General features: G+C 40.2%; 2 protein-coding genes across 3 annotated transcripts; one reads left to right on the top strand and one right to left on the bottom strand.

The window, feature by feature from the left end:
• Positions 1–7,600: 7,600 nt before the first annotated feature.
• METTL21A (methyltransferase 21A, HSPA lysine) lies at positions 7,601–22,847 on the top strand. Its single transcript, XM_060782667.2, has 4 exons — positions 7,601–7,679; positions 10,664–10,818; positions 19,819–19,930; positions 21,568–22,847. Exons 2-4 carry the CDS (start codon positions 10,672–10,674, stop codon positions 21,963–21,965), a joined length of 657 nt encoding a protein of 218 aa, XP_060638650.2. The 5' UTR covers positions 7,601–7,679; positions 10,664–10,671; the 3' UTR covers positions 21,966–22,847.
• A 3,768-nt stretch (positions 22,848–26,615) lies between these two features.
• Positions 26,616–71,199, bottom strand: CREB1 (cAMP responsive element binding protein 1). 2 transcript variants are annotated; one of them, XM_060782688.2, is made up of 8 exons: positions 70,930–71,199; positions 44,985–45,070; positions 43,732–43,878; positions 41,137–41,237; positions 38,259–38,401; positions 36,234–36,416; positions 35,348–35,498; positions 26,616–33,926 (listed from the first exon to the last, which is right to left on the bottom strand). In XM_060782688.2, exons 2-8 carry the CDS (start codon positions 45,060–45,062, stop codon positions 33,782–33,784), a joined length of 948 nt encoding a protein of 315 aa, XP_060638671.1. In that variant the 5' UTR covers positions 45,063–45,070; positions 70,930–71,199; the 3' UTR covers positions 26,616–33,781. The 2 variants fall into 2 exon arrangements, with proteins under 2 accessions (XP_060638671.1, XP_060638663.1); XM_060782680.2 differs by having other exon boundaries at positions 44,955–45,070; positions 70,930–71,198.
• Positions 71,200–121,896: the final 50,697 nt, after the last annotated feature.

The raw sequence follows: 121,896 nt of genomic DNA, 5'->3' as shown, positions 1-121,896 counted from the left end.
TGTTAAGTGTGTTTGAGTTCACAGCTTGAGTTTAAATGGTGCATTTCAATTAAACAGCAGCGAAATAGTTACTACAGAAAAATATTTTGAGGACAGAGTCAATCTGGACACACCCAAAGCCTGTAATCCAAAGGCTGCTGTCAGAATCAGGTTTTAAAAACATCTGCCAAATCTTGTCTCTTGGATTAATCATCTTCACAAAAGCCCCAGCAGAAGAGAGAGAAAAGGGAAGCGAAGCAGAAGGCAAAACATATTAGGAAGGAAAGAACTTAACTGGGGAAGCTAGATTAAACTTTGCCTGCATGTGACCTTCACTTTATTTCCAAGGCAGTTGGATATAGTTTATATAGTTTAACATATTCTGGTGTGTTTTGTAATGTCCATGTTTCAAGGCCTTCTACTGACTGCGTTGTTTGTAATGAAACTCATTCAAAGTTGCCAGTCATCATATTGGGGAATAATTTGCAGGCCAGCAAAGTCAGGTGTTAGCTGCCCTATGCACTTCATGGCTCTTGGTAAGTATGCAGATATGCCCCATTGATTTGACACGTGTGAGCTTCTGATATCTACTATAAAAAGGTAAAGGTTTCCCCTGACATTAAGTTTAGTCAAGTCCGACTCTGGGGGTTGGTGCTCATTTCCATTTCTAAGCCAAAGAGCCGGTGCTGTCTATAGACACCTCCAAAGTCATGTGGCTGGCATGACAGCATGGAGCATCGTTACCTTCCTGCAGAAGTGGTATCTATTGTTCTACTCACATTTGCATGTTTTCAAACTGCTAGGTTGGCAGAAGCTGGGGTTAACAGCAGGAGCTAACCTCGTTCCCTGCAAAACTTTCGGTCTGCAAGTTCAGCAGCTCAGCCGTTTAACCCGCTGCACCACCAGGGGCCCCTAGTAACTACTATACACATAATTTATGAGCAGTGCAGATGTCCAGCTGATTACCTCAGGCAAACTACCGTAGTAAGGAACTGACAGAGAAATATAAAATTTTGGTTATTGATGGTAGATTCAGAAGGCACTGGTGGGTAGTTAGTACTGGGAAATAGAAACAGAAAGATGAAGGCTAAAGGAAAGTGAGAAGGATTTTTTCCAAAAGAAAAGTAGGGATGGAAACATATTATTTAGGCCAGGGGTCCTCAAACTTTTTAAACAGAGGGCTAGGCCACAGTCCCTCAAAGTATTGGAGGGCCGGATTACAATTTGAAAAAAACCAAACCATGAATGAATTCCTATGAAAACTGCACATATCTTATTTGTAGTGCAAAAACACTTTAAAACAATACAATAATTAAAACAAATAACAATTTTAACAAATATAAACCTATTAGTATTTCAATGGGAAGTGTGGGCCTGCTTTTGGCTGATGAGATAGGATTGTTGTTGTTGTTGTTGTTGCGTGCTTTCAAGTCGTTTCAGACTTAGGTTGACCCTGAGCGAGGGCTAGGTAAATGACCTTGGAGGGCTGTATCCGGCCCCCGGGCCTTAGTTTGAGGACCCCTGCTTTAGGTGAATGACAAAAGAAGAGAGTGAGAAGATCCTACATCAGAAGTGTTATCTTAAAAAAAAAACAAGCTTAAATACAATTCAATGCAAAGAAAAAGTCAAATGTTTATCCAAGCTGTTCAACGTGGTATGGAGCCCCCGGTGGCACAGTGGGTTAAACCCCTGTGCCGGCAGGACTGAAGACCGACAGGTCGCAGGTTCGAGTCCGGGGAGAGGCGGATGAGCTCCCTCTATCAGCTCCAGCACCTCATGCGGGGACATGAGAGAAGCCTCCCACAAGGATGATAAAAACATCAAATCATCCGTGTGTCCCCTGGGCAACGTCCTTGCAGACGGCCAATTCTCTCACACCAGAAGTGACTTGCAGTTTCTCAAGTCGCTCCTGACATGACAAAAAAAACAAAACCCCAAAAACGTGATATGAAATTACAACATGTTATTGAGGATATTCATAAACTTTATCAGGAAGCAGGGGTAGAAGAGGGGAATCTTTGGCCTTGCAGACTTCAACTCCCATCTCTCTAGCTACTAGGTTTAATGGTAAGGGGCTATAAAAGTTAGTTCTAGACCAAAGGATGTTATTCATGTTTTCACATAATTTTCCAGGTGTGATGGAACGGGGGAGCCTCCAAAATCAACTATAGCTCACCTGTGTCCTTTCCAAATCATTATTTGAGTAATTGTTCAAAAAACATGAATCTATCTCAAGACCAGAGATGAATGGTGTATCCTTGCTTTTTGCTGGCAAAGCAAAACAATAGGTTGGGACTTGTCTTCGCCTTATGGCATGGTTGCCTAATTTGCCATAGAGGTTTAGGATTATATCTGACTCACTGACCATACACTAACCCAAGAAGCCTCAGAATTGCTTACGTCTCTAAAATGCAGTCTGGTTGATTGTATGACCAATCAGAAAGAAAACAGAAGCTTTGCAATTCTGTGGCGCTATGAATTGGCTGTAGCAGTTGTGGGTGAATCACCTTGAAAGCAACATAGCTATGCTTATGTGGGAAGGCATTAAACAAAAACATTGAGTAGGTCAAATTTGTTAACTGATAAAATAAGGAGAAGGAATATTACACAGAGTTAGAAGAGAAGAAGGGAAAATAAAGAAGATAAAATAAACTAATGCAGATCCAGAATGACAATTTCATACTCGTCAGAAAAGATGTAAAATAATTTTTCCTTTTCCCTTTACTTCACTTCCTTCCTATATTAAAGAATAATTCCCCCCATCCCTCGATGTTTCTGATGATACAATAGACCTATATATAAAAGGTAAAGGTAAAGGTTTTCCCCTGACATGAAGTTCAGTTGTGTCCAACTCTGGGGTGTGGTGCTCATCTCCATTTCTAAGCCCAAGAGCTGGCATTGTCCGTAAACACCTCCAAGGTCATGTGGCCGGCATGATTGCATGGAGCACCGTTACCTTCCCACTAGAGCAGTACCTATTGATCTACTCACATTTGCATGTTTTCAAGCTACTAGGTTGGCCGAAGCTGGGGCTGACAGTAAAAGCTCATGCCGCTTCCCGGATTTGAACCTGTCACCTTTCAGTCAACAACCTCAGCAGCTCAGTGCTTTAACCCACTGCGCCACCGGGAGCTAGACCTATGTATAGAACTAATTAACTAAAATGGCTCCGCAATTATATTATATCCTTATTTTTCCCCTTTTTGGACTGTTTGATTTATTTGTTCCTTTGAAAACAAAATAAAATCTACTTATTATGAAAAAAAAGTTTAGTGGGAATTGTGAGTACTGCTTTTCTATGTCATCTGCAGGAGAAAAGGGAAATAAGACAATAGGTTAAAAGGGTTACTATGAGGACTTCCACTTACCTCACCTCTGTCTCCAATTGTGAGTTTTTTCTATCTGTCCCCCAGCTGATACCAAATATGAATACCTTCTCCTGTCTCACTGCTATGTCATTAGATGTGGGGGTATCTAGATGGCCTCATGGTCCCTATGTGGGACTTTATTTGTCTAACACCACCACTGGACACAACCATTCTTTAATAACTGCTGCCACCACAGATGCCATGTGTCTGAATGCAAGCAATCCAAATGATTCTTATGCAGAGACAGAAATATATAGTACAAAATAATTTAGGTTCTTGCGGGTTTTTTCGGGCTATAGGGCCATGTTCTAGAGGCATTTTTTCCTGACGTTTCGCCTGCATCTATGGCAAGCATCCTCAGTCTTCTCTGCTGGAGCTAGGTGTGAATGTTTCAACTGACCACCTTCATTAGCATTTGAAGGCCTGGCTGAGTCTGGGGGAATCTTTTGTTGAGAGGTGTTAAGATGTGCCTGGTTGTTTCCTCTCTTCTGTTTTGCTGTTGTAATTTTAGAGTTTTTTAATACTGGTAGCCAGATTTTGTTAATTTTCATGGTCTCCTCCTTTCTGTTGAAATCGTCCACATGCTTGTGGATTTCAAGGGCTTCTCTGTGTAGTCTGACATGGTGGTTGTTGGAGTGGTCCAGCATTTCTGTGTTCTCAAATAATATGTTGTGTCCAGGCTGGTTCATCAGGTGCTCTGTTATGGCTGACTTCTCTGGTTGAAGTAGTCTGCAGTGCCTTTCATGTTCCTTGATTCATGTTTGGGCAATGCTGCGTTTGGTGGTCCCTATGTAGACTTGTCCACAGCTGCATGGTATATGGTAGACCCCTGCAGAGGTGAGAGGATCCCTCTTGTCCTTTGCTGAACGTAGCATTTGTTGGATTTTCTTGGTGGGTTTGTAGATAGTTTGTATGTTGTGTTTCCTCATCAGCTTCCCTATGCGGTCAGTGGTTCCCTTGATGTATGGCAAGAACACTTTTCCTCTGGGTGGATCTTCGTCTTTACTCTCGTGGCTTGTTCTTGGTCTTGCAGCTCTTCTGATGTCTGAGGTGGAGTATCCATTGGCCTGTAGAGCCCAGTTGAGGTGGTTCAGTTCATCTTGGAGGAGGTGGGGTTCGCAGATTCTTTTTGCACGGTCTGCCAAGGCTTTAATGGTGCTTCTTTTTGACTTGGGTGATGGTTGGAGTTTTTATGTAGATATCTGTCCGTGTGACCCAATTGTTGATCTGGTTTGCGGATGACTAGGACATCTAGAAAAGGCAGTCTTCCTTCATTTTCTTTTTCCATGGTGAATTGGATGTTTGGGTGGATGCTGTTAAGATGTTCCAGGAACCTGTTGAGTTCTTCTTTTCCATGGCTCCAAATAGTGAAGGTGTCATCCACATATCTGAACCATATTGTGGGCTTTTTGGTTGCTGTCTCCAGGGCTTGTTTTTCAAGGTGTTCCATGTAGAAATTAGCTATGACCGGGCTGAGGGGGCTCTCCATAGCTACTCCATCTTTCTGTTCATAGAACTCATTGTCCCACTGAAAGTAGCTGGTGGTGAGGCAATGGTGAAACAGAGCTGTGATGTCTTCTGGGAACCTCTGGTTGATGAGTGCCATGGTGTCTGCTACCGGGACCATGGTAAATAGAGACACCACATCGAAGCTGATCAGTTTGTCGTTGGTATTTAGCTTGAGATTGCTGATTTTTTCAATGAAGTGGGCTGAGTCCTTGATGTAGTGTGTAGTGAGCCCAATATAGCTTTGCAACTGTGCACCAAGAATTTTTGCTGCAATGATTCTTATGCAGAGGCAGAAGTGTCTAGTACAAAATAATTTACTGAACAGAAGTCTGGCACACAGTTTAAAGATTTTTTAAAACATCCAGTGTGAATGAAGTTCAATAACTCACATTTCCCAAGACATATTTCTATTTCTGACCTCCACTGGTCATTTTAAATATCCCTTCTAACATTCAGGCAATCACATCCATCATTCCATACTCTCAGCCCTTCCTCACAGATCACTTACTTTATTGCCTTCACTGTGAATCACGTACATATCCACATGTATATGTGTGTAGCTTCACGTTGCCTGTCAACCTATGAAAACTGCATGATTTTATTTTTTTAGGCAAAGACTACTTGTACCATCTTGCACTGTACACGAATCATCCCATTGTCCAATATGCTGTCTACTCTATCCACCCATTAGTCACTTACATCCAGGGGCGGCTCAACCCATTACGCAAAGTAAGCATTTGCAGTATAGTTGATTTTGCCCAGGGGCGCTCTTGAGGCGCTCTTGGAGGAAAATAGACCTTGGCATATGTGAGTTGTAGTTACTGGGATGTAGAGTTCACCTACAATCAAAGAGCATTCTGAACTCCACCAATGATGGAATTGAACCAAATATGGCACACAGAACTCCCACGATGAATAGAAAATATATATCAGTGATTGGTTGGGGGGGGGGGGGCAAAATACTGTTTGCTTACCATTGAAAATTACCTAGGGCCGGCTCTGCTTACATCACTGGTATATATGTATAGAACAAGGTGTGTGTGTGTGTGTGTGTGTGTGTGTATGTGTATGGATGGGTTTGGTACTATCTGTGATTTCAGGCCTCCACTGGGGTACTGTATTATGTAGGAAGCCAGTATAATGCTAGATGTTTAACTTGGGTATTATACAACAAATATTTGCTCTGTGCCTGCATATACAGTTAGCCTTCCATATGCATCTATAGATTTCAACATTAATAGCTTGAAAATGTATTCTTTTAGAAATCCAAAAAGCAAATCTTGATGTTGCCATTTTATATAAGGGACACAGTTGTCCAACACCATTATATATTGCAACAGCACCAGTGGCCATTTAATACTAATCAAGGTGGCCAACTGCAACATTGACACATAGCTCCAACAGACAAGAGTTCTTTCTCCCACCCTGGACTTTCCAAGTATATAAACCCAATTTTCCTAGTTTCCAACACTCACAACCTCTGAGGATGCCTACCATAGATGCAGGCGAAACGTCCGGAGAGAATTTATTTATTTATTTGCTTTATTTGTCTACCGCATTTTTCAGCCTATACAGGCGACTCAATGCGGTTTACATGGTACAGGTTATCACAACAATGTCAGTGCAATTAAAACACAACAAATATAACAACAAAATCAATAGCATCAATCAACAACCATTAACAAATCAAGCATCGCCTCCGTGAAATCAGATCCGTTCTCATAATCCTTGTGCCATTCCTATGTTCCATTTACCGTCTTCCTATGTTCGGTTGCACTGTTTAACCAAACGCTTGTTCATAAAGCCAAGTCTTGACCTTTCTCCGAAACGCCAGCAACGAAGGTGCCTGTCTGATGTCTGCTGGTAAGGCATTCCATAGCCGAGGGGCCACCACTGAGAAGGCCCTGTCTCTTGTCCCCGCCAAACGCGCCTGCGATGCAGGCGGGACCGAGAGCAGGGCCTCCCCAGACGATCTTAATGTTCTAGTCGGTTCATAGGTGGAGATGCGTTCGGAGAGGTAAGTGGGGCCAGAACTGTTTAGGGCTTTATAGGCTAAAGCCAGCATCTTGAATTGTGCCCGGTAGCAGATTGGCAGCCAGTGGAGTTGGCTCAACAGAGGAGTGGTATGCTCCCTGAGTGCCGCTCCCGTTAGCAACCTGGCTGCCGAGCGCTGGACCATCTGAAGCTTCTGGGCAGTCTTCAAGGGCAACCCCACGTAGAGCGCGTTGCAGTAATCAATACGGGATGTAACCAGAGCATGGACTACCGTGGCCAAGTCAGACTTCTGGAACATGGCCATACAGCCTGGAAAACTTTCTGTCCAGGAGGACTGCACAATTCCAACCCCTGTTTTAAAGGCTAGGAATATTTCTTGTTTTTGCTGCAAATATATATTCTCTGTGAGCTTCTTTAAAAGAAAGGAAAAAGTAGGATGGAAATAATAATAATATAATATAAACAATAATAATAATATTCAATAAATAAATTTCCTATTCCAAAACAATTGATAAATCTGGTGCAAGTGTTCACCACCTGAATAGCAGAAGCAAGCATTGGTCCTGAGTTAGGAATGTTTTACAAACTCAACTCCTTGGCCATCAAACAAAGCAACGGCATCCGCCGACCAGTAGGTGGCGCTGTGATTATTCCTCCGCCTCGATTCGTAGAGAGAAAAAAAGGTAGAGCGACGCTAACGCTAGTCTAAACGCCAGTAATTTTTAATCCTTCCAGTGCGCATGCGCAAGCGAGAGTTTGTCCTCCATACGGAAGGAGCCTCGTTCTCGTTCGCAAAGAGTGAAGGAGAATCCCGCTCCCCTCTGCTTGGTAACCATGGTAACGCGGAAGGCGGGGAGGGAAGAGAGGATAAAGATTCTCCCTACAGAAAAGCCGCGAGCGTCCGCAGCGGTGTGCCTTTATAAGGGTGGGCGGGGCAAAGTCATGGGAACCCGTCTTTCCTATTGGAGCATGCCAGCGCGAGCCCCGCACTCTGGCGCCAATCAGCGCGCAGAGAGACAGAGGAGGCGGGGCGAAACATTGAACGCTGATCCGGTATAGGTTAAACCAGAATTTTGAAAAGTCTCCTATAGTGTGAATCTTGTGTTAAGTACTCAAGCTTGCCCTGCGTTGCTAGTTTGTAAATATCCCCTGTAAATGGATCTTCATTTACTTATTCTCTGTGGCTAGAAAGATTTCATAAGCGATTTGTGCTGTATTCAGATTGAATGAGGATATAAAGGGGTCAAAAAGAACCCTAACAATGGAAATGCACTTGCTCATTATGTACAACCTCCTCAGTGACATCTCTAGATAGATATACATGCTAGTTGTCTGAGAGAAGATAGCAAACAATTTTAAATCTTAGGCTAAATCATCTAATATTATGGACTAAACATTGATAGGCCAAATATAAGCTTGAGACTTCCTGTTTTTTTGTATAAGTTGTCTTCCTATCTATCTATTTATCTTATTGACGACATCTATATGCCACCCTTCTCACCCCGAAGGGGAGTCAGAGCAGCTTACAAGATATATATACTTAGTCGCCCTCCTCTCGACACATTCCACCTTGCCACAATTCAAGAGAGATATTGACAAGCTGGAATGTGTCCAGAGGAGGGCAACTAAAATGATCAAGGGTCTGGAGAACAAGCCCTATGAGGAGCGGCTTAAGGAGCTGGGCATGTTTAGCCTGAAGAAGAGAAGGCTGAGAGGAGATATGATAGCCATGTATAAATATGTGAGAGGAAGCCACAGGGAGGAGGGAGCAAACTTGTTTTCTGCTTCCCTGGAGACTAGGACGTGGAACAATGGCTTCAAACTACAAGAGAGGAGATTCCATCTGAACATGAGGAAGAACTTCCTCACTGTGAGAGCCGTTCAGCAGTGGAACTCTCTGCCCCGGAGTGTGGTGGAGGGTCCTTCTTTGGAAACTTTTAAACAGAGGCTGGATGGCCATCTGTCAGGGGTGATTTGAATGCAATATTCCTGCTTCTTGGCGGGGGGTTGGACTGGATGGCCCATGAGGTCTCTTCCAACTCTTTGATTCTGTGATTCTATACATACAATAATATTATTAGCAGAGTACAATATCAGTATTAAATATTACTATATTGTACTATATTCCTAAACAGAATATGTGCATTATGCATTGTTTTCTGTTGCAGTTCCATTATTTTATAGAATAATAGAGTTGGAAGAGGCCACTTCTAGTCCAACCCCCTGCCATGCAGGAAATGCACAATCAAAGCATCCCCGGCAGATGGCCACCCAGCCTCTGTTTGTACAAGGACACATTTCGGAGATACATGAACTGTCCAAAATGTTCAGTTTAATTAAAATGGGCTCTATAATCTTAGGACCAGAGACTGCAAGAGCCATCCAGTCCAACCCCATTCTGCCCAATCAAGGCACTCCTGACAGATGGCCACCCAGCCCCTGCTGTTGAATCATGCTATCAGATGTGACTGTTCTGGAACAGCTGTTCCAGGAGCTCCAATTTTATTTGCTTTGAACTAAAGGTTTGTTTGCAATCTCAGGCTTGAGATTTTGCAACAGGGTGGCTTCCTGTTATAGTTTGCAGTCATAGGGCAAGCCCCCTGTCCATCTTCATTTAGCTTTGGTTCCGCCCCTTTTTCTGGGTTTTGGGAAGAGGGAGGAACCATTTCAGTTAGTTTTCTACAGGGAAGTCAATGTACAGGATGTATACAGATTTCCTCCTGTAAAAAGGCTTCAACCCTTAAGACCTCCCGGGGGAGAACCAGTCTTAAGATCATCTAAAGATTCTCGAAGGTTCCAGGGAAACAGCTTTACAGCCCTGAAGAATTCCGGAGGGAATAACAGCTTTAAGCATCAAGGATTCCAGCTAAGTGATTACAAGCCTTTGATAGGTTCGTTCGGTGTTGAGACGCAATTCAGCCCGGTAGTGAATCCACATCAATAAGGTTTAAGTTCATAGTTAGCCTGGGAGAAATTTAGAAAGGGGTTTTCCTTTAAAGTAAAGCAAAGAATCAGTTAGAAGCCACCAGTTGTTTGAAGCCTGAAAGTATTTGTTTAAGCCTTTGAAGACAAAAGGAGTTTCTGTTGATTGTTCACCAATAAAACTTTGTTATTTCACAAGCCTTCTAAAGCCTGTTTATGGTGAAAATCCTTCAAAATTTCTCTTCGGGCCCCCTGGTTTCCTGTTGGGCCAAAAGGTGCATGTTCTGTTTTAAAGGCTCTTTGTTTCAAGCCCAGCAGCGACAGAACAGTGACTGCTTTTGTATACAGTACTATAATAATAATAATAATAATAATCATCATCATCATCATCATCATCATCTTTATTTAATACCCCGCCACCATCTCCCCAATGGGGACTCGGGGCGGCTTACATGAGGCCAAGCCCAACAGCATATCACAATAAGGTAAAACCAAAACACAATAACAACAGTAAAATACATACAACATATGAGTACAAAGACGATAAAGCAAAACCATGCACAGTAAAATAACATAACATAACAATGAGCGGGCTGCGTGTGCAAGATAAAAATAAAGATACTAAAAATACTAAAATCAGGATGAGATAGGGATGGAGCAGATTGTTTATGGGAGAGAAAGGGATATGTCACTGGAGTTTGTATGGAGGCATGAAAGCATAGATAATACTATGTAACATGTTTTTTGTTCCTAGGTTATAAATGCCATTCCTAATTGAGTCTCATAAAAACACAGGAAACTGGCATGATTGAAGGAGGGAGAGCTCTTCAACTGACTCTTCCAACTGGAGTCTCACTTAGTCTTCCTTTTCTTTCTCTTTGGATTGATAGGCAAGGAGATGGCCTTGGTTCCTTATGACGACTCAGCTCTTTGGGGAACGCAAAAGCTACACCAGTCTTCCTCCGTATACAATTTTGCCAACCACACCATCCAGATCAAGCAGGACTGGAAGCAGCTGGGTGTAGCTGCTGTGGTATGGGATGCGGTAGGTTTGTTTTGTCATATACATTTGGTAACTTGGATCCACGGACTGCTTGAAGCAAAAGCAGCATAGCGCAGTTGACAGGACTGGCTGAGAAAGCCGGACTCGTCTCATGAAGAAACCACTTGGCCCATACTGTTCCCTTAGACCCCTTCTTACACTGCCATATAAAATCCAGATTATCTGCTTTGAACTGGATTATATGGCAGTGTAGAAGGAGCCTTAGTCTTAACTGGCGTTCTCGAATTATAGAACTGTAAAGTTGGAAGGGACTTCTAGTGTGCAGGAAGTCCACAACAACAACATCTTTGGGTTGTTGCGGATTTTTTGGGCTATATGGCCATGTTCTAGAAGCATTATCTCCTGACGTTTCACCTGCATCTATGACAAGCATCCTCTGAGGATGCTTGCCATAGATGCAGGCGAAATGTCAGGAGAGAATGCTTCTAGAACATGGCCATATAGCCCAAAAAACCTGCAGCAACCCAGTGATTCCAGCCATGAAAGCCTTCAACAATACAAACATCTCTGATATTTGGCCTCTGCTTAAAGACTTTAGACAAAGAAGTGCTTACCACCTTCTGGTACTCTATGGTCCTAATATTTAATTAATTCCTGTAATTTGAACTCATTAGTTCGGAGCCTTACCTTTTGGAAGTATAGAAAACACATTGAATTTATTTATTTTCCTCTTCCTCCTCCATGTGGCGGGTTTTTCCAATACATGATGGTGGCAGTATTACCATCTCTCAGGGCACTTCCACACAGGCATATAATCCAGAATATCAAGGCAGATAATCCACAATATCTGCTTTGAACTGGGTTATAATAAATAATAATAATAATAGTAATAGTAATAATAATAACTTTATTTATATTCTGCTCTATCTCCCCAAAGGGACTCGGGGCGGATTCCAAACATAAAAGGCAAACATTCAAGGCCCGAATACAACAACAATACATCCATACTAACAAAATTTATACAACCCAACATATAAATATGAATTATAACTTAATGAACTAAAATTAAATAAAAAGCACAGCCTGTTATAATAGACATAAGACAAAACAGTCCACACTGCCATATATTCCAGTTCAATGTGGATTTTATACAGCTGTGCGGAAGAGGTCTCAACTGATTTTTTCCTCCCAGAGAGAACATACCTAATTCCCTCAACCATTCTTCATAGGATTTGGTTAGTCCATGAGGCCGCTCCTGTTTGCAATCTGGCTGCCGTTCGTTGGACTAATTGAAGCTTCTGGACTGTCTTCAAAGGCAACCCCATGTAGAGCGCGTTGCAGTAATCTATACGGAATGTAACCAGAGCGTGTACTACCATGGCCATATGGGAGTTTCATGAAGATTAGTAGCAGTAAGAGCCAGGGGGAAAATTCTGTATTGGATCTTGTACTGTAAGATCGTCTGGGGAGGCCCTGCTCTCGCTACCACCTTTGTCTCAAGTACGCTTGGCGAAGACAAGAGACAGGGCCTTCTCGTTGGTGGCCCCTCGGCTATGGATATTAGATCGGCCACCTCCCTTTTAACATTCCAGAAAAAAGTTAAGACGTTTCTTTTTGAACAAGCGTTTGCAAATGCAGAGTAACTGACATACGAAAATGGAACGACTAGACAATGAGTACAGACAACGTTTTTAACAAGGAGACACTTGTTTATATGTATATTTATATTTATAAACAAGTGTCTCCTTGTTAAAAACGTTGTTTATATGTATATTTATATTTGACTTCCGGTGGACATGGCGACGGGATAGCCACGTCGTGAGGGAGCTCCCGACGAGGACCAGCGTTGTGGTGGTTAGGTAGAGCTAAAAAAGCTCCCCCCTTTGCCGGATTGAGTGCAAAGGTGTCGTGAACCCCAAAGACGCTTGAGGCCCCAAAGATCTCTCCCCCCTCAAGGAGGAGAGGTCGAGTGGGTCCGAGCGAGAAGGGGAAGCGAACCACCCCGCAAGGATCAAGCCGCGAGGCTTGTCTAACCGCCGCCAAAACCACTCAAATTAGAAGAAAAGGAAGATAGAAGAAACCCCGGCTGGGGAAAGGAAAAAGAAAGACCCCAACCCCAGGTAACGGGAAGGTGTTCCCAATTTAAAAATATTTGAAGGAAGGGAGGAACGGAGGGAAGAGAAAGACAAAGAAGGCTGAAGAAGGAGTAAATAATAAGAATAAAGAATATAGAATCAGAGAACAAGGATAATCAAGGAACATAAATTATACAAAATTATACAAATTATACTTAAGTGATTTGAGAACTTGGGCAAATCGGATTAAATTGGATGAGTGGAAACTTGGCGAAATTAGATTAAATTAATGGAAAATAAGTGGATCTATGGAAATTAATCTCTAATAAAGATAAAAAGCCCCCCATGCAAATTCACTAGGGGCTCCTTTTGGAACTAGAGACTAGAGACGGAAGAAAGAAAGATAAACAATACCGACCTTGACGCCATTATTGTTGAGTCTACCCTGGCCTTCTCTATAAACAATCTGGCTGCAAGAAGCAAAGGAAGTGACGGAACAGGAACAGGAAGGCAGGAGACTCTGGAGGACTAAGAAAGGAGAGGAATCAAGAGGGGCCGGAAAGGAGTGAAGGAGGAAGTGACGGGGCGGAAGGAGAGTTGACGCCATCTTGGATCATAGAGAAAAAACGCTATAGACTGGCAAAGGAGGAATTTGTGCATCTGGAAGACAGGGAGAATCGGAGGAGCAAAGAAGTGGCGGAGCAAGTATAAGAGTTATAAATATAAGCGACGGAGAGGAGATACGAGGACGAGAAGAAGACGGCGACGGACCAGGAAGAGAAGAAGACGACGACGGACCAGGAAGAGAAGAAGACGACATCGGACCAGGAAGAGAAGTAGACGAAAGTCACCATAACAGGGAGGAGATCTGGAAATAACCACCAAAGGAACAAAAATAAAGAGGAATAGATAAGTAAAGGACAAAGCTAAAATTTGGGTGCTCCCAAGTGGAGGAAAAGAGTTTGTGTTTCCTATTAGAAATTTGATATTTCAGAAATTTTATATTTGGGATAAATTGATAAATTGATATACCACTGTAGTCATTATATTATTACATGAAATTGACTTTAGACAATACAGTGTCATATCCTTTTTAAAAGGGGGGAAATTAGAATAAAATAAATAAAATCAATTAAAATTAGCGAAAGTATTAGACTTCAAACCTTAGTGGGTAGATATACTATGAGTGAATGAATTAACTTTTTAAATTGTTAACAATTGAATAATTGAAGACCTTTAAGAAGTAAGAAGTAAGAAATTGGTCTATAGTACAATCAGTTACGAAATCAAATTAAATTGATGGACTCCCGTTCTGAAAATAAATATTATAAATATTATAATTGATAATAGCTGTAATTAGAATAAGGAGCTTTGGGATATAAGAGGCAATTGGGAAATGACAACTCCAGGTAAAGCAGAGTCAAGAAGAGGATCATTAGATATAAACCCCAAAATGGACAACCTTTTAAAAGAGATTAAAAAGATATCAGAGAAACAAGATGCGTTGAAAACAGAATTGAAGGAAGAAATGAAGACTAAACATGAGGAGTATTATAAGAAACAAGAAGGAATAATTACCAAAATGACAGAAGAATTTAAAGTAATGAAAACCGAAATAAAAGAGGAATTTGGACAGATAAGGAAAGATATAACACAGTTGGATGGAGAAGTAAAGGAATTGAAAGCCTCTAAAGAGAAAATAGAAGGAACGCAAAAGGAGATGACACAAAAAATAAAAGGACTAGACAGACAAAGGGAAAAAATAGAATTAGAACAAGAAAGACTACTGCAAATGCAAATGGATTTTCAACTGAGACTCAGGAATATAATGGAAGATGACAAAGAAGATATAAGATTACTGGTAATCAAAATTCTGGCAGATTGCTTGGAATGTGAGGGAGATGAATTAGAACAGGAAGTGGACCAAGCCTACAGGATATCATCATTTTATTCTAGAAGAAACAAGACAGACAGAGATGTGATAGTGAAATTTACAAGAAAGAAGGTACGAGATGATGTGCTCTATAACAATAATAAAAAACCAATCCTTTACAAAGGAAAGAAAATTGCGGTTCTGAAGGAATTCCCACAGGCAACCTTAGCAAGAAGAAGAAAATATTTTTTCCTAACGGAAGAATTGAAGAAAAGAATGATAAGGTTCAGGTGGGAAAGAAAAGAAGGGATAATGGTGACATACAAGGAAGAAAGATATTGGTTGACAACAGAACACAAGGCCAAGATTTTTTATGAAAAACTTATGAAAGAGAAGGAAGGAGATGAAGAGCAAGGAGAAGAGGAAGAAGAAGAAGAATCAGGAGAAGAAGAAGAGGAAGAGGAAGCAGAGGTAGAGGAGGGTGAAGAAAGAAGATTATCTACACCAAGGAAAGGAATAAAGGCAAAAAAGGCAAGATATAAATCACCAAAGGACTATGGCTTTTTGGGAAAAGAACCAAAACCACAGAGAATGACACCACGGAAAAAGGAAGAAAAAGGAGGTCAGAGACCGGAACAATCGGCAACTGAAACAATGGAATTGGCTTTTGGCGACACAGGATTAGGATCAGATAAGGATAAATAAAATGATGGAGAGACAAATAAAATGTTTTTCGAACAATATTAACGGTATGAACTCCCCCCAAAAACGGAAGAGAGTATGGAGGAGCCTGAAGAAACAGAACTTTGATGTAATAATGTTACAGGAAACGCACATTTGTGATAAACATGTGGCACACCTTCCGAATAAAAAACTGGGAAAGGAATATTATTCGGCCTATGAAAAAAAGAAAAGAGGAGTGGTTACATATGTAAAGGACTCAGTAGACTCAGAATTGGCATTTAGAGATACAGAAGGAAGATGTGTGGCAGTGAAAATAATAATTGGAGACTCCAAAATATTGGTTTGTAATATATATGCTCCCAATGGACCGAAGAGAAAATTTGCTGAATTTTTAAATACTAAGCTAAAAGAAATAGAATTTGATGAATTAATTTTGGCAGGGGATTTTAATGGGGTCGTCGACTGTCAGATAGATAAAAGTTTGAAGAAAAAGAAGTCCAAGGGAGGGAAACTCCCCCAGAAATTCATGGATTTGCAAAAAGACTTTGATCTTGAAGATGTATGGAGAATTAGAAACAAAGACAAAAGAGACTTTACCTTCTTCTCGAATAGACATCAATCCTGGTCTAGAATTGATATGGTTTGGATTACTAAGAACCTCTCTACCAAAGTGAAAGAGATTAATATTCTGCCACGAGACTTATCAGATCACTGTCCTCTGGAAATGGTCGTAAACCAAAAAAATTATCATAGAAAATGGAGATTAAATGAGAATTTAATAAAAACGGAAGATAACAAAGAATATTTCAAGAAGTTAATACAGGACTATCTACAAATAAATAGATTGGATTCAATGGAGCCACGAGTGGTCTGGGATGCCTTTAAGGCAGTCATGAGAGGGCACTTTATTCAACAAGGAGCAAGAAGGAATAGAGAGAGAAATAAAAGAATAAATGAGCTGAGGGTAGAAATAGCAGTAAAAGAAATGGAGTTAAAGAAAAATCCATCTAAACGATTAGAGAAACAATTGATGACACTGAAACAGGAAAAAAATCATGTGGAGTTGGAATTCCAATCAAGACAGATGAAATTTCTAAAGCAACAAGCTTTTGAAAACGCTAACAAACCGGGTAAATGGCTAGCAAATCAGGTTAGAAAAAAGAGGCAAATCAATCATATTGCTAAAATAAGTACTAAGGACAAGGATTTGAAAACGGACAAAGAAATTTTGGAGGAGTTCCGGACTTTCTATACACAATTATATACGAAGGAGGACATAAAGAAAGAAGATATTATGGAATATATTGGACAAATGAAACTGGATAAAATAACAGATGAAGACAGAGAAGAATTGAACAAAGAAATAACAGAAGAGGAAATTGAGAAAGCTATAAGTAAAATGAATGCAGATAAAGCCCCGGGACCGGATGGGTTTACGGCAGGATTTTATAAAACGTTCAAAGAACAGTTGATACCTATTTTTAAAGATATAGCGAATGAAGCTCTAAAATATCGAAGGGTCCCAGACTCCTGGAAGGAGGCAGAAATAACTGTGATACATAAAGAAGGATCATTGGAAAATGATATTAAAAACTATAGGCCGATATCCTTATTAAATACGGATTATAAATTGTTTGCAAATATTATGGCCACAAGACTAAAATCTTTTTTAAGTAAGTGGATCGGCGAAGAACAAACAGGTTTTCTTCCAAATAGACATATGAAAGAAAATATACGCAACGTTCTAGATCTTTTGGAATATTATGAGACCAATCATCAAAAAGAATTTGCCCTCTTGTCAATAGATGCTGAGAAAGCATTTGATAATTTGAATTGGGATTTCTTCAAGATTCTGATACAAGAGTTGGATATGGGAGAGAAATTTAATAATGCAATTAATGCTATTTATGAATTTCAAAAAGCTAAAGTAAAAGTGAATGGGCAAGTGACTCAAGAATTTGAAATCACGAAAGGTACGAGACAGGGTTGTCCACTCTCCCCATTAATTTTTGTTATGGCAGTGGAGATCCTGATGAAGAAAATTAGAGAAGATGAAAAGATTAAAGGAGCAAAAATCGGTAAATTCGAATACAAAATACGAGCGTTTGCAGATGATTTAATAGGTACAATTGAAAACCCGGAGAAAAATTTACAAAGTTGGATAAACAAAATAGAAGATTTTGGAAAGGTGGCAGGTTTTAAGATGAACATGAAGAAAACTAAACTTTTATTTAAGAACGTGAATAAGGAGAAACAAATAAAGATCCAACAACAGGTCGGAATAGAAGGTGTTAAGAAAATTAGATATCTAGGAGTCTGGATCACAGCTAGAAATGGACAACTTTTAAAGAATAATTATGAATCAGTTTGGAAGAAGGTCCAAAAGGATTTGCAAAACTGGGACCGGCTGAAACTATCCCTTCTGGGTAGAATATCTTTGATAAAAATGAATGTATTACCAAAACTTATGTTTCTGTTCCAGAATATACCGATAATAAGAACTCAAACGATGTTCAAACAGTGGAAGAAAGATTTAATGAAATTTGTATGGAAAGGAAAAAGACCAAGAATTAATTATGTGAACTTAATTGACAAGAAAACAAGAGGAGGACTGGGATTTCCCGATCTGAAGACTTACCATGAGGCCTGCGCACTGTCCTGGATTAGGGATTGGATGACTTTGGATAAAGAGAAGTGCCTAAACTTAGAAGGTTACGACTTAAGAGTGGGATGGCACGCGTATATATGGTATAACAGAGAGATGAAGGAGAAAAATTTCGGCAATCACTTCGTGCGAGCCTCCCTATTACGGACATGGATGAGGTATAAAGCTCTTTTCTATAACACAACACCATTATGGATTTCAGCAATGGAGGCACATCAAAGAAGATTACTAGGATGGAGGACGTGGCCAAGATATAAGGATGTATTGGTGAAGGGGACAACAGAGCTGAAATCATTTGAACAATTAAAGACTCTATTTAGCAATATAACTTGGTTAAACTACTTACAAATTAAGGATTATTTTAAACAAGATCAAAAAACAGGTTTCGATTGGAAAGAGAATATTTGGGATAGAATACTAAAAACACAAAGGAAAACGGTTACAATATTATATAATAAATTGATCCAGTGGATGACAGAAACAGAACAGGTGAAAACCTCTATGATTAAATGGGCAGAAAATATAAGAAGGCCCATCCACTTTGGGGAATGGGAAAGAATATGGAATAAAAAATTGAAATATACATATGCTATGGATTTAAAAGAAAATTGGTATAAAATGTTTTATAGGTGGTATTTGACTCCGAGCAGACTGAGCCATATGTATCAAAATGTTTCAGATAAGTGCTGGAAATGTAGTGAGCAAGTAGGCACTTTTTACCACATGTGGTGGACATGTAGAGAAACAACAAAGTTCTGGTCTATTATTCATGAGGAATTACAAAAAATATTAAAGAAAAGTTTTAAGAAGAAACCTGAATATTATCTTCTGGGATTTACGGATGAGGATTGTAAATTGGATGAGAATGAAGATAAATTATTTACCTACTGCACAACGGCGGCTAGGATGGTTTTTGCCAAATACTGGAAGAATGGTGAGGTTCCGAGTATTGAAGACTGGTGGAAGAAAATTAAAGAAATAAGAGACATGGACGAATTAACTTTTTTGTTGAGAAGAAATGAAGGAAGAGTTTTGAGGAGGACAGATTGGTCCCTGATATATGACTATGAAAAGAAAGTTGAAATAACAACGGGATAAGAAAAGATATTAAGGTGAAGAATTATTTTGAAAAGACCCTGAGGTTGGAGTGGAAGTCATTTTAGAATAGTATGAGTAGTTGTACTGTATGTATTAGATGTTAGTTAGACATGGTGGGTTTTTGTTTTTTTTGTGTGTGTGTGTGTATTTCTCCCTTTCCTACTGTTCTATCTTCTTGTTTTTTGTTCTCCCTCTTTCCGTGTGTGGATTGTGAAAAATTTAATAAAAATTACTTTAAAAAAAAAATATGTATATTTATATTTTACTGATTTGTTTAGTTTTTATTATATGTTATGTTCTTAATTGTATTTATGACATTGTAAGCATTGAATTTTTCCCTGTTGACCGCCTTGAGTCACCTATGTGCTGAGAAAGGGAGTATACAAATACAGTAAGTAAGTAAGTAAGTAAATAATTTGTTTTAATGCTTGCTTGGTGGGAAGGAGAGAGAGAGAGAGCATCTTCCTTCTCGGTGAAAGCCCCTCGACTCTGAAGCTCCCTTCTTCCTGGGGAAGCCAAATATTTGTGGATTTTACATTGTATTGAAATGCTCACTTTGAGTCAGCTTTGTTAACAAACATTATCATCATCATCATCATCATCATAACAACAACAACACCTTGCATTATTTCTTTCCTCTTGTCCAGGCTGTGGTGTTGTGTACTTTCTTGGAAATGGGAGGTATTGATCTCCAAGGGCGTTTGGTGATTGAGTTGGGAGCTGGAACTGGCTTGCTGGGAATTGTAGCCGTGCTGCTTGGTGAGTTTTGGGGAACTGGAGCCAATGTTGGGGTTTCATCTCATTTCCATGTCAGACAGAGATTCTGAGCTAGGCATTCAAGCTGTGTTCACTAAATTACTTGCTTTCATTATTGTTGTGGAAGCGGGGGTGGAAGGGCAGGCAGTTATTTTCCGTTCTTTGCCACTCTTTTGTTAAAGCTGGCTTCCTGTTTAGCAGTTATGAGATATTGAGTTAGAAAGTGGAAGGCAAAAGGAAGAGGGGCCGACCAAGGGCAAGATGGATGGACGGCATCCTTGAAGTGACTGGACTGACCTTGAAGGAGCTGGGGGTAGTGACGGCCGACAGGGAGCTCTGGCGTGGGTGGTCCATGAGGTCACGAAGAGTCGGAGACGACTGAACGAATGAACAACAACAATGTCTCATAACTGTGGAAGCTCTGTATTTATAGTTAACAATCAAATGTGACCCCCACAGACATGGTAGTCATTCTGTGCCAGATAATAGTTGGTCTTCTAGGGATGAATGCATCGGGGCATATACAGCTAGCTCCCCATATTTGCTGAGGTTAAAGACACAGGACTCGCATGAAAGTGGAAAAACCAAGAATAAGAAAACACTGTTTCGACCCGAGATAATATCTTTCTAGGAATCTCTAGTCCACCAGATTTCAGGACCTAGAGATTCTTACAGGTGTTCTCTATAGGAACCTCTGGTCCCCCCAGTTTGACTTTGTCGTCAACTTCTGGTAGAAGTTGACCCATAGAGTCACACAAGAAGACCCAGGGATTTTGAGAGATCACATTTTACTCAAATCTGCATAAGTCAGATCTGCAAATGTGGAGGGCTCTTTGGGTTTGCCCTTTGATCAAGTGTGCAATAAGCTGACACCTCTCATCCCTGCAACTTCCCTTGTTTCACCACCTAGGTGAAAATGGGTGCATGTAGTATCTCTTGAAATCTTTAGCTATGGTTGTTGATGTGTGGGATTGCTTCTTGCTATGTTTAATACTACATTCCTCCTTTGGTTAAAGTGGGATAGTGTCCTGCATCAGCATAAGTATGAAAGGACAGGCAGGGAGAGGCATTCTACAAGGGCAAGGGTCCTCAATCTAAGGCCCGGGGGCAGGATACGGCCCTCCAAGGTCATTTACCCAGCCCTCGCTCGGGGTCAACCTAAGTCTGAAATCTCTTGAAAGCACAACACAACAATCCTATTTCATCAGCTAAAAGCAGGTCAACACTTCCCATTTAAATACTAATAACTTTATATTTGTTAAAATTGTTCTTCGTTTTAATTATTGTATTCTTTAAAGTATTTTTGCACTACAAATAAGATATGTGCAGTGTGCATAGGAATTCATTCATCTTTTTTTCAAATTATAATTCGGCCCTCCAACAGTTTGAGGGACTGATCTGGCCCTCTATTTAAAAAGTTTGAGGTCCCCTGGACCAGGGCCTTAGCTATCACTTAATATCAAGATTGTGTTTGTCTAGGGTGTTTTGCTGAATGTGACTATGCATTGACCACTGTCAACGCTTTACGAAAAGCCCACCACCTTTATTCATGTGTGATTAAGTATAGTGGTTTGTGTGGTTTTGTACCTTTGGAAAGCTGTGTGTTAACTCTCTGCTTCTCTTTGGGGGCTACACATTAGGTGCCCATGTCACCATCACAGACAGAAAGGCGGCCTTGGCACTCCTGGAGTCTAACGTTGGGGCCAATGTGCCCACCGATCTCCGGACAAGAGCAGTGGTCAAAGAACTGACTTGGGGACAAGATTTAGCGAGCTTCTCGCCAGGAGGTTATGATGTCATTTTGGGTGCAGACATAGTTTATCTGGAAGAAACATTTGATGCTCTTCTCCAGACGCTGGACCATCTCTGCTCTGACCAGACTGTGATCTTGTTATCATGCCGCCTCCGCTATGAACGGGACCAGAACTTCCTGAAGATGCTGAAGGGACTTTTTGCAGTACATGAGGTGTTCTATGACAGCAATCATGATGTGCATATATTTAAAGCACAGAGAAATGTCCTGAACAGAGATCTGTGATTGGGTCAGTTGTGAATTTGTTGCCAGCTTATGCCTCTGTCAATTTGATCATGTGATTACAACTCCCAGAATCCCCAAGACAGCTTGTTGTCTGGATAGAGCACCCAGGGAGTTGTAGTAAAAATATTTCTATGGTTTATCACCTCCTCAGTATACATGGAGCAAAGAATTAACTGAATCCCAGCCATTACTGATTTTTTAAAAAAATAATTGCTAGTAGTATCTCAGACTAACCGAATTATACATGACTCTGAATGATTCCCAGACACAAATCTGGCACCAATGCAGGAAGCAGAACACACTTTGGCGCAGAGTAAGCGCAAAATCCAATTAGATTCACAATGATGACATTTTATTTCTGATTTCCACTGGTGTGGAATAATATAAGTTGATGGACAAGGTGGAAACGAAACAGTGAAAACAAGTACACTCTTGTGATTCAAAAAAAGATCATGGCAATTGCAAAGGAAATACTTTACGAGATTATGTGCAATTAAATTGTTTTGTTGTTTGCTTCAGAAACAAGAGTTGGACAACTGCGGAGGGGACAACATTTGACAGCCCGCAGTAGGGACCAACGGGGAAAAAATCAAGAAATTAACTTTTTCATTAATGGCAGAAATATATTTTATCCCAGTGAATACAACCGCCACAAGTCAGGCCCACTCTGGTCCAGGACCTTTGCTGAATGGAAGGGCCTTCATGGTGGCTATTAAGGAGCATTTCATACATGATCCCACATGTACCAAACTTGTACTTGCCATTAGGTACATCCTAGATAGGGAACAGTAGCCATTTCCATTGGATAGCATTTCAAAATGATGGGCATATCTTGAAAGTGTTTCTATTTTCCCTATTGTGCCTTGTTTGAATCAGGCCCGCAGCCAGGATTTTGTTTCCTGGGGGGGGGGGGGGGGGTGAGTTTGCTTTGAGGGGGGCTGAGTCTGAGTGAGGGAGGGTCTACCCTAGCAAACCTTTTGTATCGTTACCCCAATACCCCCATGCATATGGGATATATTGAGCATGGTGATCAGATCATGATATGAATAAACATAACAGTTTAAATAATGTACCAGTAAGGCCTTCTCGCGGACCACCATCAGAATTTCGGGGGGGGGGGGGGGGGTTAAGCCCCCAAGCCCCCCCCCCCCCCCCGGCTACATGCCTGGTTTGAATACTTAGTTAACTTAAAGCAAAGGCAGATACTTAAGTGCTATATAGTGGGAATTGTGCAAGTCATCCATTATGACTACTGTTGAGGGACCATTGGAAACGCGGGCCCTCTCCTCCTTCTTCCCAGGGCAACGTATGATAAAACCCATTTTACTTAAAAATAAATAGAAATAATTGTAAAAGGCTAAAACGTATTAAGACATCAAAATGGTTAAAATGGTTTAAAATGAATTGAAAACATGTGACGGGAGGGTTCCAGTAAAATTAGGCTGCAAAAGTTTTCATGAATAACTCTTTTCATGTGGACTTCAATCAGAAGCAATGTTGGTGCCAGTCAGGTCTACCAAGGGAAAGGGCTCCATACATGGGATGCCATAGCATAGAAGGCCCTCTCCTATGTCCTTGCATAGCATATTGCTGTTAGAAATCAGAAGAATTCCTTCCAGGGGACCTTAAATGTCAGGAAGGTGCATATACAGAGCTATTGAGGTCCCAAACCATTTAGGGGCTCAAATGCCATTGCCACCCCCTTGAATTCAGGTTGGAAATGTATTGGGAGTCAATGCAATTAAAACTGTTGTGATATGGATTTTGCATGATGCTTCTGTCAGCAAAGTAGCTGTACCTGGTGCAGTTTCTGAGTTGCCTCCAAGGGCGGCTCCATGAGTGCAAATCCCTTTGCCTGACTTAAAAGCATCTTTGAGAAATGAAGCCCATAGTCTTCTATTAGGAAGAACTTCCTGACTGTGAGAGCCGTTCAGCAGTGGAACTCTGCCCTGGAGTGTGGTGGAGGCTCCTTCTTTGGAAGCTTTTAAACAGAGGCTGGATGGCCATCTGTCAGGGGTGCTTTGAATGCAATATTCCTGCTTCTTGGCAGGGGGTTGGACTGGATGGTCCATGAGGTCTCTTCCAGCGCTATGATTCTATTGCCTGACCTAGGAGCAAGTCTCACATGTTACTTGGTAAAAAGCCAGATTAAATCGGAATTGCCAATCTGATCAATCATCACTCTGGCTGTGTGCCATCTCAATTCCTCTTGGAAATGTGTATTCTTTCCTAGCTTATTATATTGTTTGTGACAGATAAATTATTATATTTTTATCCAGTTTAACCCCTGAAACTAGCCTGATGAAAAACTGCCATGCTCATTGACCTGAAAAAGATCATTGTGTAATTGTGTATAATACAATATTTGTATAATAAACTACATGTTATTTCCTGAAAAAAGGCAGGAGAGAGTTCAGGATTTTTAGAACCAGGAGCACTGGATGTTGTGTCCTTTCTCTTCATTCCAAATAACAGGGAAACCACGCTGACCTTCATAGGGACACTTCTATAACAAAGTGAGATTATCCAGGGACAAACCTTATAAGGCCCCAATTGTTGCTTTTTCTTGATTTTTTTTTTATAAAGATGCTTACAATAAAATATTACACAGCTGGCAGTACAGTACATCCTACTGAGCTACATTTTCTCATTTCTGCCTCACATTATTTGAACTAATAGGAGTAGTGATGCATGCCCTAGGTTTTCCTGTTTGGAGACATACTGCATCTCCAAGAACTATTTCTCACTTTCATCCTAGCTCTTCATGTAGTGAGTTGTCCAAGAGGTTGTGCTTTCACTTAAAGGGGATGCTTGAAATTCCTCAGAAAAGAATGTCACTATAGTTTACAGTCAATTTGTTTAGAAAGACTAATTTACACACTTAATCAGGCTTGCATTTGGTAGTTTATGCAAAGGAAAGCACCCATCACAACCTTTAAGATCCCACCTATGATCCAAATTAAAACAAATGGGGTTCCCAAGAAAATGCATGTAACAATAGTTTAAAAATATTTCAAAAATCCACATGAAGACCCTTCCAGACAGGCCTTATATCCCAGGTTTTCTGTTTATTCCAGATTATCTGGCAGTCTGGACTCACATAATCCAGTTTAAACAGAAAACCTGGGATCAGATCCTGGGATATAGGGCCTGTCTGGAAGAGCCCCAGGTCATACTCTTTTTTTATTATGTAAGAATTCCATGCTTTAAGAATGTGTTTATCAGCGAGGGGTAGTTAAAAGACATAGTGGTATTGGTCTGGAATATCAGTATACAATATAGAATAAAAACTACATTTGTATTGCCTGGCCAGAATGCTAAAATAACATACATAACTGCCCTAAATATGAGAACTGCATATTTAGAGTCGATTGGGGTAAATTGTAGAGGCAATGTAGATATTTGATTTAGATTGGCACCTTGTTAACAGTTTGTTTTAATTTATGTTATACTGTATGTGTATCTGTTTTTGATACGGCCAATTGGCTAATCAATAAAATGTACTTATTTAACAGTATACAAAGGGATCTGGCATCACCTGAGAGTGCAGCAACACTGTAAAATGAATGCAATTTGACATTACTTTAACCATCATGGCTTTATGATGTGGAAACATGTTGTAGTTGTAGTTTTACCTAGCTCAATAAACGACAATTACTAGGATTCCAGAGCATTGAGTCATAGCATTAATTCTACAGTGTAGATGCACCCTAAGATAAGTTTCTGTTAGTTTTTGGTGCAAAATGATCCCTTTGTACATTGTTTATCAGTGTTTAATGTCTCAGGAGTGGGGAGTCTGTGATGTTGTTGAACTCCTAACCCATCAGTCTCAGCCACCATGGTCTGTGCTAAGCTCTGGGAGTCAGTGACATCTAGAGAGCCTGGAGCCCTGGTGGCGCAGTGGGTTAAACCCCTGTGCCAGCAGGACTGAAGTATCACAGGTGGCAGGTTCGAATCCGGGGAGAGGCGGATGAGCTCCCTCTATCAGCTCCAGCTCCTCATGTGGGGACATGAGAGAAGCCTCCCACAAGGATGATAAAACATCAACTCATCCGGGTGTCCCCTGGGCAACGTCCTTGCAGACGGCCAATTCTCTCACACCAGAAGCGACTTGCAGTTTCTCAAGTCGCTCCTGACATGACAATAATAATAATAATAATAATAATAATAATAATAATAATAATAATATCTAGAGAGCCATGCATTCCTCATCCATAGCTTAAGGAATTCGTCACAGGGAACTGGAAAGTTTGTTCACAGTTGATCATGTTAACTTCTGGCCAGTGAGCACAAACTTTAGAACTACTTTGTGACACGTGTTTAATCTAAAGGTCTCAGTAGGAGAACCCCCGATCAGTCAAATTTTGCCTACATACCTTCTTGGAGACTGCTGGATAAAACAATACAATAATTCAACCATAATTCGTTATTCTAGCATAGAATTTGCAACTGAAAAGACTGGGAAGACAAGCACTATGTTTTCTTTAAAATGTAACTCCAACAGTTTCCCATTAGCAAAATGCAAACAGTAGCACACATATATTGCAAGGAATGTCCTCTTTAAAAGTGCATTTATTTTTTTGCATTTTATGGCTATTTGGAACTAAGCCCTTAAGAAATATTCCCTTGTCTGAAAAAAGAGACCTCAAAAAGATTTCAAAAGCATGTTTATGTGTCTGCACATAAATGTGTAAAAAGGGTGTTATGACAGTTCATACCACAAACTTTACAGTAAGAAAAAGGACTTTTTGACAATAATTCACAAATTCACAAGGATCACTTTAATATACAAAGCAATTACTAGCATTCTGAAACACAAAGCAATTAGTATGTACATAATGTTAATAAAATGCAGTATAACTCAGTATGTAAAAAAACCCATAAAGCAGAAAAGGATAAATTACAAAATTAAAATGGGGATGGAGTCTCAAATTAACTTAATCCATGTGTTGTCCATATTCTCTGTTTAGTAATATAATTTCAAGAGAAAACTTTTCGAAAGTTCAATATACCCTGTTTTGTGCTGATTGTTTTGGGCAAAAGAATCAGAAATAAAGGAGGATGAATTAAATGTATTAAATAATAATAACATAGTCACCCCCACTCCAGACACTTCCCACGTTATTCTAAAAGAGTTTTGCATTGCAAACTCTGAATGTGAAAAATAACATCCAAGAAAAAAAGAGGGAACTTTATAGAAGGTGCCAAGGTTGCATAGCTCTCTTCCCTGGGCCCCAGCAGTACACCTTCTGCCAGAAAGGTTTACATGCAAAGCAGTCTGATTTTGAATGGAACTGAAAGCCTGACATTCAGTGTCTTGCTTTTGCAAAATACAATATTACACAATTAGTAGCAATTGGAGGAAGGACAACTCGAAAAAGCATTTTATACAACAGGACCTCGCAGTTCTGCATGGGTTTTTGAATTACACCCAAACCTATATTATTTTCTCATCTCAGGCTTCATTCTGTCTCTACTGTCCCTTATATCAACCCTATCGTGGTTAAGGATGAGGATGAATATACACTGTAGAATTAATGCGGTTTTGCATCACTTCCATGGCTGAATACTATGGAACCATGGGAGTTGGAGTTTTAGTGTTTTTAATCCTCTGTGCCAAAAAGGGCTAGTCCACACCAAAAGAAAACTCCTAGGTTTCTGGGTTGTTGTATGTTTTTTTGGGCTATATGGCCATGTTCTAGAGGCATTCTCTTCTGACATTTTGCCTGCATCTAGGGCAAGCATCCTCAGAGGTTGTGAGGTCAGACCTCACAACTTTTGAGGATGTTTGCCATAGATGCAGGCGAAATGTCAGGAGAGAATGCCTCTATGGCCATATAGCCCAAAAAAACATACAACAACCAGTGATTCCAGCCATGAAAGCCTTCTCCTAGGTTTCCATTGCACTGAGTCATGGCAGTTAAATTGATGACAAACTGCATTGCTTCTACAGTGGAGACTCTAGTAACTGGCTCTGACACAGTATTCTCACTAAAGCAGTGGTTCTCAACCTGGGGTCCCCAGATGTTTTTGGCCTTCAACTCCCAGCTAGTTTACCAGTTGTTAGGATTTCTGGGAGTTGTAGGCTAAAGACATCTGGGGACCCCAGGTTGAGAACCACTACATTAAAGTATAGCAAATGCTATACTTAAGTTATATTTGAACAAACCCTGAAGCTTGTACCAATCTCTGACCTGCTTAAATTGATCATTACATCTCTCAGGAAACAATAGTAAAATAAGGAGCTCTGCCCACCACTGGGAGTGTGGCTTTGATGTGGCCTTGGATTCTTGGTAGGGTTAGGAGGCCAACACTTGTTATTGTGAGTATGGACTGACCAATGGGCCTTGCCATGAATACCATGCTCATTCAGACTTTTTTTTTAAACAGCCACATATGTAGAAATAAATAACATCCCAACATAGTTACTGTTGCATCACATTACTGCAGATTCCTGACAGTCAATCTAGATATTCATTCTTAACATCCCACAAACAATTGCTCAATAACTCTTTGTATAGAAATAAAATGGTATGCAAACCCTGAGAAAATGAGCAAGAAGGTGTGTAGTAAGACGCCATGAGAGTCTTTGCAGCTGTAAACAAGGTTTACAAAAGTAAACCTGGAAGAACCCCAGGAATTCTTGACTACAGGAAACAGTTAAAAAAACAAACAAACAAATTCAGGGTAGTGGGAGACCTGCACTTTGCAGTACCAAAAATAAAATGCATTAAAAAAATTATGAGCCAATCTTGGACTACGTATAGTCTGTATTAATTTTTAAAAATGCATTTCACATTGAAATACCTGGGTTTACATTTCTGGCTTCTTACTCCTGATTTCTAATCTTGAAATGAAGCCAAAAAGTGGCTTAGAAGCTGAGCAGGCTACAAAATTCTCAGCACCATTTGTTTGTTTGTGTTTGCTGTGCTTCTCAGTGTGATCATACCCACAGCAACCTTCAAAGATTCAAAAAGCATTGGTTTGTACTACATATACGAACTCACTTTACACTAAAGGATTCAGCATTAGGCACAATGCTCTGCCCATATCCATTGCCGCTGGGAAATATTCAATTTGTGCTTTTAAAAAAATAAAGGTCAGATGATAATAAAGCTCTATTACTAGCTATTAAAAAGTTGAGTATTTCCTATTTCTAGCCTCAGGTTCCCAGAACATTATGTTCACAAACTGCAAGACAAACAATAACATGAAACATATGAATTTCCCTTTAATGGTATGACTACTCTAATAATGAAATATTTATCTTTATTACATTTCCACTGACATCAGGGGGATTGGAATACTCCTAACTTCTTTGGTACTGCCTTGTGCAGATCACCCTGAGAGAATTGTCTCCTTTTACAATTATCTTGAGAGTCATCTGATTGGAGTATTGAGATGTATAAACGGAACAGGTCCAAAAGAAGCAGGACAGAAATTCCTCAAGTTAAGCAAGAGCAAAACCACATGATTAAAACCTCTTCTTGTAAAATATTAAATGCCTCTTCTTGTAAAAAAGCTTCCCACACATTAAAAACGAAAATGTCAGAGGAAGACGGCAATATCGGAAATTTCCCCCAGCGTTCTGATTTTATGTTCAGGAATACTACAGGAACTAAATATTCAAGTCTACAGAAGGAGAGTCCAGTGATAAATATTATTCAAAGGAGTTAATCACATGTTTCAGTTTAATCACGCTGTAGCTGAGTGTTCTCACTTTTTAAAGAATATTTATTGACTGTTGGGTAAAATGGTGACTTCTGGAACTGAGATATTATAGAAACAGTAAATAGATCTGGGCAAAAGTGTGCTGTGGATTCACGCAACATTGCTGACAACTGCTGGAGTCTGGAGTGAGCTGCTATGAAATGCCACAAAAAGAAGCAATCACACAAAACTGAGCAATGCTGTTTTTCCTTATAAGTGGTGACAATAAAAAGCAAAAGGGCCTATTGTGTTCCCTTCATACAACTTCAACGTTTGCCAATTATTATTATTTCTGTAAAAGTGTATAGCTGCCAAGAGACAAAGCACAAAGTGAAGAATATGGGGATTCGAAGACTTTTAAACAGTTGACATTGTTTGATAATTCACTATCAAAATATATATATATATATCTATAAACAGCAATGAAATAAAATAACTGAAAACAAAGGTACAACATACCAATAAGCGCCAGAACGATGTATCTCATAGTACTGAAGGGAGGGGAAAGGGAAAAGAAACTTTGTGTGTGTGTACTTGTGCATGCTCATACCCACTTTAATAATGAACATCCACATACATCCACACACACAAACCCTCTTTTTCTGACCTTAACATACTATAATACTCAGCATTCCTGACTTAGAAGCTCTCAGAGCTATAGATTATATACTGTGTATATATTTTATATATGTACATATTTTATACATAAGCATTTCCCAAGATTATCTCTTAAAAGAGCACCTTGGACAATATTTTAATTACCTGCACGGTACCTTTTATTGTGTGAAATACAAAAACTGTACTTGAAACCAATTTATGTATGATGATTACAATGGTGCTAGCCCTTTCTCTGCCTTTTAAAAAAATTCAATTATGCCCGACTTTTAGCAAAATTTCAATTATGCTGCCAAAGGGTCAAATGTGTTAACAGCTCAGTAACACAGGTCTTTGTCTTAATTCAATAAATTATCAATATATAAAATGAAGGGGATTCCCCCCCCCCCCCCACATTGTTTTTCACTTCTGTCGGATACTAGATTTGCAAAGCATACACTGGTCAACTAGTCAGCTCTGTGCTTGGGTTAATAAAAATGTAATTTATACTACTTAAGGTAGTAGTTCTCAACCTGTGGGTCCCCAGGTGTTTTGGCCTACAACTCCCAGAAATCCCAGCCAGTTTACCAGCTGTTAGGATTTCTAGGAGTTGAAGGCCAAAACATATGGAGGCCCACAGGTTGAGAATCACTGATAAGGAATGCTAGGTTCCAAACAGTTCGGTTCTGGATAAATAAAATTTGACTGAAATGTTATTCTTATTGCTGGTGAAACAGTCCAGAATAAAAACCCTGAATTTACCTCTGGAACAGCCAGATACTGTGACACTACAAATGGTGTATATACTGAGGCAAGCCAACTGGACCCTGAAAAGGCCACATCTAAGGTAGGGCCAGCAGCCCCATAATAACCCATTTTGCTGGTGGCCTCTCTGGTGAAATACAATCTCAACGAATTATGGTGGATGCCAAAAGAGTGAGGGTGGTTGATTTTCTGATACTATCTTTGTAAAACAAATAATGAATTATTGCATAATTTCTACAACAATTTAAACGGATTATCTGACACAGAAACAGGCGTTTTGGAAAAAAAATCTCACATGATGACCACCGAATACAATGGTTTTCAAGGAAACTATCAGTACAAGAATGAGTTCTGAAAAATCAATAAAGCTCATGATTCGACCAGAATTCTGGGGGCGGGCAAACCAGTCTCACAATGCAGATAAAAACTGTGCAATTCATTTTTCCATAATCTGTCTGCCTCAATCTTTGCAAGAATCTATTTATTTTCAAAACAAAATGCATTGAGTAATTAATACACGTTTTTGTCTTGCCTTCTCCAATTTGCTCAAAGCAGCTTACAAGCCAGATATAAAATATTTTAAAAACATCCGGTCCACCTTCTGAAACAACTACAGATTGAAAAGCAAATCTGATAGTGAATAAAAACAGGACCTCTGAAAGGCTGCTTAAAGGGAATCTTGAAAACTTCTTAATTCTATTAAATGTTTTGTACACAGCCAAATTAAATCTGACTCTGTGGATCACACTTGTTAACAGAATTCCTACACCTGCTCTGGTGAAATGAGTTAAATCCTTGAGCCAGCTGAACTGCTGACCTGCAGGTCAGCGGTTCAAATCCACAAGATGCGGTGAGCTCCTGTCTGTCAGCTCCAGCTTCCCATGTGGGTACATGAGAGAAGCTAACCACAGGATGGTAACACATCTGGGTGTCCCCTGGGCAACGTCCCTGCAGACGGCCAATTCTCTTACACCAGAAGCAAATTGGAGTTTCTCAGGTCGCTTCCAACACAATTAAAAAAACAAACAAACAGAATTCCTTTCTCTTAAATGGTTAGCCAGTAATATGACCATAGATATTCATCTCATCTGATAACATCTTTCACGTGTTTTGTGCGTTTCTTTTTGTTTTAGAAAATCTATTATCCAATGCTATATTAATAGATTCATTTACTTTACACAGAGGCTTGTATACATTAATTACCTATGTCTACGTAGATCAAGATATCTGCTTAAATTAGAGATTAAAATAAATTTACGTTCTCTAAAATGTGTTGCTGTGAGTTTTCCAGGCTTTATGACCACGTTCCAGAAGCATTCTCTCCTGTCATGGCCATACAGCCCGGAAAACTCAGCAACCCAGTGATTCTGGCCACTAAGGCCTTCGACAACACATTCTCTAAATGTTTCCATATTGACTATGAAGGTCCAACCCTTACTCTAATTTCCTCAATTATCAGTAGTCATGTTTCATTTAAGATTTTTTACAAAGTATTGCAGGGAAAATGTAGATGTTTCTGTTTGCAAGTGCGGCATTTAAATTTTTGTAGCTGAACTTTACTGATAATCCCAAGGTTCTGCTCAGATTGGTTGGCTTTAACTGCATTGGAAGACAGTGTTTGATCCATTCATTTACCGGACACATTTCACAATTGTAGACAATAAAACTTTTAGCAAGATTTTTTTTCTGCTATGTCATTTGCTCTGATTCCTAGGTTAACCCTGGCTCCTTTTTGGGGTTATTATATTAAATGATAATTTAAAGGCTATACAAAAAGGGATTGTTTAAAAAAACCTGTATTTGCATAATAGAATTAGAATGGGCTGCATGTTTTTCCATCTTCACCCAAAATGTACATTGTGTTGGCTTTGTTTCTGGTAACGGTGGCCTTGGATAACATCACCTTTGGATGGAGCAAAACAAAAAGGTAGTGCTTTTAATGAATAATTCTTTACAACAGTGCCTTTTCTCCCCTAGAAGTTGTTGTTCCTATTCTACTGGTCATTAGGAATTGATCATTACGTCAAAGGTATTTGGTAACTTCTGCACATTAATGCATATCACTGAATATACCACTTCTTCCCAAATTACAGAAGATCAATGTAATCTATTTTACAGTATAGAAAAGCTTTGAAAAACTAGAAGGGGGGGGGGCAGGTCATCAACCCGTCCTCTCTCTGCTACGCTGATACCTATAACACCTGAAGCAGTATATATCCTTTGGCATCGTTCCACCATATATATAGAGCTGCAACTGTACAGTCTTGAGGATGGATGATAGAAACCATGAAACAATTTGGCAACCATAGCTTCCTCGGTGCATCATACCTGTACATGGCCTCGGTTTACTTCAGAGCAGAGACTGCTTCTCTGGGGCTTTCTGGCAAGTGCAGTACGCTACATCTTGAAATCCTTATAGCATATTGCCGCATCCAATAACTTTGGAAGTGAACATGCTCATTCCGTGAAGAGGATGGGAGGTGAGGAAGTCAATGTTTTCTCTTCACACTAGCGATGAAAATAATCTGGGGGCAGGGAAGGGGGGAAGTGGAGGCAGGTGTCTCAACATTCACAGTTTAATGCAAAGCACAGACGAATTAAATTCTGCAGTTGCTTTCAGGCAGTTTTGCGCGTAGATAAAAAAAACAACAGAAATGTTTAGAAAATTAAAAGTTCACTTTGTCTTTCTGGCTGTCATCAAACCAGTCTTTCTCCTGCATTAACGAGCCAAAAATGGGGATCTAAAATTAATCCGATTTGTGGCAATAAAGGTCCTTAAGTGCTTTCAGTTCTTCAATCAATGTCTTGTTTTGGTTTTCAAGCACAGCCACTCTGTTTTCTAGACATTTGACATATTCCTTTTTCTTCCGGCGGCACTCGCGTGCTGCTTCCCTGCAAAATGGGACATTCAAAAACAGATCAATATGCAGATATGGTTCGTAGGTTTTGAACTATGATCATGCATGCAAATATGTCTGGATGGTGTAATAATTTGGGGGCTACAGCCAACACAAATCTCCTATCAGACAGGTAAAACATTATACTTTACTGCAGTAGTCCTCTAGGTGTTTTGGACATCAGCTCCCACAATTCCATAGAGCCGATAAACTGGATGGGATTTTTGGGAGTTGGAAGTCCAAAATACCTGGAGGACCAAAGGTTGAGAACCACTGTACTAAGTTTAATATTTTTGGTAAGTTAAATGATAAATATGGAAGAATCCATCAGTGAAAGTGCTTGCTTAGAATCAATTGCAAATAAGTTCTAGAGCAGTGGTTCTCAACCTGTGGGTCCCCAGGTGTTTTGGCCTTCAACTTCCAGAAATCCTAACAGCTGGTAAACTGGCTGGAATTTCTGGGAGTTGTAGGCCAAGACCCACAGGTTGAGAACCATTGACCTAGAATAGGGGTCCTTAAACTATTTAAACAGAGGGCCAGGTCACAGTCCTTCAAACTGTTGGAGGGCCGGATTATAATTTGAAAAAAGCATTTGCACACTGCACAGATCTTATTTTTAGTGCAAAAAACACTTAAAAACAATACAACAATTAAAATGAAGAACAGTTTTAACAAACATAAACTTGTTAGTATTTCAGTGGGAAGTGTGGGCCTGCCTTTGGCTGATGAGATAGGATTGTTGTCGTTTTGTTTTCAAGTCATTTCAGACTTTTGACCCTGAGCGAGGACCGAGTAAATGACCGGCCCTCGGGCCTTAGTTTGAGGACCCGTGACCAAGAACAACAGGAAGGGGGGGGGGAGTGAAAATCAGCTTCTGCTTCTTAAAAGTCACTTTTTGCATTACTCAATGCTGTTACAGAAGAAAAATAATTAGCTTCGTGCCATTTTAAAAGGTTGCTCGTTGTGTTGCTCACTGAGCTTCTCATTACGTTACTTTCTTTAAGCATACAAGCTGGCAGGGTTGCGTATTCTGTTGTATGTATTACTGTTCTTTTTTTAAAAAGGGCCCTGCATCACCAAATATGCTCTAGGTGTTACGATGAACTTTAAAGGATTCAAGATGCTGAATCCCACAGCCAGATAGGCCTAGTACCCTGGATAGTTTTTTAAGGTTCAAACTAAAAACCTGGAGTGGGTTTACCACTCCACCGACAGGGCAGGCATCAGCCAGCACTGCTCTCAAGGATTTTCTCGTCCTCTAGATCAGGGCTTCTTAATTTTTTCCACTTGGGAAATAGTCAAGTACCTAATTTACTTTCATCCTATACCAAAGCCTTTTGTAAGAAAGCTGGGCCTTGCCATTTCATTTGTCTGAGGCAGAGACATCTCTCCACCTGGCCTTGCACAGAAACAAACCTGTTCTTCATTAGACGGACTTCTCTCTTTCGTGCTGCTTCCTCTGCAGGCTGGGTGGGAAGGGCTGGGGACGATGCCATGACGACACCAGGGGCAATGGTGCTTGTGGGTGCAGTGCGGATTTGGTAAGTCTGGACATCTCCTGAGGCAGCTAGGAGGTTTTTTTTTTTTAAAAAAAATCTGTTAGCTTTCACATGTCTGGAAAATCGCAAAACAATTTAAGCGTTGATAATAATAATCATCATCATCGTCATAAATAATTTGTTGCCCACCTCTCCTTACAGCTGAGGGTGGGGTATAACTCAGTTAAAACAGAGATAGAAAAGAGCACTATTAAAATATATAAAAAACCACATAAGACCAACACCAATAAAATGCAGGATAAATCAGTTTAAAAGTGACTGAGTGAGCATACCGGAAGAGATAGCTCTGCAATTGCGTCTTAAATTCTGATAGCTGAATTTAAGTGTTGGTTTTGACCTTTAAAGTGCTATATGGTTTGGGTCCAGATACCTACCATACAATCCACCCCGGACACTGATGCCCTAACAACTACATGGTTGAAGCCTGCATACTTTTATACTTCAAGGCTTGAAAGATAAACAATTAATCCTCTATCATTCAGTGGTCAGAAGTTCTCACTGCTTTAGCTGTTCATGGGCCTAATAATGTCAATTCTACAAACATTGTTAGGCAAATGTATGTTTGGAAATATGACCAGCTTTATAAATGTATATACCTAGTCCATGTTCCTATGCTAACTATTTTCTTCCCTTTCTCGCTTTTACATCTTCTTCCCCTGCCCGCTCCCCTCCCCCACTTTGTAACCATACTTTTATAATTCCAACTAAAAACATTAAAAACCATAAGACTCTTCTAGCCTTACCTTGTACAACAACCTGGTTGCTGGGTACAAGAATCTGTTGTCCGTCCGTGGTCTGGGCATACTGTAAAATGGTAGTACCAGGCTGGGTTGCAGCAGCATTGGTCATGGTCAGAGTCTGCAGGCCCTGGACTCCATCTGTGCCATTGTTGGCTAACTGGATTGCACCGCCCTGGGTGATAGCAACTGAAAGCATGGAAATGGCAGTCACCATTTTGAATAGTAATGTCCTCACAGTTGTATATACATTTCCAGGCTTTTTTCCAAACAGATAATTAAAAATAGTCTGTCTCAAGGCTTACTCCTGTTTTGTTTTCTATGTCATACTGTGGGTTTTAAAAATGTTATCTACTGCAATTACCAATGAAGTCAGACACTGCCCTAATGATATAATCCCGGCAGCTGATGCAGACATTTGTTTCTTTTTTGCACATTATTTTTGGCCACTACAGGACGGTCACCTCTTTACTAATGCTCTCCCCTCTAATTTCATATACCAGTCATTATAGCTGAGATTGGCTGTGTTTCTTTTCAAAAGTCTCATTTAAACATACTTTTCGTTTTGGTGTGTGGAATCTACTATTTGATAGGGGAAAAAATGGCACTTCTGATTCCTGGGCAGCAACTGGCAGCTCTTACAGTCGCAAGCAAACAACATTCTCTTAGTAATGTTCTTATTAATGTTCTTCAAACAAGGTCAGTAGTATAATTTTGTTTGTGACTATGATAAAGTATCATTGAAGCAAAGATACTTTCAATTCAATTCAATATATAGAAATTGTGATTTGGTATATGTGTTTATTGTGCAGTCTGGGATTTTTTAGGTTTATAATCTCTATCTTTTAATACTTTCCTTTATTATTACCAAGTATTTACTAAATGACTCCAGAGTTTTTAACTACGTAATAATATTTTTAATCAGCAGCACAATGAAGTTGTTAGAACTAACAATATACTTCTGATAGGACTATGGCACCATTCGTTCATTCCAATGGTTAAGAAGGTTCATTTTGTTTTCCACTCTTCTCTATATTATGTGTTATGTGTCTTGCCCAGAGCTTGGAGTTCTAGTCCAAAAATAACTTCACTTTGCTTTATTTACATTTCTAGTCATATCTTTTCAACAATTCTATTTAGATTTTTAATCCAGATTTCCATGTTAGCAATCGCTTCTTTGTTACTACTTCATATTGATTCCTTTTTGTTCTTCACAAACAGCTTCTCTTGTTTCTCTGTTTCTAATTCATTCTAGTTTATTCTCTTTTACGGAGCTCCTCTGTAGCACGCATGGGCTCACATCTAATGCTTCTAGTATAGACATCCCAACTCTATTACAAATAACACCAATCCATTCCTGCACGCAATATCTGCATCCACAGCATAGCCATAGTGATGGTGGATATCAGCAACACCACTCCTTAAAACAAAATCAGGACAACACTAGGGACCAGGACAAAGACTTGTCACAAGCACTACATCTTCCTTCCTTCTGTTAAAGTTTGCCAAGTTACAGATGATCCACGTGGCAATGCTTCTTGTATGGTAACTGAAACTAGAAGGCAAATGTATGCTTGTATGCAAGATTTATTGAAGGACAATAACAGGTATGGGCAAATTTTGGCTATCCAGGTGTTTTGGACTCTCACAAATTCCTAACAGCCAGGCAAGAGAATGTTGATCATAAGAGGGTTATCGCTTTAGCAATGCTGGTAGGATAGAATCTGGCCCTTTAGCATAAGTGTAACCCTTGCAACTGGAATTATACGCATTTCTATTTTCTTGCAGCATCTCTAGAACCAAATTGTGGTTATCTTTTTGGCACTTTCCATATATGTCCTCTCTATGTAGTCTAAACAATTCCGACTCCTCATCTCAAATTGTGATAATGGGAAATCTGGAGCACTGGATATCCCTGAGCACTTTGTGAGAAACCAATAACACAAATATCAAACAGTCTTTATTTTAAAATTTAGGATCTCGATGTCCTTGTCATCTCCAGTTATTTAATGAAAAACAGAAGCTACATACTGTATTGCCCACTGCTTGTTTGGTAAATTGGAGTTGGCACTGTGACAGTAGTGATGGCAGGTGCTGCTGCCTCCTCTTCAGACTTTTCTTCTTCAATCCTTGGCACGCCCGGGGCATCTGAGGATAAGTCATTCAAGATTTTTCTAAAAGGGAAAGAACATTGAAGATATCTCACCCAGTTCTAGTAGCTACCATGTTTCTGGGCAATCACAATGGCCACCAAGTCACATTAGATATGCAGAGAAAAGGATTGAGGAATTGGAGATCAGGATACCCAGAATGTCCTATATGTTGGATAACAAACCTGATGGTGCCCCAAATCTGGGGTCTCTCTCTCCGTGCTTCTGGCGCTGTGGGAAGTGGAGGCAGCAGTGGAGAGAGGATGGAGAAACATTTTTTTCCCTCCTCTTCTCTCACCCATTAAAAAAAAGAAGCGATTCTAGGATGCCATCAATTAGAAAGATGCACCCCTGTTTTGAACCTCATGAGAATGAGTACTTTTTTGGGGTTGCTCTACTGAATCAACTGTTCTGAAATATTTAATAGAGTTTGTCAGAAATATTAAAATTAATTATGTATTTTTAATTACAAAAATATGAATCAAGTACTCAAAGGGTTAAATGGATGCAATAACTCAGCAAAACAGCAGTTCAATACAAGCATGTGTAGCTTAGTAGCTCTCAGTCTGTGAAGGGCCTCAGTGTGTTAGTAGGCCTCAATGTTATTTTGCCTGTGTGAAGAAGGCTCAGTGTTAGTAGGCCTCAGTATGAGTAGGCCTGGTGTGAGAAGCTTTGGTGAGAGAAGTCCCAGGTTGAAGGCCATCGTGTGTGAAGCTCCTGTGTAAGTTTGGTGTGAGAAGAGGCACTGAAAGAGAAAAGCTGTTTATCTGTATGAGAAAGAAGCCCAGTGTGGAAGCAAAGAAAAAAGTACAATGAACTTTATTTGTGCGATGGAAACCTTGTTCTTGTAAATAGTGCAACCATATTATTTTACTACAAATGAAAGCCTCCTAAGGAAGGTATAACATTGATCTCTGTGTTTTTTGTTCTTTTTATCACTTGTGCCTACTGGTGCTGGGTCACGCTGCTGCTAATAAGTTACTCTGCTATACATACATGGAGAGGGTCTTTTGTTAATAAGCCCACTCGACCAACAGAGTTATCACAAGTTCTGGGCTCATTGAGTGCCTTCTGAACTGAGAGTACCATCTTATAGGACATAAGATGATGCCCCCAGTTCAGAAGGCACTCAATGAGCCCAGAACATGTGATATCTTGTTTTATTTTGGACTGTCACATCATATGATTTTGAAGGTTAAAGGATTCTGGTGTAGGTTACCATGGCAGTCTTCTGGTAGTACTAACAAGCACTAGCTATGGTGCTACTGCTGTTATCTCTGAGATATCCTCCACAAATATCATCTTTCTACAGCAGCTGCTGCCAAGCACTGTTTGGTATGTGTAGTCTCTCCACAGCAAAAACCTATCTGCCATCAGCATAGCCCTTTGCCTCACAGGCACAAGCAATCCCACCACTGTGGAAAGGTAATGCCATGGTGGGCACCTCTATAATATCTCCCTTTCTAAGCTATTAGAAGTAGCCCTATTTTAAAACATTTCGTCATAGGAGACTGGCTTCAGTCTGTTTATAATTTTGGCCCAAATCCAACTGCCAATTTCAATTACAGCAAATTCATTAACAAATGGGAATGTGGCCAATGAAAACTTATTGAAGTTTCACTGATTTAATGGGTCTACTCTAATTAGGGCTAACAAGTTGATTTAGGCCCTTAATTCCAATGTTTCTAACCCTATGTTATCTCTGTTCAAGTGCTATGACTCAACTATACACAGTATTCCATAATGTGGTTGCTTCGAGCCCAGGATGGTACTGGAATGTTTTAAAAATCCTTTTCCATTTATGTCTAAGATGGAATCTTCCTTTTTTCACAGTACTCTGTGTTTTTATTGTCAGGGTTTCTTGGTCAATAAATCAATACTTCATAAATGGAAAAAATATTTTAAATCGTGCTTATATAAATTAGGAACTGCTATCATTTTATGGAATAAGATAATTTTCAGAGAGAGAGAGAGAAAATATTTTGCTGAGCTGCCAGGACCTGCAATTAAACACTTCAAGATTAACTGTATCTGCTATAACTATATCCCAGCTTGTTACTATGAGCAGGCTATCATGACAGAAGGAGAAAATGTCCCTTGGGCTTGGATTCTAGAAACTCCAGACTAGCAATGATTGAGATTCACAAATACAGTTGTTCACTCTACCAACCTCCCTTATTTGAAAAGGGTGATACCCCAGGAAGAGGAAGAAGCCTTGCCTAAGATCTCAAGGGATAAAATGGAGACTTGAGGACTATAACTGGCCAATGGGACATAGGATCCTCATTTATGCTCTGAGATAAGATATGGTGAACCATTAACACACAGGGTTGTTGTATATGGCCATGTTCTAGAGGCATTCTCTCCTGACATTTCACCTGCATCTATGGCAAGCATCCTCAGAGGTAGTGAGGATGCTTTCCATAGATGCAGGTGAAACTTCAGGAGGGAATGCCTCTAGAACATGGCCATATGGCCCGAAAAAACCTACAACAACCCAGTGATTCTGGCCATGAAAGCCTTCGACAATACATTAACACACAGGTGACAGATACTGGGATGCTGTCTCTGTAAATCCTGCACTGGACTCCAAAATAAGAAACAAATACATCTTGGTTGTTAAGGAAACTAACAATTATGGTTAAAGGACTTCCAGTTGACTTGCTACCAGATGCTAATTATAGGAAGACATCCTTAGTGGTTGACAACTTTGCATATGCTGATCTGCTGAGAGTGTGTAGAAAAAGTTAAATGACTACCTGTACGAAGGTCGCCTGGAGAGAATTTCCCTGCGTTTCTGGGAGTCTGTGACACTGTCTACTGATTCCTGTGAATCTTCGCTCTCTGCAATGGTGGATATCTAAAATGAAGAACATAATCATGTTTTCTACTGTAAGTAGAAGTAATAAGCAAGAGATACAGAGTTGGAAAACTTTCAATACGTGTGCATCCAAAGAGCATCTCTATGTATGCGAATAGCCTGCAGGTCAACAAAATTGCAGTTTCTCAAGTTGCTCCTGACATGACAAAAAACAAAACAAACAAACAAACAAAAAAAAACCCAAAATTGTTACTTGAGGACATTCTGAATCATAGAGGATTTTTTTTCACAGGAAATTGGGTACTATTGGCTTTAATAATCCTAACTTTTGGGACAACAACAGAACTCCAAAAACAACAGAGGTGCTTGGTAGCAGGCAGTAAATATACGATGCTTATAGTAGAAGACTGGTGAGCATTTGCAGAACTGGCTGACTGTTCAGCATAAAAATAGGATATAGGAAAAATTATTATGTTTCAAAACTTTATTGTTCTAAACTTAAATGTTTTTAAGGGTGCGTGAACAGAGCACATTTCTATACATATATATTAGTGTGCCAATCCGTTCCCTTCATCTGTAGGACAGGGGAAAAAGCACACTTAAGGTTTACGCAATATTTCACGGAACTCTGAAAGATTGAGAAACAGTGAACTCAATATTTCAACATTCTTACTGCATTCTTCTCTTTAATCCCCACCTTCTACATTCCAAATACTTTTCTTATCAGTTTCTTTATCTTGTTTCACTGTAATTAGAAATCCCTGCATGCCTGCTAAATTTTGGTGGGCTTTACTTGTCAAACGTGATAAATCTGGAATCTAGCTTTCAATGTATGCACCAAAGGAGCTACTCATAAAGTGCAAACAGAGAACAATGGTCCTTATCAAAATTATCTCATTTTGGTGACGGGGCAGCTGAAACAGAATATAGTTGATACAAACAACTGTGCAAACACTAGCTTGAGAAATCTGCTTATTGGAGATTATCAAAATACTAATGTCTGAAACACAATCAGGAAAACAAATTAATTTTGTTTTAAAAAATATAAAAAGGGATGGGCAAACCATGGTCCAGAAGGCTCCACAGATCTTGTCCAATTGCACTGAATCCTGAAAAGCAGCCCAATAAATACTCTTTGGGGGGTACAATTTGCCTCCTACATGCTATTTCTTTTTATAAACAAAGGAAAACTTTAAGATGTAGTATAATAACATTTAGGTGGTTTCTTTACCCCAGTAGCTTCCTAAAATACACTTTGTTGGTACTAGGCGGGGGGGTGGGGGGTGGTGGTGGTGGTGGTGGTGGTGGTGGTGGTACTTTTTTCAAGGTGCAGGGGTTGTCAAGGGTTGTTTGTGAAGGTCCAGGAGAAAAGACCTTTAGATGTAATCCTGCGCTTAAAACAATTCTACAAAATCAAAATAAGAATCCAGAATTGAATTGGCCCAAAACCAAAGCTTGCTCACATCACTTCAAATGCTTGAATCATATCTGGTTCAGATATGCAGTCTGGATTCCAGACTGCATATCTGAACCTGACAAATTCTCCTCAGCTCATGCCCATCAAACTGCACAGACTCACACTTTCCAAAGAAATATCTGGGCCCTTTTTGTTAGGGAAAACTACCCTAAATTAAAACAGAGCATCCAAAATCAAACAGGATACAAAAGCTGAACATCAGCTCATTAGTGAGCAGAGCATGAAGTGCCATGTGATGTGGTTGCAAAGAATTCAGAACTTAGGTGACAAACATGCAGAGTCCAATCTTAAACAATCACAAAAGATTTATTTACAATAATAAGAAATAACTGCATTTCTTAATAATCAAGAACTGGGCCTGAGCTACTCTAACACCCATCTCTTCTAAGGTTTCAAGAAAGGGAAAAGCTCAATCACTACATCTCTCCTGACATACAAACAGAGAGAGATCTCAAAGCACACAGAACATACTCTCCATACTAAAGTGTAAGAAGGCAGATTAAAAAAGACTTGCAATAGAAAAGTATCCATTCTACACAACCAATCAGAATGACGGCAGAAACAGAGAAGAAAAACACCTTACAACTTCTGAGGATGCTTGCCATAGATGCAGGCGAAACGTCAGGAGAGAATGCCTCTAGAACAGTGGTTCTCAACCTGGGGTCCCCAGATGTTTTTGGCCTACATCTCCCAGAAATCCCAGCCAGTTTACTAATTGTTATGATTTCTGGGAGTTGGAGGCCAAAAACATCTGGGGACCCCAGGTTGAGAACCACTGCTCTAGAACATGGCCATATAGCCCGAAAAAACCTACAGGATAGAAATACGATAAATAAATAATTATTAAGAGCCATGAGGAATTTTAAAGGGATGAGATCAAATTGGGGAGAAGATTCATTCTAGCTCTCAAGTCTCTGGCCCTGTTCAAAATCAATACAGAATTTTCCTTTTAAAACTCAATGGACACATCATAGGCATATGATAACAAACGACACTAAAGACTAATTAAGGTATGCTTCATGAGATAGTGTGGTTTTAAAATTCTTTTCCATGTACCTGAACTGTCTGGACTTGTGGAGACTGAATCACCGATGGCTGGGCAGCCTGAATAACACCATGGACTTGAACTGTCTGCCCGTTGGGGAGCTGTACTAAGGTTACAGTGGGAGCAGAAGATGTTCCGTGACCTGCTGGCATAGATACCTAGAAAAGAAAGAGACAATATGAGCCATTACTATAGCAATGCAAGAATGCTCTTGACCATTGTAAACCAAAACTGTGGTGGACATACTTGACTTAATAGGATGTGATATGGACAAACTTTTGCCTGTGTATGCAGCCCATTCTCTCATCTTTTTGCATAATGTAGCAAGAAATAAGGGAGCAAATGACCATAGCTTCCCATGTAATTTGGATTGGAAAAACAAATCACCAGTTTTGGGAAAAATAAAATCTTATACCACAATTTGACTTTGGTTGGAGATCCTGGTTTATTCTGAAGCTGGTAACTAGATTATTAGCTTGGACGAAATGGGAAAGTATGGTTAATTTAACACTTCTGGCTTTGATTTAACCCTTACATTTCAGAAAGGAAGGAAAGCAAGGTATGTATGTTGGCAAAAGGTTTGTGAACATACCAGTTTAAAGAGCCAAGGTGCTCTGACATTTCCCCTTTCTGCTCAGAAATTGCTTCATTTGGTAGCAATTAATGTAATATATTGTAAGAGCCTATAAATCTGTCAAATTCTATAAGAATAACACTGTTGCAATATTTCGCTTTAAGACTAAATGGGAGTTTTGTGCTTATGTAATTTTTTAACAACATGTTTGACTGTTTGAATAAATACGGTCAAAATGTAGCTGGTGGCTCCTGCCACACTTTTATTAAAAATGGTAGCATGCCAATGTGAGCATCATCCTCTAATTGTTAACTAAGTAGCCTTTCTAGTAGTGCTTGCAGTCAAGGGACCAGAGAGGGAATGTGTGTGCAGACATGCATGCCCTGACTGACAGCAGTTTTTGGGGATGGACTGCATTCCCACCAAGCTTTTCCAGACCTTTCTAGACAGCTATTGTTTGTTTTTGTTTTTTTGTATAGGAGCTGAGAGTGAGGAAATCTGTAAGAGTTTGAGTATGACAGCCCAAGTGTCATACATTCAAGAAGATTCTTCCAATTAAAAAAAAAAAAAAAAACAGAGAAGGAGGATTTGTTTTTTAATGGAAATAGAATATTGAAATATAGAAAATAGCACCCAGGCCAAATCAGGCCAGCTTTGTACCTGGGCTAATGTTGCTATTTGTGGCTGTACCGTCATTTGTTGATTCTCTGCTTCTGTAACAGCTGCATCTCCACCCTGCTGGTTGTCTGCACCAGATTCCATGGTCATTTAGTTACCTGCAATGATAACAATTAGTATTATTAATTGTTTTAATTTTTCATGCTTATTCTGTACATGTCCTTTCTAAGGATTTGCTTATATTAAATATAAGGTTAAAAAAGTAAAGGTTTCCCCTGACATTAAGTCTAGTCATGTCCGACTCTGGGGTGTGGCACTCACCTCCATTTTTAAATCAAAGAGCCGGCATTGTCCGTACACCCCTCCAAGGTCATGTGGCCGGCATGACTGAATGGAGCGCCGTTACCTTCCCGCCAGAGCAGTATCTATTGATCTACTCACATTTGCATATTTTCAAACTGCTAGGTTGGCAGAAGCTGGGGCTGACAGCGGAAGCTCACACCCCTCCCCGGATTCAAACCTGCGACCTTTCGGTCAACAAGCTCAGCGCTTTAATCCACTGTGCTATAACCAGGTTATTTCACAAATTATGCTACATAACTTTCCCCCCTTTTACACATAGTGCTTTAACATAAAGCATAGATACTTTAGCGGCAATTACAGATATGTGTATAAACAACCAGGAGTTAACAACACAAGCCTAAACATATTGTTTTTTTTCTACATCAAGAGCTCAAGTCATTTCTGGTGTGCGTGAATTAGCCGCCTGCAATGATGTTGCCTAGGGGACGCCCATATGATGTGAAGAGTTGCCTTTGTCAGATTTCAGGGCATTCCCTAACCCACAGCCTCAATACCGCACTCACTCCATTTAGCAAGATGTTCTGTTCCTTGGGAGAGTCTGTTTGAGGGCCAAGGAGCCTGGCTATAGTGATGGGGGAACAAGAAAGTCAATTTCTATCAGTGCTGTCTTGTGATCTTTTCTCTGGATCAAACTCCTTGTGTTTAAAATTGTTTCCCGACTTTACATACAGGGTTAGTCAAAATGAATAGGCCAATAATATAATATAATAATATAATATTGGCCTATTCATTTTGACTAACCCTGTATTTTATTCAAGAAATGTAGGGTCAACAAGACCATTGTATTAAAAATTCATGTAGCCAAAAAAAAAAAAAAAAAGATCACATTTAACAGGATGTGTCGCAAAATGTATTTGCAAAATTAGAGCTGAAGAATAACATTAATCAAGATTTTCTGCCATGAAATTACAAACCAAAGTATGATCCTTTAGAATATTAGTTGGCTACATCAACTACAGCCCTGTCTCCTCTCAAAATGTTCTCTTCTCAGTGCAATACCAGGCTTGCCCATGTTCCCCCTAAGAGCAATGAAATATTTAATTTTTATTTATTTATTTATTTATTTAATACGCTTGTATACCGCCGATATCTCAGCCTAAAACGGCGACTCATCGCGGTTTACAACAACAATAATAAAACGACAATATTCCAGTTAAAATATAAAAACACAACATGTACATTTCACAGTATTGGGCCACCAATACAGACCAATGCATCTCTTAGTTTAGCCATGATCCTGATTCGTTGTCGGTAATTGCCGGTCCTAGGTCGAGAATTCCTTGCATCGGGTTAATCGAAAGCTTGCTCGAACATCCAAGTTTTCAGTTTTTTACGAAATACCATCAGTGAAGAGGCTGTTCTTATCTCTATAGGGAGGGCAAATTTTAACAAATCTGGACACTTTTAGACTGAATGGAATAAATAAATATCAGCTAAAGTAAAAAAAAAATCCCCATGCATTTTAGCCATATGGAGAAAATGACCAAGTCTTCTGATGTCTGTATGTTTTCCACTGGGGAATTCCGAACGGCTTATAGTATATCTTTCTTAAATGAAGTAACCAGAACTGAAAGCACTATTCCAGATGAGGCCTGGTTAGCCCAGAATATTGTGGGATTAATACTTCTCTCAACTTGGAAACTCTGTTCTATTAACACAAGCTAAAATAGCATTTGTCTTTTTTGTTGCAAGATCACATTACCAGCTCATGTTCAATTTATAAACAATAATCCCAAGGTTATTTTTATATAAAGTACAGTAGAGCCATGTTATGCACTATATTATACTAGTGCATTTTGATTTCACATTTGGCTCCATTAAATTTAATTGTATGCTTTTTTTTTGCCCAATTTTCTAGTTTATATAGGTTGTTTTACATTCTGTTCCTGTTTCACTGTTGCAGTTGACCCATCCAGTTTGTGTCAACTGCAAACTTGACAAGGATTTATTCCTTTCATTTATCTACATCTATATAAATAAAAATGTAATGTTTGTTTGTGGGATTAACATAACTCAAAAACCACTGGACGAATTGACACCAAATTTGGACACAATACACCGGGCCCGTAGCCAGGATTTTGATTCGGGGGGGGGGGGGAGGCGGGCTGGGTCTGAGTGAAAGAAGGTCTACCCTAGCAAACCTTTTTTATTGTTACCCCAAAACCCCCATGCATATGAGATATATTGAGCATGGTGATCAGATCATGATATGAATAAACATAACAGTTTAAATAATGTACCAGTAAGGCCTTTTCGCAGACCACCATGCTCAATATATCTTCAGCCCCCCCCCCCCCCCCCCCCGGCTACATGCCTGCAATATACTTATCAGGCCAACAAGTGACCATCACTCATAAAAACACTGAAAAAAACAGCAGAAGAGACTTAAAAATCCATAATAATAATAATAATAATAATAATAATTTAAAAATACATTACAATGCATAAACAAAACCACACACATATATGCAAACACACATTGTACACATATATACACACAAAACACATATACACAGACTGGGCCACAGCAAAACATGGCAGGGGACAGCTAGTCCATTGACAAAAATGTTGAAGAGGAATGGCAGTAAACATTATGGGTAACCTTATCAAATGCTTTGCTGAAATCCAGATAAATGACTTCCATAGCATTCCCGCTATCTGCTAAACTAGTGACTTTATTTTAAAAATAAGATTAATAATTTGGCAGGATTTATTCTTGAAAACCTCCTTTTAGCTACTGTTATTCACTGCATTGTCAGCAAGATACTTGCAAAGAGATTCCTTTACAATCCAGTCTAATATTTAGACTGACTAGTCTGCAGTTTTCCCTTGATCTACAGACATTATAGCATTTTTAGTTATATCTGGCCAGTGTTACACAGCTGAACATTTGTGGCAATCTACCTGCTTAGATTTGTAGTATCTAACATATAATCAAGAAGAAATAGCTGTCATGTTGGCTGTGAGACAAGCATGCAAACATCACCAAAGCCAAAGCAGGAGTGTGAGCACAGGGCAGTAGCCACAGCAGTAGCAACAGATGAGACTGGAGGCAGTCTGGGCAAGGGGTGGGTGCTTTCTAGTAGCTTACTTCTGAGCAAAATAACCTCTCTCTATTCTGAGCCACTTAGAAGAGAATAACTTTAGTCTGTCCCGATAACATTATAAAAGCCCCAACCACCTCTGCTCTCTACACAGGGACAGGGAAGTGCTAAGGAGCTGCCCTCCCTTTTTCACGCATGCATTACAAAAGGTCAGAAGTGACATTGCTGCATCAACCTGTGTATAAATTGACCCAGATTTCTGGTTCAATTTTTTGTTCAACTCATGTATAAGTATACTAGCTGTACCTGCCACGCATTGCTGTGGCCAACCTTCCCTCCCTCTTTCTCTCCTTCCTTCCCTCCCTCTTTTTCTTTCCTCCCTTCCTTTGCTCTTGGTTTCCTTCCCTCTCTCTTTCCTTCCTTCTCTCTTTCCTTCCTTCCTTCCTCCCCTCCCTCTTTCTGTCTTTCGTCCCTTCTCTCCTTCCTTCCCTCTCTCTTTCCTTTCTTCATTCACTTTATTTCCTTCTCTACCTTTCTTTCTTTCCTTCTCTCCTTCTTTCCCTGCTTCTCTCCCCCCTCCCTCCCCCTTTCTGTATATATGTTTTGTGAGTGTATATATATGCATATATGTCTGTATTTGTGTATATGTGTATATATGTGTGTTTGTGTATATATGTGGTTTTGTGCATGCGGTGTAATGCATTTTTGATTTGTTGTCTTTTAAAATCTCTTCCTCTGTGTTTTTCAGTGTTTTTATGCGTGATGGTCACTTGTTGGCCTGATAGGTGTATTGTGTCCAAGTTTGGTTTCAATTCGCCCAATGGTTTTTGAATTATATTAATCCCACAAACGAACATTACATTTTTATTTATATAGAAGATGTAGTAATTTGCCATAAATATCACAGCAAAGTATGTTCAAACTAAAGAGAAAATTGGAAATGAAACCACATCCTGCGTGCCATAGTCGAAAGAAATCTTTCTAATATTCACACCAAATATCATGTGTACTGCCACAAATTTAACTACTTATTAAGGTCTGCAAGCCCAAATGCAATGTGTATTTGGGTTGGTTTCTCCCTCACACCCAAATACGCCCATGTGTTAAGATTCAGAAATGAAGCCTATCAGCAGGTCAAGCACAAAAAGGGTCACTACCGTCAGTTGGCCTTTTGGTGGTGCTCATTCCATTGGACTTTTCTTCCACCAGAAATTTGTACTACCCACTTAGCATGTTGTAGGTAGATAAAAAGTAGAGAAAACATTTCTAAAATTTGGTTTTGGGGTTACCTGTGGTCGGGAGCTACTGTTTTATAACTGTCCTCCATTGCATTTGATTTTGAGATTTGGTTTGTTTTTAATTATTATATTATAATGATATTATAATTATGACAGAAAAATTGCTATATATATATATGAATAAAATTCAAAAGATTAATCACAGGTCATCATAGTCCAGACTTTTTATTCAGATAATTGTCAATACTGGATCAAAGTACAAATCAATATTAGAAAGGAGAAAATTAGTTTGTGCTGACACCGAGAATTTTATTTGTATTAATTTTATTAACTTTTTCTGCTGCAGTAGTACTTTTAGCATAATTCAGACCACTGCTTGATTATTCAGAAACTTATCATTTATTAGATTCTCCATTATTCTTACCTTCATAATTCAAGAACTGAAATTCGAAAGGACACATTCTTTGACAAGTCAAAATTCTAGAAAGGTTAACAAGAAAAGAAAACTCTGAAATATGTCTGAACACACTTTTTGTTGCACAATGTGTATTATCTGGAAGAACATTTTACTTCTCAGATCACTGGACACATATATTCATTCTCATTTTTTTGAAGTTTTGGAAAGTGGTCAGCAGTTTGTGAGGGAAGGAAATGCCCACATTTACAGAATTCTGTTGCTGTTGCATTTTAGATTATTTCATACCTTTAGGATGGGCAAAAACAAGTCTTAGGATTTCACCCCTCACCAATGCTGCTACTCACAACAGAAACAGATGCTAGTCTAATCTAGAACAGACCCTGTTCCCCAACTAACTATACATTAAGTCACTATTCAACCACTGATTCAATGGTTTACTGTAGTAGACAGTTGGTTTAGCTGTGTGTCTAAGGAATAGTTACAAAGCTCTACAAATCACAAAGTATTGGTACTTTCTTTTTTATTAAAAAACAAAACAAAAAAAGCAACAGGCCCAACTATTTCAGATTAATCTTTGACACAAAATGCAAGTGAAAGTATGTATGCTTTATGAAGATATTCTTTTCATGCCATTAGTTCTCAAATCTAACTTTTCAGTGGATTTTAATGTCGAGATAAATGATTTTAATGTTTATAGTATGTGTATAGTCTATTTATGTCCCGGCATTGAATGTTTGCCATTTATATGTTCTGCTTCACCCTGAGCCCCTTCGGGATGAGAAGGGCGGAATAAAAATGCTTTAAATAAATAATAAATAGATTTTCAACAAACCTGTGATTTGCCCTCAACTACTTTCTCCTTCAGTTCTTTAACTACATTACGAACTGCTTTTCATAGAAAACCACATACTGCTTTAGTTGCATGGTCAGCATCAATGTCTAGGATCTTAGCAGCATGGTCAACAAGGTCTACATTCTGGGAGTTGCATATTCTTCCCTTCCTAATTGTAATTCTGAATCCTGAATCAAATCATACCATCCCACAAAAATTAGCATTTGCAATCAATATTGGGACTGTCAGGAATCCCTCAAACTTATCAAGAGGAAAATAGGTATATCTGCTAATAATAGTGGTAATGTCTCATTTGAATTGTAGACTTCTACTTTCTAGTGTATCCTTGATGTATTTCCTCTAACCAGCACAGGTTCCAATAACAGGAGCTTTAATCTAAAGCAGACATAGGAAAACAATGAAGAAAAGAGGGAACTATGATATGGTTAAGCAGGGAAAGATTACTATGTCATCACTTCATTTACATTTCCTTTGTCTTAGTTTCAGTAAAGCAAAAATGGTTAACCTATGGGTCACATGCAACCGCGGATGTCTCTATCCTACCCTGATTCATACCATCAAAACTTGGCAGCAAAATTGTTAAAATTTGGTTTTTAAAAGCCATTGAAATGAGTACTTCTTGCTTGTTTTAAAAGAGTTTCTGTATAAACTTGCAACAGTACACTTGGTAGCCAGCCAGGAAAGACCCATTCGAAGATACATTTTCTATTCTTTTAACATTTATTTGCCATCAAAATACATCATAGTGGTTTGCAAATGTATTTGGGGAGCACAAACTATGGCCAGTACTGGGGCGTGAAACTGGCTCCCAAATCTGCAATAAACTAGAGGCAAGGCTTACCTACTTCCTGAAACGTTTTTGAACTGAACTTACTCATATCTTTTCTCCTACCTCTGAACTAAAACAAAGGTTTTCCTTAGGCAAACTGACCTTTAAAAAAAAAAAGAGACATGCAGATATCTGTTTTTCTAAACACCCCATGACACCTAGGGATTATGAATGGAAAATACCACCAAATAACTTGATGAATTGCAATATCAATAAATATGGAGATACTGTACTGCTGATCACACAAATGTATTGTACCTTTCAGGTCACTTGATTAAAAACCTAAATCTTTGGCAAGAAACAGGTTTAGTTCTTACTGAAGAGCATAAGAGTACCCAATATAAGATAATAATAATAATAATAATAATAATAATAAACTTTATTTATACCCCACCACCATATCCCCAAAGGGACTCGGGGCGGCTTATACGAGGCCAAGCCCGTCAAATACAAATACAATTTTAGTCCCAAGTCTTCCTGCATCCAAACAATAGGTTTTTTTAGTTGTTACTGTCCCCAAATACCAGCATCTTGTACTAACCACACAAAAAGACCTCACTGGATTAATATGTAAGCATGTTTGAAACTATAACTTAAAAACTCATGGTGACGAAAGAAATTACACCTTTCAAGAGTATTTTGTCAGCTTTCAAAAACATGCTATCCTTCCCATTAACTATATTTTATGTTTCCCATGAAGAAGCATGCTGATCACAGCTTTTAGCTGGCTGTACCCAGAGAACCCAAAGACTTTGCCAGTAGAAACTGTCCTTTGTGGCACACTATGTGGTAACAGTAACTATAAGGAATTGTATGAAGCTTCAGCTTCCTCTGTTGACAGGCTGAGCTAATGACATTTAACACTTGTAGAGTTATTGCCGTTATGTGCTGTGTGTCGCTTCACTTTTTATCTCCCACATTTTTTTTGGCTGGCACTGACATAGCCCCAGGATCATTCTGTTGGGCTGTTTTGGAGCAGGTACAGAATATGATTTGAATAGTGGGTAAGAATGAATGGGGCCAGAACAGTGAACAGGTTGGGAGACGATGAAACAGTATGTGTTCAATTTGTGGCACGAAATAATGTAAAACAATACTTGTACAGTATTAGAACAGGACTGAATTAGTATGGTCTTCCGTGATTCTTCATCACTCGTTATGCTGGCTAGGTTGATGGGAACTATGATCTAGTGTGCCAGATATTCTTCACCCTCTGCATTAGAGATTGCAGAAATCCTCCATTCCTATTTACAGATCGGAATTACAGATTAATATTTATTTATGTTTCCCCTGGTGCTGCAGTGGATTAAACTGTTGAACTGCTGAACTTGCTGGCTGAAAGGTTGGTAGTTTCAATCTGGGGGGCGGAGTGAGCTCCTGCTGTTAGCCCCAGCTTCTGCCGACCTAGCAGTTCTAAAACATGTAAATGTGAATGGATCAATAGGTATTGATCTGGCAAGAAGGTAAGAGTGCTCCATGCAGTCACGCTGGCCACATGATCTTGGAGGCATTTACAGACAACGTACAGCTCTTCGGCTTAGAAATGGAGAGGAGCACCCTTCTCCCAAGAGTCAGACATGATTAGACTTAATGTCAAGGGGAAACTGTTACCTTTTTATGTTTCCCATTTTGAAACACTTTGAAATATTTATATTATTATAACTCTTAAATAATTATCTTATTTTATTTATTTGCGTATGTAGCTCTGGACTGCATTAGTGGAATTACAAAATATACCATGGGGTAAATATATTTTATTTTGAATATATACAAGTCTGAACAATTTGTAGTTTCTTCTTGCAAGACACAGTGTGGTTGAAAGAAGAGTAAGTGAAGGGGTTTTGTGATGGGTTTAAAGTTTAAATAACTTTTTTATCACATTGTGAAGTTAAACCTCATTCTGATTTTTTTACACTATCAACTGGGAATATTTCATTCTGCTTCAATTTCAACTAGGGCAAAGAGTTTATTGATAAAGTAGCTGCGAAGAACTGAGAAAATAACAGGTTTGCACTCTAGTATCTTAGAGCATATAGCATACAGCTTGCTACTTCTTTGGGTTTGTGTTTAGAGTACAGTTGACTCGATGATTTTAAGTACACCTTGATAATTCTGTATAGAAACACCAGGATTGGGGTTTAATTGTGAAAATTGACACGTATTAAACACATCTATTACCACTTCAATTAAAGAAAAACCTCCTGTTTCAGATTTAAACAAGTCTTCTATAAAGCTTGCCTTAATTTATTTTGTTCTCTGATGTGTGTCTTCAAATTCTTTCCAACTCCTAAGGTGAACTTATCACAGGGTTTTTTTGGCAGCATTTGTCTTCCTCCGAAGCTGCCAGTATGACTTGCCTGAAGTCACCCAATTGGTGTCTATTGATGAATGGGAACTCAAACCCTAGTCTTAAAGAGTTGTAGTCCAATCCTGAAATCATTACAACATACTGGCTCTCTTCCCATTGAGCCACATTCCATTTATTATATTCACAGCTGCACCAGACAAACACTTTTATTGAAGTGCATTTATGCTCCCAAAGTATCCTTTGTTACCAGATATCATATAGCTCGCTACTTCTTTGGGTTTGTATTTAGAATGCAGTTTGATGTTTATCATCACCCCCCCCCCCCCTCCAAACATAAATCTGGACTGAGCAATAGAATTCTGTTTTCTGTTTTAAACTGGATGATATGAGTCCACACTGCCAGATAATCTGGGACAAACAGAAACCTGGAATCATATCCTGGAATATAGGGCCTGTCTGGAAGACCCCAAGGTTGTGAGTCTCTACTGAACAGGCAAAACGACGAACTAGAATAATTTGCATCATGCAGCCTCATTGCACTACAGCATGAATCCACTTTAAATCATGTGTCTACCTCCTGCAGAATTCTGGGGTTTGTAGTTTAGTGAGGTCCAGGACCTGTCTGACTGAGCAGTTTAAAGGCCCCTTCCTAAACTACAAGCCTAAGAATTCTGAAGGAGGCAGAAACTCGATTTAAAGTGGATCCATGCTCTAGTGCGATGAGGTCCTGAGATGCTATGGAATTGGATGCACCATTCCACAGCTCACTGGCAAACATTGAAGGCCAATTTAAATTGCACCTATCCTCACTGTAAAAAACCCTTAATAAAAAATATTATATAAAAAAAATTAAATTGCACCTGAAGTACCAGTTTACCTATTGAAGAGTGACAAACTTCACCTCTTGTAGATGCAACTGTGGCAGACACAGCAGACAAGACCTGCCGGATGAGTTCTGGCAGCTAAAAGAGCTGTCGGAATTTAAAAAACACCTAAAGACCAATCTATTCTGACAGGCCTACCCAGTCAGTTTTAATCGCAAAGTTTAAACCTGCATCTTATGTTTAATCTTTGTTCTATGTGTTTTAATATGTATTTTGTAGAAATACGTTGTAATATGTATATTTGTAGAACATTTTAGAGGATTGTGTGTTTTCAGTGATGTTGTAACCTGCCCTGAGTCACGAGAAGAGGCGGGTAAGAAATATTATTATTATATGCATTTTAAAAGACATATCTGCCACAAGGTGAGTGTTTATTTTTTATTAAGTAACAAAAGAAAAGAACAGAGAATTGACATTAGATATCAAATGTTCTATGTGCTTAATACTGTATATCAGAACATATGTCAATGCTAACATATGAAAAATGTCCCATTATGTCTAAAAACTTTTGGTATAATTCTGACCTGTAAATACCTAACAGAACTAGTGACTGGTAATGTTTACTTTTAAATTCATATGCTAGGTTATGAGTTGTTATGCAAGTGGGAGAGCTTTATATTTTACTCATGTGTGATGTCTGTCAAAGTAAGTTATTTCTATGATATTGGGTTTGAGAGAGGACTGGGAGAATGTATCATTTACAGGAGGATTGCTGGAGCTAGACCTTGATGGGTGTTGGGCTTTTCATGCCCTCAAGAAATATGTTTTCATTCTTCTCACAAGTGAGAATGACAGGCACTTATATACTGAAAGTGTGATATGACCAGAGGTACCTCTGTGGAAGTGGCTAGGCCTGCTACCTATTTCATATTACTTATGTTTTTCTTCAGTTTATAGAACTCTCAGAGCCAGTACTCCTACACACCTTCCACAATGCAATTCCAGATTATAGCTTTCTTTGTCTCATATTCCTCACTGGGAATTGAGTGTGACTCTGTTTTGACCTTGGTGTGGAATTTCTGGGATCTCACATAGTTGTACTACAACTCCTACACCTCCTTTCCACTGGTCATGCCAGCAGAGACTCCTAGGAGTTGAGATTCAACCCAAACCACTAATATACTTGGTCCTATGTGGGTAACATTTTGTGATCACACTACAGAAGGGGCATATTCTCTGTCCCTTCTGTGGTGTGATCACAAAATGTTACCCACATAGGACCATGTATATTAGTGGTTTGGGTTGGCCTTCCAAATGGAGCTCAACTCCTAGGAGTCTCTGCTGGCATGACCAGTGGAAAGGAGGTGTAGGAGTTGGTTTCTATATTTTGGGTTAACATTACCACCAGGCTTAGCAGTCAATAAGTGATGAGGGACAATGGGAGTCGCAGTTCAATATCTGGAGGTCTATATTTTCCCTACACTTCCACAATTAGAGAACTCCCCAAGCCAGCTTTTATTTGTATACTATTAGGGGAATCTTGGGAAGGAATAACTTGAGCAACATATGGTTTGCATAAGGAATATTCCTGGTTGAATGCCCAGCAGTTCCTGTTAAAAAGATCAGCTAATGCATAATGGGAAAGACCTTTGCCTGAGAAATTGAAACACCTCCCACTGCTGTCTGTCAAGATAGACAATGATGGTCTAGATCAGGGGTCCTCAAATTTTTTAAACAGAGGGACAGGTCACAGTCCCTCAAACTGTTGGAGGGCCGGATTAGAATTTGAATAAAGCATGAATGAATTCCTATGCACATTGCACATATCTTATCTGTAGTGCAAAAACCACTTAAAAACAATACAATAATTAAAATGAAGAACAATTTTAACAAATATAAATTTATTAGTATTTCAAAGGGAAGTGTGGGCCTGCTTTTGGCTGAGATAGGATTGTTGTTGTTGTTGTTGTTGTTGTGTGCTTTCAAGTCGTTACAGACTTAGGTTGACCCTGAGTGAGGGCCGGGTAAATTACCTTGGAGGGCCGCATCCGGCCCCCGGGCCTTAGTTTGAGGACCCCTGGTCTAGATAGAAGAAGAATCTGAGGATCTGATATAAATAACCTACCATATATAGTCATGTATAAGTTGAGGGCATGTTTCGGGGCCAAAATTGTGGATTTTGACACACTCATGGATAAGTCGGGAGTCATTCTGTGGAGAGGGGAAAGCACCAATACCCTTGTGCAGGGGGCAGCTACTCCTGCCTGCCGCTGCCAATTCCTTATCCTGGCATTCAAAATGGCCAGAAGAAACACCATGGTGGAGACACTAGAGGGGATCTGGGCTTCTTTTAAATTCTCCTGGGACAAACTAAGTTCTTGCCTTTCTTTACTATTTTGAGAAGGGGCTCTTTCCTTTTTTTGATAATTCAGGATACACTACCCACATTGAACACTGCAATATCACATAGATGTTCTTCTAAACTTTTCATTAGTGGAATGGGAGGGATGATTCCTTCCCTTCTATAGCTCTGAAATATGCTCACATGATTTGCTCTGGAGGAACAGAAACATTTATAGAAGGTTCTTCAGGAGAGCAAAGAACTGCAGGACAGAAAATAAAAAACTACCCTCCTGATACCATATACCACTTAGTACAATGTTGAGTGTGAACCAGAAAGTGAATGTTTTGTGTGTTTGCCTATCAGAGCCTCATAAAAACTGTTAGGGCTCTGAGTAAAAGATATCTTGAAAGCACATCAGAGAGCAAGTATATTTATTAACCTTGTCAAATAAACTGTGTATCTGGGACATTGCATTTTTTCACTTCAGAACTTCAAAACTTTCAACAGAGGTATGTTAAACTGGATGTGTAAGGCCAATATGATGGAATATTTTTTAAATAGTGATTTTTAAATAGAGTGATGGTTCAGGAAGGAAAGTGTGAATAAGCATGATGATGCTCCTACAAGTACACTGGTCATGACTCGTCCTTATCAAGCAGCTGCTTTCTTGCTACATGACTCTCTAAGGCTGTTGCAGGGTACAGTGCAGTGAAAAGATAAACACCGGAAAGGCCAGATGGAACTTGCGAGTTGCAGTCAGGCTCTTAGGCCCCCATTTAAAGCAATGAAGCTATAAAGTGCTCAGTCTTTTCTGTCTTGTGATCTATGTGCTTCAATATATTAGAAATAACAAATTATTCACAGGGAAATTAAGAATCCTATAGTCATTAAAGAATCATACTCTTACACTGCAATTCATGAAAGATAAAGATTGTTAAGAGGCAATGGATTTAGGTGAGAGAGCTTGAAAGAGAAAATACCAGAAGATCTGGAAATGTCTGCATAACATCTTATTTGTTCTAATAATAACTTAGAAAGCTTATGCATACTAAAAATTTCAGAGGCTATTTAAAAATCAATTTAATCAGTCCTCAGATATGATTGGTATTCATGTATCCTTGATGGTCTTTTCTCCAGAATTCAGTATTTGCAAGATAGTGTTCTGCTGTTAAGCATGTAAGATAAACTGTACCCAAGCATTCCAGGAAAACATGAGGCGAAATTATCCCCTTGTATGCTACTGCCAGGATTAACAATCTGCACAGATAGCATTAAAGACATGGGCATTTTCATTCTGTCCTGCAAATAGAGCAGGGGAGGCAAAGTGCAGCCTTGGATTTCATTTATCTCTCTGAGACAGTTTTTGCCATCCTTAACTCCTTCTCAACAAATCCCAACCCCCAAGGTGAATTAAGAGATATAAGATCTATTAGTTCCTCCCTATTAACACATTTTAAAAACCAAAAGTGCCCAGCTTTTCCTCTTCTTTTGAGGGCATTTTAAGCAGACGAGGCAGCAATTGCAGCATATAAACTCAGCAGTTTCCAACTTCTAAGTAAGAGAGATAAATCTGCATTTTAAGATTCATGCAAGTGCTATTTCCGGCATCCTTATGTTGCAATTGAGCACAGGTGAATAGAATAGAATATCCAAACATTATTAGACTAGAATTCCCACTAACCCTAGTCTAGAAGTAAAGGATGACAGGAGTTGCATTTCAACACCTTGACCACTTTTATTACATCAATTTATCCCCATATATGAAAATACCTTTAAGTGACCCATTTGCCCAAATTACACAGCAGGTAATCTGTTATTTAACAGAAGGCTTACTTTCCAGATATTGTTTGTCAGATGTCTTGCAGCTTCACAATTTAAAGAACTAGACATGTTATGATTTTGAAAGCAATAGCAATCTCAAAGATGATTAAATACATACAAAGGAATGTGTGTATGTATGTATGTATGCGTGTGTATATACGCATGCATACATACACACCTACATGCAGAAGTAAGATAAAATAAAGGGAGAAACAGACTTTCAGCTACTTAGTATGAACACAACATATTATATATGTAGAAAAGAATTCAAAAATCCTTTTCCTTGTGATGAAACAAACATGCAAATTTCATAAGGAATCTTGTATCAAATTTGAAACTAATTGAAAGAGGTATGCATCATAAATGTTTTATGGTTATGTTTGATGGTTTGTATAGTTTTAATTGATCTTAGTTTTACAGTTATATGTTATTGTCTTTTTAGATATGTAACGTACTGCTTTTATATAGATGTGAGGCATTGCATTTTTTTACATTTATTATGTTATACATCATTTTGAGTCCCCCCAGGGGTGAGAAAAGCAGTATAAAAATGCAATAATAAATGAATAAATAAATAAATATAATCTTTTGTATCCAGTTTACTTCATCAGATGCATCCAATATATCCAGTATATGCAATCCTAACATATTATGTGTCTGATGAAGACCGCATCTATAAAAACTTCTACTACGAACTCTTAGTCTCAAAAGTGATACAAGAGCACATATTGTGAAAGGGTTTTCCTTAATCTAGAGTAATGAATAGTGGCCACACAGAACAGTACAGACCTAGATGAGTAACCCATGCTCACCACACTCATTGGCTGACACCCCATTAGTGGCATATGCAGCTCAGTATGTCCATGTCTGGAGACTATGGTTGGTATTCTTTTCCTCCCCCAGCAGTGACCAAAATTCCCCTAACCTATAGTAGAGAAATTGAAGTCCATTTCATATTTTCTGCCTGTGGGAAATGAGGGAAGATCAGAGAAATATCTGGCTATGTCACCATAGCTAAATGTGAATGATTACATCAGTCAGTGAGACCTCCAGAACCTGGCTGACTTCAGTGGATTCTGAAATTGGCTTGCATCTGGCTACAGGGTCCAGGAGAGGTCCAGGGAATGTTAAATGGCCCAGCATAGCATAGTTCTGCACGTGGAACTATTATGCTATACTAAGCCATGCAGGACTGCGGTTTAGGTCCTGGAAATGAACAGCCATAGACGATACCTATTATTGTTGCTGCCTCCTATAGCATTGAACCTAATTTCTCGGGTCCTCTAGAAATTGCACTTGCCACGGCCCGGCCTTTATAAATTGCCTGAACAAGCATATATATTTAATATATATATATGTGCTATTGTGATTTTTATGCTTATATTGCTTTGTTAATTTTATGTTTATGTTGTTTACTCTGTATGTATTTATGATACCGCTCTGAGTCCCCTCGGGGAGATAGAGCGGTATATAAATAAAGTTTTGTTGTTTGTTATTGTTGTTCTTATCTGTTAATTCTTTTTGGAGTCTTAAGTTGCTACAGCAATGAGTATTCCAACTTTCTTTTTATTGGTAAACTGCAATCCTGATATATCTAAAGAGATTAAGAATTAAAAGGATTCTTATGTTCACTATGTTTTCTTGAATTCTGGATGGGGGTGAATAGCCCTTTTTATGATATCAGGGAAGTGATTAGTTTTCTTTCACTTGAAATGAACAGTAGCAGTAAAATATTAAAGAATTCACATATAACACGTAGATTGTTATCTGTGTCCATACAGGCAATAGCCTATGTATATTAATACAGTAAAATCTTCAAAATAGCAACTGTATTCAAGACTATGTTCATAATGTGATTATTGGAGCTGATCTTTTCTATTATTCTTGGTTGGCTTCCCTACATGCATATTAAGTGGTATGGCCATGTCTCTTATTTGAGAAACTAGTAATTTATCAGATATATTAAATACCTGTGTGAGACAGTCAAAATGTTACATCAGGAATGAAGAATATCTGTATCCCCAGAGGTTGATGGTTCAACCGCAACACTGGTTATACTGGTTAGGACTGGTGGATTTACAGTTCAAAGTCTGTAAGGTGAACTTTGTCTGCCCCTATAATGCAGTAATCTGAAGTATTTTTTAGTCTCATTTCCTAATGTTTTTAATTGCCCAAATCTTTATAAGCTCCCATTACTACCAAAGATTTATATACCGGGTGTCCCAAAAGTCACTATACACAGGAGAAATGGAAAATTGTAGAAAAATGTACCTTTATTTACAAAATATTCATTACAAAATTTTACAAAATATTTGCAAACTATTCTCTATGTTTTGGTCATCTCTTTCTCCCCCATTCATGGTGAACACATCCCAATATACCTGTTGTTATGTAAGTAATTGCATTTTGAACACATTCCTAGTGATTCATGATCTTTTCCTTGTACACCATGGCTTTGAAGTTGTTCCACAGGTAAAACTCAAATGGGGAAATATATAATATGGGTTTGTTAATTTTTCCTATGTCTAGAGACTTTTGAGACACCTCAGATTCATTTTGGTGTAAAAGTACATTAAATTCTTTTCACAGAACTAGTAGTTTTTACAAAAGTAACTTGAGCTCAGCCTTGCATGTGTGACTTTGAAAATAAGGTACAACCCATCAATGATTTGTCAACCTATGTAAATAATACATGGCTTCCTCAATATGAAAATACCAAATAAAATATGTAAAACATGAAATAGTGGGTAACTAATAAAACAAGTGGAAGATAAACAATTCGCATTACTGAAATGCAAAGCTTTCATGATTTTAAGAGGACAAATGAATGCACTCCAAATTGCAATATATGCTGCAGTACAGAAAGAATGGTTGTCCAGTTCACAGGTTGCTTCTTTGTTTATATAAGAACAGAGAAGCTTGCTGAGGTAACCTGCGTAAGGAATAATGTCTGTTCACAAGACTTCATTATGCCTTTTTGGAAGAACATTTTATTGATATAAAAGTAATTTGTTTCATAATAATTAGAAAGAATGAAAAGTTTGAGAACAGGAATTAAACTTGCATTTTCTTTTACTTTTTTACTTTTTAGTATTTTCTTAATTGTGAAAGAAAACAGAAGACAACATTGCTTCAGTTGCCAAATCCACATGGGATGGGGTAATCTGATTTACAATGTTGCTCACTATATCCCCAGGATAAAACTCAATCTAGCCAGGAAAAACAGCAACTAACTGAATTCCTTATCAGTTTCTGGCTAAAAGGATAATATTTGTTTAATGAAATTATATAATGTACCGTACCTCTACAATAAAGAGGTAAGACTGCAAAAAGCAAAGTTACCAGTGAGTACCATACATGGTGTATAAGTTGACCGCATGAATATATTGAGGGTAGATTTTAGGGGCAAATCTATGGACTTTGATATGACCCTTGAATAAGTTGAGGGCCATTTCATGGCCCATGCCATCGCCATCACCATTTCCCACTCAGGTATTCAAAAAGGACTTTCACCGCTGTATTCAAGAGATAGTGGTGGTTCTTTTCCTTTTTGATAAAAGGTTCATTACTAACTCTTAGGAACTAACCCCTTCTCTGAGCAGAGTGGTAACGGGCAAAAGCTTAATTTGTCCTGGGAGAACCATTAAAAAGCACTGACCCCTCTCCTTTGAGAGGAAGCATCATAGAACTGCCTCCACCGTGTTCTACACATAGGGATTCATAAAGGCCAGAAGTGGTGCCGTAGCAGGCAAGAATTAAGGTGCAGTACTTACATTAACCCCTCAATAAATCAACAAAGATTTATTGTTGGATTTTTTACGAACATTTTTTATTTATACATGGGATTTATATAATTTATCTTTTCCCAGGACTACAGCTAGAAATACTGTATTCTATATTGTAAACAAACTAAATAGAAAAGGAGGCATTTTCAGATATGCAGAAAAGTGACAAAAAACCCCACAATTTCAAGTTTCATTTTATTTGAGAATGCCAATACTAATGCCTTCAAACTGAACACTATGTAACACTAAGCTTTAAAATATATAGATTAGAATCAAGTGAAAAGATGCTCGTATTTATTTTTCAAATAAGCCTAAAAGAAGCAACAATCTGTATCAAAAGATATGAAAACTGTTTTCCAGAAATATACATGGAAACCAACAATACATGGGTTTTCTGGATTTATGTGTGTTATCATTTTCAAATTATTGTGTATATTCAATAAATCAATCAATGATTTATTACGGTCTATGACCAGCACAACATAGAATGGGGCACAGGTGCCCAAGGGGAGTCACAGTTCCCAAGTAGGTCAAATATAAAAGCAGATTTTAAAATGTTATAAAAATATGTGTATATTGTATGTACAGTACACTGAGCTCATTCAGGTTTACTTTCAAGTGACTGTAGGTTCATATGTATAATGAGATCTGTCTGATTACAGTACAATTACAAGCCCTGTTACTATAGATTTTTACAAATTGTGACTATGACTGCTTTTTCAGAAAACATTTGGGTAGGGACTTTTGATTAAATTAACAACTTATTTATATCACCAACTTTCTTCTGTGCTGTTGAAGTCACAAGTGTTCTAAGGTGATGTTTCTCAAACTTTTAGATAGGTGTCCTTAGATCATCAGGAAGAGATGTGATAAATGCTTCTGACATTACCAGACAAAACAAAAATGGGCTTGCTGCACTTTAGAAGGGGACCATCACCGATTCACAGCACAAACAAGTTACTTTATTCTAGTAGTGTTTCAATGGCACATGGTTTTTGTGGGAAGCAGGGGCAAGCCTGAGAACCACTTGTTATGGGGCACACTGAATGCATGTGGGACAACAATGAACTCCAATAGATTTTGTGAAGTATATATTCACAACCATGTCCTAGAATCTTATGTCCTACAAGGGCATTGCACCAAGAAGGTCAATATGGTTGTGCTTCTGAAGATAGAAAACTTGAAAACTACTTGACAGAAGGAAATTACAGTGGGATCACAATTACTCATTCTTGGTTTGTAAGTATACATATTATTGATACACAAAATTTAAAAAATGCCTCCTTTTTACAAGACTGACTAATGGACTATGGTTACGGTTAGCTTCTTCAATATTAGGCTATTATGCATGACTTGTGTACAACTTTCAAACATCTTGCGATTGCCTAGAAAACATAGAAAGTGTGAAAAAGAAGCATGGTTATGTGTCAAAACATACACTAAATGTATCAAAGATAAAAAAAATCTAGATGAAGTAACTATAGCAGTCCAATATAAAATGAAACCACACTAAAGAAAGCTCCCCTGACTATAACACTGATTCAAATGGTCTTCATCACTGCCACATATTCCAGAGAACAAATGATCAAAAAGCCATCTTTTTACTGCCCTTGTAATACTACTACTGCCAGTCGTCATATTATTTTCTAATCTCTTGAGAGAGGATAGTCTGAAATGAAATCATGGTTTTAATTCGGATTACATAGAGGAGCTGTTGTCAGGAGTGGAGTGCACACTAGCTCCTTCTGGGATTCTGAAAAACTTCATCACCATTACTATGCCCTGCAACCCAGTTTTACAGTGGGAACTATCTATGTTGTTCCTTAGACTTTCTGTTTTTAACATAGGGTTCTACAGGCCTGTAAAAAAGGTGAAGCAAGACAAAAACACATGGAAACAAAAAAGAATGACTAAGACCACACTGCAATCTTGGGGAAACAACTGACACTTTTGAATGTTAAAAACAACAATCAGTATTGGCTTGTGTGTGAGTATATATATACTTGGAAGCTGCAACAATTTCACTGGGGTACAATATCCATGCTTCAGAAATAAGTAATCTAACAGAAATTCTTTCCTAAGTAACATCTTCTGATAAAATTAGGGGAGTCTGAAACAAGTGTAATATGAGAGCCGTATAGAACTAGGTTTTTGAGAAAGATCCTCAGCTATCAGAAAAAGGCACCTACAGTATGACAAGTGTAAAGTGACCAAGGAATCAACATTAGACATAATACACACTTCACAATTGTACTCTCCATGTAACTCATCAAAAGGCAACTGAATACAAATGACTTTGCACTAAGAGAAAAGCCATCACGAACCACTTCCTATGTGTATGGTGGCTGGGATATGAATGTCCACCCTACACTCAACTAAATAAACCCAACATGGCAAATTTGAGAGATCAAAACAGAGAACCTACAAGGCATGCATAAATGTGGACTGATGTGACAGAAGAACCAAATGAACTAAAGATATTGTTTGCAAATGACCCTGTTCCTCTGTCCATATCTACAGTGATTTCAATTAGTATGGTGATGGGTGCAGATATTTTCTTCTCCTAAGTCAATGTTTCTCAACCTGGGGATCAGGACCCCTGGGGAGGTCGTGAGGGGGTTCCAGAGGGGACGTCAAAGATAATCAGAAAACACGTATTTCTGATGGTCTTAAGAACCCCTTTGGCAGAGAAGGATGAAGATCTCCGCCTGTCCTTCTCTTCCTTTTTGGAAATGGACAGCAAATCTTCTCACCAAAAGCCCTCCTCCTCTGTGATTGGCCGGCCTCTCAGCTGTCCTCTCAGCCAAGGAGAGGGCTGTTTCTGAGACTCCAAGCAGGGGAGGGGAGAGCAGTCGTGCTCCGCACATGACAGCATGGTGCACATATGCAGGTGAGGGAGAGCATGCGAGACTGGAGGGAGGCTCATGCCAGCAAATCCCTTCAAAGCATGGGGGGTTCTGTGAGGGAAGTTTGGCCCAATTCTATCGTTAGTGGGATTCAAATTCTCTTTGATTCTAGGCGAACTATCAATCCCAGTAACTACAACTCCCAAATGTCAAGCTCTATTTTCCCCCAACTCCCCAAGGGTACACATTTGGGCATATTGAGTATTTGTGCCAAGTTTGGTTCAGATCCATCATTGTTTGAGTCTGGATGTAGGTGGACTGCAATTCGAAAACTCAAGGTCAATGCCCACCAAACTCTTTCAGTATTTTCTGTTGGTCATGGGAGTTCTGTGTGCCAAGTTTAGTTCAATTCCATCATTGGTGGAGTTCAGAATGCTCTTTGATTGTAGCTGAACTATAAATCTCAGTAACTACAACTCCCAAATTACAAAATCAACCCCCCCAACCCCACCAGTATTCCAATCGGGGCATTTGTGCCAAATTTGGTTCAGTGAATGAAAATCATCTTGCATATCAGATTATTACATTATGACTCATAAGTGTAGCATAACTACAGTTATGAAGTAGAAATGAAAATAATTTTGATTGGGGGTCACCACAACATGAGAAACTGTATTAAGAGGTCGCTGTATTAGGAAGGTTGAGAAACACTGTCCTAAGTCTATAAAGTAATTTCGACAGTGCTTCTTAAGCTATCTGATGTGGAGAACCAACAGGTTCTTTTCTCCCAATGTACTGGTATATTTGTGCCCATTGGGTTTTGTTTTGGCTTTTAAAATATATATTGGATGTCTTCCAGAGTCTTGCAGCAGTTGGCTTTGGAATCGCCATTTCATGGACCATCACGCTGAATGGCATGGCTTTAAAGCACAGGACACAGCTTTTCCCTCCTGAAAACTACCTTTCACAAATCTAAGCCAATGGTATGAATTACTGGAGAAGTTTCCTTTGGAAGGAAAATCATATAATTATTATAAATGTGAAATAAGCAAAAATAAAAATGTATTTTAAAAAATATGTCAGTGACAATAACATTGACGCTTGAAGGTTTTTTTGTTAATTTTTTAAATCACACTTTATATATTTTCTAACAGAGGATTATACCTAGGCTGTGTTTTTTTAGCACTTGATTGGCATTTGCAGAATTCCAATAATAGCTTATTTGTGAAAGGTGGTCCATATTGCCAAATCCCCAATTGACTGCAGCTTTCTTCATTATATTTATTAAGTTCTAAAAATTTCTCAATACTTAGGGACAGATTTTCAAAGGGGGCTGTAGATTATGTTTTTAAAAAGTCTACAAATATAGTGTCCAATTTATACATTATAACACTTTCTATAAAAGCATGAGCACTATTACATTCAGGCCACAGAATCCAGCATGTGTAGTAGGGAGGGCTCTAGTCCATGAAGCCCTCGTTCCTGAAAAGTATGCAATATTTGAAGAGCCACAAAGTTATGTTAGAATTTAGTAACAAACCCTGTCTAGAACAGTATGAAATTATTGCATTTATAAATACAGGTATAAATCCAATTGCCACCCCCAACTAGACCAACCAAATCAATGGCATTTATGTTCCACTACCTAGTTCACGATACTTTTCCTAGTTGGGTGGATTTAGGCCACAGTCTGGTGAAACAAGGATATGTGAGAACACTAAAATTTCTCTGTGAAATGGAAGCAATACAGGAACAACAACAATAAATATCATAAAAACCCTATCTGTGACCCTTCAAATATGACTGCCTATACATTAAAGCAGGGCCCCCAAAACTAAGGCCCGAGGGCTGTATACGGCCTTCCAAGGTCATTTACCCGGCCCTCGCTCAGGGTTAACCTAAGTCTGAAATGACTTGAAAGCACACAACCACAACAATTCTATCTCATCAGCCAAAAGCAGGCCCACACTTCCCATTTAAATACTAATAAGTTTATATCTGTTAAAATTGTTCTTCATTTTAATTATTGTAATGTTTTAAAGTGTTATTTGCACTACAAATAGGATATGTGCAGTGTGCATAGGAATTCGTTCATGTTTTTTTCAAATTATAATCCGGCCCTCCAACAGTTTGAGGGACTGTAACCTGGCCCTCTGTTTACAAAGTTTGAGGACCCCTGCATTAAAGCATATTAGGGAAAACAATCAAGATCAATGTTTGGCTGAAAACTAGGACTTCAGGAGATGCAAACTTTAAAGGAGTCTTAGATTGAGAGTACTAACTATATGGTGAAATTCACTTTTCGATGATGGCCAAATAGGTTGTCTAAAACAGTAAGTAAATGAACTGTGTTGTAAGCATGGTAAAACCTCCCTTATGTTGTTATGAAGTGTGTATTAATCAGCACCAAGTAACTTACTTGAAACTTAATATACTGGGATACTGTTGCTAAAATTAGCCCTTTACTTTGTATCCTATTTTGCAACATAAAAATTATTAAAACATCCAATGTAGCTAAAAATCCAGGTTTTTGTTTTACAATGACTGAAATCCCAACCCTAGCTAAAAAACAGAGTGAGGTTAAGACAGTAGTTCTCAACCTGTAGGTCCCCAGGTGTTTTGGCCTACAACTCCCAGAAATCCCAGCCACTTTACCAGCTGTAAGGATTTCTGGGAGTTGAAGGCCAAAACATCTGGGAACCCACAGGTTGAGAACCACTGGGTTAAGAGGAAGTGGAAAACTCCTTGAGTGGTAGAGTAGCTCCTCCAGCCCAAAGAGGCCTGCGAGCATAAAACGTCCTTGGTAGATTCTAAAACAGGCATGGGCAGACTTTGGCCCTCCAAGAGTCTTGGACTTCAACTCCCACAATACCTGGCTGTTAGGAATTGTGCAAGTTGAAGTCCAAAACACATGGAGGACCAAAGTATGGCCATGCCTGTTCTAAAACATGACTTTTGGGTGAGGGAAAAGACATTCTCTCACAGGCTTGGACCTACACAAGATTTGAACAGATACTTCATCACACTAAAGCAGGGATCCTCAACTAAGGCCCGGGGGCCAGATGAGGCCCTCGCTTAGGGTCAACTTAAGTCTGAAACGACTTGAAAGAACAAAACAATAACAACAATCCTAGCTCATCAGCCAAAAATAGGCCCACACTTCCCATTGAAATACTAATAAGTTTACATTTGCTAAATTGTTCTTCATTTTAATTATTGTATTGTTTTTTAAGTGGATTTTGCACTACAAATAAGATATGTGCAGTGTGCATAGGAATTCATTCATGTTTTTTTTTTCAAATTATAATCCGGCCCTCCAACTGTTTGAGGGACTGTGACCTGGCCCTTTGTTTAAAAAGTTTGAGGACCCCTGCACTAGAGAATAAATCCATTTAAAATCCAGTTTCTGCCTCCTGCAGACCTCTGGGGTTTAGTGAGGCTGTTAAATACTAAATTTCATCCTAATAACTTCAGAAATAGGGAAATGTACATGAAAATATTTCCTATAAAATGGAAATAACATATTTTATTTGCCTTGGTTAGAGAGGGAAGAAACAGGGCATGGGAAGTAGGAAAGTTAATTCAAAACGACTCCACTCATAACTGAAGCTAAACTTATATATGTGTTAACTTTTCTTGCCTGCACTCTTCCTAGCCCCCCTAATTTAGTACATTGTTTTAAGTTATCTCCCTTACAGGCCCGTAGCCAGGATTTCGATTTTGGGGGGGGGGGGGGGGGGGGCTGAGTCTGAGTGAAAGAGGGTCTACCCTAGCAAAGCTTTTGTATCGTTACCCCAATACCCCCATGCATATGGGATATATTGAGTATGGTGATCAGATCATGATATGAATAAACATAACAGTTTAAATAATGAACCAGTAAGGCCTTCTCGCGAACCACCATGAGAATTTGGGGGGGGGGGGGGGGCTGAAGCCCCTAAAGTCCCCCCCCCCCCACTACATGTCTGCTCCCTTATATTACTTTACTGAGTGCCATGTAAACTGAACTGAGGTGAATAGATTCTACAAATAAAACAAAAGTGTCAGTAATACTAGCAGTGCCTCATTTAATACAACTTTTCGCCTAAGCACAACCCCTCAAAGTACAGATCAAAGGGGGGAGGGATAAAAACCAGAGCAGTGAGGATTAAGTTTGAAACAAATACAACCATTTCCAGCACCAGAGCTTTCATCATAACCACACAGAACTGTGAGGAAAACAAGATGTTCAAGAATAGTGTAGATCCAAAATTATTTTTATTTCAAAAGGAACTTTCGGAGGTTTTTCAAATTGGAGCCATGTTTTTTTAAAACTGTTTTGCTGGTACAGTGGACGGGGACTCCTGCCAAATGGATGCTTTGACTATGAAAAGAGGAACCTCTGGACCCGTGGGACAGAATCGAGGGTCTGCTCCAAGCACAGCAGAAGCGAGTATTGGGAGTTTTGTTTCTCATGTCAGGAGCAACTTGAGAAACTGCAAGTCGCTTCTGGTGTGAGAGAATGTGCTGTCTGCAAGGCCGCCTGGACGTTTTGCCACCCTTGTGAGAGGCTTCTCTGATGACCCCACATAGTGATGATCACCCCCTTTCCCTTTCCTCCTAGGACTCCGTGTGTAAGGCTGCCAGGGAAGTCCCTGCTCAGCATTGGGCGGGAAAAGAGAAGAGAGGGCTGGGGTGGGGCATCTAACTTCTGGCTTGGAGAAGAGTGAGGCATGTGTGTGTGTTGGATCCACTAGATCCATATTACTGCCCTAAAGAAGGGGGGGGCACCTTATGGAGAAAAAGGATCGGCGGATTCCCCCCCCCCCCCTTCTTAAGAGGTTGCTTATACCTCTGAAGCGTGTGTTTATGACCAATTTATGTTACAAACTGCGTGATGAGAGAGGGACAGAGGGAAGACCCTCGCGGGAAGGCCCTCTCCCTCTCCCAAGGGCGCCGTGGCCTAGTTTCTTCCCCCCGCTTGGCCGCCGCCATCCTCCTCCTCGGTCCGCCCGCCCGCCAGGCTTGGCTCGCCTCGTCTCTGCCTGGCCCGGCCGCTTCCATCCGCCATTACTCTTTGTTCCTCCTCCAGCAGCAGCGCCGGGCCAGGGCAGGAGGAAGGAGAGGCTCCATTTTAAAAATTAAAACCGCCACAGAACTGAGGGGAAGGGAGGGGAAGAGCGCGTTAGGCCGAAGCTTGGCTCTCTCTCTCTTTGCCTCCTTCCTTCCCTCAACGGCCGCCGCCCCTCCCTGTTTTCCTCCTCCTTCCTCTCTCTCTCTCTGGTCGGCCTTTGTCTCCTCGGCCTGCCTTTCTTTCTTTCCTTCCTTCCTGCGTGCTCGCTGGGCTTTCTCCTTCTCCTCTTACCGGCCAGAGGCTGCTCCGTCACTGCTTTCGTTCGCGCCGAGGCTCTCGCCGCAGTTTTATTCTCTCCCCCACGTAACACACCGCGTCAAACTACACCTCCGCCGCGTCACTCACAGGACACACACACCACGCGCCCGCTCGCTCGCTCGCTCGCTCCGGCTCTCCCAGCGCCGGCGACAGCAAGGCCAGGCAGCCAAGGCAAGGCAAGGCAGGCAGGCAGGCAAGCAGAGCGGCCGACGGAGGGGAAGGCAAGGGAGGGGGGGAGAAGAGGAGGAGGAGGCCAGGGAGGGAGGGAGGGAGGGAGGGAGCAAGCGCCGCCGCCGCCGAGCATGCCTTCGCTCTCCTCCCCCTCCCTTCCCTTCTGCCTCGCGCGCTCCCCCCTCCCTACTCTACTGCCTAGCGCACTCTCCCCCCTCCCTCTTGCCTCGCGCTCCTTCCCCCCCTTCTCTTCTGCCTCGCGCGCTCCCCCTCCCTCGCGCTCTTCTCTCCCCCCTCCCTACTCTTCTGCCTCGCGTGCTCTCCCCCCTCCCTCTTGCCTCGCGCTCCATTTCCCCCCTCCCTTCTCTTCTGTCTCGCGAACCTTCCCCCTCCCTTCTGCCTCGCGCTCGCTGTCTCCCCTCCCTTGTCTTCTACCCTGCGCTCTCTCTCCCCATTACTCCATTCCTGTCCCGCCATTCCCCCCCCCCCCTTCTCTTCTGCCTCGCGCGCGCTTTCCCCCCTTCTCTTCTGCCTCGCGCTCTCTCCCAGGCCTGGATCCAGAGGAGGGGGAGGGGGTTTAAGGCAGGGGTCCTCAAACTTTTTAAACAGAGGGCCAGGTTAGGTAAAGGTAAAGGTAAAGGTAGTCCCCTGACAATAAGTCCAGTCATGTCTGACTCTGGGATGTGGTGCTCATCTCCATTTCTAAGCTGAAGAGCCAGCGTTGTCCGTAGACACCTCCAAGGTCATGTGGCCGGCATGACCGCATGGACCGCCGTTACCTTCCCGCCGGAGCGGTACCTATTGATCTACTCACATTTGCATGTTTTCGAACTGCTAGGTTGGCAGAAGCTAGGGCTGACAGCGGAATTGAACCTGTGACCTTTCAATCAACAAGCTCAGCAGCTCAGTGCTTTAACCCACTGGGCCAGGTTACATTCCCTCAAACTGTTGGAGGGCCAGATTATAATTTGAAAAAAAAAATGAACCAATTCCTATAGACACTGCATATATCTTATTTGTAGTGCAAAAAACCTCCAGCAAAGGATCACCGCCTTGTCGGGGCGCTGGAGCTTGAGCACCTCAATGATGTCATGAGCGAAACCGTGAAGGGACACCCAAGACGGGACGGTTGTGGCAGAGAGGTCAGACCAAGCGTGATCCCTGGGGAAGGCAATGGCAAACCACTCCAGTATCCTTGCCAAGAAAACTAAATGGACCAGTACAACCAGAGATATGTCGGTATGCCATTGGAAGATGGGACTCCCAGGTCGGAAGATGGCCAAAATGCTACTGGGGAGGAGCAGAGGATAAGTTCAACTAGCCCCAGATGTGATGACGCAGCTAGCTCAAAGCCGAAAGGAAGGCTAGCGGCCGACGGTACTGGAGGTGAACGACGAATCCGATGCTCTAAAGATCAACACACCATAGGAACCTGGAATGTAAGATCTATGAGCCAGGGCAAATTGGATGTTGTTATAGTTTTGACGGTGTGGTGAATGAATTAGAACCAGACATCCTGAGGAGTGAGGTTGAATGGGCCTTAAGAAGCATTGCTAACAACAAGGCAGCAGGAGACGACGGGATCCCAGCTGAACTGTTTAAAATCTTAAAAGATGATGCTGTCAAGGTGATGCATGCCATTTGCCAGCAAATATGGAAAACACAAGAATGGCCATCAGACTGGAAAAAATCAACTTATATCCCCATACCAAAAAAGGGAAATGCGAAAGACTGCTCAAACTTCCGTACAGTGGCCCTTATTTCTCATGCCAGTAAGGTAATGCTCAAGATTCTGCAAGGAAGACTCCAGCAATACATGGAGCGAGAGTTGCCAGATGTTCAAGCTGGGTTTAGAAAAGGCAGAGGAACGAGAGACCAGATTGCCAATATCCGCTGGATAATGGAGAAAGGCAGGGAGTTTCAGAAAAACATCTACTTCTGCTTCATTGACTATTCTAAAGCCTTTGACTGTGTGGATCATAATAAACTGTGGCAAGTTCTTAGTGGGATGGGCATCCCAAGCCACCTTGTCTCTCTCCTGAGGAATCTGTACAAGGACCAAGTAGCAACAGTAAGAACTGACCACGGAACAACAGACTGGTTCAAGATTGGGAAAGGCGTACGGCAAGGCTGCATCCTCTCACCCAACCTTTTTAACTTGTATGCAGAACACATCATGCGATGTGCGGGGCTGGATGAATGCAAAGCTGGGGTGAAAATTGCTAGAAGAAACATTAACAACCTCAGATATGCAGATGACACCACTCTGATGGCCGAAAGCGAGGAGGAGCTGAGGAGCCTCCTAATCAAGGTGAAAGAAGAAAGCGCAAAAGCCGGGTTGCAGCTAAACGTCAAAAAAACCAAGATTATGGCAACAAGAATGATTGACAACTGGAAAATAGAGGGAGAAACCGTGGAGGCCGTGACAGACTTTGTATTTCTAGGTGCAAAGATTACTGCAGATGCAGACTGTGGCCAGGAAATCAGAAGACGCTTACTTCTTGGGAGGAGAGCAATGTCCAGTCTCGATAAAATAGTAAAGAGTAGAGACATCAGACTGGCAACAAAGATCCGCCTAGTCAAAGCCATGGTATTCCCTGTAGTAACCTATGGATGTGAGAGCTGGACCTTAGGGAAGGCTGAGCGAAGGAAGATCGATGCTTTTGAGCTGTGGTGCTGGAGGAAAGTGCTGAGAGTGCCTTGGACTGCGAGAAGATCCAACCAGTCCATCCTCCAGGAAATAAAGCCCGACTGCTCACTGGAGGGAAAGATACTAGAGACAAAGTTGAAGTACTTTGGCCACATCATGAGGAGACAGGAAAGCCTAGAGAAGACAATTATGCTGGGGAAAGTGGAAGGCAAAAGGAAGAGGGGCCGACCAAGGGCAAGATGGATGGATGGCATCCTTGGAGTGACCGGACTGACCTTGAGGGAGCTGGGGGTGGTAACGGCCGACAGGGAGCTCTGGCGTGGGCTGGTCCATGAGGTCACGAAGAGTCGGAGACGACTGAACGAATAACAACAACAAGTGCAAAAAACATTTAAAACAATACAATAATTAAAATGAACTATTTTAACAAATATAAACTTAATGATTGACAACTGGAAAATAGAGGGAGAAAACGTGGAGGCCGTGACAGACTTTGTATTTCTAGGTGCAAAGATTACTGCAGATGCAGACTGTGGCCAGGAAATCAGAAGACGCTTACTTCTTGGGAGGAGAGCAATGTCCAGTCTCGATAAAATAGTAAAGAGTAGAGACATCACACTGGCAACAAAGATCCGCCTAGTCAAAGCCATGGTATTCCCTGTAGTAACCTACGGATGTGAGAGCTGGACGTTAGGGAAGGCTGAGCGAAGGCTGAGCCAAAGTACTTCATCTTGGCCTCTAGTCTCCTTCCCTCCAGTGAGCAGTCGGGCTTTATTTCCTGGAGGATGGACTGGTTGGATCTTCTCGCAGTCCAAGGCACTCTCAGCACTTTCCTCCAACACCACAGCTCAAAAGCATCGATCTTCCTTCGCTCAGCCTTCCCTAAGGTCCAGCTCTCACATCCATAGGTTACTATATACATAGATAGATAGGATTCACACACAGAGAGAGAAATATAGTATCATAGATTTGAAAGGAATCCTTAAAGAAGGACAAAGATATGTTGCATGTTCCAGGGTGGGCAAACCAGACACTCTCCACATCAACACTGGCAAAGAAACAGCAAGAAATACTGTTTACCCACAAGCCTAAAGAAATGACATATATTAGAAACCAACACTTTCTCATTCCTTTTATTTTCCAGATCACTCTCGCACTTAAGACCTGGCTTTTTACTAGAGCATTCGATCTCTGTTGATTTTTAATGTTTGTATGTATGTATTTATCTTTTGTAATTTAGCTGTAAATCGTCTGGAGCATTCTCGGATGGAGCGTGATTAATAAATTATTAAATGATGATGATGATGACCATCAGACTGGGCTACAGCAACTCATGGCAGGGGACAGCTAGTAATAATAATAATAATAATACTTTATTTATACCCTGCCACCATCTCCCCAAGGGACTCAGAGCGGGTTACATGAGGCCAAGCCCAACAGTACATCAATAAACAAAAACAACAAATACAATACAATTAATATAAATCACACATAAACAATAACTAATAAACAGGATTTACAAGGATTTAAAAACGTATGGCCGGGCCAAATGTAACTGTTTTAAAATTAAAGGGTTCAAGCCCCCCCCAATCCCGAAATGTTTCAGGTTTTTTTTTTTAAGCTGGTTTACTTTCGAATTAGTTAACCACCTAAAAATCAGGAGGAAACCAGATTTTTTAAAAATCTGAAACATTTTGGGGTTGGGGGGGGAAATTGAACCCTTAACCCCCCCCCCCCCCCCCGCGCGCGCTGTAGGACTGCTCCCTCCCCTCTTGTCTCGCGCACTCTCTCCCCCTCCCTTCTCTTCTGTCTCGCGCGCTCTCGCCACCCCCCCTCCTCTTGGCTCGTGCCCCATCCCTCCCTCCTTTCAAAGAGCGGGAAAGCCCGAACGGCCTCCGCGGAAATGCCCGAAGGCTGACAGCGCAAGGAACGAAGGAAGGAAAGAAAGAGACAAAATGGCGGCCGGCGCGCGAAGGTGTTTGGAGCGGCCTCCGAGGAATGGAGGAATCCACCATCACCGTTGGGGGCTGGCGGCCTAGATTGCACGATGAGGAGTTTTAGGATCATCCCATACATATCCCCGAGATCAAGTTATCAATGTGGCACCCTTCTCTCCCTCCCTACACGGGGTAAAAGGAAACGGAGACAAGAATGGAGGGAGAAGAAAAGGGGGCTCGGAAATAGCTTTGAGGAAGGCCCCATCCGCAGTGCCATCTAAAATCCAGGTTATCTGTCTGGTAGATAATGATAATCCAGTTCATAACGTGGATTATCTGCTTTGATAATTTATTTTATTTATTTATTTCACATACTAGCTGTACCCGGCCACGCGTTGCTGTGGCCCTCAGAAAACAGGATTTGCAGACATGAAACAATCTGGGCTAGGGATAGGGGTCCTCAAACTAAGGCCCGGGGACCAAATACGGTCTTCCAAGGTCATTTACCTGGCCCTCACTCAGAGTCAACCTAAGGTTGAAATGAATTGAAAGCACACAACAATCCTATCTCATCAGCCAAAAGCAGGTCCCCTCTTCCCATTTAAATACTAATAATTTTATATTTGTTAAAATTGTTCTCAGTTTTAATTATTGTACTGTTTTAAAGTATTTTTGCACAACAATAAGATATATGCAGTGTGCATAGGAATTCATGTGTTTTTCAAATTATAATCCGGCTCTCCAACACTTTGAGGGACTGTGACCTGGCCCCCTGTTTAAAAAGTTTGAGGACCCCTGGCTAGGGAACTCTTTGCAGCAAAGGTTTCCTGCTGACTAGTAGAAGCCAGGCTTTTAAGGTGCAAGGTTATTCAAAGGTAATCCAGGTATGCAGGTGCAGCATTCACACTAGGCTCAAGTAGAAATAATTTCTTTTTCCCACCCTAAACCTTTCACGTATCGATAAATGAAAGCCTCTCACAGAATGGTAAAACATCAGCGCGACGCATGGGGAACATCCTTGGAGGTGGTGTATTGCAGGGGTTCTCAAACTAAGGCCCAGGGGCCGGATACGGCCCTCTAAGGTCATTTACCCAACCCTCGCACAGGTCAACCTAAGTCTGAAACAACTTATTTATTTATTTATTTACTTTACTTTACTTGTATACCGCAGTTTCTCAGGCCAATAGGCGACTCAACGCGGTTTACAACAAGGATAAAAAACAATCAACGATATACAATTTAAAACTATAAAAGCATAATATACAATATTGACACAACAATAGACAACACAATGCATCTCATAACAAGTCGTGATCCAATCCGTCGTCCAAATTTCCATTCCTGTAATCATCACATTCATTGCACTGTTTAACCGAATGCCCGTTCAAACATCCAAGTTTTTAAACTTAAACTAAACGTAAAAGTGCACAACAACAATCCTATCTCATCAGCCAAAAACAGGCCCACACTTCTCACTGAAATACTAATACGTTTATATTTGTTAAAACTGTTCTTCATTTTAATTATTGCATTGTTTTTAAGTGTTTTTGCACTACAAATAAGATATGTGCAGTATGCATAGGAATTCATTCATGTTTTTTTCAAATTATAATCTGGCTCTCCAACACTTTGAGGGACTGTGACCTGACCCCTGTTTAAAAAGTTTGAGGACCCCTGGTGTATTGTCTCACTCCAGAAGTTCTAAACTTTTTTAATGCCACGACCCCTTAATACAGTTCATGTTGTAATGTCCCCCAACTATCATACTATTTTTGTTGCTACTTCATAACAATAATTTTGCTACAGTTCTGAATAGTAATGTAAATATCTGATATGCAAGATGTATTTCTGTTGTTATAAATTGAACATAATAAAAGCATACTGATTAATCACAAAAACAACATGTTTGGGGGAGTATGGACAACAGATGATGGGATTTGGAGTACCTTCAACTGATTCAGCTCAGACTTCCACAGACCACTAAGTCCCTCATGAACTGATCTGAACCAAACTTGGCACACAGAACCTCCATGACCATCAGAAAATACTGGAGGGGTTTGGGAGGAATTCACAGTAATAGGATCCTCATGTTGCAAGAGACCTGCAAGGGCCACCCAGTCCAACCTCCTTCTGCCATAAGGGAAAAAAGAATCAAAGCACTCCTAATAGATGGCCATAGAGACTCTGCTTAATAATAATAATAATAATAATAATAATAATAATAATAATAGTAGTAGTGGTAGTGATAGAATCCTAGAGTAGGGAGACCTCCAAGGTTCATCCAGTCCAACCTCCTGGCATAAGGGAAAAGCACAATCATAGCACTCCTGATAAATGGCCATTTAGACTCTCCTTAACAACAACAACAATACCAATAATAATAATAATAATAATAATAATAATAATAATAATAATAATAGAATCCTGGGGTAGTCTGGTGGTATGGAATATAAAGTAATGAGAAGCAGCCAGGGTTTGAAGCTGCAAGACTTTTCAATGATATTCATGCTGGCCAAAACACTAAAAAAAGCCTATTTGAAACAGGCTGGGTGGCCATCTGTCATGGGGTGCTTTGAATGTGACTTTCCTGCTTCTTGACAGAATGGGGTTGGCCTGGATGGCCCACCAGGTCTCTCCCAACTTAGGACTCTGATTCTATATTCTTCTCTTTCCTTCATCTTTCCTTGTTCCTTCCCTCCCTCTTTCATTCCTTTTCTCTGCCATCCCTGCCTCCTTCCCTTCCTTCCTCTTCTTTTCCTTCCATTCATATTCTTCACAAATCATTTTTTCCTTTCTTCTCTCATTTCCCTTTCTTTCCTTCATTCATCCTTCTTTCTTTCTTCTCCTTTTCCTTCCCATTATATTCTTCTCTTCCCTTCACCAGTCTCTCTCTTTTTTCTTTTCTCTTCCTTCCTTCCTTCCTTCCTTCCTTCCTTCCTTCCTTCCTTCCTTCCTTCCTTCCTTTCCTTGCTACATAATGCAGATTTAACAATGTTTTAGTAATTTTAAAGCATTGACAAAACTTTTTAATTGCCTTTTTCATTTATTGCTGCTGTTGGCATTGAAAGAATGTCTGTTGTGAAGCCGCCCTGAGTCCCCTTATGGGGTGAGAAAGACTGGATACAAATATATATAAATAAAAATGTAATGTTCATTTCTGGGATTAACATAATTCAAAAACCACTGGATGGGTTGACACCAATTTTGGCAGCAAAACACATACTAATCCAATCTATGTCTTTCAAGCAAAAAAAGTTTTAAAAATGAAGGGGAAATAACTTAGAAGGGTACAGCTATATAATCCAGTTTTTGAATGCAGATTAACTTTAAGGTCCGTTTTACACTGCCATATAATCCAGATTATCAAGGCAGATAATCCACAATATCTGATTTGAACTGGAAAATATGAGTACATTGCCATATCATCCAGTCCAAAGCAGATAATTTGGATTTTATATGGCAGTGTAGAAGAGGCCTATATCACACAAAGCAGCTATTTCACCGCAGTTGTGTGATCATTGATAGTTTCTGAATTTTATGGCAGTGCATTACATGAGAGTACACCAGAACTTTCCAAACTGTATCATGACACATTGCTGTGTGGACTGTAGTGTGTAGGTGTGTTGCATGCATGCAAAAAGAAAGGTGTTTTCATCTTACAAATATATATTTAAAATATAAAGGTCTTCATGATATACTGTACAGTATGTTATGTCCCCCATATATTGTGTTATTACAGCGTGTGTTTGCTAGGACGTCCAGTCCTAAGCGCCTCTTTGCTGCCATCTTGTGGCCACAATGGAAAATTGTACCTCTTCATTGTACAGTGATCCTTCGACTTGCAAGTTTAATGCATTCTGTGGCCGAGCTCATGACTCAAATTGCTCTTACATAAACCAAATTTCCCATTGAAATGATTTGAAATGCTATTAATCTGTTTCAGTCCTCCAAAAACCACATCAATTTTTTGTTATGTGTTTTTAAATGAGAAAAGTGTACTTTATAAATAACAAATAATTGCACTGTTCCATTAGCTGGGTAGAGGCCACTAGGGGTCACTAGAGAGAGAGAGAGACGGATAGTCCATTTTATGGGGATGGAGGGTGGGTTGAAGGAGCTAACAGATCAATTCTAGCTACTTATTTCCCGCAACCCCCAATATGCAAGATAGTAATTTAAACACAAGCAAACCAGTAGCCTTACTAGTGCTGTCCCCAGTGTTGTTATACTTCCACTGTTAAATGTTCTATTTTATACACATTCCTTACTTCTCTTCTGAGAACCATTGCAAAACTATTCTGTGACTTCAAACATGACAATGAGGACTTAATAGCTCTGTTGTTGGCCAGAGGATTAAGGGCTGCTGAGATGTCCTACCTCTTTTCTTCCAGAAGAATACAAGGCGGGGAAGATCAGCTTCCTTTTAATGGCCAATTTAAAACTGTCTTATTGTCAATGGCTCTGAAGTTGATTTTGATTTATGACGCACTCTCATGTTCTCCTCTTATCAACAGCCTTGCTCAGGTTTGCAGATTCAAAGTCATGCTTGAATCTGTTTGCTTATAATGCAGCTTTGTTATGAATAACTTTTCAATAACTTTAAAGCATAGGTTCATTTTATTGCAATTTTCCAGCAAAAGAAAAGGCATCAGAACTTTTACAGAACAGCATATAGACATAAAGACATACAGATTCTATGTAACTACATTGATTCACAAACCACTTACTGTTACATTGACTGCTCCACAAGAGAGGGGAAACGTGGCTTTGTGACCAAGTCTTTAGATAATTTGTGGAATAGATAGACTTGGATCAAGGTGCATTGACTGTTGAAACGGCCTTGATTACGCTTGTGGATTATGTGTTTAGCTCTGAATGTATTGTTTTAAAATGTTTGAATTGTTTTAAATGTACTTTTAAATTCTATTTTAATATTTAAACTTGGATGTTCAAGCAGGCATTTGGTTAATTCGGTGCAGTGAATGTGTTGATTACGGATTGGTTATATGGATGATGAAATTGGACCAGGATTTTAGTTAGGAGATGTATTGGATTGTGATTTACGTGTAATATTGTGTATTATGTTTTTATGGTTTTAATTGTATACTGTGCACTGTATATTTTGTTGTAAACCGCGTTGAGTCGCCAGTTAGGCTGAGAAACGGCGGTATACAAGGACAGTAAATAAATAAATAAATAAATAAATAAATAAATACATTTAAGTGTACATTGTGTTTTAAGGCACTGAATCATTGCCTGTATATAAAGCCGCCTTGTGTCCCCTCCAGGGTGAAAAAGGTGGGGCAGAAATGTTGTAAATAAATAAATAACAAAGGGGAATTACATTTTCACTCAGGATTTACATATATGAACATTCATCCGTCATTATGCATACATCACCATTTCCCCTGATGTCATCTGGAGAAGAACACCTCTTAGGCCAGACTGCTTCCTTGCAAATCTGCCAGTGCATCAAATTCCCATAGTGCCAAAATGCATCCTTTCTCTAAGCACAACACCAAGGACCAGATCTGTGTTTTCCCTACAACAGAAACTGACTCAATGCACAAAATCTAAGACTCCAAAATTGCACTCCTTCCTCTTCCCTTGAGAAAGAAGCCCAAAGTGTACAGAATCCTGCTTTCCCATAGCAGATCTGACACTCCTCATACACCATCTCAGTCCTTCCCATGGAGCAGAGAGGTGTGTGAACCAGACTTCTGATCAGTCACAATTTGAGAATTATTAGATTGCGTCTTTTATAGGAATATTCTGCTGATGTAATAAATAATTGTCCTATTTGAAATTATCTTGAGTCTTTACCTCCTGACATAGATGTTTGACTTCAGGTAACGAACTATTGTGTTCTGTGTTTGACTTGAAAGAGCAGTGTCTAATGTAAACAGATAATTTCTTTTAGAGTTAATACGGTTTCTGGTTAGCAAATGTTGACAGATGTAAACAGTTCTCTTATCACAGTTCATATCACAGTTTACCATTTCAGTTATCATTAGCAAGTTTTAATTTCAGTCCAACAAGCAGGTAATTAATGGTTTAGAATTGTATCTGTAGCCCAATTATTAACTCTCATTCATTTATCTTTCATACAATTCCATTCAAACCATACATATTAAATCCATATTTATCAAATTTGCACATTAGATTTCTTGTGACAGTCTTCCACTTTCCAACTGCGATGTGCCTTTTGTATGTGTCCCCTGTCAACTTATCGTGGCCCCATGAATTTCACAGTTTTCCTATGCAGGGAATGTTCATAGGAGGTTTGCCAGTTCTTCCTCTGAAATAAGCAGCTGGTATTTGTTGGCACTCACCCCTCCAAATACTAACCAGGGCTAACCCTGCTTAGCTTCCAAAATCCTTCAAACTTAATTAGCACTATTTTTTCATGTCTTCCCATGATGTGTCCAAAGTATGACTGTCACAAGTTTAGTCATCTTGACTTCCAGGAAGAGAAAGGTGCTGATAGTGGTATGGCCAATGAAGAGCAGAATCTATATCAGAGCTTAACAAAGTTTTCATTTGGTGACACACTTTTTAGACTTGCATCATTTTGTGATACATTAATTCAGTTTTACTAACAACATAGTCCAGGGAAACCTTTCGTATATGTTTTTGAAATATATGACATACATTTCTAAGATTGTTTTCATTTCTTGTTATGTTCATTCGACGCTCCTGCACACTGTAGCCAGCACACCAGTGTGGCGCAACACAGTTTGGAAAGCTTTGGTTTGTATGTTTAAAACTGCAATTTCACAGGCCTATTTTTGTTGCTTATATTTTTTAAAATCCTGCTTAAATAGTTAAAGTTTAAAAAGTAAAGCCAGCATCTGACAGTCCAACCCTCTCTTTCAGGTTCTGTTATTCTGTTTCAAGAGTTTTTGATAAGAGACAAAGGGTTACATTATGTAACAAAGGGTTACATTATGTACATTATGTAAATTTGAAAAAAAAATCTATTTCTGGTTTGAAAGTGTTATTCCTGTTTAATTGTACGGTACTTACTTTAAAAGTAGTTGTTATACTCCAGAAACTTCATTTTTGTGGCTGCCATAAACTGATTTTGTGTTTTATCTACTAGTTTTATCTATTGTTGTTTTAAAATTGTATTGCTTTGATTTTATGCTAACATGTGTTGAGGGGGGGGGGGGGTTGTTGCTATAATTGTATGTGACTTGTTTTATACTTTTGTACCATTTTTACTGGTTGTATGTTATATGTGCACCCTGGAGCACTCTGTAAGACTCCCTGAGTCCCTTCAGGGAGATGATGGCAGGATATAAATAAATTATTGTTATTATTGTTATTATTATTATTAGAAACACAACAAGATGAGTCCACAGCAGACAAGATCACTCTGCTGGCTGTTGAATTGGATCACACGTTGGACACTTCCCAAGTGTCTAAGACTGTGTGATGTATCGGCGAATAATGCGTGCAGATCCCAGTAAGGTGGTCTTCTGCAACAGGCAGATGGTAATTTTGTCAGCGCCAATTGTGTTTAAGTGCAGGCCAAGGTCTTTAGGCACTGCACCCAGTGTGCTGATCACCATTGGAACCACCTTTACTGGCTTGTGCCAGAGTCTTTGCAGTTCGATCTTTAAATCCTCATATCGTGTGTCAGCTTTTTCAGTTGTTTCTCTTCAATCCTGCTGTCGCCTGGGATTGCAACATCGATGAGCCATACTTTGTTTTTTAACACAATTGTGAGGTCAGGAGTATTGTGCTCCAAAACTCTGTCAGTCTGAATTCGGAAGTCCCAGAGTAGTTTGTTGTTGTTGTTGTTGTTGTTGTTGTTATCATTATTATTGGTTGAATTGGTTGAGACTCAATGAGATATTCATTGAAAAACTAGATCGAAGTACGCTGCAGGATGTCCCACAAAAACAAAGTTTTTTGCAGTTAAATACACATTTTCCATGTTTTTATGAAAGAACCAATTAGGAAATGACATTTATAACCCAGGAACAAAAATCATGCTACATAGTGTTATCACTATGCATTTCTTTTATCTGGTTACTATGCCATTTTTAACTTTTGTATTTAATGATGATATCAGGTCAAACAAATCAGACTGTATTTCTATACAGTTGTTCCTCTGTGTTTCCAGTTTAGACTTTTACGGATCTGATTACTAATAGATTTGATTAAAATGTTCTCTGTAGGAATCTCCAGGTCCTCTTATGTGACTCAATGGTTGACTTCCTCCAGTTGTGTTGGAAGACTTGGAGATTTCGAAAGAGAACACCTTTAAGAATTTCTAGGTCTTCTAAATGATTCCAGCAGAAGCTGACCATACAGTCATACTGGAATTTCTAAAGTGATGTTTTTTCAGATAAAATAATAGCAATTTCTTTATTTGTGGTTTGTTGCTAACCCCACGATTTATGCTGTGGCACTTCTAAAAAAGGTGGAATGGTTAGCATACAAATATTTTGCATAAATAAATGACAACATAATTGCACAAAACACTAGATCCATTTCAGCGACCCAATTTCTCTATTTAGAATAAAATCTTAGAAATTTGAGCATCTTTTTTGAGTGTGGAGAAGCTGGGATGTAACTTCACAGGTTTATATGTGCTAAAAGCCGTGTGCGGAGTGCCGCAGCAAGCGCCAGTGACTCTTCAAGGTGAGAGAACAGGAGGCAACCGCCTCCTACGCTGTTAGCAACGCTCATGTAAAATTAGTTCTATGGTGGACTTCTCAAGCATTTTATTGCTTTGGGAGCTGTAAATACACAATGAACCTGAAACAAAGTAGCTCGAAATAGAAATGGGACTTCAGCATCCTCCTCCTTTTAAGTTAATGAACTGCAACCCAGGTCTGCCCCATAACGGCACTTGGAACATTTATTGTTGCTCAGTGTAATAAATCCTCTTGGCCAAATACAAGCAGGCAAATTGCATGCTCGATTAGCCAGGGAAAATTGGTTGCTTTGTGTAACCCTTTGCAGTTTGAATTAAGTGAGGCGAGCAACTCGAATCACAAAGGAGAAGCTGACAAAATGCAGCTATGAAGGGAAATCTCAAGATAGTTCTTTTCAGTATGACAATGCTGTTCAAGAAAAGCAGATAAACTGGACACTGCTCTGCATCTTTGTGGGTAGAGGTGCCATCATATTCACTTATCACCCTATTGAGATAGAGTTGCAGTATTGGACTACAAACCAGAGTTTGAATTCCGCCTCTGTGTTCTCAAATAATATGCTGTGTCCAGGCTGGTTCATCAGGTTCTCTGCTATGGCTGACTTCTCTGGTTGAAGTAGTCTGCAGTGCCTTTCATGTTCCTTGATTCGTGTTTGGGCAATGCTGCGTTTGGTGGTCCTTATGTAGACTTGTCCACAGCTGCATAGTACACGGTAGGCTCCTGCAGAGGTGAGAGGATCCCTCTTGTCCTTTGCTGAACGTAGCATTTGTTGGATTTTCTTGGTGGGTCTATAGATAGTTTGTATGTTGTGTTTCCTCATCAGTTTCCCTTGGAGTGGTCCAGAAATGCTGGACCACTCCAACAACCACCATGTCAGACTACACAGAGAAGCCCTTGAAATCTTCAAGCATGTGGACAATTTCAACAGAAAGGAGGAGACCATGAAAATTAACAAAATCTGGCTACCAGTATTAAAAAACTCTAAAATTACAACAGCAAAACAGCAGAGAGGAAACAACCAGGCACATCTTAACACCTCTCAACAAAAGATTCCCCCAGGCTCAGCCAGGCCTTCAAATGCTAATGAAGGTGGTCAGTTGAAACATTCACACCTAGCTTCAGCAGAGAAGAGCTCTTTGCCCTACCCAGTCATTCCACAGATATATAAACCCATTTTCCTAATTCCAACAGACCTCACTACCTCTGAGGATGCTTGCCATAGATGCAGGCGAAATGTCAGGAGAAAATGCCTCTAGAACATGGCCATATAGCCCAAAAAACCCCACAAGAACCTAATCTGATCTCTTTCTTCGATAGAGCTACAAGCTGGGTAGATGCAGGGAATGCCGTGGATGTAGCGTACCTGGATTTCAGTAAGGCCTTCGACAAGGTCCCCCATGACCTTCTGGCAAGGAAACTTGTCCAATGTGGGCTAGGCAAAACTACGGTGAGGTGGATCTGTAATTGGTTAAGTGGACGAACACAGAGAGTGCTCACTAATGCTTCCTCTTCATCTTGGAAAGAAGTGACAAGTGGAGTGCCGCAGGGTTCCGTCCTGGGCCCGGTCCTGTTCAACATCTTTATTAATGACTTAGATGAAGGGCTAGAAGGCATGATCATGAAGTTTGCAGATGACACCAAATTGGGAGGGATAGCCAATAGTCCAGAGGACAGGAGCAGAATTCAAAATGATCTTGACAGATTAGAGAGATGGGCCAAAACTAACAAAATGAAGTTCAACAGTGACAAATGCAAGATACTCCACTTTGGCAGAAAAAACGAAATGCAAAGATACAGAATGGGTGACGCCTGGCTCGAGAGCAGTACGTGTGAAAAAGATCTTGGAGTCCTCGTGGACAACAAGTTAAACATGAGCCAACAATGTGACGTGGCGGCAAAAAAAGCCAATGGGATTTTGGCCTGCATCAATAGGAGCATAGTGTCTAGATCTAAGGAAGTAATGCTACCCCTCTATTCTGCTTTGGTTAGACCACACCTGGAATATTGTGTCCAATTCTGGGCGCCACAATTCAAGAGAGATATTGACAAGCTGGAATGTGTCCAGAGGAGGGCGACTAAAATGATCAAGGGTCTGGAGAACAAGCCCTATGAGGAGCGGCTTAGGGAACTGGGCATGTTTAGCCTGAAGAAGAGAAGGCTGAGAGGAGATATGATAGCCATGTATAAATATGTGAGAGGAAGCCACAGGGAGGAGGGAGCAAGCTTGTTTTCTGCTTCCTTGGAGACTAGGACGCGGAACAATGGCTTCAAACTACAAGAGAGGAGATTCCATCTGAACATTAGGAAGAACTTCCTGACTGTGAGAGCCGTTCAGCAGTGGAACTCTCTGCCCCGGAGTGTGGTGGAGGCTCCTTCTTTGGAAGCTTTTAAACAGAGGCTGGATGGCCATTTGTCAGGGGTGATTTGAATGCAATATTCCTGCTTCTTGGCAGGGGGTTGGACTGGATGGCCCATGAGGTCTCTTCCAACTCTTTGATTCTATAATTCTAATTCTATAATTCTAGTGATTCCAGCCATGAAAGCCTTCGACAACCGTGTTCTGCTTTGTACATTGGGATGTTTGGCTTTGGCAAAGTTATGTAGAAGTGCTGCCAAATGAAATTCCTACACTTGAAGAGCTAGTCTGAAGAAAGTGACACCACCAATCAGACAATTTTTGGCTGGCTGGATAAATGGTCTGATTCAGCATAAGGCAATGCCCCATGTTTCTTGCTGAGCTACAAAAGTCACGGAGTGGTTTTGGATCTGTCACTGCACCTGAGTGAACTGTGAAAGTTTTTGCAAACAGGAAGAAGAGGAGTCATGTATAACATCTTGAGCTAATTGTGTTAAAAGGGGAATATAAATATGAGAAGAGTCTATTCAGAGATAGTGGTGTAATGACTTAAGCATTGGATTCTGGAGAGAAGGGTTCAAATTCCTGCTCAGCCATTAAAACCCACCAGTGGCCATGGGCAGGTTGCACACTCTTTGGCCTCAGAAAACTATGTGATAGGTCTACCTGAAGGTAAGAAACAACTTGAAGGCACACAGCAATAACAGTAAGGGACTATTTAGAGATAGCCATGTTGGATAGATAGATAGATAGATAGATAGATAGATAGATAGATATATCTCAAATCCACAAAATCTTTGTTGGCCAATCAGAGTGTGCAAAACACAGCATACATGCTTTTGAATCTCCATGAACAAAAGGTGTTGAAAAAATTATACAGGAGAAAAAAAGAAAATTGACATTATTGAAGTCACAGACCTACATTTGTATCAGTTGTTTCTGGATTATTATTATTTTTTGTTTTGAGAGATCACAATGCAGGTAGGGCTTAAGCACTCTAAAGGCACTAGGTCTGGCCTAATTTTGGATGTTAAGTGCAGTCAGCTCTGGTTAGTACTTGGACGGTAGGCTGCTAACAAATACTAGGTTCTATACGTTCCATTTCAGAGAAAGGAATTGGCAAAATCACCTCAGAGTCTTCATTGCCTAAGAAATCCCTATAAAATTCATGAGGTCACCATAAATTGACAAGGAACTAGAAGGCACATGGTGAAGTTATCCTATTTTGTCACCACATCAAATGCAATGATAAATTAGGTGAAGATGTGTGATTAGGCCAAGATTGGTCATAAATTTGCTGTTTGAGGGTAGGGTAGAGTTTCGAATCTGGAACCAATCTTGCTCTTCTAACTAAAAACCATAGGATGGAAGCTCTCCAATAATAAGCTTATCAGTGGTTGAATTGGAGCCCCTGGTGGCGCAGTGGGTTAAACCCCTGTGCTGGCAGGACTGAAGACTGACAGGTCGCAGGTTCAAATGCGGGGAGAGCGTGGTTGAGCTCCCTCTATCAGCTCCAGCTCCTCATGCCTCCCACAAGGATCATAAAACATCAAAACATCTGGCCGTCCCCTGGGAAATGTCCTTGCAGAGGGCCAATTCTCTCACACCAGAAGCGACTTGCAGTTTCTCAAGTCGCTTCTGACACAATAAAAAAAGTGGTTGAATTATGCAAATAAATAAACAGAAAAATGGAATATTCATTATACTGGAACCTTATCACATACATGGAGCTCTTCCATCCCCCTTCCCACTTCCACTTTAACAATAACATTATGAATCAGGTCAGGCTCAGAGACCACAATTCATCTGAGCCTCATGGGTGAAGGAGAATTGAGGTTGAACTTCAAAAAGTGCCCAAATATTTTTATTTCTTATCTTAAATAAATCCTTAGTCAATCAGTCTTCTTCAGATAGTTTGGATATTTCTTACACCAGCTTCATTTGCTACTGATTCCAGGTGGCAATAATAATTTTCTACAATCTACATAAGCATTCAGATGTTGATTTCATTTCACTGGGAGACTCTCTTGGTTATGTCAAGTAACTGTTGGAAGCAAAGAGTCGTGCCACCAAACTTGCAATCTGACTAGGTACCATTGGGTGGCAACAAGAGCTGGAGAAAATAGCTATAGTTTCCTTGTGCATTCCTTCTTTCGTCTTGATGTGGCTCCATATTTATAGATTTAAGCATTTCAGTTGAGGCCATAATCTGAGGCTGAAGTCCATTTCCTCTCACAAACATCCTTGCCTCTCTATTCCAGTAATATCACCAGTTGTAGCAAATCCTATGTTTCTTGCCTCCCAGATATGTAGCCTGAGAGCCAGCATGGTGTAGTAGTTTGAGGGTTGGTCTGTAACGTGAGGGCAGAATTTGAATCCCTACACATTGATGGAAACTAACCAGATGACCCTGGGCAAGCCACACTCTTGCAACCTCAGATGAAGACCATGGCAACCCTCTGAATGGATTTCACCAAGCAAACCCCATCATAGCCTTAGATTTACCATAAGCTGGAAATGCCTTAAGGACACACAACAATGACGCAAACCTTTTCAATGGTTTTAAAAAATAATAACTAAGTGAACTGGCAAAAGCTAAAGGACCTGGCTGTTCCCTAGCTCCCTGTTCCTGTGTTGAGTCATGTTGATCATTGGGTAAACTTCTATGATTGTTGACTTCAGCTCTGAGATTCAGGAGGATTCGTGGCAATTATGAGATGCTGGAGGATATACAGCCTGCCCTACATGCTCTAAATTAACCTTGCTTTCTCACGTATTGGAAGATGTCACTGTCTCATTGGTGGTTCTGAAATAAGATTCAACTATCAGTGATGCTTCTGGATCTGCAGTGGCAGATAGGTGCCATTTCAGTATTGTCTCAGATCACAAAGTGTCTTGAGTTGTCCTTGGTCTATATACTGACCATGGCAGCAATCCTATAATATAGATTAGATAAAGAGAAAGTGGTATGTTCTGTCAATAAGCTCAATACCAGGATTGGCAACTGAGTTCAGGTCTTCTTATCCCTCTATCTGCTATTCTTGTTAGGGACATCTTAGTGAATTGATGTAAGTGCAGTACACAAGTTTCATTAGAAACCAAATAAGATTGCTTTGGGCAGGGGGAGAGTTCCCATTACAAGAAACCACAGAACAGACAGAAATTCCATGTTCACTTTTAATGTACCAGATGGTTTGAAAGTTGTTCTATGTCTTCAAGTCATTTCTGACTTAAAGTAATCCTGAGTTGAATCAAGCACATCTTTCTGAGGCCAAGAGTACATGGTTTGTCATGGCCCTCTTAGACTGAGAGAATGTGACATGGCCAAGGTCATCTAGTGAGTTTCCATGGCCGATTGGGGAATCAATCCCTGTTCTCCACAATACTACAAACTACGATACTACACTGGCTCTCTATCAGATGGTTTCCAAAGAGAAATTTGGTACATATGAACGATGGCTTCCTTAGCATGCCTGCTTCTTCTCTTTTGCTCAAAGAAGGATTTGGCAAAGGAATCCAAAGAAAGGTCAACACTTTTCTACTGTCTAGCGGATTTTCTATAGTATTCCTCTATTTGTTTTTGCTAATAGGACAAAAACTTCCTGGAAATGGCAAATGAGACTGTCTATAGGTGCATTTACATTGTAGAATGAATGCAGTTTTACACTACTTTAACTGCCATGGCTCAATTCTCTATAATTCTAGAATTAGTAATTTGGTCAGACGCTGGCACTCTTTGGTCAAGAGGACTAAATCTATATAAATAAAAGTGTAATGTTAGTTTGTGGGATTAACATAACTAAAAAACGACTGGACAAATTTCACCAAATTTGGACACAATACACCTATCAGGCCAACGAGTGACCATCATTCATAAAAACACTGAAAAATACAGCAGAAGAGACTTAAAAAGCCAAAAAACCCCAAAAGACCACATTACAACACATGTGCAAAACCACATATGTACACAAACACACACATATACACATATACCCAAATATATACAGAAATATATACACACATAGGGTTGTAGGTTTTTTTGGGCTATATGGTCGTGTTCTAGAGGCATTTTCTCTGGACATTTCGCCTGCATCTATTATTATTATTATTATATTATTATTATTATTATTATTATTATTATTATTACTTTATTTGTACCCCGCTAGCATCTCCCGAAGGATTCGATGCAGCTTACACAGGCCAAAGCCCCAAAACACAGTACAACAATACAATACCTAAAGCAAATTAAAGGTAGTGACCTCACTACCTCTGAGGGTGCTTGCCATAGATGCAGGCAAAACGTCAGGAGAAAATGCCTCTAGAACATGGCTATATAGCCCGAAAAAACCTACAACAACCCTTTGATTCCAGCCATGAAAGCGTTCAACAATACATATACACACATATATATGCACACACAAAACGCATACACAGAAAGGGAAGGAAGGAAGGAGAGAAGGAAGGAGAGAAAGAGGGAAAGAAGGAGGGAAGTAGAGAAGGAAAGAAAGAAAGGGAGGAAGGAAGGAGAGAAGGAAATAAAAAGTGAAAGAGGGAAGGAAGGAGAGAAGGAACGAAAGAGAGAAAGAGGGAGGGAAGTAAGGAAGGAAAGAGACAAGGAAGGATGGAACCAAAGAGCAAAGCAAGGAAACGAGAAAAGAAACAGTTAGAAAAGGAAGAAAGAAGAAGGAAAAGAAAAAGAGGAAAGGAAGGAAAGAGGGAGTGAAGGAAGGAGAGAAAGAAAAAAGGAGAGAAAGAGGGAGGGAAGGTTGGTCATGACAACTCGTGGCAGGTACAGCTAGTACGTTATAAAACTACAGCTCCTTTGATTCCATAGCATTAAGCCATTGCAGCGAAAGTGATATCAAACTGCATGCATGCTGCATTATAGACGCACTCGTAATTTCTTGTGTCTATTACCTTTCAGTGCCTTTAGGGATTTTGCTGCATAACAGACCTTCTTAAGGATATGAAATGTCTTCCATTCTTGCTTGTCCTTTCTCCAGGTGTTACAACCTCCCAAAATTCTTGCCCCCTTTTTAATGTACTAATTTCCACATGGCTTAGTTGTTGTGTGCCTTTAAATCATTTCTGATTTAGGGCAACCCTAAAGTGAATCTATCACAGACTCGCCCAATGAGTTTTCTTGACAGAACTGAGGTTCAAACCCTGTTCTCCAGATTTGCAGTCCAACACTCAAATCAGGACTCCTGATAGTTTCAAATCCTATTGTTTCATGCAGTTTTGTGCAATGGCCACTAAAGGGCAGGCTATTCACGTAAGAGAAAGAGCAGTGGATGTCAGATATTACACAGTTTAAGAAGCATTATGAATTATTTTGTATAGTATGCTTTCCCTCCTTTTTCATATAATTTCAGGTTTTACAGCGAATGTGTTCTCATTCTCTGCTCTTGTTGCAGGACACCATGATTTATTTAGCTGTTTTCTGTGTTTTGTAGGTGTAAAGTTATGAAATAAGAGATACGTATTCAACAAAGAGAGAGGCCAGAAAGGCAGTTCCATCTTGTCTCCTGCACTGTGCTTATAATGTAATGTAATGTAATATAATATAATATAATATAATATAATATAATATAATATAATATATTGTATATACATATAATATTGATAATATTATAATGTAATACAATATACTACTACTACTACTACTACTACTAAAATGATATTATAATGATATATTTTATATTAAATGTATTATTACTAATAATATTACAGTATAATGTTATAATACAATGTAATATATAATATTAATATTGTGCTATGATAATAATATAATATATTGTATTTACTTTTTTTCTTGTAAGCCGCTCTGAGTCCCCTTTAGGATGAGAAGGGCGGCATATAAATGTCGTAAATCAATCAATCAATCAATAAAAGAAGAATTTGGAATAATGGTCCAGGACAACGCAATAAAGCTCTGTTGGATAACACATGAGAGCTAATCTGCAGTTTGAAGAATCAAGTCTATCTACATTTCTTTTTTATTAAATAAAATCTGCAAACAATAAAAATGGAATAACCCTACTGCTCGTCCCCTGTATCCACTGATTCTGTGTCTAGGGTTCAACCATCCACAGCTTGAAAATACCCTCCCCCCAAATCCTAAAACAAACTTTGATTTTACCATTTTATGTAAGGGACATCATTTATTACCCTTTTGTATATAATGAGAGTAGGTGTAGTTCTACATTGACCACTTATCCTGGAGCTGTTCTGATATGACAAATGTTGGACCAGCTCTAGAATGGTTTAGATCGCTACCCCCCTAAAGATGAAGAGCTAGGAGGAAGTCCTGACTATTCCCTGGTGCTAAACCTGGTACAGCGCTTACTGTCCCCCTCCCATTCTTGTTGCAGCTGATGTGTATGGCATTGATCATGTCAGGTGTCTGTTTCTGGAATGATGTTAACCAGGCTGCCAGAACAATGAGAGATTGGGGAGAGGGGAAAGGTGGATCACTGCCCCTGTTCTCTTATTGCTTTGTTGCTCCAGCCAATGTCACTCCAGGTCCGGCGTGATTGACACAATATTGCACTCACTGGCCACTGCAATGAAAAAGATATGGTGAATGCTATGCCATATCCCCCGGCCACATGAATCCATGAAACATATAAACAGTAGCAGCCAGTTCCATCTTGGAATCAGCCCAACTGTTTACATGGGCCCAAAGTTGTAGGTTGCTCCAGATTCTGGGGAATAATTTGGAGCAACCAGTGACTTAGGTTATTGCGGTTCAAGGCCATATTAAGTAGTTTTGGTCTACATTAACCGGATCAGCTCCATGTATTATTTAGCTGTCATGGACCTGATTCACTGGCTCTTCGCATTAGGAGATCAGTGAATTTTAGCCCTTTGGCATTCATGAATTTTGGTAACTATAGGGCAGTGGTTCTCAACCTTCCTAATGCTGTGACCCCTTAATACAATTCCTCATGTTGTGGTGACCCCCAATCACAAAATTATTTTCGTTGCTACTTCATAACTGTAATTTTGCTACTGTTATGTATCGTAATGTAAATATCTGATATGCAGAACTCAGTTTCATTCACTGGACCAAATTTGGCACAAATACCCAATACACACAGATTTGAATAGTGTGGGGTTGGGAGGGGGATTGATTTTGTCATTTGAGAGTTGTAGTTGCTGGGATTTATAGTTCACCTACAATAAAGGAGTATTCTGAACTCCAGCAATGATGGAATTGAACCAAACTTGGTACACAGATCTCCCATGTTCAACGGAAAATACTGGAAGGGTTTGGTGGGCATTGACCTTGAGTTTTTGAGTTGTAGTTCACCTACATCCAGACAGCATTGTGGACTCAAACCATGATGGATCTGGACCATGAATCCTCAATATGCCAAAATGTGAACACTGGTGGAGTTTGGGGAAAACAGACCTTGACATTTGGGAGTTGTAGTTGCTGGGATTTATAGTTCACCTACAATCAAAGAGCATTCTGAACCCCACCAATGATAGAATTGGGCTGAACTTCCCACACAGAACCCCCATGGCGACCCCTCTGACACCCCATTGCGACCCCCACAGGGGTCCCGACCCCCAGGTTGAGAAACGCTGCTATAGGGGATCATGGAACCAGTGGTTACCAAGTGCCCACTGTATAATAAAAAACAAACTATAAACTACAGGCAGTCCCCGAGGGTTTTTTGTGTGTGTCAGGAGCGACTTGAGAAACTGCAAGTCGCTTCTGGTGTGAGAGAATTGGCCATCTGCAAGGATGCTGCCCAGGGGATGCCTGGATGTTTTGATGTTTTACCATTCTTGTGGGAGGTTTCTCTCATGTCCCCGCATAAGGAGCTGGAGCTGATATAGGGAGCTCATCCATGCTCTCCCCGGATTCGAATCTGCGACCTGTTGGTCTTCAGTCTTGCCGGCACAAGGGTTTAACCCACTGTGCCACCAGGGGCTCCTTTGTCCCTGAGTTACAAACACCCAACTTACAAATGACTTCTGTTTAAGAATGAGGGTGAGACAACAGGAAATGAGGGAAATCTACCCCTAGGAAGGGAAATTCACTCCTGAAAGAGTTATCATGGGGAAAAGGTGTCTCCACTGAAGCTTTTTCACCCATCCTTGTTTCTGCAACAAGACGAAATTTTAAAAATTCAATTATCACAAGGATAGAAAGTGAGATGAAATCTGCTGAACAGGGGCACAGACTGCAAAATAAACACCATAGGGGTGTTAACCCTCCACTATGCTATCCAAAGCTATCTAGATCTAGCTCTAGCTCTAGCTCTAGATCTATTCAGAAGTGTATCTGAATTTACACTTTTAAAGTGTACCTGTTCTGACTTACAAACAAATTCAACTTAAGAACAAACCTACAGAACCTATCTTGTTTGTAACTTGGGGACCCCTTTTATAAACTATGAACTACAAACTAAAATACCTGTATACATCATACCACATTCCTACACACAAATCTAGACTAAAATAAAGCAAATATTTATTTACTACTGTAGAAATAGAAAAAAAGATAATCTCTATTTTTTCTGCAGTTTAACTCCTAAAAGCTATTCTTTCCATCGTATCGATAGGTTACACTTCATCTATATATGTAACTCATATTAATTACGAAAACCAACAATCATCTCTCTTAATTTCCCTCCAAATAGTCATTTGGAGGTTTCCAGTCCTTTAAAAACATTGTTAGTGATGTTTTTAAATCAAAATAGTTGATCAATTTCTGCTTAATAATCATTCTCCTTTAGTAGGTATTAAATTGTCATTCTGTTTCTGATGCTGGCTTGAATTAGAGCCACAGTAGGTACTAAAGTGGACACATATTCCCTATAATTGATCTGTTAGTTCTCCCTTAATAGGATTTACTCAGAAATTAATGTCTCAGCAGCCAGATTTACAAATTAGGCCCATGTTTGCCTTCCAATGACCAATCATAAAACATATACTGAATACAAAGGATATAGATGAGGAAAATGAAGTGTTATGATAATATATTCCGCTTCTTTGGTTATAGCATAAAGGAAGCTAAATACTAGGCTTGAGTGCATTTTCAGCCATTTCCTTCGGCAAGGGCCCAACCGGCACCGTTTCCCATCTGTAACAGGACCGCGTGGCAGCTTCTCCTCCCCTGTTCAGCATTACAGTTGAATATTTTTGATTTTCCTTGATTTTCCTGATACTTTTTGTTTAGTGGGACTGACTGGGAGTTGGGGACATGTGGGACAGGTGGGTGGTGTGCGTGCACACATTTGGGGGCTTGGAGAGTCATCCTTTTAGCTTCTTTTTCTCTTCCTCTCCTTCAGAAAGCCCTGTTCTCAGACCCACCACCTTTGTAGGTACGACTGGTGGGGATGAGAGACAGGGCCTTCTCAGTGGTGGGGCCTCGTCTGTGGCACTCCCTCCCCAGTGAAATTAGGTCTGTCCCCTCCTTTTTGGCTTTCACAAAAATCTTAAAACCTGGCTGTGGGATCAAGCATTTGAGCAGTAGATGTAACAACTGGGAAAACAATGGATGGACCTGGACTATGATTTTGAACCAGTGGACTGTTTTAAATTGAATGTTTATAATTGTTTTTAATTGCTATTTTAATTGTAACTGTGTATTTTAATGTATTGCTTGGCCTCTAATGATTGTCTGTTGTATGCCATCCTGAGTCCTTCTTTTGGGGGGGGGGGGGGGATATAAATGCTTGAAATAAATAAATAAATATTATTAATAATAGTAATCCCAGCAAACAAAAAGAAAACTCGAAGCATTAAACCCGAAGCACAAAGAGATTGAAGTGTGCCACTCCAGGCAGGGCCTGCAGTAGAGAGAAAAAGAGAGCTTTTTAAAGGAAGCTCAGGGTAGATAGCTCCAGGACATCACTCTTCCTTCTTGGGCCACCTTAAAATGACTTGGAAAGCTGCATGCATGCAGCAGGGAGAGAGAGTGCACATGCCTGCCTGCAGTGCCTTTCCTCTAGAGAAGAAACAGCTTTACCGAAGCATTAAGCCCGGTCTCCTCTACAGACAGAAGGGAAAGAATCACAGAAAGAGTGGTATCTTAACTCTGATGCTTTAAATCCAGGTCTTAATGAAACACATAAGAACAAATGATGCCTAAAATGATAGGAAGTAGAGCCTGGGAATTCCCCCCCTCCGCCATAATGGGCCGGATAGGCTGCTTTCTTAACCCCGTTGTTCAAACCCAGCCTCCCTTGAAGGGAAAAAAAGGAAAGGGTCCCAAGAAAGGAGAGCCTCATAAATTCCCCGTTGTCCCCAATGGGCCAGATCTAGACGCATGTTTTTTTTTTTACTATGGACAGAATACGGCTACCTGGCTATCCACCCATTTTCAGGAGGCATGTGAAAATGGATACGGGGGTCTACTGGTATCCAACAAGCAGAAACAGATGGAGGTTCAGCCGAAATGCACAAGCCTACTAAATACACAATTTGCTCTGACCCTAATGGCATCTTCATGATTAAAGTTAATTTGAACCAAGTACTTCCCTAGCTCAGATATATAAGTTATTAAACTACCAGCATAATATAGTCATGAAGACTATTGCTTGACAATGTTGTTATATTGTTGGGATGGTGGTGCAACTGGCTGAGAGTCAGCTGCATTAAGATCACTACTGACCAAAAAGTCATAAGTTTGAAGCCAGCCCAGGTCGGAGTGAGCTTCCGACCAATTTGTGTAGCTTGCTGTTGACCTTTGCAGCCCGAAAGACAGTTGCATCTGTCAAGTAGGAAATTGAGATACTGCTTGTGCGGGGAGGCTAATTTACGGCGCCATAAAAATCTCCAGCAAGCATGCAAAGAATGAGGAAGTACTTCATCAGTGTCACAAATGAAGTGACAGCTCCCCTGGCGGCCTGAATACCCTCATGAAAAAGCTGGAATGTTAAATAGCCTCTGTGTGTCTGTCTATATATGTTGTTTGTCTATGGCATTGAATGTTTGCCATATATATGTAATCCACCCTGAGTCCCCTGCGGGGTGAGAAGGGCAGAATATAAATACTGTAAACAAATAAATAATAAAATTTGGTAGAGCCAGTGTTGTGCCATCCAGGACCAGAGAGAGCCCTGTTAATTGAAAACCCCACTCAACAACTCAGGGCCCTTCCACACTGCCCTTTATCCCAGGATCTGATCCCATATTATCTGCTTTAAACTAGAATATATGAGTCTCCATTGCCAGATAACCTGGGATAAACAGAGAATCTGATCCTGGGACAAAAGGGCAGTGTGGAAGGGCCCTAGAGTAATGGATAAACTTGGGCCAAATTAAGCTACTCCATAGCATTGTTGTGAAGATTTAAAGTAGTAAAGGACTATCCCAAGCTTATTTAAAATAGTAAAGGGTGGTGCAGCAAGTTAAATTGCTGAGCTGCTGAACTTGCTTCTCATCCAGGAAGCAGGGTGAGCTCTCACTGTTAGCACCAGCTTCTGCCAACTTAGCAGTTCAAAAACATGAAAGTGTGAGTAAATCAATAGGTACCACAGTGGCGGGAAGGAAACTGTGATTGTACTTTGTCTTTTTATTTATTTATTTATTTAAAACATTTATACCCCGCCCTTCTTGACCTCCGAGGATGGACTCAGAATGGCTTCCACACAGGCAACAATTCAATTTCAAACATAATATAAAACACAAAATGAGGACATCCACACAATTAAAATAGTTATAAATATACATTAAAATCCGCTCGCCAGATTAAAATTGCCAGAATTAAAATTGTCGACCAAAGCAGTCCAAGTACGGTCCAATAAAATCTTGTCTTTCCGAATAAAACAACTATTTTGTGAATGCTTGATCCCATAACCAGGATTTAAGTTTCTTCCAGAAGGTCAGGAGGGAGGAGGCAGATCTAACCTTATTGGGGAGGGGGTTCCATAGCTGAGGGGCCACCACAGAAAAGGCCCTGTCTCTCGTCCCCACAAAACCTGACTGTGATGGAGGTGGGACCGAGAGCAGGACCTCCCAGGATGATCTTAAGGTCCTAGATGTCTTTCTAAAAAGACAAAGTAATGTTCTTCCTAATCTTCAGTTTGGACTGCTACAAAAATAAAACAGCGCTATGCTGTCATGCTGTCCACATGACCTTGGAGGTGTCTATGGACAATGCCAGCTCTTCAGCTTAGAAATGGAAATGAGCACCACCCCCAGAGGCGGGCACGATTGGACTTAATGTCAAGGGGAAACCTTAACCTTTATCTCAAGCTTCTTGGAAGGAAGGTTGGATAAAAATGTATGTGTATATTTTCTAAAGGGATTTACTACATTTTACCACAAGTTAATTCAGGAAAGAAAAATGGTCACCAAATAACATCACTCAGAGATATGCAACAAAATTTGCATTCTAATGATTAATCAATCAATTGAATTGAATTCTGGCTTTCTCCCAAAATGGGATTCAAGGCGGCCATATTAAGCAGCCAATGTATTCAATCTGTCCCCTACATATCTATTTTCAAGCTTGAAGTGATTGTTTTATGCATACATTTGTCATTCAGAAGTCCTTGGCCTCCCGGCATTATTTACACAAATTAGTGAGCCATCGAATGTATGTTTACTTAAAAGTATATCTGTTGGGTTCAATAAAACTTCCTTCCAGGTAAGAATGTGTGGAATTGAAGCTTTAAGATCTCACATGTTACTCATGGCACTTGGGATAAAAACTCGTACAAGGTCTTGACATCCCCGTTGGCAGTCTGTCATTGTGACGTTAGAACAGCTAAAAGATAGTACCAATGTCTGCATAAACCCAATTCTTTTTATCATTGTTGACCATTTCTGCTACCTTGGCAGCCACCTCTCCACAAAAGTCAACATTGATACTGAAATACAACACTATCTGAGCTCTGCAAGTGCAGCATTCTTCCAAATGAAGCAGAGAGTGTTTGAGGACCAGGGCATCCGTAGGGATACCAAGGTGCTTGTTTATAATGCTATTGTCCTCCCAACCCTGCTATACGCCTGGGAAACGTGGACTGTCTACAGACGTCACATGCAACTCCTGGAACAATTCCATCAGTGCTGCCTCCGGAAAATCCTGCAAATCTCTTGGGAAGACAGGCAGACAAATGTCAGTGCGCTGGAAGAAGCAAAGACCACCAGCATTTAAGTGATGGTCCTCCGCCATCAACTCCGCTGGACCAGCCATGTTGTCTGGATGCCCGACCACCGTCTCCCAAAGCAGTTGCTCTACTCCAAACTCAAGAATGGGAAATGAAATGTTGAAGGACACGGAAAGAGATTTAAAGATGAGCTCAAAACCAGCCTTAAAAACTCTGGCATAGACACTGAGAACTGGGAAGCCCTGGCCCTTGAGTGCTCCAGCTGGAGGTCAGCTGTGACCAGCAGTGCTGTAGAATTTGAAGAGGTACGAATGGAGGGCGAAAGAGAAAAGCTTGCCAAGAGGAAGGCGCATCAAGCCAACCCCGACCGAGACCGCCTTCCACCTGGAAACCAATGCCCTCACTGTGGTAAAAGATGCAGATCAAGAATAGGGCTCCACAGTCACCTACGGACCCACCGCCAGTACGCTGATCTTGGAAGACTATCCTACTCGGACGATGAGGGATTGCCTAAGTAAGCCCAATTCTATTCCCACAAATTCTGAGCCAACCAACACTACTGAAATCTGAGATGTTGTTATGCCACTAATATGCTTTTTTCTATTTTTTGACAACTTTATTTGGTTACTTATGGAGGCCAATGGAAAAAAAGATGTTTGTAACATCTCCAGTTCTACAGCTGAAGCATGGAAGAGGGTTAAATGGTTTTTGGATCATGACCCTAGACAATTGCTCTTGGTTTATCTCCAGCAATATTGCAGCACCGAACATCAAGAGAACAAAAGCGGATGCCTAGAACTGAAATGTTCTTTAATATATATCTTTTTAATGAGATGTTTTACCAGTAATGATTCAGAGGCAAACATGTTGTCAAGGATGATCTCATGGCAGAAAGAGAAAGTGGAAGAGCATTTTAATGTGACTTAATGCATCTCAACTTCTTGGAATACACAGCACATCGGAGCAGCTGCCGTGAGGGTGCTTTTTCAGAATATAAATTGAGATTGGAATGTGGGTTTAATTAAATTATTCCTGAGGTCATCACGAGCAAAGACAAACTTCAGCTCCTTATTTTTCACTCCCTCTTTTGCACTCAAGACATCTTGCCTAACTAGATCTATTGGGGTTGCATTTAGATTGAAGAGCGGCTGCCGTAAAACCTGGTTGGCTTAATTGAAATAACTGTTCACGTACAAATACATTAGCGATGCTGTGTTCCTCCTCAGAGCTGGTTGCATCCCAGCATTTGAAGGAGAAATTGCCTTTGTCAGAGTCCCATTCCGAGGAGTGAATTTGCTGCCAGAGATTAAAGCAGACTGCATTTTAGTACAAACAAGTACAAACTGAGAACTTATAGGGAATATCTAATTGAAGGAAAAGGACAGTGGAAACTAAAAGGGAGGGAAGAGTTAGGGATAAATGACAGACTTTCTTATCATCAATTACAGGATATATTTAGGAAAGACAATAAAAATTGGGTTTGCTAAAAGAAATCGGAGTTGGAAAATAATTTGGGGAAAGGAAACAAAATTTTGCCATTACTTATGTGTAAACCGCTTTGAGTCCCCCTCGGGGTGAGAAAAGCGGTATACAAATACTGCAAATAAATAAATAGAATATATTTGTATAACCTGATTTCCAGGTTATACAAATATATTCTATTTGTGGGTTGTTGTAGGTTTTTCCGGGCTATATGGCCATGTTCTGGAGGCAATTTTTGTCCTGACGTTTCGCCTGCATCTATGGCAAGCATCCCCACTACCTCTGAGGATGCTTGCCATAGATGCAGGCGAAACGTCAGGAGAAAAATTGCCTCCAGAACATGGCCATATAGCCTGGAAAAACCTACAACAACCCAGTGATTCCGGCCATGAAAGCCTTCGACAATATATTCTATTTATTTATTTACAGTATTTGTATACCGCTTTTCTCACCCCGAGGGGGACTCAAAGCGGTTTACACATAAGTAATGGCAAAAATGCAATGCCAGTACAAACAATTACAATTATACACTACAATTAGACATAAATCAAATTTAAAAATACATCCATGAGCAATAAAACAATAATTAAAACAATAAAACAGTCTCGTCTGTCAAATCAGCGTTTCAGTCATTGTCTTTCCGAAATGCTGCATACATTTACTTCTACTGCCCAAAGGACTGGTCCCAAAACCATGATTTTAATTTTTTTTTTAAGTCAGGAGGAAGGGAGCGGATCTTACCTCATTTGGGAATATAGAGTATAACCTGGAAGACAATCAAATAAAAATGGTAATGATTTCCTGGTCCAAAGACTTTGGGAAAAATATAAATTTGGATAATTAGGAATACTTGTGGATTTACATTTTCAATAGCAGGTTCTATCAGAGAAACATGCACAAAATGTTTTTGTTATGTCATTGTATATAATGAGATTTGATCATCCATGGATTTTGATGTTGACAAGGAGTCCTGGAACTTACTTACTTACTTATATAGGCAATCCTTCATAGTTTCAGGATGATTGTCTTCCAGATGTGGTGTCTTGATGGTGGGTCCGTAGGTGGCTGTGGAGCCCTATTCTTGATCTGCATCTTCTCCCGCAGTGAGGACATCGTTTTCTAGGTGGAAGGCGGTACCGGTCAGGGTTGGCTTGATGCATCTTCCTCTTGGCACATTTCTCTCTTTCACCCTTTGTTTGTGCCTCTTTAAATTCCACAGCACTGCTGGTCACAGCACTGCTGGTCCAGTTAGAGCACTCAAGGGCTAGGGCTTCCCAGTCCTGGAACAAAACCCTAGTGGATACTAAGGGCTTACCATGTACCCTAAGCTAATTTTCCTAAACTGAATTGAACAAAGGTTTTGCAAGCAATATAATAATAATAATAATAATAATAATAATAATAATAATAATTCTGCATGCATCATTCGAAAATACATCACACAGTCCTAGACTCTTGGGAAGTGTTCGACTTGTGATTTTGTGATACGAAATCCAGCATATAGATCTCATTTGCTGTGACATACTGTGCTTTTGTGTAAATAACAACAATAATAATACTTTATTTATATTCCGCTCTATCTCCCCGAAAGGACTCAGGCGGAAATGGTCCCAGGTTCAATTCCGAGTGTCTCAAAGTAAAGTTGGGAAACATCTATGCCTGAAAAGCTCTGTCAGTAAACAATACTGAGCAAGTTGGATCAATGGCAGCTTCCCATGTTCTCCAGCCTCCTGTCATCAGAAAAGAGAAGACACCAAGAAGCCTGACCACATTTCACAAAGATAATCATCCATCCTTATATTTTCACATTGTAGAATCAGATAGATTTACGTGCTGTGAAAAATTATGTAATTTGGTTGTTGTAGGTTTTTTTTTGCCATAGATGCAGGCTAAACGTCAGGAGAGAATGCCTCTAGAACATGGCCATATAGCCCGAAAAAACCTACAAGAACCCAGAGATTCCAGCCATGAAAGCCTTCGACAATTATGTAATTTGCTATCTTATTTACATATTTATTTCACTTTGCCTTAACTCAGTCTGGTAAAATGTTTACTCTCAGATGGCTGGACTATTCATACAGAATATGAGACCATGTGGCTAAGTCGTTCTTTCTCGTCCTTTTCTGTTCCTGCTCCTTTCCACCGCTCCCTGTGAGTCTGAGCCTACAATCACAGTGTGTAAAATCTTGTTATTTCAAGATGCAATCGTAGTGAATTTCACTTTAAAATTCTATTGTGTCTCATTTTTTTTTTAAAAATGTGCCATGCTAATGAAATGATAATTAGTTACGGTAATTAGCATGGTAATTAGCATTGCTTTCAGTTCCCAAGGGGAAGGCCATACGGATTTATAGATTAGGCTCCTACCCAATGGCTTGAATTGCCTCGGGGATTTTACTGTGGTCTGTGTCTCCTCACTGTAAGTCAGCATAAAGTAGGTTTATCCATTTTGGGGAGTGGGGCTACAACCTTTGTCACGGGGAGCCTTTCGGAGTCAAGGAAAAACCAGTTAAGCTCCTCCTCGCCAAAACAAGGACAGATGGTTTGCAGGATGGCACTCAGCTTTGTCCTCGGGCAAAGAGATCAAAGGCCAAAGAGCCATGTGGCCACCTGGGCCCACACAGCATTTGTGCAGGAGCCACAGGGAAAGGGCCTGGAGGAAGCCCATAGCTGGTGGAAAGTGGGGAAGGTTTCCAGGTTCACCCTTTGCCCTGACAGCTAGGCTTAAGGTGGCCACTGGTTGGGAATTCAGAGGCTGGAAAAAGTTACATTCCTGGCCAATCTGGCTAGGGGTTTCTGGGAGCTGTAGTGCAAGAATATCTCTTTTTGCAGGCTCTGAAATGAATGACCCGGAGATATGCTTTGTGGCCCAAATCAAGACACTGGCTAGATCCCGATCAGGAGAAATAGCTATGAGATATAGCTGATGTCAAGCACCCCCCCCCCCCAAAAGGGATAGTGACATAGTTCTGCAAAGGGCAAGGGCACCAGACTACACAACAAGGGTTAAGTCTTGGTCACACTGCCAAGGCACTAACAACAACAAGGACCCCACGAGGCTTTTTGGGAAACGGCTGGATCTTGGGACTTCTGCCCTTTGCGGGAGCTGTAGTTTCCAAGGATCGAGTGATGGACTTTGGTGCTCTTTTCAACTCAGCGCCCATCTGTTGGCTTCTGCCTGTTAAAAAAGGGACTCTTTGCTGCATGATTTTGGCCATTTGCCGCCCCCGTTTCCACGAACCTCCTGCCGGGGCATGGGATTTCTAGTTTCCTTTTTTTCTCTTTTAAATAAAAACTCGACATTTTAATAAAAATGAAGATGTGGGGTGGGAAGGGGATTCTTTTTGTATGATCCTGTCTAAAATAATGCTGTATGAATTGTATTCTGTTTTCCATCTTTCCTTTTGACTTTTGCCCCACAAAAGTGATCAGAAACTGCTGCTAGGCTTGAGGAAGATTCCCATCTCCCTCGAAACGCAGATTGTTGATTGATTCACCTACACAACACAATAGTCACCAACCCTTGGCTCGTCTTCTGAGCAGGCTAGCGAGATAAGGAATTCCATGGGATTTTGGAAAAGGAAATAATTAAGAAATCGCAAAGGGCAACGTTGATCCTTTGAGGTCCGAAGCCCGATCTTGTTGATTCTCCCCCCAAAAGCCCATCAGGAACAGGAAATCTTTGTTTGCTACCCTCACATTCTGCCAGCCAAGGACAATACTTCATATTCCGGCCGGCCAGCTATCTGTAATCCCATCATTTCCCCATTGTTTTGAGATCGTCCCGCCTCCCCTCTCCTGATTCGTCCATTTCTAGGAGCGAGAGGAATGCGCTGATTGGCTCGGAAGCGGGGCGGGCTGCCAAGCCTCTTCCCAGCTATTCGGCCATCAGTCAATCAGCAAAAAGCCGGCCAGCAAGGGGGCGGGCGGGAATTTTGAAACCTTTTCCTTTGAATTTTCGTCTATAAAAATGCTTGTAACATGCCTAGCTTTATGCTTGTGGTGGAATTATTCCTACAATGCATCCGATCTCAGCTGAATCGCTAATAAAACACCTCGATTGCTTGGAACTTCTTCCACTTTGGTGAAGTATTATTATTTTTAATATTTTTAATAGCTGAAATTGGCTTCGCCTGGCTTCACCAAGGTTTTTAAGGACCCTTTTGGCGTGGTCCTCAGGGATCTCCCTTGCTGGGAAGACCCTCCACAAAAGCAGCTCGATAACATAGCCGTGATAGGGTCCTGCCTAACTCCGCCAACTCACATTTTTTTTAAAAATAGCAAGCCCCAAACCCAGCTATTTTTGGGCCAGTGGGATGGCGGACAAGCATCCAACTTGTTGTCAAAGCCTTCATGTCCTGAATCACTGGGTTGCTGTGAGTTTTCCAGGCTGTATGGCCATGTTCCAGAAGCATTCTCTCCTCATCTACGGCAGGCATTCTCACCTCACAACCTCTGGGGATGCCTGCTATAAATGTGGGTGAAATGTCAGGAGATAATGCATCAGGCTGTGGCACAGCTAGTTAGTAGCCAGCTGCATTAAATCACTTCTGACTGAGAGGTCATGAGGTCAAAGCCAGCTCGGGTCGTAAGCTCCCGACCATTAATATTCTAGCTTGCTGTTGACCTATGCAGCCCAAAAGATACTTGCATCTATCAAGTTGGAAATTTAGGTACCGTTTTATGTGGAGAGGCTAATATAATAATAATAATAATAATAATAATAATAATAATAACAACAACACTTTATTTGTACCCTGCTCCCATCTCCCCAAGGGACTCAGTGCGGCTTACATGAGTCTGAGCCCAAATACAACAATACAAGCAATAATAACAATACAAGCAATTAAAATTTTAAAAAATTAACTAATTTACGTTGCCATAAAACCTTCCAGCAGTGTGCAGAAGAATGAGGAAGTACTCCATCAAAGGACTCAGTGTCACAAGTGGACGGTGAAGTGGCAGCTCCCCCTGTGGCCAGAACAGAGCATACCCTCATGAAGCCAGAAAAGCTGGAATGTTAAATGCCTCTGTGTTTATATATGTTGTATGTCTAAATGGCATTTAATGTTTGCCATGTATATGTGCATTGTAATCTGCCCTGGTGAGAAGGGCAGAATATAAATACTATAAATCAATAAATCCAGAACATGGCCATACAGCCTCGAAAACTCATAGCAACCCAAGCGCCTAACTCTATTGCTATAGCTGAATGCACAATGATAAGCATATGCACACCTTTGGAGCTCCTGCAGTAGTTCTTTTGCCTGATATCATTACTCTGCAATAGGAAATAAACTTAGCTGCTAATCTGCTCTATTCCTTATAGAGGTTACAGTGCCACAGACTAGAGATGGCTACTTCAGGCATCTGTAACTGAGAAAATGTGTTTTTATGGGATTTTAGTCAGTCAATGCACTTTCGGGGGACGATTCAAATTGCCACCTTAACTTTTAAAAGTTGCAGTGGTATACATCTGATTTATGTGATCATCATCACCAGGACAAGGCGGCTTTCATTTCCCTAGAAGTGATAGAGAGGTGGTTATGTTTCTTTCAGGTCCCATCTACACTGACATAAAATGTAGTTTTATAATGCAGTTCAACTGCAGTCATCTGCATTAAAAGGCGGTGTAGGGTTAGGGTTCAGTTCAGTACAGTAAAATTACATTTTGAATCTGGATTACATGGCAGTGTAGATGGGGTCTCAGAAGAAGTGCTGCCTGGATTCCATGGAGTCCTGCCTTTGCATTGAGAAAATACTGGTGCAACTTGGTGATTTCTGTGTCAGTGGTGTAGTGGATTTACTTCCCTGGTGCTGAGCCTATTTTAGAGAAAACCACGAAGAGAGGTGGATTATTTATTTATTCACGGCATTTCTATCCAACCTTTCTCTACCACGGAGGGGACTCAAGGCGGCTTACAAGTAGGCAACCATACGAAGCCATAGGATATGTACAATTACATATATATATATATATAAAGTTATAAAATACATTAAAACAGTTTAAAAACATATAAAACAATACATTTGCAGTTAATCACATGATCCTTAAACATAATCTGGCCGTCAGGGGCGGCTCAACCCATTACGCAAAGTAAGCATTTGCAGTATAGTTGATTTTGCCCAGGGGTGCTCTTGAGGCGCTCTGGGGGGAAAATAGACCTTGACATATGCGAGTTGTAGTTACTGGGATGTATAGTTCACCTACAATCAAAGAGCATTCTGAACTCCACCAATATATATATATATATATATATATATATATATATATATATATATATGAGATTGGTTGGGGGGGGGTGCGCCAAAATACTGTTTGCTTACCGTTGAAAATTACCTAGGGCCACCTCTGCTGTCCGTTAACAGTTAGTCAATGCACATCAATTCCATATCTTTTTATTTCTCAAGTTCTCCAAACACTTGGTCACAGAGCCAGGTTTTTACTTTCTTATGGAAGGTCAGGAGGGAGGGGGCTGATGGAATGTTCCTGAGGAGGGAATTCCACAGCCAGGGGGCCACCACTGAGAAGGCCCTGTCTCTCGTCCTCGCCAATCATGCTTGTGAGGAAGGTGGAACCGAGAGCAGGGCCTCCCCAGACGAACTTAGACTCCAAGATTGTTCATAGGAGGAAGTACTTTCAGACAGGTAAACTGGGCCAGAATCATTTAGGGCTTTATAGGGTAAAGCCAGCACCTTGAATTGTGCTTGGTAGCAGACTGGTAGCCAGTGGAGCTGGCGTAACAGAAGGGTGATATGCTCCCGATATGCCGCTCTGGTGAGCAACCTGGCTGCCGTCCTTTGGACCAATTGAAGCTTTCGAATAATAATAATAATAATAATAATAATAATAATATAAACTTTATTTATACCCCGCCACCATCTCCCCCAATGGGCACTCGGAGCGGCTTACATGGGGCCAAGCCCGAACAACAGATTACAATACAAAAATACAAATTGCAATAAAATGAACAACATAACAATAAAGTATAAAACATCAAAGCATATAAACAATATACACAAAACATAGAAATCAAACATAATGACAGAGAGCGGGCCGCTCTCTATGTGGGGCTGTCTTCAAAGGCAGCACCATGTAGAGTGTGTTGCAGTAATCTATATGGGATGTAATCAGACCACCATGGCCACGTCAGACTTCCCAAGATACGGGCGTAGTTGGCGTATAAGTTTTAATTGTGCAATATCTCCCCTGGCCTCCGCCAAGACCTAGGGCTCCAGGCTCAACGATGAATCCAGGATCACTCCCAGACTGTGAACCTGCACCTTTGGGAGGGAGTGTAACCCCATCCAGCACAAGCTGTAACCCTATACCCTATTCAACCTTTCAAATGACCAGGAGGACCTCTGTCTTGTCTGGATTCAATTTCAATTTTTTCGCTGTCATCCAGACTGTCACAGCTGCCAAGCATTGGTTCAGGACCTGATCAGCCTCCTTAGGTCAGCAAGAGCATTGAGTTCCTTCAGGCAACTGTTGGGTCCAAGAGCTCCAGAAAGAGCCATAGAGGAGACACTTTTTATTCTTCCACCAATCATTTTTGAATTTCTCACTGTGCATTAGAGCATGCAAGACAAGAGTATGGTGTGGAAGTGACACAGGTAGCTAGGCTTCAGATGGACAGTTTAGCACCAGTGTGGACTGGGTGGGTGGGGGGGGGGCAAGGGAGGGAGATGGCTTCAATGTCATCGGGCTTCTTTTTGCCATACTATCCCAAACAACCCTAAAGGACTACTTCAAGAATTTCTCTCATGGTTCAGTGGCACCTCTTCATCCACTATTGGGAAACCACGGAACCTTGAAGTAAAGAGATCTTTTTGGGATTTTTTTTTTTACAAATAGAAATGTCAATTTGGACAGTGACATATATGTTGTGGGCCTCTTCATGTTCACCCTTTAATTAAAAAAATATTTTTAATGATAGCACTGTTTTCCATGACATTCGGATATAACCAAATACAAGTCACATTGTGTCAGACAGAAAGATCTCTCAGTGCTGAGCCCACAGATATACACAGTGTCCTCAGATTGCCTCACCAAACTGAAATCCAATCTTGTCTCCTATTACCCGTTAGCAAGATATATTGATTAAACCTATAGGCAGATAATGCAAACAATAACATGGCTATTGATTAGCGAGATGGCAGGCAGATAGATATTTATGATGATGGGGTTTCTGAAATTCTCCCTCTCCTCAGCATGTGGCAGGAGTTGTATATCAATTTACAGTGGTTTTCTGTAGCTCAGTGATATTGACTTGCGTTCAGCATGCCAGAGCTTTATTCGGTCACTTATTGTGTTCTTTCCTTCCTCTGCTCTCTCCCCCATGTATGTATGTATGTATTTATGTAAGTATGTGTGTGTGTGTTTGTATATGTGTGTGTTTGTGCGTATACACACACACACACATATGGGGGGGGGTGATGCAAGGACATTTTCGGAAGATACAGACTAAGCATAAACTCACTGGGTGGCTTTGAACTGTGTCTGTCATTCTCTGTCTCTAAGCATGTGAGGACAAATAATTGCAGTATTGTTGTAGATTTTTTCGGGCTATGTGGCCATGTTCTAGAGGCATTCTCTCCTGACGTTTCGCCTGCATCTATGGCAAGCATCCTTAGAGTTTGTGAGGTCTGTTTAGAGTACGTTTTTCCTTGTTGTTGTTCATTCGTTCAGTTGTTTCCGACTCTTTGTGACGTCATGGACCAGCCCACGCCAGAGCTCCCTTTCGGCTGTCACCACCCCCAGCTCCTTCAAGGTCAATCCAGTCACTTCAAGGATACCATCCATCCACCTTGCCCTTGGTCGGCCCCTCTTCCTTTTTCCTTCCATTTTCCCCAGCATCATTGTCTTTCCTTTCTTCTCATGATGTGGCCAAAGTACTTCATCTTGGCCTCTACTATCCTTCCCTCCAATGAGCAGTCGGGCTTTATTTCCTGAAGTATGGATTGGTTGGATCTTCTCACGGTCCAAGGCACGCTCAGAACTTTCCTCCAACACTACAGTTCCTACTATAGGAGAAAGTGAATATTCCTCCGCAATATCCCTTCATGTATTTCAATGTACTGAAGTGTTTTGAAGGAATGATTGTACATGGAGAAACATGTGACATTCTGAAAAAAATAGAACATCAGGGGCACAAATAAATATTAATAGGAAAAACATTTTCTTCGCAAGAGACAAGTCTTTTTGTACAGAAAACAGATTTTTCACAAAATAACCCTCCACACATTTTTTTAAACATGGAATAATTATTTTGCACAAGGTTCTGTAATTTTTCCCAATTAGCTTTTCTGTTAGATGGAAACCTTATATTTTTGACCTGGGAATAATAATAATAATAATAATAATAATAATAATAATAATAATATCGCTTTCCATCTCTCCTCACCATCTTGGTCTCAGTGGAAGTAAAGGTGGGTATAAAGAAATGCAAATAAAAAATTGAATTTCAAAAGGACAGAAGTCTGTCTAAATTTCAGACTAACATTTTAATGTCACCTTCCAGTTTTAAAAAACGACAACTATCAGACAAATTCTCAACAACAATAACAATAACAATCTAGACCATACGTGTCAAATGCAAGGCCTGTGGGCTGAATTTAGCCTACCACATCATTTTATGTAGACCTTGAGATTTTCAATGCCAGGGCAACATTTATATAATCACAGTCCTTTGAAGGCAACCATAAGGTTGATGTGTTACTTGGTGAACATCCCTGATTTAGAATAAGCCAGTTGAACTTGGATCCTGTTGAATAAAAGGGGCTGGGTTAGTCATGACTGAGGTTCCTTGGTTTTCAGTGGGAATTACGTTCTATTTAAAAACAGCAGAAGAGTATCAGCCTTGTGCATCCATGGGTTGTGAACCCATGGATTCAATCAACTATAGCCGGGAAAGTCCAAAAAGAAAACCTTGATTTTGTTGCATGTTGAGATATCCACAGGGGATCCCTGGCACTTGTTTTCCCTTTTATATAAGCAATATCATTTTACTATGCCACTGTATATAATGGGACTTGAACATCAATGGATTTGGTATCCACAATGTGTGTGTGTGTGTATGTTTGTGTATATCTTGGAACCAAACCCTAGTGAATACCAAGGGCTTGCTGTTTAAGCAAAGTGATCTGAATGGAAATTCCTCAAATATATCTTCAATGGATGCCAGAAAGCCTATGTAAATAAGAATGGCTCTCAATGGCTTTGTTTTCTCCTGAAAGTACTGTATATACTTGAGTATAAGCCTAGTTTTTCATCCTTTTTGTAGGCTGAAAAAGTCCATCTTGGTTTATACTCGAGTCAAGGTTATTTATTATTTTAACCTGTTATTGTTATTATTATTATTATTTTACTCTATTTATTATTATTATTACATTTATCATTTTACTCTTATTATTACATTTATTATTTTACTCTATTATTACTGTTATTATTATGTTTCCCTTATTTTACTCTATTATTATTATTTTTATAACATTCATGATTTTCCTCTCTTTATTATTATGAGTCGCCTTCGGGCTGATATGGGTGGGATACAAATGTTGTAAATAAATAAAATAAATAATTGGAAGGATACTTCAGCACATTTACATCGAAGAAGCTTAGAATAATGGTTTAATCAGAGTTGGACAGTCTTACCTTAAATTTCAGTTTTATGCAAATATCCAAAACATTTAACCTCCTGATGTCTCAATTAATGTAATTTTATTGGTATCTATTTTTATTTTGAAATTTACCCATAGCTGCTGCATTTCCCACCCTCGGCTTATATTTGGGTCGGCTTATACTCGAGTATATACGGTATGTCATACATGATCAGGAAGCCTGTCTGGGGAACCCACTCCATAGATGAAATGCATATGAAACATCTGTTCAGTCAGCCTTCTGCTTTACAGTGGAACATAGCTACACTCAGTGATCTTGATATTTAGGCAGCCATATACAGGACTAGTTCCAGGTCATCTTGATCCTATGTGAAACCCATCCCAATGATTCATAAGCACCTCTTTTTTGAAAGGCAGAATGATTTATTTATGCGCTATCTTTTTTAGCCACTCAGTAACAGTGATCACTGGGCAGCTTACCACTAGGGAACATGGATTGCAATATATTGCAATCCTGGTGATGTCACTCACATGTCTAAGTTCCCTTATCTATGTATTTGTACTTTTGTGTTGTTGCACAACTCTGAGTCACAATGTCATAGTGGGCCTTTGTCTGGTTTTTCTGTAGTACATGATGTTAAAAAAAGACTGCTGCTCATTCCCCTGTCCTAGGGTGCATCTACATTGTAGAATTAGTGCAGTTTGACACCACTTTAACTGCCTTGGCTCAATGATATGGAATCAAGGAAGCTGTAGTTTTATAAAGTCTTCTTTGCCAAAGAATGCTGGCACCTCACCAAACTACAACTCACATGAGTCTATAGAGACAGAGGGCAACTCCACTTTTCACTTTGGCAACCCTAAAGTATGTTTTGTTTACTACTAGCCTGTCAAAGGGGCCCTTGGTGGCGCAGTGGGTTAAAGCGCTGAGCTGCTGAGCTTGTCCAAAAGGTTGCAGGTTCAATTCCAGGGAGCTTCCACTGTCAGCTCCAGCTTCTCCCAACCTAGCAGTTCAAAAACATGCATATGTGATTAGAACAATAGCTACTGCTCTGGCGGGAAGGTAACAGCACTCCATGCAGTCATGCTGGCCACATGACTTTGGAGGTGTCTATGGACAACGCCGGCTCTTTGGCTTAGAAATGGAGATGAGCACCACACGCCAGAGTCGGACACGACTTAATGTCAGAGGAAAACCATTACCTACCTTTACCTTAGCCTGTCAAAGCAGTTCTCTGGCCTCTCTGTCTCTCTACTAGTGATAGTTTTTGTTCTGAGATGCAAACCTGATCTTAGCTCAATAAAGTTAGCAAAAAGCATAGATATTTCCCTGAGCAACCAAAAGCAGGGATGTCTCCCATCAGGTCATCACAAAGCTATGAGAATGCCCGAATGGGAAATCACTTCTCCAGTACACTATGTGACAAAATTTGGGGAAAAAAAACTGTTCCTGATTTGAAAGTATTATTTCCGGTTTAATTGTGCAGTACTTACTTTGAAAGTAGTTGTTATACTTCGGAAGCTTTTGTTTTTGTGGCTGCCACAAGCTATGTTGAATTGGTTGAGAATCAGTGAGCTATTCCTTGAAAAACTATAGCAAAAGAAGCTGCAGGATGTCCTGCAAAAACAAAGTTTTTGCAGACTGGCTGCACACAGATCATACATAGTCCATGGTTAAGTCCTGCAAGGATGCTCCATATTGGTATCCTCTGAAGATGCCAGCTACGGATGCAGGTGAAATGTCAGGAGAAAATGCTGCTAGAACACGGCCATACAGCCTCGAAATCACACAACATCCCAGGAATTCCAGCCTTTTTTATATGCGTCAGGAGTGACTTGAGAAACTGCAAGTATCGTATGATGTGAGAAAATTGGCCATCTGCAAGGATGTTGCCCAGGGGATGTCTAGATGTTTGATGTTTTGTCATCCTGTGGGAAACTTCTCTCCTGTCCCTGCATGGGGAGCTGAAGCTGACAGAGGGAGCTCAACCCACTCTCCCTAGATCTGAACTGCTGACCTGTCAGTCAGCAATCCTGCCGGCACCGGGACTGTGGCGCAGCTGGCTGGGAGTCAGCTGCATTAAGATCACTACTGACCGAAAGGTCATCAGTTCAAAGCCAGCCCAGGTTGGAGTGAGCTTCTGGCCAATTTGTGTAGCTTGTTGTCAACCTTTGCAGCCCGAAAGACAGTTCCATCTGTCAAGTAGGAAAATTAGGTACCACTTATGTGGGGAGGCTGATTTGACTAATTTATGAGGCCATAAAAATCTCCAGCAAGCATGCGAGGAATGAGGAAGTACTTCATCAGTGTCGCAGATGGACGGTGAAGTGACAGCTCCCCTGGTGGCCAGAAAAAGTTGGAATGTTAAATAGCCTCTGACTGTCTGTCTATATGTGTTGTGTCTATATGTGGCATTGAATGCTTGCCTGTATATGTACATTGTAATCCACCCTGAGAAGGGCAGAATATAAATACTGTAAATAAATAAAATAAATAAAGGGTTTTACCCAATGCACCACCAGCCAATGAAAGCCTTCAACAATACATGTTCCATATTCTTGCCAGGCTTTTGCCCAGCCTAGAAGCTGGAACATTTAATTCTCTTCCTAAATATTAGAATGTTGGCTTTGAAAAACTTTGCAAACTTAGTTTGAAAATTCCAATGTGAGGTGCCATCTATACAAATCCACTGTGGAGTGTCAACTCTAATAAACTGCAAAGGCACATTTATGATTTTGACAAGCTTGACATCAGAGATGCATGACTTTCTCTAGTGTTACGCTGGCTGCGTCAAACATTCTTCCCATAAATGGGGCCAATCTATTTGCTTCTCCACTCACACTTCCTGTAATGGAAGTTTCCTCTCTAGATACATCAAGAGATAAAAAGAGAGCCTTCCATTTAGAAGGCCTTCCTCCTGACTTGCTGCATCACTCAAGTTTCCATTCCAGAGAGAGGAATCAAAATGAAGTCTTGCCATAAACATGTTTTTTACATAGTTTTCAGGGTTCGGGTTAATAACATGGTGGTCGTTTTGTTTACTATAATTTTACATGTCTTCACATTAAGTGCATGCATTGCCAGGATTGGAGGACCTAGGGTAAAAAATGTCACTCCATGACTCACGCAAATGGAAACCATATCAGGCTGTCTTGCCAAACGGATCTATAACTGACTTTTTTGTTCCAGAATCTGAGATGATCTAATTCAATTGCTGTGATTTATGAGACTAAGGAAAGGACATTTGCCGCCCTTTGCTCCCTCCGTTTGTTTGTCTCTCCAGTTAAATTTTATACGGGCAAAAGACGTAAATAATTCTGAAGAGAGAGATTGAGAGAGAAAAACGAACAAGCATCTCTCTGGCTTGCTGGAAGTTTTTATTTTAACAAGATTTGCATGTCAAGCATGCGGATTTGCTCCCATCAGCTCCTCTCAGTTTTGATGTAATCAGTGCCGAACTCTCTTTAGTCTGGGAGGATTGCTGTTCTTAACAGAGCTGAAGTTTCTGTGATTTTGGCCAAAATACAATAATTGCAACAAATCCACAGAAGTGAATGCTGGGATACCAAATTGTCAGCTGTGCATCTGAATCAAAGTATGCATTTTTATAGGTTTCTTTCCCCCCTTTTTGTTGTTAATATGAGATGGGGACAGTAAGAATAAGATATTTATTTTATTTATTATTTATTTCCAGTATTTATATTCCGCCTTTCTCACCCCGCAGGGGACTCAGGGTGGATTACAATGTACATATACATGGCAAACATTCTGTCATATGTTCTGCAGTTGATGGTTGGTGATGGAAGGGTTAATGTATTAGTTCGAGAGGGTTTGGTAATCTGTAAGTGGGAGTTCATGGGTGAAAGCAATTAGAGGTGGAGGTGTGCAGGAGATGGATTGCAGCTTGTTACTGGATTTAAGGAGCTAACCTTGAGACTGATTTTTGGGAGAAAAGTATTTGTTGTATTTTGGTGGTGGATGCTGCTGGTTTTTCTTCTAGGTCTGTTGGATTTTCGGTATTCTGACCTGTTTCCTGTAATCTTGGAACCTTGAACCTTTGGACTGGCTTTTGACAAAGGTATAGACTCTTGATCCCTGGACTCTGTTATTGAACTCTCGGTGTTTGACCACTGGACTGGACCCTTTTGACTACAAAGATATTTTTGCTATCAGTTTTTGTTTATTCTGTAGCTGAGTGCTATCTTTGTGTTTTATATTTTGGTCTATTAAAACAGCCAGCAAGTAAGTGCTGTTTCAATTAAATCGTTTGATAAAACTGGGAGTTTGATTCATATCTACCTAAACAAGGTAGAGCCCTGGCAACATGACACATTCAATGCCATAGACACACAACATATATAGAAAGACACACAGAGGCTATTTAATATTCCAGCTTTTTAATGAGGGTATTCAGGCCACCAGGGGAGCTGTCGCTTCACTGTCTATTTGTGACACTGGTGAAGTACTTCCTCATTCTTCACATGCTTGCTGGAGATTTTTATGGTATCATAAATTAGCCTCCCTGCAAAAGCGGAACCTAAATTTCCTACTTGACAGATGCAACTGTCTCTTGGGCTGCAAAGGTCGACAGCAAGCTACACAAATTAGTTGGAAGCTCACTCTGACCTGGGCTGGCTTCAAACTCACGACCTTTTGGTCAGTAGTGATCTTAATACAGCTGACTCCCAGCCAGCTGCACCACAGACAGCATAATTTGTTTTTTCCTATCTTTTCTTGTCCTGTCCTTTCTCTCCATTTCTAGTGTTAGGATTCATGTTTGAGATCATTTGTTAGAGAGGTTAAGAGAACCATGTAGACCAGGGGTCCTCAAACCTTTTAAACAGAAGGCCAGGTCACAATCCCTCAAACTGTTGGAGGGCCGGATTATAATTTGAAAAAAAAAACATGAACCAATTCCTATGCACACTGCACATATCTTATTTGTAGTGCAAATGACACTTAAAAACAATACAATAATTAAAATGAAGAACAATTTTAACAAATATAAACTTATTAGTATTTCAGTGGCAAGTGTGGGCCTCCTGCTTTGGGCTGATGAGATAGGATTGTTGTTGTTGTTGTTGTGTGCTTTCAAGTCATTTCAGACTTAGGTTGACCCTGAGCGAGGGCCGGGTAAATGACCTTGGAGGTCTGTATCCGGCCCTCGGGCCATAGTTTGAGGACCTCTGATGTAGACGGTTGGGTTAGGACTGGGGAGAAACTTTTGGTGGCTTGTGTGTCAGTGGGACAGTGCATCCGCTCTTGATGTACTTGGTAGGGATGTGCAATCCATAAAAAATGGTTCAAAAGTCATTACAAAACTGAAGGCACTGGAATTTCATTTCTAAAGTGTTTCTAAAGTATACTTAGTGAAAATTTCATTACTATAATGAAAATATCGAAATGTCATTACTGTTTCGTTATAGTAATTGCCCATAATTAAATGACGATAATTGGGGATAATTCAGGGGCTCCTTTCTCCCTCATTTTTAAAGCTATCAGGGTGAATTTTGCTACAATGGTAGAACACATTTACCACTGTTAGCCTACCAAATTTTGGAATGTTTCACTTATCCACGGATTTCTGGAGAATTTTCAAAGTTTTAATAAAAAGCATTTTTTTAATAATAAAGAACACGTTCCTACTTAGAGAGTGTTATTTCCTGTTTAATTGTATGGTCTTTACTTTGAAAGTAGTTCCAAGTAAAGAACTGATTGGTATTTTCTGATGCTGATGCAGTCTGGGAAATGTAGTTTAGGGCAGTGCCTTTTGAATTCTCTGGTATAGGTCTCCTTCCTTCCTACACTACATTTCCCAGAGTACTGTACTGTTCCCCAAATGCTCATTCTTTTGCCTGCTGCTAATGCTGAGACTGCATTAATTTCACAGAGGAATGGCAAGGCACTAAGGCAGTCTTCAGCTTTGCTTCCTTGCCTTGCATTGAACATGAAACTGACTTTGGGAGCCTTCCGAGATTCACAAAACCAAAACAAAAAAAGTTAGTGGTAAATTGTGATTCTAAAATATTTGCTGTGGGCCACGCTTACAAAAATTCTGGTTTTTTTACGTTTTCCGAAACTTCCGATTTTTCCATGTTTAACCATTTTGCCTGCAGATTTAACACCAGTTTCATTGCATGTGTCTTCAGAGAGTAGAGGCAGCCAAACCCCATATTTCCCACCCACATCTTTTCCCAATCCTTTCTTGATCATTGCTAGGCAATAAAGTAACATGACATTGTGGGATGAAGCAATACTTTTGCCAATTATACACATTTTTTTTTGCTGCTCAGTTCAATCATTAAAATGGTCTCAGGCTTCCCGATAAATCCCTTTATAGGGTTTCCTTACACCTGCGTATAGAGGTTTTTTCATTAACTGAGCTTTGGTGTGATATTTGAATCATTATCCTGGGACCAGTTTCATGAATCATAGATCCTTCCATCCAACTAACCCGTTCTTTCATCATCAGGACTTCATAGTCGGCAGATCTTCTTCTCTTCTGAGGTGACAGGTCAGGTCACACTGAATCTTTGTTGCTCCTTATGTGTTTACTTATTTCGCAGAATAAATGTTATCTTCACATTGTCCATTCAATAATAATAATAATAATAATAATAATAATAATAATAATAATAACAACAACAACAACAACAACTTTATTTATATACCACTCTATCTCCCCAGGAGGACTCAGGGCGGTTTCCAAGCAACAATATCAAAACATACAGAGTCACAACATGAACAAAAAATAACAGTAACAGCAGCATAAGCATGGAATTACCCTACAACACATAAATATTAAAAGAAAAAATCCTGCTTGCTCTTCATGTCTATTTGTTAGAGCATGGAAAAGGAATGGGTCAGGACAATTAAATAGGCCGGGTCAAGACTGATACAAATTGAAATAAGATGGGACTGGCATTTGGGTACAGTACTCTAATAGGTAAGCGGCAAAAGCAGGGATGGGCTATTTCCAGGGGCCTGTTAGGAGAATGACCAGGGTAATATATAGGGGACAAGGTTGTGTCCGGACAGTGACTGGGCTGAGCTAGCACTGGTCATTCTTGAAGATTTGTTGAAACCACCAAACTCTTATGAAAAGAGGGGATGGATTGAGCCTGTCTTATTGCCCTTGGAAGGGCATTCAAGAGGCAGGAGCCACCACTGAGAAGGCCCTCTCTCTCTTCCCCACCAACCGTGCTTGTGACGGTGGTGGGAGCGAGAGGAGGGCCTCCCTTGAGGATCTTAGAGTTGCAAACATTTTATAACAAAACATTGGTGTTCCTCTTCAAATTAGTTCTCTTTTCATATTGTAAATAAATAAATTTAAATTCAAAGAATCCCAGGACAAGGCTGTTATGCAGCGTGTGTTTTATTCCAGCGACCTAACGCCCAAAAAACCCAGATGCAAAAATAGTCTCAGACCAATAACCAAAATAAACAGAAAATCTTTACTCTCTTAACTTTGCAGAGATGAAACAAAACTGACAATGCTTGCACATAAAAATCAACAGTGCAACATATTTACACAGTCTTTGTAATATGCATAAAATAAAGCATCTTCTAAGCAGCAAATGGAAAATCATAAAAACCTGAAGTAAATAGCCATTTCACCATCAGCTGGTATGCCACACTGGTGAAACAGAACTCCAGCAGCAGCCCACCAGAAATCCAACACCCACCACAATGTATTCAAAAAACTCTAACAGCTATACCCCTTGGGCATGGCACAAGATTGCTGCTTGACCTACTTAGTCAACTGAACCAGATAATTACAAACAATAAGGTTTTTCTTCACACATATACTTGTCAGAGCCAGAAATATTTCTCTCTCAGTGTGTATTTGTGCATAGACAACATAAACAACATCTTCCAGAGTTCTCTAGTCAGCCTAATCAGAATCCATGCTATTTGGAAGATTTGGGGAGCTACCATTCAAAATAGTCATGTTTCCAGGCTCAGAGTCGGACCACTTGGGAAAACTCAGCAATGGAGGTTTATTGAAGAATATCCATTTGTTAAGAATGGCAGAAATCGGAAAGCACACCTTGAGGGGAAGGGAGAGGGGTAAACGGATTTCTGGATGTTGAAGGACTCATTTACACATCAAATATCAAGAGTGTTTCATTTATTCCTTGGAGTGCTTAAGGTACCATTCCTTAAAACATTTGCCTTCAAATGAAAGGCTCCGCACCACCTGCAGACCTGATGGCTGAACTTTAGTGGATGCTTTGAGTTCAAAGACAAGCAACATCCATTGAAACCCAATGAATAATAGATGGCTGTTTGCTTCGCTGTGGCACAATGTAGAAGATCCCCCTTTCTAACTACAGAGAAGGGGAGTGAAGGTGCTTGGATAAGGAAGGACTGTCCTTTGGGCGAAATAGTAATCAGCTAAATCTCCTTTTGCATTTGCAAAGATGTTTCTTGTAATCCTAATGGCCTTTACTTCACACAATTTGAGCGATGAATTATTTTACTGAATTATTTCATGCTTCTTCTTCCTTCTTGATGCTTGCTTGAAGAGCTCAAAGAGTATATCACATCCCAAGACTCTGATCTCCGGGCAGTTTTTCATTTGGAGATCTTGCCGTAACACAGCAGACCCCTGATGACCGCCAAATGGCGGCAAGCAAAATTTAGTAATACAAGACCATGAAAATATGATAACTTCTGAAGAATCATCTTATGTATTGTCGAAGGCTTTCATGGCAAGAATCACTGGGTTGTTGTAGGTTTTTCAGGCTGTATGGCCATGTTCTAGAAGCATTAATGCTTCTGGAACATGGCCATACAGCCCAAAAAACCCACAACAACCCAATCATCTTATGTTAGGGTCCACTTTTGCTCTATCGCTAGAGTTCCCTCCTTTCAGGACACTTCTGCCTCTTTTCAACCAAGGAAAGCTCTGTATGATGGCTCGAAGTAGTTTAACTCATGCGATGAGCTCAGTGCCTCTCCATACTTGAAAAGAGGCTGGAGTGTCTTATGACTGGGAAATTTCTCAACATGATAATGTGGTCCATCTCTCCCAGACTTGGGTCCTCCAGGACTTTTGGGCTCAACGCACTAGGCAGGCAGACTAGCATTATAGCTGGACTGTCTCTTTTGGTGATGGTCCCTACCACACCATGCCATGCCCATCCCACTGCTGGTTTGCCTCCTCCTTGAGATTATCCTGTTCCTTGCTATTAAAGGACAAAATTCATCAGAAGCTTCCTATCTTACACCATTTTCATCAGCTACCTTGGCGATGGGGCTGTCCTGTTTCTGTGTTAGCATGCTGGCAACAAAGACATGTTAGGAAGTGAGATCCTTCTCTTCTCTCTGTTGCAACCCAGAGCAGGAAACTGGACCCTAAGACAACAATCCACCACGCTTGACTTCAGGAAAAAACAATCCTTTTTATTGATGAAAGATGAGTACAAAAATAGAGGAAAAATGCAAGGTAAAAAGCCACAGTAAAAATCAGCATCAAGAAATGTCCATGAACAAAATTAAAAACCCACAGTAACACTGCTAAATCCTGGAACCTGTTAGCAATCCACTAACCGTACTTGAAGCACTAGAAAAACTCCATGGAACAAAGCCACTGGAAGCAGGAGAACTGCAAGTGTCTGCACATGAATCTGAAACAATGCCTGGACTAAATGGGCATCCAGGCCAAGCGTTTTTAAAGCATAGAAATCTATTTCGTGACGTGCCTGAAGGCCGTGTTTGCATTTCTCTTAATCTAGCTGACCTCCGTAAACTCTGCGCTTCGCCTCTGCTTTGCCAAATCTGCCACTGTCTATCCTCGTTAGAGGGACCAGGTGTCAGATTATCTGGAGAGCTAAAAGGGAGTGAAAGTTCAACGCTTGGCTATGAATCATTCTCATGGGAATTTGGTCTTTCGCTTTCCAAAGCAGCAGGATTTTCACTACACAAATCGTCATCTTCTACATTGACCTCAGAATCATTGACATCTTCATT

This window comes from Anolis sagrei, chromosome 1 (genome assembly GCF_037176765.1).
Source record: "Anolis sagrei isolate rAnoSag1 chromosome 1, rAnoSag1.mat, whole genome shotgun sequence".
Lineage (NCBI taxonomy): Eukaryota > Metazoa > Chordata > Lepidosauria > Squamata > Dactyloidae > Anolis > Anolis sagrei.
Note: the sequence above shows the minus strand (reverse complement) of the source record. Positions and strands in the feature narration are given on the sequence as shown.

Coding starts and splice junctions, on each gene's coding strand:
- CREB1 (XM_060782680.2), bottom strand. CDS start 45,062: ATGACCATGGAATCTGGTGCAGACAACCAGCAGGGTGGAGATGCAGCT. Junction 43,879..44,954: donor AAATAGCAACATTAGCCCAG/GTACAAAGCTGG, acceptor TTTCTTTTCTAG/GTATCTATGCCAGCAGGTCA. Junction 36,417..38,258: donor AACAAGCAGTGGGCAATACA/GTATGTAGCTTC, acceptor CCATGCTTTCAG/TTGCTATCACCCAGGGCGGT.
- METTL21A (XM_060782667.2), top strand. CDS start 10,672: ATGGCCTTGGTTCCTTATGACGACTCAGCTCTTTGGGGAACGCAAAAG. Junction 10,819..19,818: donor CTGCTGTGGTATGGGATGCG/GTAGGTTTGTTT, acceptor CCTCTTGTCCAG/GCTGTGGTGTTGTGTACTTT. Junction 19,931..21,567: donor AATTGTAGCCGTGCTGCTTG/GTGAGTTTTGGG, acceptor GCTACACATTAG/GTGCCCATGTCACCATCACA.